The sequence below is a fragment of the Rhinolophus ferrumequinum genome, chromosome 22 (genome assembly GCF_004115265.2).
Source record: "Rhinolophus ferrumequinum isolate MPI-CBG mRhiFer1 chromosome 22, mRhiFer1_v1.p, whole genome shotgun sequence".
Classification (NCBI taxonomy): domain Eukaryota; kingdom Metazoa; phylum Chordata; class Mammalia; order Chiroptera; family Rhinolophidae; genus Rhinolophus; species Rhinolophus ferrumequinum.
The window spans coordinates 2042513-2181220 of NC_046305.1; the positions used below are offsets into that span (position 1 = coordinate 2042513).

General features: G+C 45.3%; 10 protein-coding genes, 1 long non-coding RNA gene and 1 other non-coding gene across 32 annotated transcripts in view; 10 read left to right on the forward strand and 2 right to left on the reverse strand.

Annotated features, from left to right (window-relative positions):
* Window positions 1-2471, forward strand: part of ZSCAN16 (zinc finger and SCAN domain containing 16) — a 12178-nt gene extending 9707 nt beyond the window's left edge. For 4 of the 11 annotated variants that reach the window (XM_033093882.1, XM_033093888.1, XM_033093883.1 and 1 more), the window contains exon 5: window positions 1376-2471. In XM_033093882.1, the coding sequence (XP_032949773.1) occupies window positions 1376-1576 (201 nt within the window). In that variant the 3' untranslated portion in view covers window positions 1577-2471. Of the gene's footprint in view, window positions 217-736; window positions 907-1375 lie in introns of those variants that run through there. The other 7 variants (XM_033093886.1, XM_033093890.1, XM_033093892.1 and 4 more) reach the window with 3 other exon arrangements.
* A 744-nt stretch (window positions 2472-3215) lies between these two features.
* ZKSCAN8 (zinc finger with KRAB and SCAN domains 8) lies at window positions 3216-21130 on the forward strand. 5 transcript variants are annotated; one of them, XM_033093852.1, is made up of 6 exons: window positions 3216-3516; window positions 10770-11277; window positions 11813-11945; window positions 13635-13723; window positions 14021-14144; window positions 14823-21130. In XM_033093852.1, the coding sequence occupies exons 2-6, from the start codon at window positions 10861-10863 to the stop codon at window positions 15785-15787; spliced, it is 1728 nt and encodes a 575-aa protein (XP_032949743.1). In that variant the 5' UTR covers window positions 3216-3516; window positions 10770-10860; the 3' UTR covers window positions 15788-21130. The 5 variants fall into 5 exon arrangements, with proteins under 5 accessions (XP_032949743.1, XP_032949746.1, XP_032949742.1 ...); XM_033093855.1 differs by having other exon boundaries at window positions 10773-11277; XM_033093851.1 differs by lacking the exon at window positions 3216-3516 and adding an exon at window positions 4325-5974.
* A 1135-nt stretch (window positions 21131-22265) lies between these two features.
* LOC117015305 (zinc finger protein 239) lies at window positions 22266-29171 on the forward strand. Of its 3 annotated transcripts, XM_033093906.1 has the most exons (5): window positions 22266-22858; window positions 23023-23354; window positions 23665-23811; window positions 24960-25096; window positions 27688-29171. In XM_033093906.1, exon 5 carries the CDS (start codon window positions 27746-27748, stop codon window positions 28550-28552), a length of 807 nt encoding a protein of 268 aa, XP_032949797.1. In that variant the 5' UTR covers window positions 22266-22858; window positions 23023-23354; window positions 23665-23811; window positions 24960-25096; window positions 27688-27745; the 3' UTR covers window positions 28553-29171. The 3 variants fall into 3 exon arrangements, with proteins under 3 accessions (XP_032949797.1, XP_032949795.1, XP_032949798.1); XM_033093904.1 differs by lacking the exon at window positions 22266-22858 and having other exon boundaries at window positions 22879-23354; XM_033093907.1 differs by lacking the exons at window positions 22266-22858; window positions 23023-23354; window positions 23665-23811 and adding an exon at window positions 23926-24050.
* A 9125-nt stretch (window positions 29172-38296) lies between these two features.
* Window positions 38297-46152, forward strand: LOC117015353 (uncharacterized). Of its 2 annotated transcripts, none has more exons than XR_004421699.1 (3): window positions 38297-39316; window positions 39500-39642; window positions 45391-46152. It is a non-coding gene; the product is annotated as an uncharacterized LOC117015353 (long non-coding RNA). The 2 variants fall into 2 exon arrangements; XR_004421698.1 differs by lacking the exon at window positions 45391-46152 and adding an exon at window positions 42962-43091 and having other exon boundaries at window positions 38301-39316.
* LOC117015513 (small nucleolar RNA SNORA27) lies at window positions 43615-43741 on the forward strand. The gene has a single exon (XR_004421745.1). It is a non-coding gene; the product is annotated as a small nucleolar RNA SNORA27 (small nucleolar RNA).
* Window positions 46153-47667: 1515 nt separating the features above from the next.
* ZKSCAN4 (zinc finger with KRAB and SCAN domains 4) lies at window positions 47668-55912 on the reverse strand. 2 transcript variants are annotated; one of them, XM_033093858.1, is made up of 5 exons: window positions 55482-55912; window positions 54082-54226; window positions 52879-52961; window positions 51599-51722; window positions 47678-50724 (listed from the first exon to the last, which is right to left on the reverse strand). In XM_033093858.1, the coding sequence occupies exons 1-5, from the start codon at window positions 55875-55877 to the stop codon at window positions 49829-49831; spliced, it is 1644 nt and encodes a 547-aa protein (XP_032949749.1). In that variant the 5' UTR covers window positions 55878-55912; the 3' UTR covers window positions 47678-49828. The 2 variants fall into 2 exon arrangements, with proteins under 2 accessions (XP_032949751.1, XP_032949749.1); XM_033093860.1 differs by lacking the exons at window positions 52879-52961; window positions 54082-54226 and having other exon boundaries at window positions 47668-50724.
* Window positions 55913-56605: 693 nt separating this feature from the next.
* Window positions 56606-58438, forward strand: NKAPL (NFKB activating protein like). The gene is given in 2 exon segments (XM_033093893.1): window positions 56606-57282; window positions 57285-58438. Coding segments are annotated over 2 exon segments (1185 nt in total). The 5' UTR covers window positions 56606-56640; the 3' UTR covers window positions 57828-58438.
* Window positions 58439-61983: 3545 nt separating this feature from the next.
* On the forward strand, window positions 61984-74877 carry ZSCAN26 (zinc finger and SCAN domain containing 26). Its single transcript, XM_033093870.1, has 4 exons — window positions 61984-62319; window positions 67036-67464; window positions 67711-67828; window positions 69669-74877. The coding sequence occupies exons 2-4, from the start codon at window positions 67051-67053 to the stop codon at window positions 70643-70645; spliced, it is 1509 nt and encodes a 502-aa protein (XP_032949761.1). The 5' UTR covers window positions 61984-62319; window positions 67036-67050; the 3' UTR covers window positions 70646-74877.
* Window positions 74878-75040: 163 nt separating this feature from the next.
* On the forward strand, window positions 75041-95196 carry PGBD1 (piggyBac transposable element derived 1). The gene is given in 9 exon segments (XM_033092631.1): window positions 75041-75172; window positions 77092-77501; window positions 78641-78797; window positions 81333-81421; window positions 87706-87835; window positions 88355-88451; window positions 92337-93738; window positions 93740-93889; window positions 95077-95196. Coding segments are annotated over 8 exon segments (2523 nt in total). The 5' UTR covers window positions 75041-75172; window positions 77092-77123.
* LOC117015302 (uncharacterized) lies at window positions 81711-84735 on the forward strand. The gene is made up of 2 exons (XM_033093898.1): window positions 81711-81776; window positions 83524-84735. Exon 2 carries the CDS (start codon window positions 83599-83601, stop codon window positions 84676-84678), a length of 1080 nt encoding a protein of 359 aa, XP_032949789.1. The 5' UTR covers window positions 81711-81776; window positions 83524-83598; the 3' UTR covers window positions 84679-84735.
* A 1871-nt stretch (window positions 95197-97067) lies between the features above and the next one.
* Window positions 97068-101784, reverse strand: ZSCAN31 (zinc finger and SCAN domain containing 31). 2 transcript variants are annotated; one of them, XM_033093877.1, is made up of 4 exons: window positions 101705-101784; window positions 100007-100460; window positions 98859-99009; window positions 97068-98373 (listed from the first exon to the last, which is right to left on the reverse strand). In XM_033093877.1, the coding sequence occupies exons 2-4, from the start codon at window positions 100385-100387 to the stop codon at window positions 97598-97600; spliced, it is 1308 nt and encodes a 435-aa protein (XP_032949768.1). In that variant the 5' UTR covers window positions 100388-100460; window positions 101705-101784; the 3' UTR covers window positions 97068-97597. The 2 variants fall into 2 exon arrangements, with proteins under 2 accessions (XP_032949768.1, XP_032949769.1); XM_033093878.1 differs by having other exon boundaries at window positions 100007-100398; window positions 101705-101768.
* A 3873-nt stretch (window positions 101785-105657) lies between these two features.
* On the forward strand, window positions 105658-121312 carry LOC117015284 (zinc finger protein with KRAB and SCAN domains 4). Of its 2 annotated transcripts, XM_033093856.1 has the most exons (8): window positions 105658-105703; window positions 108041-108479; window positions 109735-109921; window positions 111001-111083; window positions 112240-112363; window positions 113241-114546; window positions 116997-117359; window positions 120557-121312. In XM_033093856.1, the coding sequence occupies exons 2-6, from the start codon at window positions 108084-108086 to the stop codon at window positions 114134-114136; spliced, it is 1686 nt and encodes a 561-aa protein (XP_032949747.1). In that variant the 5' UTR covers window positions 105658-105703; window positions 108041-108083; the 3' UTR covers window positions 114137-114546; window positions 116997-117359; window positions 120557-121312. The 2 variants fall into 2 exon arrangements, with proteins under 2 accessions (XP_032949747.1, XP_032949748.1); XM_033093857.1 differs by lacking the exons at window positions 116997-117359; window positions 120557-121312 and adding an exon at window positions 106520-106581 and having other exon boundaries at window positions 105677-105703; window positions 113241-115098.
* The last annotated feature ends 17396 nt before the right edge of the window (window positions 121313-138708 follow it).

Here is a 138708-nt window from a genome sequence, read left to right on the forward strand (position 1 = left end):
ACATGTGACTGCAACTAAAACTAAATTTAAAATTTAAAACTGGTACTCAATTCAGTTATTGGAATGGCTTTAAGTACGTTTGGAGTAATTTTGGGTATATGAATCTACTTTTTCCGTTTAGAATTTTATGTAATCTTAATTATTTTCAACACAAATTTAATATTTGAATTAAGACGTGCAATAAGTATAAACACCGGCTTTCAAAGACTGAAAAAAAGAATGTAAGATATTTGTAATTTTCATTCTGATTAGATGTTAAAATAATATTTTGGATATACTGGTTTAAAAAATATATATTAAAATTAATCTCACATGTCTTTTTACTTTTTTAATGTGCCTACTGGAAAAAGGAAAATTACATAGGCGTTCACATCATCATGTCCTATTTATTAGCCAGCACTGACCAAGATCTTCACACCCTTGGGATAGGTCCAGTTCTCTATGTTCCAAACCACCTCTATGTTCCAAAAGGGGGTGGTGGCGAACTGGCGATTCTGAATGAGGAGTCAGCAGCTGTGAAGAGAGGAGACAGATAAGTGATGGGGGAGGAGGGACATAGGAGGGATGGGCCTTGGTGAAGAGGGAGAAAGCAAGACAGGAGGAAGGGATGGAAGAAAAAGAATAAGGAACAAGGGGCTAGGGAAAGGAACAAGGCCAAGTTCCATGATACCAGTGACCGTATACCTATGTCTTATCCATTCATTCAACAAGTATTGAGTGCATGCCCCTATTCTAGGTACTGAGGCTATAGCGAGGAACAAAAGAAAGAAGATCCCTGCTCTTAACATGCCTGCATTAAAGAGAGACAAATGTCAAGCAGGAATAAGTGGTATGTGGAGTATACATGTTTTGCATTCCAAATTCACCCTTTTGCAAATCAAACTCACCTTAGGGGTGACAATAGAGGTAAGTAACACAGTAATGTCATTTTTTCGTGATTTTATTTGTAGTTACTTATGCGGTCAGGTGAGCTGTACTGAGTAGCACTCGATAGGTGACCAATCAATACATATACATACATTAATTTGATCGATACATTGTAAATAGATTGCTGTCAATTGGTGGGCTGCTATGACTTTAAATCAAGTTACTTACAGAAAATTACTCTTTCCTGTAAATCTACAAATTCAAGGTAATTAAATGTTGATATTGCATATGTACATAAATGAGGCCAGTCTAGAGAATATCCATTTAGGAAAAAATATAATTGTTCTGATTTTACATACATTGTTACATACCATACACAAAGAGAAAGATAACTGCATCAACATTTTTTCATTTTACTCTGATTCTTAACTTTGTGATGTTAGTGAGCATTTTACATATTTTGATTCCATTAAGATGTTTTTATATAAATCCAGAATATTTTTTTCAGACCCTGAAAATGGATATATCACCACATATTGAATCAAGCTCCGGAAGTCCACTACAAACACATTTGCACTGGCGAACGCAAATCACATCGTCTGAATCATCGAGATCCAGATCAAGAAACCCCATTGTTGGACACAATAATCCACCTAGATACAATCGTATCAGTCATGATAAAAAAAAAGGTGTTAATAAAATGTCATGAAGATAGAAGAACAATGAATAAATCTGCTGAAATCTCTGGGATTAATAAAAATACAATAAAGTCTATTATTAATTAATATAACAAATGGCAGTGAATTGATAGAAAAAATGCATCGCTATTAAACAAAATTGACCAAATAATTGAGGAAAATCCGTGCATAACTTTTACGGGGAATTCGTGACGTCCTCGAATCCGAACGTGGAATTAAGCATAAATTTCCTTAGGAATGGACAGGAAGAATTATGGATCACATGAAAGTGTGCATCATCACTACTAGTTGATTGTCGAAAGTCAGCACAATTGAGATGTGCAAAGTGTACGCATGAATTTTTCTTGAAACGCCCCCTAAGCAAGACGAAAAACAATAATATTCATTGATGAATCAGGATTTAATTGCCATCTTCAGCGAACGAAGGTGAAATCGAAAGTTAATACACCAGCTCATGGGACCGTGCCTACATAGGACGAAATGTTTAATTACAGCAATAAACATTCAGGGAATGGTCTGGCATGAAGTAATTGCACATTCTATGGTTACTTCAAATATTTTTTGCGAATTTCTTCAGATTATTGCAGAAATTGGATGAAGACAATCTGGAGGAAGTGTGGTTTGTTTTGGACAATGTAAGCCTCCACAAAACCACAAAACTTGTTGGTCAGACAAGATTATTATTTCTACCACCATACTCTCCAATGATGAACCCCATTGAAGTTTTTTCAAAAATTAAGTTCTGCGCAAGAAATATTTTGGCTGATCCATCAAACCATGAGCATTTAGTAGATGTTATTGATCATTCTGTTGCAACTATTACTCTTACAGGGTTGTCATAATTATTTTATGAATATGTATACGAAACTACCAGGAGCAGCGGCAAGAAAACCGTTATAAATGAAGCTACAGTAAGTATTTCTGATGTTAAAAAAGTATTTTATGTTTATTATTAAATACATGCAATAAAATGTTTAATTTTAAGAACAACATTGGATTTATGTTTATTACAAAGATTAAGAAAACATTTTTTGTGGAAAATTTTGATCTGCAAAAGGGTGAATTTGGAGTGCAAACCCTGTAAACAATGAATGGAAATGAAACTGACTAGTACTGGTACTAGTCAGAAAAGGCTTTTCGGAGGTGGGGGGCTGTCATTCTAACTGCCATCAAGTGCCCAGTCTTGGGACGTTCTGCAAACGACCCTGCAGTCTCCGCAGTGGGCATGAATCTGATGTGTTACGAACTGTAAGGTCTTGTGTTTCAAGGACTGGATCAAAAAGACGCGGTGGAAGATGAGCTCAGAGGGTTGCTTGACACACCGAAAGTGCTGCGTGAGTGTCGCCCCAGCCACTACCAGTAGGTGTTCGTCACTGTCTTCCGCTCAAAGGCACTTAAATCGGCTAACGGACATCTATCCGCTCTTGCGTTGTTGTCGTTGTGTGTTTCAAAAGAATTCGTGTAACGTCAATTACCACCATTCCGAAATGCTCCCTAAATACCTACCCCGAACCTTAGCGGCGGAGCACAGTCCCCCGCCCCCCGCCGAAACTTCCCCGCCAGCCCTTCTGTCCCCAAGCGCTCCGGAACCGTTAGCGACCGGAAGTGACTCGGGGTAGCTAGAGCGCTGAGAAAGGGGGCCGGCCTTTCCCGGGTCCGGAAACACCCGGGTTCCCGCCTGGAAGGGACCCAGGGCCCCGACTTGGAGGAAGAGTAGGTCAGTGGGGGATCGGGCAGCGGGTTCGGCGACCAACCGCGGACCTGCAGGAACCTCCAGGATCCCACAAGAGGCCGACGGTGTCTGGGGACAGGCCTCCGGAGAGAGAGCACCCCGGTCGACCGCGGACGGCGAGGCGCGGCTGGACGGTCGCGGTCTTGGTCCCATCCCGGCGGGCTCGAGGAACGTTCTCCCGTCGTGGGGTCGCCGGCTGTCCCTGCTCACTGGGACCTGGTAGGACCTCCTAGACTAAGGGAGATGAAAATTGGCTCCGGTTTAAGCTTCTCTGATCCTTAGAGAAACTGAGGGCCCGGAGTGAGATGGCTGAAGGGGGCCGGCGCTAGAATCCTTTAGACCTGGGTTCAAATTCTGGCTCCACCACGCCCCAGTTAAGACCTAGGGCATTTTTAACCCCTATAAGCCTCGGTGTCCTCGTTTGTGTAAATCAGGGTAATATATGATGCCTAATTCATAGGGTGGTTGTGACGAGTGTGAGTGCAAGTAAAAACCTGAACTCTTTAGACATTTTCCTCCCCTCTCCGTATTTGCTATCACTCTCATCCATGTTAGACAAATGACACTAATTAACCAGCTGTCGCTTTTCTGGAGCTCATGGGAAGCAAAGTAAGGTTCAGGACGTAAGGGAGAAACCATGAAGAATGCGAAAGACTGATGTCATCACGGGCTTCATATTGGTTCTCATCCCTGACTTCATATAGGTACCCAGCATCAGACGGACTCTTGAAAAGCACTTACTCCCATGAACGAGGACAGATCAAGGGGGAAGGAATTAAAAATAGAAGGGGGAACGTGAATCATCTTGACTACATTTAGCTAATTGACAAACAAGTCAATCCACTTTTCCTGTCAGAAAAGTGTGGCATACTTGCTAATTTAAAGGGCTCCAAGTACTGGAACTGGGAGGGAGGTCTCAGAATAAATACTAGACGCCTAAACTCCGAAAGCGTATAGTCTATTTGAAGAGCAAATGAAACAATAGCAAGTAATGTAGCTGAGAATGTGGTGAGTGCTAAATAGAACGATAAAATTCTGAGAAGAAGGAGAAATGTGTTGTTAGCTAATAGACCAGTGTTTCTATTGAGCAGGGAGCAATGAGACAAGTCTTTTGATTTGAGAGTACTGGGGGAATGTGACAGTGACTAGGGGTTAGGGAGAGGGACAGTCTGGAGGATTGTAAAAGGCAGGCAGGATCGCTAGTTCTAGAAAGAAAGGGAAAAGCTAAATGTTTATCAATAGAATACTTGCATATGCCACATCCTATAATATGGAATACTACCCAGCCATTAAAATGATAAATTACCAATGAAATTATCGGAACAATATATATGCCATTTTTCTTGGAAGAAAACTGTGTAAAGACATGCGTAATTGTGTGGTGCTTGTGCTGGTAAAGGAAATGGACACACTCCAAACTTAATGATGATCCCATGTTAAGAATTATGAAGGTGTTAGATATTTGCAAGCTAACAATTAAGTTGCCACAGTTTCGTGGATACTGGCAGAAGTCACTAGACTCCTGTGTCAGAAACAAAGGTCTTTATTTAATGACACGAGTACCATGAGCTTCAAATGTTTTGAAAGAATCTAGAAGCACTGAAACTTCCCCATGTATATTATTTGTTTCACTGTGACGATTAGATAACAAAACCCTTTAAAAAAAATCAAAACTACTAAGATTTGGTTCTGGTGGGTGGACAAGATGTTTCTGGGGTTAGGGTTGGGGAATAGGTAGAAATATCGGTGGTGGCTATCAGCAGAAACAAAGGGGAAATTAAGGTGAAGATTGCAGGAGCATCTGAGAACTCAGAATAAATGGGTAATTAGGGACAGTGCTAAAGAAATAAAAATGTGGGACCAAAACAACAAAAGTAAAAGACATTTTCCACAACCTCCACCCCCGAAATCCTATTTAGTCTGAAAAGTTAGAATTTTAATACAACGGGTATAGAAAGAGTTAACAGATTTGTTTCCCCAACTTTGTGGCATTAAAACTAGGGTCAGCTACTGAAGCTTACGTCATAGATTTAGCATGTAAAAAGCTAAGCTGCAAACGTAGGTTTTGTAAACTCAGGTCGCAATTCATTAAGATAGGAAATGGTGGGAAATACGTAAAGATTATAAAATAATTTATATTGAATTACAATCTGTTTTTTTTTTTTTGAAGACCTAATAACATAGGTCTTCAAACAAAGTGAGCTATTACTAGGAGACATAGCGATTAAAAAAAAAAAAGCTATGAACGATGATTAACAGGAATTCATCAAAAAATGTGCAGTCTGTGAGAGGACTGAATTGATGAAAAGAACAATGAAGTGTAGGGACATCGAACCAGGCCAGACGCGAGCACAGCTAACCAGCATCCTGGGAACTCCCAAAGTGCGCGCTCGGACGTTCTCAGGGCCCTGAGGCCGCGCGACCCCGCAATGCGCAGGCGCGGGAGGAGGCCGAGGTGCCGACCATAGAGCTTCCAGACCGCCAGAATTCCTAGAGAGCTGCCGGAAGTGCCTTTGGGGCAAGATGCGTGTTGGCGGGTGTTGTCCTCCCGCTGGTTTGGAAGTTGGGGGCCTGGTGGGATTAGAGCTGTGGCCCCCTTCTCTCCCCGCCCTCCCTCCTGGTGCGTCCACCCTCTGCAGCCTCTCTTCCCCACCCCGGGCTGCGCCTGGAACTCGCGGTGAGTACTGTTCGGGCTTGGGGCCTGAGGAAGGGGAGTGCTTTGTGGCCAGCGCAGGCCGCCGCTGGGGACAAGCCTGAGAGTCCGAGAGGTGGCCCGATCCAGGTGGGCGCCCGGGCTATTGGGACCGTCAGCGGGTGCTGTGGTTGCCGGCGCGGCCGTGTTCGCGTCCCCAAACTTTTTGCGAGAAAACCTTCGTTTTCTTCATTGCTAATGTTTTTGTGGTTTTATTTACAGTCCGTCTTATTTGTCTTGAATTAGAAAACTGCTCCTACGTCATCGTTTATACAACCGTTTCCACGATCTGAGTTGTTTTTATGTAGCAGTTTTGCATTTCCGTCACAATAGTTGGTGTTTTTGTTTGTTTGTTTAAGACAGAGTTTGCTTTTGGAAGCCCCCGTCTATGGAAACCTTGTTTTTGATGTTAGCTTAATCTGCTGTTGGTAGTGTATTCAGAAAATGGTGGTGTGTTGACTGGAAAACTGTACCAAATTTTTTTTGACAACTTCGGGGTAATATAGAATTCAGCCTTCTTCAGAATACTTTACTTCGTTTATTAAAACTAACTGAAGTAGGGGCGACCGGTTAGCTCATTTGGTGAAAGTTCGGTGCCCTTAACAAGGTTGCCGGTTCAAGCCCCACGTTGGGGAGGCTGTGAGCTGCTGGATTGAAACAACTGGATTGAAACAACTACGGTGTTTCCCTGAAAATAAGACCTAACCGGAAAATAAGCCCTAGCATGATTTTGCAGGATGACATCCACTGAACATGAGCTCTAATGCGTCTTTTGGAGCAAACCTTAATATAAGACCCGGTCTTATTTTCTGGTGAACACGGTGCCTGACTTGGAGTCGATGGGTCCTGGAAAGACACACTTAAATAAGTAACTAAATAAATTTTAAAAAAGGAAACCTAATTGAAGTAAACGCCTGGGACCTCCAGAGGAGATCTATTTCCAAACTTGGGTCACACATGAGTAATTTTTGTCAGGCAATGGTGATTGCCGCTGGCACCTCAAAATTTCAACAATCCTTATTTCCGTTTGATTAGTTAAGTATGTTTGTGCAGTAATCATTGTTTTAGCAAATGCAAACATTTTGAATTTCTGTTGTAGTTAAGTGTAAAATGTGGTAGATGTTAAAACGTTCGTCTTGTGCAGAATGAGGTAACTATAAAGCACAGTATTTGCTTCACCTACCTTTTCTTGATCTTTAAAGCCTGGGAAACATCTTGTTTTATTTTCTGTTCCCAAACATCCCAAATTATACCTAATTAGTCTACAAGAAGAAAACGTTTCTTCAACTGCTGAAAAAATAATACTGTTGAAAGTTGAGTTGTGCCTTCAATAGTTCACGGGATTTATAGCATTTGAGGTCAGAAGAAGCCTTAAAGATTGACTGTTTTAACTTCCTAAATCAATCAACTCAACTAGGTATTCTTAAAAGAAAATGAAAGAAGCAGTCTTTATCCACAAGGTGCTTACCAATATAACAGATGTGTATGCACAAAACTGTTTCAGAAGAAGATACATAGTGGATTAATTTTGTACTTGGTTAGTTATAGGTTGTAATTGTCAAAAACCATCTGACTGGAAAGGGAAGAGACTAAAAAGTGGAAAATTAGCTGCTAGAAAGAAGAATCAAGATGGGAAATGGACAAGACTTGTTTGCTGATTTGGTATAAAATATGAACAAACCCAAAGTTTTACTATTGAGACTTTATTTAATGTTACGGTGTTAACATATTAATTTAACATTTTAACATACTAACAATGTAAAGTTCTTGAATGGTGCATACTTGACACTGCTAGATTTTGTAGCTGGTATTGGTGAGGATTGATGTTTAACATGGAAGATGGCTGTTGTTTGCTAAAGATGAGCCTTGACTTTAAGGAAATTCATAAGAAAACATGGTAAAACTATGACTGCAATATCACATTCTAAGCAATTAGAGCTTAGAATGCATGTCTCATGGTAATGACCTTTTAAGTGTTTAAACTATAAGTTGCTGTTTTAAGAAAATTTAAGAACTTATTAAATTTTCATTGATTTATAAAATAAATTATTTAAAAACCATGGAAGTTAATTCTGTCTGTTCAAAACAAAAATGATTACCCCTTGTCTCAAACACTCCACTGACTCTCAACCTCGTGCCCAAATTCACTCTTCCCTCAAATTTCACTACTCCAGGGAATCCCCTCTCTTCTCTGTAAAGTCATCATCCATGAATTAAACCCTCTGATGTTAATCACCATATTTAACCTTACTTCTTGTCTCTTGGTTCTTCCTATCTGTGGCTTACTCCCCAAACTATTGCTCCCAACCTTGGCTAATTTTAAAGACAATTTTCAAATTCTCTTCCTTTTCTCTCTACACTCTTCACGTAAGGGTTCTTAACCCTCCTGGAGTTCTTGGATGGGTGAACTCTGCTGAAATTGAATATAAACTTTTGTGCCTATGCGCTTTTTTCTGTGTTTTCATTAGATTGTAGAGACTAGGAACCAACCTCTTCCTGCCTTCCCCCCAAATACTCTGAAAGATAGAGGTACTGTTTCAAAGATGTATGTCAGGAACTATATGTAATCTGATTTTCCTTCTAAGTTCTTATCTCTTCTTTCCCTCTGTGGATTATACCTAGGTCTCTGCTTTTGTCTTGATGTTGGCATCTCTTGCTAACTGCTTTTGGGTGCGCTGCCTTTGGTTATGTTTTTCTTGGTTATCTGCTATGCCACCTTCAGTTGTGTTTTTCTCCAAACCACTGTCTACAGTGCTGTTACTGTGATCTTTGTGGCATACAAACATGTAATATAACTTCCCTGCTTAAAAAAAGAAACAGGTCACTGTCACAAGCAAGCATTTGCAAGAAAACCATGGCCATGGTCAGACATGTGCCGTGCTCTACACAATGTGATAAAGCCAGTATTTGGACCATGTAAAAAATACCTTTGCAAGAACAAGCACCTTAATCTGCTTGGGGGCGGGGGGGTAGGGGGCAGAGTACAGGGTAGGGGCAACAGAGAAGACCTCGTGGAAAAGGGTGACAGGTAAGCTGAGACTTTGAAGTTAGAGTTGAATGGTTTTAGCTACACCTGGATTTATCAGCCTTGGTGTTGACACTTTGGGCCAGATGGTTCTTTGCTGTGCATTGTAGGATGTTTAATACCATCTCTGGTCTCTACCCACTAGATACTAGTAGTACCCTTTCCCCTCACTTGTAACAACAAAAAATGTTTCCAGGCATTGCCAAATGTCCCTGGGCGACGTGGGCAAAATTGCCCTAGGGTGAGAACCACTGAGCTAGAGTAAAGAGTTCTGCAGCAGAATCCAGGTGTGAGAAAGCTGCATTCAGAAAAGGCTGTATGAAGGTGAGTTTATAGCAGATAAAGCTAGGTAGGTTCACATATCAGAAAGGGCCTTGCATACCATGCTAAACAGTTGGGTGTCCTGTAGAAAGATTTTAAGGAGCTGAGTTGTGTTACATGTTTGTTAAAACAGTGTCTCTAGGGGTATATTAGTTTCATAGGGCTCCTGTAACAAACCATCACTGGGGAGCTTAACAACAGAAATTTATTCTCTCACAGTTACAGAGGCCAGAGTCCAAAATCAGGATGTGGGCAGAGCCATGTTTTCCTAGCTTCAGGTCGTTCACTGACTGTCCTTGGCATTGCTTGGCTTGCAGATGTATAACTCCGCTCTACCTCTATAGTCACTTAGCCCTCTTCTGTGTCTTCATATAGCCTTCTCTTTGTGTGTGTTGATCTCTGTGTCTCTCTTCTTAAAAGTGCACGACTTGTATTGGATAAGGGGCCCAGCACCTGATTCCAGTATAACCTCTTCCAGTATGTTAACTTGATCACATCTGCAAAGACCCTATTTCCAAATAAGGCCACATTCACAGGTACCAGAGGTCATGACCGCAACATATGTTTTTGGAGGACAGAATTCAAACTACAGCAGGCAGCTTTGTGGAACACAGACAGGATAAAAGCTACCCAGAGGCAAGAAGACCGCTTACCTCTGCGACTACAGGCAAGAGATGTGTCTAATAGCAGATAAAAGCCAGAGTCACATAACCCACAAAGAAATGGACCCTGTAATCGAAGTCTTTGGACCTCAGGTCTTGTATCTGAACCTCACTCTTCAACAAGTACAGATGTGTTCTCTGTTAGGTATTGTCAATAATGGTCCTCTGATGTTCTTGGAGTCTATCAATAAGATAAAAGATACAGGTGATGGTGGGGCATCCGGGGTCCTTGGAGGTGCGGGACGCGTGCTCCAACCAGGATTCTAGAGCTCAAGATGAGCTCAATAGTAGAGGCAGTTGGCCGTGAGACAGCGGGGAGATGGGGAGCACAGGCAGGATAATGAGTGTTAGGTGGAGAAGACGGGAGTACTCACACAGTACTCGACAGCACCTTGAGGTAGAAAATGTGGCAATTAGTCTAATCTGTTGAGAGCAGGACAGGCTGAGAGGTGAAATGTGTAGAAACAGTACAGAAAATTGGCAGCTCTGAAGACCAGCCAAGGTGACACGCAGGATTTCAATTAGATGCATCTGCCTGATTTCCTGACTTTGTTTAACCATGTTCCCCATGCCCAAGGAGAGAAAACAGGAAAGGGGTTATTCCCCAGATGGCTTTGGCCTGAGGAGGTACAGAGTCACTTCTGAAAGAGTAGGCAGGCTCTCGTGAATGACAGAGCCATGAAGTCTGTGTCCTGGTAGGGAACTTTTGAGACATCGTAGTAAATACTGTGACCTCTGACGTCCCTAATGCTGTCATTTTCTCTTCCTAAAGAAGTACCCTTAAAGAAGAGGCCCTCGGAAGGTTCTTCTCTTAAGGAGGTAAAGGTGATAGAAACGAGCCTCCTGAGCTTTTCCGGCCCTACATGGCTGCTGAGTCAAGAAAGCCTTTAGCTCCCTCCCCAGCAGACCGGGCTCCTGAAGAGGACCTTGTGATCGTCAAGGTAGAGGAAGATCACGGCTGGACCCCGGAGCCTAGTCGGCATGGGAAGCATCCCGCTGACCAAGAGCTGTCCCGCCTGCGCTTCCGGCAGCTCTGCTACCAGGAGGTTCCGGGGCCCCGCGAGGCGCTGGCCCAGCTCCGGGAGCTCTGTCATCAGTGGCTGCGGCCCGATTTGCACAGCAAGGAGCAGATGGTGGAGCTGCTGGTGCTGGAGCAGTTCCTGAGCATCCTGCCCGGGGAGCTCCAGGCCCTGGTTAAGGAGCATCAGCTGGACAGCGGGGAGGAGGTGGTGACCCTCCTGGAGGACCTGGACAGGCAGATTGATATACTAGGACGGCCAGTAAGTAGGAGGGGTGTGCATGCTGCAACGTGGGGGTCCTTGAGGCTGGGTGGAGGGATGCTGGAACCACGGAGGAGAGGAACTGCTGAGCATGAGTTGCTGTTGGAGGAGGATGGAAAGAGCTGCAGTGTCTTAGGGCTTGTATTCGCAGAGTTCTTTTTGTGGATATGAATCCATTTCTTATCCTCATAGCATCCCTGCACTGTATTATTGTCTCTGTTTGCCAGATGCAAAACTGATGCGTAGAGTTTAAATGATTCTTTCAGGGGCACCCAGAAGTTACAGACAGATCTGAGACCACAGGTCGGGTTTTCTGTTGATTGTCAGGTGTCCCTCAAGCAGCACTGCTTTGTTCCCGCCTCTGCCTCAGGCCCCCGCCCTGGGTGCACAGGACCCAGTTGCGTCAGGAAGTGAAGGAGGTCTGCTGCTTCCTTTCCCAAGCACGTGTCCCCGTAGATGTGCTCTTGGTCCTCCTACATCAGTCAGCTGATTTCTCAGAGAGACTTCTGTGATACAACTGTCCCACTGCTTCCAGGTCCCCGCTCGTGCACATGGACACAGGGTCCTCTGGAAGGAGGTGACGCGCTCAGAGTCGGCACCAGATGCTCAACTGCAGCCTGTGGCGGCCCAGCATGCACCTCCAGGCCTCCTGGGGCCACGTGACAGAGGTGAGCAGCCAGACGTCACTGGTGAGGAGGGCGTAGGAAGGGAAGGAGGACATCCGGGACGCCTGTCGGGTCTTGGAGAATCAGTCACAAGGTCTTCCCTAAATGTTTATCCAGGCTTCATACACAGACTGTTGGTCTCAGTGGTAACTCACGAGCAAATGAAAGAATTTGAGGGTTTGTTCATATTGACACATACTTGTTACCCTGATGTATTTCCAACAAGGTGTTTTTGGGGTTTTGCTGGTACTATCACGTGACTTTATTTGTAAATATTTCAGTATGTTTCCTCAAACAATGGCATTTCCATCCCAGGCAGGAGGCATCTCACTGGTGCGCACTGACCTCGCCCACAGCTCTGTTCCTATTTGCCTATTGTCCCAGCAGTGTTGTCCAGGGTGCCGGCCACGACAGCACTCTGCGATTAGCTGTCATGTCTCTTTATTCTCCTTTCATTTGGAACAGTCCTCAGCCTTTCTTTGCCTTCATGATTTTGACATTTTTGAAGAGTACAGGTCAGTTATTTTGTAAAGTGGCTGCCATTTGGGATTGTGTGATGTTTCCTCATGTTTAGATTCAAGTGTATTTGGCAGAAGCCCCCACCACCCACCCCGAAGTGACGTTGTGTCCTTCTCAGGGAGGCAGCAGGAATTGTCCTGTTGGTGGTGATGGTACCTTTAATGACTTGTTTAAGGTTATTCTTGCTGGGTTAATTGTTGTTGTAAAGTTACTGTTTTTCTCTTTGTAATTAATAAGTAATCTGTGGGGAGATACTCTTGAGTCTGCAAATATCCTTCTACACATCAGACTTTTGTTGCTAAACCAAAACATAGTTTTAGTGTTTATTGATGCTTCTTGACCGAATCAGTGATTACTAAGACCGTTACGAAATGATAATTTTCTAACTGTCATTCCTTCTACATTTATTTGTTTATTGTAATGGAGATGTTCCCTTCTCCCCCACTTTATGATTATTATTTTTCGCTAATCAGTATGGACTCATAAATTCTTATTTTATTCCATAAATATTCTGTTACTATCTTTATTTTGATGTTTAAATTGCCTCAGCTCTGCCAGAGAAGGACCCTTCCATTTGGCTCCTATGTCCTTTTGACATTTCCTCCTCATTGAGAACTTACTTTCTTACAGAACAAGATGTTCTAGTCTCATCTCATACTTGCCCTACATTTCTTATTTTTTGTTTATGTGTGGGTTTTTGTAGATAAGTGGGTTTTTAATACTGCTAAAGAAGCAGCTTAGAAACATTTTCAATTGTTAGTATAATTCTTGTCTGACATTCTAAGGCCTGTTGCCTTGGTATTTTGCTGCCTGTTATCTGGAGGAAGCAGGTCCTGGAAGTCCTGATAGACATTTCCGAAAGGCAGTGTTGTTCGTAGCGATAGATTGGGACCTAAAGAAATACTGTAACGAGCACAAGGATAGAATATACCTTTGGTGGTAGAGAAAAAACTAAAAAACGATTCCTGATAGGTAACCAGTAGTCTTTATATTTGGACGTGTAACTTAAGGCTGGTGGACATTGGCACGTGGATATTTTGTGGACAGCCATAGGTAGGGACCCAGGACCCAAGACCCCAGCGGCTCACATCAAACCTCTGGCATGCATACTGCTGGCTCCCACAACCACAGAACAAGGCTGGTCTCGTTCCTACCTCCCTTCTTCCCTCGCAGCTCTGTCCACTTCTCCGAGTCCCACCCCTTCCCAGAACGGAAGTCCTGGAGACCAGATGACAGCTACACTTCTAACAGCAGGTTTTCAGGTGAGTTGTGCCCTTCTCAGAAACCACATAGCTGTCCTTGGTAGTGTTTGCAGCATCCAGCCCATGTAGCAGTACTCACCCAAGAGCCTGCCCCAGGTTCCTTTGACTGGAGACAGCTCGGCCCTTAATTTCCCCCAATAAGTCTTGTCATTTTCCCCTTTTTTCCAGCTATTCCGATCCCTTTACCCAGTACATTCCCACGTTTAGATCCTCTCCAACCCTGCGGGATCTCGGACATTCTGGGTTTGAGCTATGGAACAGCCCCAGTCCCCCAGTGAGGATCTTGTTTTATTTCAGACTCTGGAGAAGATTGAAGACATGGCTGTGTCCCTAATTCGAGAGGAGTGGCTTCTTGATCCATCACAGAAGGATCTGAGGAGAGATAACAGGACAGAGAATTACAGAAACATGTTCTCCCTGGGTGAGGAGAGCTCCAGTTATTATCACTTAAGGTGTTTGTTTGTTTGTTATGTGCCCTTGTCGGTGAACTTTCTGAAAGACATAGTTGAGTTTTAACTCAGGACCCAACAGAGAAACACAGTATTGAGATTTCTTGAGATCTAAAATGAAACTTCTATTCTCCAGTCCAGGACTGACTGACCTTATGTTTGTGCCTGGGTATTGGTCTGTTTGCCGATTGGACATTGAAATCTTTTATTTCTCTCACGTGATTCTTCTGCTCCCAAGGCCCCATAAGATCTTCATAGAGATTTCTCTCAGGAGCATTGTGCTCCTCCCTTTTAATGGCTGTTGGGGCTTTTTTCCATTTCTGTCCCACTCATTAGATCTGTCAACAGTTCTATACTCCTTCTCACTCCCCAACTTCCACTTCTCCTTGGCTGATCCCTTCCACATGTTAGTTAGTCCCCATTCCAATAACCCTCTTTCGAGGCACTTCTTCCCCAGTTGGCCAGTGGTACTGTGCTCTGCTCCTGTCCCAGTTTAGGAAAGCATTCTGGAGACAGACGGAAGCTTTACGTTGATTTATAGCTGTTCCCTGTGTCTTTTCCTTTTCTCTTCTCTTTAATTCCTTTCTCCTGACGTAAAGAACAGGAAGTGAAACTGGCTTAATGTTTATTTATTACGTTTTTTATTTCAGGTGGTGAAACCAGAAGTGAGAACAGGGAATTAGCTTCAAAACAGGTAGCATCAGCCGGAGTCCAGCCACATGGAGAGACAGCTGCCAGATGCAATGGGGATGTTACCGGGGCTCTTGAGCATGGAGAAGCCCGAGACCTTCTGGGCAGCAGAGTAGAGAGGCAGCGGGCAAATGCCACCCAAGAGAGACGACATAAATGTGACGAATGTGGGAAGAGCTTTGCTCAAAGCTCAGGCCTTGTCCGCCACTGGAGAATCCACACCGGGGAGAAGCCCTATCAGTGTAATGTGTGCGGGAAAGCCTTCAGTTACAGGTCAGCCCTTCTCTCCCATCAGGATATCCACAACAAAGTCAAGCGCTATCACTGTAAGGAGTGCGGGAAGGCCTTCAGTCAGAACACAGGCCTGATCCTGCACCAGCGGATCCACACTGGGGAGAAGCCCTACCAGTGCAGTCAGTGCGGGAAGGCCTTCAGTCAGAGCGCGGGCCTGATCCTGCACCAGCGCATCCACAGTGGGGAGAGGCCATATGAGTGCACTGAGTGTGGGAAAGCCTTCAGTCACAGCTCTCACCTCATTGGCCATCAGAGGATCCACACTGGGGAGAAGCCCTATGAGTGTGATGAGTGTGGGAAAACCTTCAGGCGGAGCTCACACCTCATTGGCCATCAAAGGAGCCACACTGGGGAGAAGCCCTACAAGTGCAATGAGTGTGGGAGAGCCTTTAGTCAGAAGTCGGGCCTGATTGAACACCAGAGAATTCACACTGGGGAGAGACCCTACAAATGTAAAGAATGTGGGAAGGCTTTCAATGGGAACACTGGCCTCATTCAGCATCTGAGAATCCACACAGGGGAGAAGCCCTATCAGTGTAATGAGTGTGGGAAGGCCTTCATTCAGAGGTCAAGTCTCATTCGACATCATCGAGTCCACAGTGGAGAAAAATCTGAATCTGCAGGAGTTTAGGGAAAAACTTGAGTCATAGTTTGGGCGTTATCCAGTATTCGAGAAACCACATGCTGGTGAGAGATCTTTCAGTATAGTAAAAAGGCAGAAAGTTTGTCATCGTTGCAACCTTCCATAGGGTCAGAGCCAGGAGTGGTGGCGGTCAGAATGGCTCAGAGTAGTTTGGGCCCAGTGCCTTGATGCAGGTTCATTGGTGTGACAGCCTCTTGAGGTGTCTGGTGGAGTGGAGCTCCTGTGTCCTGGTGTAGCCTTTAGAAGCTGGTAACAGCGTTAGGGCGAGTTGCTTGTGCAGCCGACGCACTGAACTCTATCTTTTGGGTGAGTAGCTGTAGGTTTGCAAGAGGCTGCCCCTAGTTCTCTGAGTTCCCCTCTCCTGTGCGCCTGTTTCTCCCCAAAGGAGCGCTTGTGCCCCTGATCAATCTAAGAAGATGCTTTAGAGTTCGAAGCAGCCTCTGTGTGAGAGACTTAGTTTGTACTTAGCTTTCTAAGATCCTAGTTCTATGGAAGTTCTTACAAGCACTTGATGTGTTTATGTTTAAGTGTGTGTTTTATCCTAACGTTCCTGATAGTGGAAATCCATATTCCTACGCAGACTCAGAATGCTGTATTTTTAACAGCACTCCAGCATTTTTCTTCACATCCCCACCTCACTGACGCCACTGAGTCACTGAGTATCCACACGTCCCCTTCACCACCCCAGGCCCAGAGCCCGCATCAGCAAGGGAGTGGACACCTTAGTGATGATTGTGGGAGTGTGCGGAGAAAAGGGAGTGGTGGCAGCCCCCTGTCCGGAGTTTGGATGGCTGTACCTTCTGCTGGTGACACTGGCTCTCCTGTCCACCCTCCCATTGTGCTCTGGCCCATGGAGGTGTTCACACTCTCCTACTTGGGGCATCACGTGGGAGAAAGTGGAGACGGGGGCTTGAAGAAGAAATAGAAATCCTTACAGAGCGTGTACTCATCCCTGTTGGCCCATCACAGGATCGCTCAGCTTCTGACCCGTCTGCACGAATCCCGACTGGATGGCTTGTCACTCTTGTCATTGCCCTGGCCCCTCTTTAGGTGGCCTCAACACCTCACTCATCATTCTCCCTGTTTCTTGCTGTTGGCTTTTTATATCCACAGTGGTTATGTCGAGTACTTCACCTCCCTGTTCCTCATTCTGAATTCTGGCACGTGCCATCAGCAATCAAGCAGACTATGAAACGCATCAACACCAGGACCATATTCCATCTTTGAGGCTTTCAGTGAAACTCCAGGGGACACTGAAATAATGAGGCTGGTTCTGCAGTCATATGCCAGAGCTTGCACACACTTTTAGTTGGGTATTTGTGACTATTCCAGTAGTGCTACCACTGTCTCACGTATTGGGGACACTCAGAACTCCCATTTACTAAACCATGCATGAAAGTGCTACAGTAGTCTTGAGTCACATCTTATTTCTGACTGTTTGATTACCCACTTGTTCACCAGATTTGGAATTGAGTAACTTGCCTATTTCCAGAGTCACCTTTCATACTTGGAATTAATTGATTCCATTAATCCTGTTCAGAACAATATAATATACTTTCTGATGAAAACTCCAAGAGAACTTGCATAACTTCGCACTGTGAATATTCTGAACAGAGACAACACTTATTAATCAAGGTATTTTATATTTGATGTTTTTAAAAATCAGTCATAAATTTTCACATCATAGAGGTCTACCTTTTGGATCATAAATTCCTTCCTCTTGACATGCTTTGTCTACCCCTCTTTGGGCCACCTTCACCACTAACACTATCAACGTTAACTATACCTGTTGAGTTATTGGTACCCACTTGTCGTTTGTCATCCTGGTTTCCCTGGTTATCGTCTTCAATATGGTGCTTATTCTCCCTTCCCTTTCTCTCCCCCCCCCCCCACCTTTAGATTACCATTCGTAATTCATTTGTATTTGAACTTTCCAGTAACCAGAAACTAATAAATCTGGTTGTCTCTAGATCCTTGCTCTCTGCTTCAGTTGTGCCTTACCCTCTGTAAGATACTAATAATGCAAACATTACATAGGATGGGCACATTGTCAGGGAGAATATGTGTGTGTGCACGCACACGTAAACATATCCTTCTCCCATGTGGTCTAGAGGAACACTTGTCTGCTATACTAGTGAAAGCTCTGAGCAGAGCAACATTTGAAATAACTAGATGTACCTGCTAACATCTCTTGACTCAGTAAAGTGTGGCCAGATTACTTAAATCTCAGAATATTACTAAGCATCTGGCAGAAACTCAGGAAAGAAGATAAGACCAGAAAGATCAGTGTTTTACTGGGTTGGGTGAATGTGAGAAAAGACTGACTGTCACGGGTGACTCAACACACCTACAGAAATGGCCCAGTAGCGTAAGACGGTAGAAAAGGCTGTTGTCTGCATGGGGCACTCCAGTTCTCACACTTCGGCTGTTGATCGGTCTCTCTGACCTTGTTTTGAGCTGCTATCAGAAATGCACCAAGTTCCTTTATCCTGCAGGTTCTGTTTTTCTGTTCTTAATCTGATATGAACTGTCCACCAGTACTGTCTTCTCGCATCCTCACCTTCTCGTTTTAGGACCTGGAAAGATAAAAGTGGTTCCTCCCTGGAGCAAGGTGGCAGTGCCAGGATGTGGCTGGCTCCCACACGGAGCACTTAGCGTCACTCTTGGTTCTGCAGCTCTAGAGAATAATGGCTGGTATTTATTGAGCACGTGCTGTGTACCAAACCTTGTGTTAAGCTGTGATAGATATTGTTACATCCCCCATTTTATAGACAAGGAAACTGAGGCTTAGGGAGCTGACTGAGCTTACCGTGATCGCACAGCTCTACGTGAGGGAGCAGAGCTAAGCTTTTGCCGTCAGCCTGATGACACCGTAACCCTGGCCTGCCGTTTCACAGTTACGCACCCCTACTTACAGGAGGTGCTGGGGACCGGGATGTGCAGTAGGAAGTCCATTACCATTACTGGGAGATTGGTTGAGAATGTCATTTTTGTTTATAATTACACCTTTAAATGTTGATACTTTTGATGCTTTGTAGTACTAGAAAACTAACTTGTGTAAGTAAAACATGTTTAAAAGAATAACTGGGAGGATAAAGCAATAACTTACAGATTCAAATACATTTCTCTGTAAACTGCCCCAGGGAGGGAAATGAGGTCTCCATGCAGCAGGCCAGATGGATGCACAATTAGAATGACAACAGTAAGTTCATCAATAGCATCAAATGTGGAAAATCTTCCATTTACTGCCCAGTTCCTTGTGCCATTCTATTTCTTGTATCAGTCATGCGATTTTAAACGAGTCATCCATGTTCCATCCATGTCTTCATTAATCTATTCTAGAAACTTCTCCTTAACTGGCTTAACAGCACGCCATTGAAATGTCCTCAGAGCCACCAGTGGATAAATGTTAATGCCTTTTCTTAGTTCTTGTCTTTCTAGATCTGTATTTCATATTATTGAATTTCCCCCGTGTCTCAAGAATTGTCTTCTTTGGCTTGTGATATCGTTTTTGGTCATTTTCTCCAATTTCTAGATTTTCTTTATTTGTTTTTTCCTGCTATGCTCTAAGAATAATCCCTATATCTTCATTTTATTCACCACTTTTTTTAATACTCATATGTATCCATTTTGATTAACACTTACCTTCTATATTTCAGTAACTTAACATTTCCCTCCCTGTGTGTTGTCTGTTGACTTGTCAACTTTTCCACAGCTCCCTATACAACTTGGTATTTGAAAACAGAACTCATCACTGTTGTCCCACTACCCCCATTTTCCTTTTAAATAGGCATCATTGCTAATTCCTTGACCCTCACTTCCCTTTGTTTCTTATGCCTGTCTTGGAGTTGCCTTTTAGTCTTGTTCGTTCTGCTTTCCATTCTCCATGCCTCAAATCTTGCTAAGTTGTTCCAATTCTTAGTTTTCTTCTTGAGTCTAGGTCGTTTACATTTCTGCCATCCCTTCGTAGTCCTCCATGCAGATCCATATTCTCTAGGGCCCAGGTTATTGTACTTCTTTCTTTCCAGTCTCCTTGCTCTCGAGATCCCCATCTTGTTTGCATCAAAGATGACCCTTCTCAAACTCCATTTTCATGATGTCTCACTTTCATTCAAGAAAACAGCATATAATTGCAATCAGCACCATGATGTTCCAAGTTCTCTGTTACTTTGCCCTCCATGCTTAATCTGCCTCAGCCTCATTGCCCAGCATACTTACTCTCAGTCCTCACATTCACACTTCTTGTGGCCTTCCACTACTGTCTTAGAAGCCCTAGCCTCTGTGCCTTTCCCTTGCTATTCCTTTTGCTTAGATTGCTTTGGCCCCAGCTCCTGTTCACTACCTTCAAAGCCTAGTTTCCTTCATATCTTCTGAGTGAGCGATCCCTGACTGACCTCACCTCACACTAACACCAACCTTTTTCTCTGCCTCAGCACTGATCCTTTGAATTTCTGCTGTGGTCCATGTTGCTTTGTAATTATTTCCTAGCGGTCTGTAATGTAGTTTCACATTTGTATTTATTTCCAAAATTAAATTGTAAGCTCCTTGAGGGCAGGAATAATTTTACATTGTATCTCTGCACCCCCCTAGTGCCTAGTATGGTGCTGAGCACACAGTAGGTGTTTAATAAATGCTTGTCGAGTTGTGTGGATTATTTATGGTGTTATCTACAGAAATTTTGACACTTTTTCAAGGATGTATCTCTCTTCCTACCACTTTGTGCACAGACCTATTTCCATAATACATCAGTAACTGCTTAGACCTAAGAATGAGGCCAAAAAAATACAATTTTAGGAGGGTGTGTGTGAAAAGTTAAAATATGAAGCTCTCCATTTATTTGGCCAGATCTATTGGTTAAGAAAGAAGAAAAGGAAACACTGAAGATTAAAGTGTTATCATTGCAAAAGCACTTAAGGATAAGCTTTTGTATCTGAAGTTAGACAGTGCTTCTCAACTGGGGCAATTCGGCAGTGTCTGGAGACATTTTGGATGGCCAGGATGCTCCTGGCATGTAGTAGGTAGAGGCTAGGGGTGCTCCTCAACATCCTGCATGCACAGGACACACCAAAAACTTATCCCATTCCTTGTGTTTGATAGTGCCATGGTTGAGAAGCCCTGGTCTGCATATATTTAAGGTATGTAGTGAAAAAGACAAGAAATACTAGCATTGCAATTAGAAAAATTAGCTATGCTAAGCTTTACAAGAACCCTAGGTGTGTATTTTGTAATTTGTAAGGTTATTTTTAAAAAAAGCCTTAATGTTTGGAGTTCACAACAACATACATGTCAGAATGATGGCAAACAATAAAATTGGTGGTGTTCTAAGTCTTCTTTCTGCATCAGCTGTGCTTCCATCCTTATACCGTGTGGAAGGTGTTGCAGGAGTACAAGTCTAGCTTTAGCTTTTACATCTTGGTTCATTACATAGAATGAAAGAAATCACCGGGACTATCTCTGCAGCAGGGGGCCTGTAACTTACCAAAGATTTACCTTGGGGGAAACACATGACCCCCAACAGTCCCTTGGGTAGTCAGACAGGAATAATTACCAACCTCCCGAAGATTTGCCAAATAAAACATTCCCTTACAAAGTTTTTAACATACTATAAATCCTACTTAGGAAGGCAAATATGTAGGGGGAAATGCAATTTCCTAAATTTTTAAAAGACCATTTAAAAACTAGTCTTTTGTAATTCTGGTACAGCCTTCAACAGGTTTAAAGAGGATCAACCCTAGAGTTAGAAAATTAGTTTAAATGTAGTACATACAGCAAGGCAATAACTGCATTGCTCTGTTGTGTTTATTCATGTCTATAGAATGATAGGTTTGGAAGTGATTTTTGAGATTTACCAACTCATGTAAATGGAGGTCCAGAGAGGTCATGTGGTTCGCACCCTGTTAAGTTAATGGTATATGTGAAAATAGGATCCAGGTTTCTGAGGGTTTGCCCATTTCCTTTTTGGCTGGTTATGCCCTCAGGTCCGACCTTTGGTATTTTATATTCTTAATTCATTCTTAGTACCTCCACCTGTAATGTTTCATTTTATGAGTTACTCTTTTCTCAGCTTGTATGCCCAAAGCAGACTGGTGTGTCAAGTTACACTTTTTCATAAGTAACTGCAATATCGCAGCCATTTCCTGAAAGCCCTGCTAACTTGGACCTGGTCCCTAACCTTCAAGAAAACAGGAATCGCAGCATTGGCTTTCGTATCACTGATGATGAAGACCAGAGCTCTTGCGGTCCTGCGTGTCGGTTTTAGGGATCATGTCGGGCCCTCACTGGAGGTGGTGCCCTTTCCAAGCCGTGATGCCTATACGTACATTCCAAGATTCTAGGGTGTTCCTACCCTGGGTAAAATCAGGAAGCAAAAAATCACCTCGTGAGATGGTGACAGGTGAACCGCAGACCCACGGCCGGCCAGGAGCCAGCTAGGCTCCGCCCCGGGCCTTCCGGATTCCTGGGCCCGCCCCGGAAGTGCTGTGAGGGTCGTGGTGCCTTTGAGTGGCTCTTGGTGAGCGTTCCTCAACTACAACCCCTCAGATTCCCTCGCTAGGCAGAAACCTGGAGAGGCGGCCGCTCCTCGGACGGCGGGGATTGCGCACAAATGCAACCCCCCAGGGAAGGTTTCTCTCGCGATTCAGGGCTGCCGGAGTCCCCAATTGGGACTTCTTCCCTCTCGAGATTGTAACCCTGGACTTTTCTCCGGTCTAAAGAGTTTTATCGAGTCACAGATGCACCCTGCTGCATTTAGTATCGCTGCCCACCAGACACTCAGCTTGCCATTCCAAAAAAAAGGAGAGAAATTGCAAATTTCTGGAAATTAGCGTTAGGAACTCGAATTTTCTGGGAGGCTTCCTCTCGCACTTCTGCTTCTTGTGCCCACGACATGTCCTTTTAAATGCTGAAGACACCTCTGTATTTCGGCTTGGCAGTAAAGGATCGCCCTCCCCCTTTAGCAGTCACGTTTCCATCCTCCCAGCAACCACGATGCAGTTCTCTCCTGACTCCCCTCTCCGGCCCCACCCTGCTCCAGCCCCGCAGTGATGCTCAGACTCAGAGGTAGGGAGATTCCTGTGGCGCAGTGTGTGATCCGACAGTCCTCTTTCTGCAAGTTACATCCTTACTTGCCTCTTATTTTTCTTCTGTAACACTCAGTAAGTATGTAGCAGCTACTTACGTAGCAGTCTGCTTTTTCTTTGAGTAAAATCATGTTTCTCTTACAGAAGATATATTCTGGAAGAAGAGGTCCTCCAGAGGAATCTTACTGAATCACAGACTCCAATTACAGGAAAGCTGCATGCCGCATTTTTAGAGGAGCTGCTTTTGCTGGTTCCAGGGAATCTGTTACCAGAAAAGTCTCCTCTCTGAGCTGGCTCCAGCGGCTCGGTTGACAACAGGCTGAGTCCATTTCCTGACCATCTTACCTGAGTAGCACTAGGTCCAGGAGTAGGAGCACCATGGGTATGGCAGAGTCCTTGAGAAGGTGGCTACGCTGGATGCCCTCCACCTCGAGAGGGAGATGGATGAACCCAGACAGCAGGGTGGAAACGGAGAGGTATTTATCAAGTCATCTTGAAACTTTTAGTCTCCTAGGTATTCTTCTCTTTTTTCCCTGCTTTTTAGGAATGTAAGTCTAAAGCCAGACTACCTGTGACTGTGGCCATATAACTTCCTCTTTCTCTGCCTCCATTTCCTCTGTAAAGGAGGACGAGAAAAGCACCTGCCTGGTGCATAAGAAGTGCCATCTAGATATTTGTTGTAATTATTTCTTCCTTTCTTTACCTTCCGGGGACTGGCCTGCTCTGCTGTTTTATCTGCTTATACAGTGATTTCTTTATAATTTCATGTGTTTAATTTTTTTCCAGACTGCAGCTCTTGCATACAGTCAAGAAGTGATCTAGGAAGAAATGCCATCTCTGGGAGCAGAGGGAGAATCAATGTCTTTTCAGCTCCTACCCAGGAATACACCATCGAAATATCAATTATAGGGACCCTTACCCCTCGGGAGAGTTGTAAGTGTTAGACTTTGACATTCTGTGGTCTTCTGAAGGGTCTGGAAGTAAGGGACCTGAGGAGTCTTTTTTTTTTTTTTTTTTAACGTCTATGTAACTGGATCAGGATAAGGGTGTTGTGAACGCTTAGCAGTCTGGTTAAGTTCAAAATGAGGGGGGAACAAGAGGGAATCCAGCTCAGCTCTGCCACAGAATTTTATTGTTCAGGAGTTCCATCTTTGCTGCCTGTTTTCTGACATGTAAGTCATAAATATGTTTTCCATTTTTTACTTGTCTTTGTGTAAGATGGTTTTATTTTTATTTGCAGGAATTTCAGTTGTTTGTATGGAGGTCAGATTTATCAATCTTCATTTATGGCCTCCAGATTTTGCCTCAAAGTTAACACGGCCTTCCTACTCTGAGTTTCTAAAAGACTTCTACCACATTTTCCTCTAGTACTTTTTTAGTTTCAATTATAACATTTGCAAGTTTGATTTATTTGGAATGTTTACCTGTGTATAGAGTGAGGTAGGAATCCAGTTTAACATTTTTCCAGATGATTACTCAGTTCTCCTCATATATTTATTGAAGAGTCTACTCATTTTTTCCTACCGATTTGTTACCTTTATTATTTGCTTAATTTCTACATGTGATTGCATCTATTTCCACACTTTTATTCTGTACCATTTGTCTATTTCACTCACCAGCACCACACCGTTTAATTGTTGAGGTTTTATAATATATTTAAAGTTCTTTAGGACAAGTGCCCCTTCATTGCCCTTCTTTTCCAGTTTTCCCAGGCAGGCTTGCTTGTTTCATTTTCTGTGTGAACTTTAAATTTGACTTATTAAAAAGTTGATATTTTTATTTGAATAATGTTAAATTTACAAATTAATTTAGGGATTACTCTGTTAGTCCTAAACCCTGAGGATTCATTCCCTGGTTGACCTCGGAGGCAAGTGGATGGGATTGGAACCTTGACAAACCTGGATTCAAATTTCACCTCTGCTGTTTTATTGTCCAACCTCGGAAAAAATTGATCTGCTTCTCAGTTTTCTTTTATGTGAGAGGAGAACTGTAACGTCTGCCCTGCAGGATAAAGTAAGAGGAAAATTGTAAAATGCCTTCTTCGGAGTCAATGGAATCCTCTCTTCTCTTGCTTCTTTCAGGTGGGCCGCTTTTGAACCACTGAGAGGGAACCTCCGGGATCCTAGAGCGGATCCCCAGGGAGGGATTCCGGGAAGTCGTCTCTCCAGGCCACTGTGGGCCCCGATGGTCAGTCAGGCGTCGGACCGCCGAGTAACAGGTCAGTGTCCTGCAGTCCTCCCGGGGTTTGAGTGGCTCCTGGACCAGTGGCCACAGAGCAGAGGGAGCTACGTGCTGTGCGGCTTCCCCGCGACCTGCCTGGCCCCTCGCCCCTCCCTTTTACTCTTTTCCTTCCCTTCCTCCGCTGTGCCACCGGACGTTGCGACTCCCCCGCGACCCTGTGAGCAGGATGGCAGGTGGGACCAGAGCCCTTCCCCCCAGAGCCGGGTGTCTGGGGCCGGAGGACAGCTAGTCACTGGAGTGACCCCGCCTCGCTCTCCTGACAAGGCCCTTGTCGGGTGCGGGGAAGCGGACGGGGATGGAGGAGACCTTCCGTTCTCTTGGCCCTGTGCCCTCAGGTCTCCTTAACAGGTGAAGGACACTTAGAAATTTTATTTAAATGTTCTTGAAGTATTCTCATGTTGCCTCAGAGAAAAAAGCCAGCTTAGCTGAAATGCTCTACTCATGAAAGCTCCTTTCTTTTGGTGTCTATATTGCATTTTCCCCTCCCCGCCCACCATTTTTCTTGTTTCAAAGATGAGAGCAAATGTCCTTTCTTCTTGTTAGCTTTCCTTTGAAGTTAAAAATGTTAACTCAAAGGTATCTGATAACAGCCCCAAAAGGTACTTTGTATGTATCTGTAGCCCAAGGATAATTTATTCAGAAAAAAAATACATTTATCCTTTGTTTTTGCCTGAAGTCAATATCAGCAGCTTCTGGCTGTGAGGGGAACGTAATTGGGAAAAGAAAGCACACTGAGGCAAGGACAGGAAAGGATAATTCCAGTGTGAGCAAGCCACAGACCAAGAGGGGTTTGCGTGGGACTAGGGGGTTCTCCGTGTTTTGCTAATGAGGGCAGAGCAGCTTACACCACTTGTTTCTTTGGTAACCATGTTTCTGGACTCTGGGCAAGAATTCATGTGACCTCTGCATTGTGAGCCTTTTTCAGTGTTGCCAAGCAGCTGCTGTTCAGAGAGACTTGCTAGAACAGCATCACTTAGAAATAGTTCAGCTCCTAAGCCATGGAGGGTACATTGTCCATGTCACAACAAACCTATGACTGATTTGTGGGGCACCTTTCCCCCACCCACCCAACCAGAACAAGGACATCAGAGGCATAAAAAAATATACAAACTAATGAAAGTGATTACCTGTGGAGGTGGTAAATGGAAGGGGGACCAGGGTGGAAGCCAGGCTTCTCCATAGGTCTTCTTAGAGTATTTTGACCTTAGAAATGTATGCAACCTAATCAAAGACAAATTTTTAAGTAAAATGTGTAGAATAAGTTCTGGGTGCTCTGGGCATGTTAGATTCACAGAAAAATTGTGAAGATAGTGTGGACAGTTCCCCTGTACCCCACACCCAGTTTCCCTGTTATCAATATCTTCTATTATGTAGTACGTTTACCACAACTGTTGAATCACTCTTGATTGGTAAAGTCCATACTTCATTCATATGTCCTTAGTTTGTACCTCATGTCCTTTTTCTATTCCATTGTCCCCTCCAGGGCATCATGTTACATTTAATTGTCATGTCTCCATAGGCTCCTCTTGGCTGTGACCGTTTCTTAGACTTTTCCTTGTTTTTGTTGACCTTGACAATTTTGAGGAGTACTTGTTAGGTGTTTTGTAGAATGCCACTCAGTTGGGATTTGAGTCATGTTTTTATCATTATTATATTCAGGTTATAGGTATTTTGGAGAAAGACCACAGAGGTAGGTGAAGTGCCATTCTCATCATAGCAGGGGTGCCTACTGTCAATTTGACTTGTCGCTGTTGAGACGTAAAACCATTCATAAAATAGAAAAAGGCAGAGAGGGGATAATTTGTGTCATTTGGGTTTGGAGCAAAAGTTTTATTAGGTTTGGAGACAGAATTTGGTTTGTTCCCAGGGAATAAAAGAGAGGCAACAATCCACCAAGTTCTCTGCATATGGGTCTCAATTTTAAAGATGGAATGGGCTAGAGGAGCCCCATTCTTTGGAGAGGTGAAGGATCTGTCTGTCACAGTTCCAGAGGAGACAGAGCCTCCCTGTTGCTAAGATACTATCATCATAGCAACAGCAGCTGCAGCAGTGACAGTGGTGCAGTTGGCAGAACTCCTTTGACCCCATGTCTCTTCCAACCCTGGTGTGGACTCCTGTGAGTGGTAAGATGCACCAGTCGATGAGATTATTATCATTTTTTCCATTGTACTCATTACCAGTTGAATTTCTGATTCTTTAGCCTTTACTATCCTGTACTCCATCTGCTCTCCCATCTACAAAACTCTTCAATGCCTGTCTTGTCTCTCAGTTTAAGGAAATATGATAAAAAATCTGTTTAAGTATAGGAACTATTTATATACATTTATATGCCAGGTTCTGTGCTTTACATACCTTTGTAAAATAGCCATTTGAGTCAGGTGTTCATCCTCATAGTTCTGTTATGTAGCTGTGTTGTTGTTCTGACTGAATAAAAACATTGGATCTGGCTGACATACAATCGGTGTGTCTGGGGTTCTCAAACATGTTTGAGAGTCCTGGTTGAGTCTGTATCACATATTGCTTTGGTAGAAGGGAATAAATTACATTTGAAAAGTTTGTTTATTTCAGGAATTAATGCCAGAGGGATGAACAAGGCATCCATTTTGAAGGGAAGGTTTTTGTAAGGATGGATCCACATCAGCAAGTCCCCAGCACATATAAAAGGGATACTTTACAGATTCCTGAGCATGAAAAGGCCTGTCAGTATGTGGACCAGTTAGAAAGGCATGAGGACAGGCCGACAGAAGGAAGACGGTTTACCTGCGGTGAGTGTGGAAAGAAGTTTGCCCAGAGCTCAGGCCTTGTTCGACATCAGAGGACCCACACTGGAGAGAAACCCTATGAGTGTGATCACTGTGGAAAAGGCTTCAGTGAGCGCTCCACCCTCACTGTGCATGAAAGAATCCACACTGGCGAGAAGCCCTATACTTGTAATGAGTGTAGGAAAGCCTTCAGTGTGAGGGCACACCTGATCATACATCAGAGAATCCACAATGGAGAGAAACCCTATGAGTGTAATGAATGTGGCAAAGCCTTTAGTGTGAGCTCGGACCTTATCAAACATCAGAGAATCCACTCTGGTGAGAAACCTTATGAGTGCGACGCATGTGGGAAAGCCTTCAGTGTGAGCTCAGCCCTCATCAAACATCAGAGAATCCACACAGGAGAGAAGCCGTACGAGTGTAAGGAGTGTGGGAAGGCTTTCTCTGTGAACTCAGCCCTCATTAACCACCAGAGGGTTCACTCTGGAGAAAAGCCCTACGAGTGTGGAGAATGCAGGAAAGCATTTAGCCAGATCGCAACCCTGATCCATCACCAGAGAATCCACACAGGAGAGAAGCCGTACGAGTGTGCCACATGTGGGAAAGCCTTCCGTGGGAGCTCTAATCTTACTAAACACCAGAAAATTCATGCCAAGAAGTGTCCTCAGTGATTTAGGTGGTGAAGCTATTCCAACGGCCTTTTTTGGTATTAAATGGTACACCAAAAGAAGGATATGGGAAAAGCTTATGTTTTCATTGACATTTGGCTCTTTAGTATATTGAAGAAGTGAGAAGTCAGTGAAAAATGACTCTGAGAATGATTGACAGCCTCTAAAATCACATCTACTTCTGTAAATGCACTTTTATAACTCATAAGGTAAAAGCATCATGCCATGATGAAGTTTGTTTGGGTTTAATAAGAGCAAACTTCGACATTTTAAACCTTGCTTTTATATTTTCTTAAGTACAAGCCTTTTGTTATTGTTGCTATTCCAGTATTTTGGGGGAAACATACTGAATTTTGAAATTAGAAGTAATGATGGTTGGCAAGACAGGGACCACATACCTCATTGAATCTGGAAACACTAACCTATTGGTCTTCCTTTCTTTTGTTGTCCCACGATGTTCTCAGGGATGATTCGATGGGTTAGTAACCTGGCAGAGGGCAGACTATCTCTTTTTAGGTAGTGATCCCAATAGATATTCTTTGAGATTGTTCTTACTTAGTCAGCTTACTGATCCAAAAAACCCCTGAACTTGACTAAGCTTCCTGAACCAAAAAAAAAAAAACCAGAAAACGTCAGTGTCAGGGGCTTGTAACACTTGCATTTAGTGTTTCTCAAAGTGTGGTGTGGCAGAGACTCAGAGGGATGCGAATGGGACAGGCATGGGGAACTATTGTGCAGTCGGGGTTTGCGTTGGTTTTAGGATAATTTCCAAGGAAACCATGTGAAGCTTGATACCTCATATCAACCAGGCGAGCCCAAATTTGGGAGGTGGTAGGAAGTTAATCAGTTCACCTTGGAAAATGAAATGCCTGCTATGTCTGGAAATGCCAGTAGAGCTGTTCACCAGACTGTACCCTAACTTCCTAACCCTGTGCCCAGGACTAAAACCAAAACCCCGTATATGCACATATGAAACTCAGGAAAGAGATCTGGATTTTAACATCACTTTTACTATTTTTCTGTATTAATGGTGTTTTCTCACTAAGGTAACAGGCCTAACAGTCAGGTCAGATTCTGACAGATTGCGTCAGTCTACACTGCACAGGTATGAGGGAAGACTGCCTGGGAAGGTGAAATGGTGTTTGTTCCTCAGAGTAGAACTCTGTTGCCAAGGGATGCCGTTTCCGCGAGTCTTCAGCGGCACTTCAGGCACGTGAGTCATGAGACACATGATTCCAAGAAGCTCGGAGCCAGCTTGTGCTGCAGGCACCGAGGCCACAGATGCGCATGGAAAAGCACTGTCCTGTCTGTTTCCCACTGTGCCCGAGTAACCAGGCCTGCACGTGGGGCTGAAGGCAGAGAAGGTCATGGTTCCGCAGCACCAGGTGAGGGGCTAGGACCTCATGCGGGGCCCAGGGCCTGTCTGGAAACAAAGGTGCATACTTGTAGGCAGGAGCGAAGGCCTCAGAAAGCAGCGGAAGTGCCCTTTGCTGTGGTGGGTTGAAAATGTGAATGCCTCCACCCTTCTTCCTGCTTTGGGCACCTGAAGGAGATCGGGTTTTCCTTGCTCTGCCTGGCAGACTTCCCTCACCCGTTTCTGTGTGCTTAGCGTCTGTGCTGTCACCGTTTACCTCTTTAGCCCCAGCTGTCTTGGTTTGTTTCTAGGATGGAGGTTTGCAGACAGTCTTCTAGGTGGAGAACAAACAGCCCTCGGGTGTCAGCACTGACGTGATGCCATGTCACTCCCCAACCGCACAACTGGGTCGGAAGCAGAAACTGGTGAGTATTCTGAAGACTTTGAAGGAGCAGACACTCTGGAAAAACAATTTTCTTTGCTGAAGAATTTAGTGTTAGTGTTAGGAGCTTGGGACACAGGCAACATACTTACCCTTGTGAGCTCAAAGTCAGATGTTCGTGGTCACTTGTCTGAGTCGGCCTCATGCCAGGTATGAGGAATAGAAGATAAGTGAGAAAAGCACCCTGCTCTCCAGGAGCTTCCAGCCGACTGAAGGCAGGGCAAAGGGCATAGCGAGAACAGTAGTCACAGTGATAAAAGCACTGGCTTTGTGCCGAAGGTGTGACAAGTGTTCATGAGGGTTGGAAAGGTTGTGGAGGAAAAGTGAAAGGCTTGAAGGAAGACACTGTGGGAAGAGCATGTTGACAAAGCACAATGCGCCTGGGAGGAAGGAAGATCGCTTGCATTCTGGAAGTAGGGACAGTGAGCCTGGGGCGGGCGCACAGAGCCAGACCCGGGAATGCTTGTTTTCTGCTCTAGGAGGTGGGAGGCCCTTGTCTGGCCAGGGTGAGTGTTAGCTGCGCGAACGCTGCAGTGAGACGCAGGCATTCTGGCTCGGCACACGCTGTTGGCACAGTCCTTCCTGGGCCTTTTGCATTCCTGCTTGTCTTGCTGGGTGTGCCCGCATGGCAGGGCCCTGGCCACTGTCACCCAGGACACTTCCTAGTGCTGTGTATGCCCTTGGTCCTCTTGAGAGATGAGGCCCCACCTCGGGCAGGGTAGGTTGATGCTGTGCTGTCTCTGGAAGGCTCCTAGCTGCGGAGTCATTTGCATACTCTTGGCATGAGCCCTTTTCATGGAGAATGAAATACTCTCCCCAGCTCTGCAGCTTGCCTTTGTTCTCTTCATGGTGTCTTTTGATGAGCATTAGCTTTTCACTTTAGTATAGTCCAGCTTGTCTTTCTCTTCTGTGGGTGTCTTTTTGTTTTGTCTTTTGAAGAATTCTTTCTATTCCTTGAAATCAGGAAGATCATCTGTTTCATTTAAAAAGTTGTATAATTTTGCTTTTCCATTTCTCTCTAATCCACTTGAAATTGGATTTTGTACATGAGTGAGGTTGGGTCCAGTTCCTCTCTTCTCCTGTGGACACCCAGTCTCCCTGAGTGCGGCAGGAGTGACCTTCTCCTCCCCACTTCTGCAGGGCTCACCTGCCATACGCTCATTGTCCACGGCTGCGTGGGTCTGTTCCTGGTTCCTGTGTGCGTCACATCGGTCTGTGGCTGTCCTGCATCAGTACCACATAGTCCTAGTTACTGTGTTGTCACCTTGCATTCAGGTTTTCGGTGGAAGGAATCATCCCCGAGGAGTCCAGCTTCAGATTTCTGTGACTTTTCAGACCTGACCATAGGCAATTACAAAGGCTCTACCCTCAGCCGTCCTCTGTGCTGGACTTGAGGCCCAGTCAGCGCGAGTGGTCTCTGAAGAGCTCAGGCAGCCTGGCCAGCATCTCTCAGGCATGTCCGCCTTCCTAGCCACATTTCCTTTTAGAGTCCTTTTTATTGGGGGCCTTGCCCAGACACCCTACTCGGGGTAGGGGAAACCTGAAGATACTTTTCTTCACTCTGGGTACTTTTCCACCCCTCGCCTTTCCGCCACCTCCCCCTCCTGGCTCCGGGTCGATAAAATGAGCTGAGCCTATTGTTTGGTGCTCCCCTGGCAGTGGGACACCTGATTCGCCTGGCCCGCCTGGCACAGTCCCTGGGGCGAGAACAGAGTACTGCCCGAGCCGGCTCTTGTCCTGTTGAGCCCCTCGTTGACGCTGTTGCAGTGAGTGATTAAAGACTTGGCTGTGACTTTCATTGTTGCCTGTTAACTGACCACTGCGTCACCTGGCAGATGAGCTCTTGCTGCCTTGCTGTCCTGCTTCAAAGAGTCTTGGCTGTTCTTGGCCCTTTGCATGTAAACTTGAGAATTAACTATCGTTTTCTACCCTCTTCCTTCCCAGAACGTGCTTGTATTGAATCCATAGATTAATCTCAGAGAATCAATGTCTTTACATGAGTCTTCCAATTCATGGATATGGGTCCATTTCTTTAGAGTCTCATTTCGTTTTTCCCAGTAATCTTTTAAGGTTTTTTATGCAGAGGCCTTGAACATCTTTGTTAGATTTATTCCTAGACGTTTAATATTTTTTCCATGCAGTTGTTAGTAGCATCGTTTTTTTTTTTTAATAATAATTGCTATGTTATTTAGATCTTTTTTTTTTTTTTTTAACAGTACTTTTTGGGGAACAGTGTGTATTTCCAGGACTTTTTTCCAAGTCAAGTTGTTGTCCTTTCCAGGTCCAGTTGCTGTTGTTAGTTGCAGGGAGCGCTGCCCACCATCCCCTGCGGGTGTCGAACCCGCAACCTTGCGGTTGAGAGGACGCACTCCAACCAACTGAGCCATGTGGGAGGCAGCTCAGTTCAAGGGGCCGTGTTCAATCTTTAGTTGCAGGGGGCGGAGCGAAGAATTGAACTGGCAACCTCATGGTTGAGAGTTCACTGGCCCATGTGGGAATCGAACCGGCAGCCTTCGGAGTTAGGAGCATGGAGCTCTAACCGCCTGAGCCACCTGGCTGGCCCCCAGGATCATTTTTTTTATCAATTTCACTTTCTGTTAACAGAGACTTACAATTGATTTTTATATATTGATTTTCAAGCATTCTAATAATTTATATGTTCATTCTTTTTTACATACAACATAATTGCAAATCATGACTTTTATATTTTCCTTCCGATCCTTGTGTTTTTTTCTTGCTTTACTGTACTAGATGACCTCTAGTACCATGGTAAAAAGCAGTGGTGATAAGCCGCATACTTGTCTGGAAGACATTCTGTTGCCTTAGCTCCAGGCCCCCCTCTCCACTGACCCGTCTTAAGATCAGCCTTCTCCCACACCTCCTGCATTTTTGAGACTTGGAGATTCCAAGTCTGTGCTGGCCGTTCACTACTCGTTCCGTGGAGGAGGAGTAGTTTCTGAGGGTTGCCAGTTCCTTTGCTCAAAAGAAGTCATTTCCCATTTGGACCCTGTGCCCTTCTCATGGGTCTGGTTTGGGTAATATACAGGTGATTCTTGTTATTCATAGCAGTTATGTTCTGTAAATTTGCAAATTAATGAATACTGACCTATTGCTCCTAGAGGAAACAGGGTTAGATTCCTGTGGAATTCTGGTTACAACATTTTTTTTCACCAGTTGAAATATAATTTGCATTATGTAGGTTCATCTGACAACGTCTTCATAAAATAAGCCAGTCTCAGCGTTGGAAACCAGCACTTCCATGGAACCTTTCCCTCATGTAACGTTGAGAAGGTATTTTGAAATCCTGCCGCAGCCCGCACGTTTCACATGTCCCACTGTGTTGATGTGTGAGCCACCAGCCAGCACTAGCCAAAGAGGGTTCCACATTCTCCTGATCCTGGTGAACGAGGCTTTCAGCCTTACAACACTGCTGTCTGTTGTGCTGGATTTTTTGTTTGTTTGTTTGTTTGTTTGTTTATTGGTGATCATCTCAGGAACGTGCAGCTTCAGCCCTTTTCCACACACTGTCTTGCACTCCCTGGAGCAGCCTCACATACACACAAGGCAGTGAATTCCTCTTCCTTCCCTTGGAGGCACCCTGTTGTTTGTTCATTCATACTGAACTTGGCCAGCAGCACCACGACTGGTGAGTGAAGCTTACCGCACAAGTGTTTTCTCTGGGAGGCCCTCCCAACAGCCCCTCATGCTTAGGGATACTAGACAGCACATAGCACTACACGTGGGGGCATTTCAGATAGCACAGTCACCCATGGGAAATGTGGCAATGATTAGGCCACAAAGAAGACACTTATTTACAGTAGGAGAGCTGAAACGAGACAGAGTGTCATGTTTGATCTCAGCTGGAAGTGTGTGTCAGTTCACATTTTTGGGGGGCTGTAAAAGGGCCCCAAGTATTGACTGGGAGGTGCAAATAAATTGTAGCAAGTAGGTGAGTTCACAGATCGGAACCCATGAGTAATGCGGAGTCTTCAGGCCTCTCAGGTTGGCTCCTTTGCTTCTGTGTCCAGTACATAATTGTCCTTTCCATTGTCTTTGGTGGTGCTATGCCTGCGGCCGGGGATACCAGATTCTTCCCAGCAGCCATGGGGTGCTTGTTGCTGTGGCTTTAATTCTGCGTGAGGGGCCACCATTCCACCTACTACAGATAGTGAATTCTCTTACTCTCAGATTAATACAGTGTAGCACTGAAGTTGATTTGAAGTTTTCTGGCCATTAAGACAGTGGAAAATATGTTTTATATTTGTTTTCTTTTGTCTTAACAAAAGAAAGCAATTATATTTGACAGCAGAGGGCCAGAAAACAGACCCAAATGCTTTTGCTGTATGAGTCCATCCTGGAAAAGGCAAAAAAAATATGGTATGAGTGGAAGATCAGTGATTGTCGGGTTGGGAATGGAAGGAAGACTGAGTAAAAAGGGGCAAGGGGGCAGATTGGGGGGTGCTGGAAACAGACATCTTGATTGTAGTGGTCTCTCTTTGCTGAAGTATTTTAAAGTAAATTATAGACATGACATACCACCCTTGAATACTGCAGTACCCATCTCTAAAAAATAAGCACAGTTTCCTATGGAACTGCAGTATCATCAAACCCAACAGAAGAGAGAAATCGGAGAGTTTTAAATGTATGCCTGTTTGTATTTTTTTGTATTTTGAATCTATGGCTATATAACTTATTCAATAGATAATAAATTTTTAAATTAAAAATAAACTGAATGCGGCCTTTAATACAAAAAGCTGTGGGATCTGCCTAAGGTATCATTAAAGGACAGGAAAGGAGTCATAGCAACATGGTTGAAGTAGAGATTAGGGGTAAAAAATCATTTCAGCGTCCAACTAAATTGGGGCTGGTGTGACTAGGACTTTCATCAAGTGGGTACTGACTAGCATGGCAGGCGTGGAAAGCCACCAAGTCCCAAAAAGTGTCTGTTGCTTTTAAGTCAAGTTTTGATCTCCATCATAGTCTGATGTAACAAACTTGCTGCTAGGTGACCGGTTTTTTACACTGGGTAGTTCATCATATCTAGGGTTTAGGATTGGTGTGGGCTATTGCAAATTGGACCCTTAACAATGGTGGTCTCTGAATTAGTCTCGGTGGAAAAAAACGATTCTTTTTTTGACTGTATGCATGTCATCGTGGTAGCCTTGATCACTGTGTTCAAAAGCTGAGATAGCTGACAAAGAGTTGCTGACAATCTGTAGGGCTGATCAGCTTGTCCACTTGCTTATTGAAACCCTCTTAGACAGTGCGTTGGTGAAGATTCACACAGGACACAAATATTTTTAATTTGGGTCTTTTCACATATCAACTAGTTCCCTCAATCTTTTTGCTACCAATCTTTGGAATCTTTTTCTTCCTCCTCCTCTCTTCTTCCAAGCTCATGACATAACCCACAGCTGAGTCAGTATCCCAGTGTGCGTATTTTCAGATGCAGGTAATCCTCAATCTTTTAGTTACTCTTGTAGTCAGCATTTCTTCTTGTCTGTGCTGAGTGGCATAAATATTTTCAGTAGAGATTCCCACTTCTAAGTTTAAAAGAATCCCTCTATCCCAGTATTGCTCTAGGTGAGTCTTCCAAACAGACAAGTGGGAGCCGGTCTTTTTCAGAGCTGTTTAACCATAGGGCTGTCCACTTGACCAGAGAGTGCAACTCACCTGAGTCCTATAGTTGGCCTATTTCACAAGCACACACAAAACCAGTTAGCCTCATCAATTGTCAGTGAGACATTTGGGCATTTCATACGAATACGAAATGGAAGACATAACATTTAAACAGTTGATTCAAGTGCAAGAGAAGTTGAGCTTTTACTTCCATTATATACTTTGTTAGAAAAGTTTGTAATAAAGGTTTTGCAATTGAGGAATGTTGGAGAAAGTGATCAGGATTTTGAGCAAATTTTCTTCGTGTTGCTGCTCTTAATGATTACACACTTACCAGATATTTGGATGAAGCTTCAATTTACAAATGGCCTTCAGATGGCTAGGTTGAGGAAAACAAAATTTACAGGGCTAGTTTGGAAGTTAGAACACATCACTTAACCTTCAGTAACATACAAGGTACTGTCTTACTGCTGTAAGAAATGAGGTTCTGTTAAAACAAAACATAGTTTAATCTATGTGATATCACCATTCTGGTTGGCATAAAACAAAGAATGGAAGGAAGGAAAGGAGAAAAGGGGGGAAGGAGAAGGAACGAAGAGAAATAAGTATCAATATGTAGGGGTCAGGAGAAATAAATCGTGCTCGATGCCACTAAATGGGATGGACCTACATGACCAATAAAGATGTCTAAGATATGAAGTGAAAATATTAAAATAAGTGATGAAAAAACTAAATATAAAATAGCTTAGTGCCTGTCTATCTCCCTACCAACCCCGTATCTCTAGAGAAATAAGAATTATACATACAAATTCCAAGCTAACGGTGACAGTGGCTACTTTAGGGAAGTAAGATGAGACTAAGGAGGGAGAGGATGGAATTTAATCTTTATTAATTTTGGCCTTGTATGAGGTTCAAAAGAAAAACAGGTATTTTTATAATAAGCATTTTCAATAGGTAATGGCCTATGCTTCATCTGTTTTCACTTTAAAATGTGTATGGGGACCCCGCCACACACACACAGAACGTGGAATTCTGATTCTGCGATTCACTTGTTGAACTGAATGCCCAGAAAATGGGGGGTTAATTCCAAGGTGAGGCAAGTGCGGGCGGTGGGAAAAGGAGACGCGGCATCCTGGAGCGACCCGCAGTGGTGGTAGTGGTGGGCGGGGGAACGAGACGTGAAACCCTAAATCGACCGGACATTGCACACGAGATGTGGTGTGCTAGAGAGATCGGCGGGGTGGGGAAACCGGAGGCATCCTTTAACGACCGGGAATTGGGGCCTTGGAGATGCGGGGAGGCGGGGGGGAGGAGAACGAGAAGCGGGTCCTAGAGTGAACCGGGCGGGGGTGAAACGAGACGCCGGATTTGACAAAGGACACGCGGAACCCTAAAGTGACTGGACATGGGAAACGAGACGCGGAGTCCTAGAGGGGCCGGACATGGGAAACGAGACAGAGTCCCAGAACGACAGCTGGTGGGGTGGGGGGGTTCGGCAAATGAAACAGTCCAAGAGCGGCCAGCGGTGGAGTAGGGTAACTAGACGCGGCGTTCTAGAGAGGCCGGCGTGATTTTGAGGGAGGGGCCGGGCCGGGGTTGAAACGAGGGGTGGAGTCCTAGAGCGGCCGAAAGGGGGCTAAAATAACAGGCGGAACCCTCGAGCGACCCTGGTTCACAGAGGAGACACGGAACCCTAAAGCGAACGGACAAGGGAAAGCGAGAATCGGTGTCCTAGAGGGGCCAGCTGGGGGAGATGAACGAGACGTGTCATCCTAGAAAGGTGTGGGGGGGCGGGGAAGAAGCCAAGTGCTAGAGCGGTCGGACTTGGGAAATGAGATGCGGAAGTTTAGCTGGCTGGATTTGGCGAACAAGAGGCGGAAGCCTAAAGCAATCGGACTTGGGAAGCGGGACGTTCCGTCCTATAGCGACGGGTAAACGAGACGTGATGTGCTAGAGCGGATGACAGTTGGAATCGATATGAAGGACCCTAGAACGATGATCGGTGGGGAACGATGTAGAGTCTTAGAGCGGCTCGACTAGGAAAGCGAGATGCAGAACCCTAGTCGGCTGTACTTCACAAAAGAGAGGCGGAACCCTAGCACCGCCGGATACATCAAACTGGCCGGCAGGGGTTGGGAAGCGAATGGCGGGTAAAATGTGAGGGGGAACTCTCGACAGGTCGGCTTTGACGAAAGTAACACGGAACCTTAAAACGGGCGGACATGGCAATCGACGTGCGGAATCCTAGAAGGGCTGGCGGGGGTTGGGGGCGGGAGGAACGAGACAAAGCATTCTAGAGCGGCTGGAAAAGATATACGTAGTCCTAGAGCGGTTGACCATGGAGAAGGAGACGGGAGTCCTAGAGCGACCGTCGGTCCCGGAAACGAGAGGCCGTATCCTAGCGTGGCGGGGGTGGGGTATGAATGAGAAACGGAACCTTCTAGCAGCTGTATTTGACAAAAGAGACACGGAACTCTAAAGCGACGGATATGGGAAACGAGACGCGCGACCCTAGAACAACCAACAGTGGGGAACGAGAGGCAGAGTCCTAGAGAGGCAGGTCTTGGGGAACGAAATACGGAACCCCAGTCGGCTGATTTTGGCAAAGGAGAGGTGGAACCCAAAAGCGGCCGGACATGGTAAACGAGACTCAGAATCCTAGAACGACTGGGAACGGGGAAATCAGTGGCTGAACCCTCGAGCCGTCCGATTTGACAGGATACACGGAACTCTAAAGGAGGTCGACATGGGAATCGAGACGCGGAATCCTAGAGCGTTCGGCGATGGGGGACAAACGAGACGCAGCATCCTAGAGTGGCGAGTTGAGGGAGGGGGCGGCGGAGTGAGAAACGAGTGGTGGAATCCTAGACTGGGGCGGGCAAAATGAGGGGCGGAACCCTCGAGAGACCAGATTTGACAACGCGCGGAATCCTAACGCGGCCGAACATGGGAAACGAGATGCAGAGTCCTAGAGGGACCGGTTGAGGAAGGGAAACGAGACGCGGCGTCCTGGAGTTAAATTGGAGGGAGAAAGTTTCCAACAAATGCAGGAATCCAGACAAATGCAGAAATCCACAGCAAGGGAAACCCTCCAAAGGCCCTATTGCCGACTCTAGTACCAGGAGACCCTACACCGAGGGAGGTTTTTAACTGACGCCAGGAACTTTGCTACCAGTGCTTGAGGCCCTTGTGAGCACGAAAGAGCAGACTCTGAAGCTGCTGGTGCTGGAGCATTTATGTCCTTGAGTCCTGGGGAGCTGCAGGGTGGGTGCAGGAACACTGTCCAGAGAGTGCGGTCGAAGCTGTGATTTTGCTGAAGGACCTGGAGGAGTTCGATAAACCCCACCATGAGGTAGGGAGGGAGATTTGCCAGGGGAAAGTACATGTGGGTCACCAGGGACCCTTGTACCTTCTGCTTTTTTTACCTCCTTAATTTTGGTGATAAAATAAGACCCTGCTTCCTTCTTTCTACGAAGTGTTTCCTCAGGCAGTTCTGTCTTCAGAAGTCAAATTTTGTGTCTTTGTTTCCAAATAGTAAGCTGCAGATGCTGACAAGAAGTCCTCTCTAAAGAGACAGTGCCTCTGGGAGGATCTATGTCACTGAGACTTCACTCCCAGCCTAAGGAGCCCCATGTCACCTGTGACCCTCTCAGGAGACCCACCCTATTAGAGAGACAGGTAAGGGACAGGGTTTACCTTGTGTTGAACATATCCCACTTTGTCAAGCAAAAACAAACAGAAAACCTGGAGTTGGGGCACTAGGGGATCAGAAGTTGGCAGCAACGTCCAGTGCTTCTGAGGGCCTAGTGTGCTCGTCTTTGTCCCCTTCCCCTACATGTAGTCGTCCCCTGCATTGCCATCCTGGAAGCTCTGGCCGTCTGGCACGTGGTACATTAGGAAGACTTTCAGGAATCACTGTGGAGATCAGCTCTAGCGAATGGGCTTCAAGTTCTGACAGTGGCTTTGCCTTTTGGAAGTTGCTTGTACTTGGGTAGGTTACTGAACCACTTATCTGCAAAAAGAGGTCGAGGATACTGTCTTAGTCAGCTGTGGCTGCCATAACTGTATCACAGACTGGGCGGCTTAAATAACAGAAGTTCATTTCCTTACAGTTCTGCAGGTGGTGTCAGAGTTGGTTTCTGGTGAGAGGTCTCCTGGAGTGTGGGCAGCTGCCTTCTTGCTGTGCTCTCACATGGGTGGTCTTCTGTGCACGTATACAGAGAGAGCACGCTCTGGTGTCTCCTCCTCTTATAAGGACACCAGGCCTGTCGGGTTAGGGCCCCCTTAATTACCTCCCTAAAGGTCCTCCGTGAATACAGTTGGGGCTCCAACCTAGAAATTTATCGGGGATGGAGAATGACACAGTTCAGTCTATAACGAGTATGGACCTCGGGAGGTTGTTAGCGCTGAATGCAAACGATTGATGAAAAGCACTTGGCACGTATTATCCGTGATGTATGCTAGCTGGTCTCATAGAACTTACCAGCCACCTTTGCCAGGTGTGGTTTACATTTGTAGAAAGGTGTGAGAGAGGCTCCGTGGGTGGCAGACTGGCCGAGAGTCGGTGGAATCAGATTTGGCAGTGGCAGTACTGGGTAAAAGTGGGTGTGGCACTTGGGGCCACATCTGCTGCCTTCTCCTTCTCGCTTTCCCCCCAGCACTTGGCTCCGTAACATCACAGCCTCTTACTGTTTTTGTTCACCTCTGACAGTCTGCAGTGGAGTTCTGTCGTTTTCATTTTCACATATTTCCGTATGTATCAAAACCACAATGTCCCTTGCCATTTTGCCTCCTGGCTCTGTTTATTCACCTAACCTAGCAGTCATACAGTCATCACGGATTTCTGTCTCTCGGAACTTATCTCTGACTTAAATTCAAAATATATTTGTTGAGTAAATTCTGTGCACCCTGCAGACCTTCCTCTGGCTCCCATGATCTCATCAGATTACAATTCCTTCTTTTTATTTTCCTCCTTTATGAGCATCTTTCCAGTCCCTTTGTTTCTTTTTCCTCTGTCCATGGACTTTTCATTTTCCAGCCTTCCTCCTTTCTTCTTCCTTCAAAATGCTGAGAACCCCTTATTCCAGGAGGCACATCAGTTTCACGCACCCACGTGTCCACCCGTCTACTCAATCATTCACGCAACAAGCTTTTTAAGCATCTGCTGTGGCTAAGGAACAGTGTCCAGAGGGCATGTGCAGATCGTAGAGTCCTCCAATGGGATTGTCATGCAGGTGTAAGTGACGCATTCAGGAAAAGCCAGTTTTATAAAGCAACATAGTAAGTGTTTGAGATTTCAGGGACCAAATCCAAATTTCAGCTCTTCAATCTTTTTTAGGCAAGCCACATTAAAATTTGCTTATATCACTGAGTTTGAGTTTCTCTTAAACTTCGTGCCAATTGAGATGTTTGTATAGTAAAAAGAAAAAGTTCTCCAAATCCAGCTGCCCAGCGGTCATCATTGTTGTCAAACTGTTGTGTATTTCCAGGTTTTTTTCCTACGTATAGAGTCCTCTAGCTACTTTTTTAATTCTTTCTTTTCTTTTTTTTTTTTTTGCATGTTTTTAAAAACCCAGTTCTTTAAAAAGATAATGACATCAGTGGGTTTGTGGTAAGTTAGTTTGATAATGTACTTGAAGTGCTTTGTGAGCTATGGGAGGCCATGTAAATGGTAATTATAAACAAGTGTGAAATTTCTTTGTTTTTATAGTTTGCCTGATGTAAACAGAAGATTGGGTAAAAGTGCTCATCCCACTTGTGGCCCATTTCTTCTCTGCAGACTCATTTCTCTTCTTCAAACCTGTTGTCATCTCCCAGCTAAGAGGGGAGGAGAACCATTGTCTGATAACAGGAGTCCTGAGAGTTGTGTGAGACAATAGGGTTTCATATATAGGAGAAAGCCATGTACTTTGGTTAAAACATGGGGGGAGGGTGCTATTTTCCAAGGGCTTTTCTGGGCTGCAGGTTGGGAATCACTAGGGAACCCCAAACATCCTGAGGCTACCACTGCAGCCGCTATTTAGTGTTTAGATAGATTTGGTCTGCTCAAGTCCATTCTCATCTTCAGCTCCGGGTGCAGAGTGTCTGATTGGGCTGGTTGGACACTGTCTAATGTGGACCAGTCCTGTGGGGCAGCCTTTCCTGAGATGCCAGTCCCTGGGCCAGTCATTTGAGGGCACAGTAGTAGAATCGATGTCAATCCTCTTTATTCATTCAACAAATATTGAGCAACTACCATGTGCCTGATTGTCAGAAAATAAAACAGAAATGTCCTGCAATCGCGGAGGTTAGAGTGTAGCAAAGGGGAGGCAAGGAATAAGCACAAAAATAAGGAGATGATATAGTGGGTTAGAGGTGGCAAGTGCTGTGGAATAAAGCAAAAGTAGAACAGGATAAGGCAGATTATGCTTGCTGTGCATAAGGCAAATTGATTGAGGTACTAAATAGAAGAATTAAAAAAGTGAGAGTGAAGCTAAACCTTGGAGGGAGGGAGAGAGTGAGCCTCACCGTTGCCTGATGGGGCAGCTTTCCAGGAAGAGAGAAACACGAGAGCGGAGGCCTGGTGCTGGATGGAAAATCATAAAGTCCTGGCCAAAGCACCTAGAATAGTGGAAAGCTTGACACTAGTTCCACAAATGAATGTGTGGGTGACGTTCCTTAGAAAGGGTCACTTTGAGGCTCCCTACTACAAAGGGTGGAGGGAGTTGTAAGGAAAAATCTCCAGGAAAGCCACCTTAATCCTGAACCTTCCCTCCCCACATCAGAATTTCTCTCCAGGCCCCATCCGTATTTGGGTATATGAGCTGCATTTTGCCAAAGACGGCAAACTTCCCTCAGAACCTAGAGGAGGGTGTCAGCACACTGGCCCTTCTGTTTCCAGCGTCCTCCCTACTCTCAGGTTCCATCAGGTTAGAAGCAACGTGTGTGTCTGTGCACTCAGTGACCCTCCCAGAGGCTCAGGGAACAACTGACGTTCACATCGTCTTTTTGGTTTCAGATGGAATGACAAAGACTGAGGACAGAGAGTTGGTGCTATGGAAAGACTGTCCTGAGATAGTGAAGCCACATGGGGAAATATTTGATGGACAGACCTGGGAGATGTCACACCAGGATCCCTGACATGGGAACAGATTAGTCAGATAAAGGGGCACTGGGGAAACCCTTAGGAGAAAGGCAGTGCAAATGTGACAGATGTGGGAAGAGGTACACAGGTCTCATTCGACTTCAAAGAATTCACACTGGAGAAAGACCCTATGAATGTAATGAGTGTGGGGAAGCCTTTGGTCAGAGTTCTGGTCTTTTCAGCCACCAAGGAATCCACAATACAGTAGTACCTCGGTTTTCGAACGTCTCCATTGATGAACATTTCGGTTTACGAACGCCATAAACCCGGAAGTACGTGCTTCGGTTTTCGAACACGCCTCTGAAGTTGAACATGTCACATGGCTTCCACTGGGTGCAAGATCCTGAGGCCTAGCTGTTCTTTCAAACGTGTCAGAACTCAGAATGGTCTTCCAGAATAGATTACGTTCGAAAACCAAGGTACCACTGTATACGGAAGCAGCACCACTGGAAGGCGTGCAGGAAGGCTTTTAGTCAGTGCCAGTCTGATCCAGCATCGGAGGATCCACTGGAAGAAAGACCCTCTGTTACCCCCTTTTCACTTTGCCAATTGGACTTATGTCTTTATTGGTCATTCAAGTGGGGCAAAGGAAATATCCTTTTAAAACTCAAGCAAACTGGGTGTTTGTCTTGTATCCTGTCAGAGGAAACAAATTGAAATAGGCTTACTGGAGAAAGTCTTACGGGGTTTGGTATTAGTCCTAGTTTTCAGAGTATAAAAAGTTTAATACGTTGTAAATTTTATTAGTGATCTGGTTTTGGTTAAATTTTCTAGTATTTCAGTGTCTGACGCCTTAACTTATCTGGATAAAATGTTCATGGTTTATTTAATAAACGAAAATACCAAAAGATTATATTTTGTACAAAGCATTTATAAGAAATTAAAAAAAAAAAAAAAAAAAAAAAAAAGACCCTCTGGGTGCAGCCTGTGCTGCAGGAGCTTCTGTCGGCATAACTTTCTTATCGAGCCTCAAAGAAGCCACACGGGAGCGACCTCACCAGTGTAGTGAATGCAGGACAGGTTTTAATCGCTACTGTAACCTCATCTGCCATCAGAAGACCCATATGGTGCTCCCTCAGGCCTGGTCTAAACCTCTCTGTATGCGAGTTTTCCAGATCATTGGCCTGGTCCTGGGGGGTAGGTTAAGACTAGAAAACACTTTTCTCCCTGTCCCCACTAAATGTGTTTTGAACAAACCTGTGGTCCAGGCATATCCAAAGAGGAAACCTAAGAGGTTTTGAAGCTGCCGCTTTCCCTTTGGTTTCTTTACCCCTTTCTGGTTCTTTCTGGTTACTGTTCCTTCCCTCTTACTTACTGTCTTTGAGGTAGCTGCTAAACCTTCCTAACAATGGAATAAATCATGCTGCTGTAGCCAGCAGGTCTGAAGGACCTGTGTCCGTGTTTAATTCCTAAAGATCCCAAAGAGCTCAGGTGACATTTTACAATAAATGTGTGTTTGCCGTTCCCCATGACCCGTACGTGCATGGTGTACCTGTTCTGCCTTACTGCTTCTCTCTGACACCTACGTGACACTCCTTTTCCAATGCTGGCTTTGAATACTGGATGTATAAATTTTGACAAGGTATTCACCTTCCTGTGCTTTAGTTTGATCATGTAAGAGGGATTATAGTATAACTACTTCGTAAGATTTTTGAGAGGATTTAAAAATGTGAACCACATAAAGCTTGGTTCCTGACAGACTAAACACTCAATAAATATTCACTATGTGTATTAAAACTGTTGACCCTGAGAAGAATATACCTGCCAAAAAAGGCTCCTTTAGCCCAAATCCATAACCAGAGTCTAGCAGCCATTGTTTTCAGAGTCCTCTCAAGCACGCTGCATTTCAGGGAAAAGCCACAGACTGGGCTGCCAAGGCTCTTCAACTGTGATCCTGCTGGCTGGGTCTACCCTTATGAGAAAGCTCTTACCGTCAAAATTCGAACAATAGGACTCAGATTTTCCCTGCCCAATCAGAGCTGTGCACCTATATCCTCATTTGCATCTTTATTGACCAATCAGTAGCTCCATAACCAATCAGATGTGATTCTGACCAATCAGGACATTGCTGTTTGGATCAATCAAACTGCAAATTTGAGTTCCTCATTTGCATAAAAAATGAATCAATCAGTGACCAGCATGGGCACTAACTAAAGTCTCCTTTTTATGTACGCCATATTGGGGACCTGTTGGCATTGGTTTGGTGGCAGTGACCTTTTGTTGATTCAATGAATATGGAAGGCAAATGCTGTTATCTGGCAATGACTGTCAAAAAATTTAAGAGCACATTTCCTTTTACCCAGCTGTTATGTGTCTAAATACCATACAGGAGAAAGGAAAAGAACAGCATGGCTGAAGGCTTCAAATGAAAAATAAAACTGTCATATTTATACTCCACTTGGGTCAGACTTGGAGCTGAGCTGCACCCTCCACAACTAGACTGAAGGACAACTTGCCTTGGAGCTGATGGGTCCTGGAAAAACACAATGTTCCCCAATAAAAATTTTAAAAATAAAAAAAATAAACCAGTAAAACATCTATTCTCACTTAGTCCTTCAAACAACTTGATAAAGTGCATATCAGTTGCCATTTAACAGTTTCCATTTAAGAAACTGCACCTCAGAGAATGTGTATTAGTTATCTATTGATGAGGACCAAATTACCTCAAAGTTTAATCGGTAATTTAGTATCCATTGCTACGGTATAATCTCCACGACAGCCTTACGTTTGAATCTTTAATCCATTTTGAATTTATTTTTGTAGGTGTTGTAAGATAGTGCCTGTTTCATTCTTTTGCATGTGGCTGTCCAGTTTTCCTTGCAGCATTGGTTGTCGTTACCCTATTGTATATTCTTGGCTCCTCTGTTGTAAGTTAACTGAGCATAATATATGCATGAGTTTATGTCTGGGCTCTATTCTGTTTCATTGATCTGTGTGTCAGTTTTTCTGTCAATACCATACTGTTTTGATGCAGGTACAGTTTTTAAACCACTGTAGAAGATACCTGTCCCAAGTTCACTCAGCTGCTGAATGGCAAAAACAAAACAAAAAACCCAGGTGCTAAAATCCAGGTGATAATAAAACAAGCTCTAAATTTCAAGAGCTTCCAACAATAAACATTGATTTCTCATTCATGGGTCTGCAGTTTGCTTTGCCTCCACTAGGCTTTCCTGGCCTCGACTGGGCTTGTTCCAAAGCTGTAGGTTGAATTCAGATCTGCTCTACTGCTTTTCTCATTCTGGGATGCACTCGGGATCAGCATGATCTGGGGCAATTTGTTCCCTTTGGGGAGGGCAGAAGTACAAGAATGCAAGTGGAAACAAAGCCTTATAAAGTTTGTTGAGAACTAGCACGCTGTCACTTCTCACATTCTATTGACCAAAGTAGGTCACAAGACCAAGCTTAGAGTCAGTGGGGCATGGGTATACCTGTTCCTGCAGGAAGCAGGCAGGACACATGGCAGAGACCTGGAAACAGTCCTGTTGTGGAAGGAGGAAGTAGTGGGGACAATGATACAGTATGCCGCGACCACACTGGGAAAACCGAGGACAGTACAGCTACAGTAAAAGGGCTGCTGCTGATGTGTTCTCTGTTTTTGTAAGGTAGTGAGCCTGGTCACAGCTCACTTTGAAAAAAAACACTGCTGCATTCATTCAACAAATATTTGTTAAGCACCGTGTTTCCCCGAAAATGAGACCTAGCCGGACAATCAGCTCTAATGCGTCTTTTGGAGCAAAAATTAATATAAGACCCGGTCTTATATAACACCGGGTCTTATAGTAAAATAAGACTGAGTATTATATTTGTATTATATTATGTTATGTTATATAGATTCGGTCTTATAGGAAAATAAGACCAGGTCTTATATTTTTGTTCCAAAAGATGCATTAGAGCTGATTGTCCGGCTAGGTCTTATTTTCGGGGAAACACAGTACTATGTAGCAGGACATATTTTAAGTACTTGGGATACATCAGTGAACAAGGCTCACAAATATCCCTGCCTTTCTGGAGCTTATCTTTCTAGTTGAGGAAGTCAGACAATGACTGTAATAAGCAAATCATACAGTGCGATAAAAGTGTGATAAAATGATAATGTTTAAAAACAACAGGCTAAGGGATCAGGAGTGCTAGTATGTGGAGGACAGGTTGGGTATTAAAGAAGATAGTTGAAGTAGACTTTACTGATGATGGTATTTGAATGGAATTAAAAGAGGTGAGTGAGGAGGTTAGCCAAGTGGATTCTAAAAGGAAATAGAGCAGAGGCCTTAAGTGGCTACCTGCTTGTGTGTTCAAAACACAAGGAGGTCTGTGGTTGGAGCTGAGTGAGCGAGAGGAGAAGATGGAGATGTGGTCACATTGGGAAGAGCCTGTTGGCCTCTGTAAAGGCTTGGATTGTTCATTTGGATGACAGTAGAAGCCATTGCATGGTTCTGAGTGGGAAAATGATGTGTTTGATTCAACTTAGATTGCTAAGCAGTTGCTGTGATTGATACATTAAGAGACAGAGGGGACCAAGTGTAGAAGCGGACTCATTTGTGGGCTATTTTAGTCACCTCGTGGGAGAGAGTGGCTCACACCAGGATGGTAGCACTGGAGGTGGTAAGAAATGATCTGCTATGGAAGTAGAACCACACATGAAAACTCAGCATGAACGAACAGAGGCGTTCTCAGGCATTACAAGGACAGACATGTCTCGTTCATCTTTAGTGCCTTAGTGTCTGAGCACAGACGTGACACCAGCAGTTGGATTTGCTGAATGAATGGTTGTGAGCACAAAACATGTTTAGAAATGGAGCCAGGCATGTAAATGCTTTGGGTTCTAGCAATAGGTGCCAAGGAATCTTGATTTATTTTAATAATACAAAAGAACAAGTTGAATTACTCAATTTCCAGATTCACTCGTTTATGGGTGCTGAGGATGCACTGGTGAGCCAGCCATTAATCTTCTTCTCAGCCCCCCACCAGCCCTTTTATATCCTGTGCTGTAAGCGGGTCTGGGAGGCTAGATTCCATGCCCAGGCTCCCAAAGCCAAAGGGCAGAACTGCTGGGAGAGCCGAGGGGTGAAAATGGTTCAAGTTTTAATGCTTTAATACCTGAAACTACTTATTTTCTAACAGCTTGGAAGTAATGCAATGTGTTATCTGTTTAAGAATTCACTCAGACGTATAGAATAACCACATAGTTTATTACATTTATACAAATAAGTGACAGGATTGTTCAGATTTTGTTCCTAGACCCTTGAAAATCTTGTTGAAGTACCCTAGAAATTGGAATAAAAGCAAGGCTTTGGAAAGGTGCAGAGGATTTATCCTTTGCATGATGACTGAATTTCTAATAAAGAAAATCCATAAATATGTAGGGACATCTCATAGTGTTCAGCCATTACTTGGGAAAGGAGACCAGGAACTCTTGCTATGTTCAGATTCCAAGATGTTAGACTGATGTTGTAAATACCGAGGGATTGCTGAGGCCAGAAACCAAGTGAGAAATGTGAGTAGGAGCAGAAATGAAATTGACTTGTTAACAGAAAGTTCCCATGAAAGTAACCAATCTGAAACATTTCTGTAGTAGCAATGCCATTTGAAATGTACAAAATAGATACTGTGTATATGAAGCTGACTGAAAGTCTTCAGACCCAATTTTGGCATATCGTGAGGAAAAAGGAGATTCACTAGCTGCTTAGAGAAAAGTAGATAAATTGAGTTTACCAAGTGGATGAAGTTCTTGTTATGAATAATTGAGGTGTAACCAAACATGTGATTTGAGATATCATTACAAGATAAGATCAAGACTGTCAGTTACCGGACACTTTTTAAAGATAGTTTTTATTATTAAACAATTCACATTCCAATATATAGAGCTTTGGCTAACAAAGTATTTACTCCATTCCTCTATCAATGTCAGCATTTCCAGGTGATTTACACAGCACTTATTAGTATAAACAGATCCTCACAAAATTCATAATCCTCATATTCTGACTTGACAAATGGACTTTTATTTACCTGAATGTGAACAATCTTCCCCATACAGTAGCAATATTAATATGGAATAACATAATGTTGACTAGAGAATGGAGTTGTATGGATGGAGCTGTCCCAAAATGTCTTAATGACAAAGAGGCTGTTTAAGGCGTTCTTACTGTAAGTGACGAACATACTGGTGAAGAAATATGCATTCCTACACCCCTACTCTGACAATCCTATGTACTTGGCAATGAATGCACTAAATTGACCCAGAATCTAGAACCTTAGAGAATTAGACAAACAAAAATGGCCTTAGTTAGAAATCTAGACACCAGATTTTCCAAGAAATGAAGGTCAATGCTTAATAAACATTTGTAGCACCTACATGCAAGGCACAATGGTGGAGTAGAGACGTCCCTGATCCAACCCACTGGTGAAGGGTTCACATAGGCAAAATGAGAGGTCAGAGAGCAGCCCCAAATCAGCCATCTACCCAGGATCTGTCATCAAGAAATGGCTGGGAGTGGTGAGTCAGTCTGGAAGCCCTTGAAGTCCGGTAGGTGAGAGTAAACCACTTGACAGACAACGCTTCCTTTCCAACAAGTTTTTTTCTAGTCACCTAGAATGTAGAAGATAATTCATCTCAACCACGCGCTATATTTTCCCTCACACACACGCCTGATGGTGTGCAGGGGGAAATACATCCCAAGCTCAGTTTCTGTAGTCAGGAAAGGTTCCAGGGTGGCTTCACTTCAACTTTGGCACGGAAGACGTAGGTCACCGAGACAGAATTGTTTTCCCAACATGGCTCCTTTGATGTTGAACAAGGTATGAGGTCCGGGTGAAGCCTTTTCCACATGCATCACAGGGATACGGCTTCTCTCCAGTGTGGATTTTGTGATGTTCAATAAGGCTTCTACTCCTAGTGAAACTCCTCTCACACTCATTACATCGATAAGACACGGGAGCCTCAACGTTCCCCTTGTGACTCTCCAGCGTCCCCTGACTCTCCCAGCTCTTCCCGTGTTCAGGATCCTGAACGGTTTTATCACTATGGATCTTCCGATGTCTCAGGAGATGTGAATTCCGCCTAAAGGCTTTGCCACATATGTCACACTGGTATGGCTTCTCCCCAGTGTGGATTTTGTGATGTTCCAGGAGGCTGCAGCTCTGGCTAAAGGTCTTTCCACACTCATCACACTCGTAGGGCTTCTCCCCGGTGTGAGTTCTCTGGTGCTTGATGAGGTTTGAGCTATGACTGAAAACCTTCCCACATTCGTCACACTCATAGGGTTTCTCCCCAGTGTGGACTCTCTGGTGAATGATGAGAGCAGAGCTCCCAATGAAGGACTTGCCACAGTCCTCACACTCGTAGGGCTTCTCCCCAGTGTGGATTCTCCTGTGCTTCGTCAGGCCTGAACTCTGAGCAAAACTCTTCCCACATTCCTGGCAGATGTGCCGCCTCCTCCCCGTAGCGCTTTTCTGCTTTCTGTATAATCTGCCCTCCTGCTCACCAGCTTCTGCACGTGCAGGGATCGGGGCAATGGCTTCACCCAGGGGGTGTGGGGTTGGAGCAATGGCTTCACACAGGTGGCGCAGGGTCTGCCCAGGCTCCTCTTCTGGATGTTTCTCATCTAGAGGCAAGTCTCTGATCTTATTCTGCATTTCACCACCTGAAATAACAAATGACCAGCAACTCTCAATTGTGCCACGCCATGGAAAAAAGCTCTCTGATGACCCCAGGGTGGCGAGAATTACAGAGGTCTGTATAAGCGTGGATGAGGATTTCAGCACAGGAATCAGGATGCAAATGAAGAGGAAGGGGTGCTCGGAGGAAGAAGGGTCCAAGCTGAGGATGGAGGGAAGGGGTGTTGACTGCGCTGGGGACACATGCAGAGGCTTCAAGTTCTAATGAAAGTGAGGCAGGGCATGCACCTAGGGCTGGTGATAAAATGGCTGGGCAGAAGGTGGTAGGAGGCAAGGTGAGGGAAAGGGCTTCTGAAGTGTTCTGTAAGAAACACACAGTGGGAACTCAGAGATTAGTCACTGAGCGATGAAAAGCATAGTTATCTCTATACTTATCCCAGGCAGAGGCACGGTCCCCAAATGGAACTGGCTTCTGCGCTGAGAGAGCTGAGTCGGAGCCCCCACGGTGCCACGAACGAGCTGTGTGAACTCAGAAGCCAGGCCATCTCGGTGCCTGTCGACGTTCATCTCCAAGTCAGGCTCCGTCCTCAATCTCTAAGATACTTGCAGCTCTCCCACTCTATGGTCCCCCGGCCCATGACCTGAAGAGACCCCACAGCTCGCCTCGCTCAGGGCTATCAACGTTGACCTAGCATCTGCACTGAGCCTATACTAGACGTTGTATCCGCATCCTCCCATTTAACCTGACTAGAACACTGACAGGGCAGGGAGGAAAGCCCTGTCAGAGAGCTAGTCCATAACAGCCTTCTGAATGCAAACCGTGGCTTCTAACTGCCCAGTTGGTTCTCATACTAAAGAAGCCAGGAAACCTGAAGAGCAATCAGTGCCCATCGCTCTTACCCAGGGAGGTCAGAGGGCCACCGTCCTCCTGCCTTTCATCTCTGTATGACTTCGCCTGAGATGAATCCAGCTCTGTCCATCCAGGGGACACAGTGAGAGCCACATCTTCCATTTTCAGCAGCCCCTGCAACAACAGGGAATCCCACCTAGTTCCTCTCGTCCAAAATCACTCCCAAAGCTGACACATGCAAAGAATGAACATCCCCTGAAAGGGGCCCTGTGAAAAAGAGCCTGTGTGGCACCCTTTGACCCACTTAATCTGACCTCTAATCACATGGGCCATATAAGGAAAGAAGTATTACACGCATTGGGGTAAGTACTTCACTTAATACCTAAACAGTCCAGAAAGTGAAACGGTTTGGAAAATAAAGGCCAACACAGTGAAGAAAACGAAACCAAATCCAAACCTTTCAGAAGATTTGTGATGTGCTGGGACAAAGTGGGGTGGGGGTTCGTTTACATTACTCTTTTTTTTAAATACAACGAAATCGAGGTCTGAGGGGAGAAAAGGCAGGGAAGAAAATGGACACTACAGAGCCTCAAACACTGTCTTCAAGGGCCTGAAGAACTGGGTAGCAAATTAAAACCCAGTGTAAGTGAAGATTGTTCAGACTGTATTCTAAGCTTAGATAAAAGAACATGCCCTATCTGTCCCTTCAAATTTAAGTTCCTTGAAGGCCGAGGCCATGGGTTTTTAATCGCTCACTAACAGGACGCTTTTCAGAAACTTTAAAAAACAGAACCAAACAAAACCACCATCACAAGAAAATCTTCAGTTTGATTTGCCATAGCGTCCTTCTGGAAGAAGAAAATCCCTTTGAAGAAGGAGCTGACCAGAGAGACAGAATAGGGAAGATCTGGGGAACACAGACAGCCCCCCGCCAAGCTACTAACAAAACAGGAAAAGGCTCTGGGAAGAGAGCAGCCCTCGGTCACGGAGTGGTTTCTCCTAGTTATGAGTCAGCTTATCACAGGTCATCGTGATAAAGTGACTGTCATGCTGTTGTTTACTTAACAATCGACTATAATACAAAGCACTGAGAAGCTCTTAACCATCTGCGTAAGTCAATTTTACTTTTTGGAGGAGAAAAGACACAACAGGACAAAGCTTTCCGCCAGGCACCAAAAAGAAGCGGGGAGATGCTTGACAGCCTCGGCACAGATGAGGACATGAAAATCCCATCTAGGACTTGGGTTGGGGTCTAGGGTGGGGATGGCGGGACCCCATGGCAGCACACAGGAGCAGAGGGCACGGAAGAGGGAGAGGGGCTCCAGCTCACCTGGGACTCTGGAGTGAGCCCGGCGGCCACCACTGCGTGCGCTGTATAGCGCCCGCCCACAGCAAGCCCAGGCACCTGCAGAGCTGGGAAGGAGAGAGGCCCTGGATGAGATCCACACCCTCGCCTGCCGCCTCCCTGCCTGTGGGACCCAAGTTCAAATGCTGGGTTTGCACCTTCCTGCCAGGAAGTGCCTACGGAGTGCTCCTTTCCAGAATTCCTGACCCACCAGCTCCGTCCTAGGGCCCGAACGTGTGGTGTGCTCTGTAGATGGATGAAAACTACAGAAAAAGACAGGCTGCTCAGTAGGGATGGTGTAGTGAAACCAACGTGAAAACAAAACAGAGCCTTCCGTTTGAAGATGCTTTAGTCTTGAACTTCGCCAGGATAAGGGATAAGAGGATTTCTGTTGCTGTTGTTACAGTGTCTTTCGTAGCTCTTGGGGTATTTTTTGCTTTATTTTTAAAAACCTCGAGGAGCCAGACAGAGCTGGGCCCAGAAAGGAGGAAACTGGTGTCTGCTCATACAGAATTTGCTCAGATTCGAGAAGCGAAACGGAACTTTTACATTTTAGAAATAAGGACTGCGTGGTATGACTGGCGTGTCCCAGTGTCGCGTGTATTGGGAATCCACCCACGTGTTCACAGCACATGGCGAACACCGGGAACACGAAGCAGTTTCCTACTGAGTGATTTTCATCCTGTTCTCATTGCAGACCGAGGGTTTATGCTCCTCTGTCTACAGCTGTCCTACAATCTCGGGACTATTCCGGCTGGCTTTACCGATTCTGCCTTATCTTCTTCACAGCACTTACCAGTGCCTAAAATTGTATTCTGAATGTACGTGCTACCTTCCTTCCCGGAATGTAAGCTCCACTGCAGCAAGAAATCTGTCTTATGCCGCCTCTGCCCCTGGTGCCTACTGTACGGCTACCACATAGGGGTCTCCACAAAGATATGTTAAATGAGTGGAGGCCACAGTGTTGTTAAAAATTCAATTCTTTCCAAACCCACATCTTAACGAAGTCTAATTTACTATATCCAGATTTGGTGAGGAAGGCTCTCCACCACCGTTTGAAATTTCCCTTTTCGTCTCAGTCTGAAAGTCGAGTCCATCTGTGCTGGGCACGTGGAGCCCCAGCAACAGATCTGCCTTGTCACGGACCTGAAGCGAAACTGGACAAGGTCGGCGTAAGATAATCCTCACCTCTGTCTGGTGGGGACTGGGATCCCACACATTCGTGCTTGAGCAGAGCCTTCATCGGCTGGAATCGGGCACTTCGTGACCTCTGAGCCGGAGTCAACACTGCCATCGTGCAACAGAGCAGCGGCCCCTGGTCACCACCTGGCACCTGGAAGTCATTGATGTATTCACTCATGAAACACTTCTACCATGCTCTGCACGTGCTAGTACCTTCTCTTCCAGGCACTACTTCTATGAGCTCTACGAATCTTAATCCACTCAACGCAAACAACAACCCTCTGAGCTGGGTACTATTATTGTTATTTTTGTAATGGGGAAACTGAGGTACAGAGTTTCCTTAGCTTGCCCAAGGTCACCCAGCTAATAAGTGGTAGTGCCATGATGGGAGCTCGGAGGCTGTGGCTCCAGAGCCCGTGCTCTTAACCATGACTCTCTGATCCCTCATTATAACGTTTGTACTTCTGTGAAAACTCTGGGGCCTCAGAGAACACTCCTATCTCTTCTTGTGTGAAAAACGAGGACGGTAATTTCTACCTTACAGATTTCTGGGGACCAGTCAACGAGGTCACGGTATGTGAAAGCACCTAACAGGCCCCTGCGTGTGGTATGTCCGCGTTAATGCAGGCTTCCCTCCAGACATTTATAGTCAAATTCCTTTCTCACATGCAGCTCCCACATCCTCTGTAAAGAATGAAGAGCCTGACATAAGTGACTTCAAATGACTTTTCCGTTACGGGGCACGGGTGCAGTAGGTCCCCGTCAAGAACCCTGGTCTCTTGGTCACCGTTTAGAAGGATCTGGCCACACGTCCTCGGAAAGAACGTTCACAAGGACACAACACAATGCAAAGAGGAAACCTCCTCCTAAAACAGGTAAGAAGATGCAGGACAAAGTCAACCCATTTTCCACCAGAAGTTCTGAATCTGTGGTCCCTGGACTCCCTCCCACAGGAAAAAAAACCGATCTTTATTTTTACTATAGAAGCAACAGAGCCACGTGTCATGATCATACCCAGGACTCTGTCATCAAGAGAAACTGCAGATGTCCTCACATCACCTCACAAGCAGGCAAAAATTGTCCGAGTCACGCATTCTTAGAACCTTGAAATGACCCGTTACTGGACCTGTCCCTGGATCTGCCTAGTATTTAGTGCACTAATTTGAAAATGCATATATAACGTTCCCACGAATTTGTGGAACGCTTGGCTAACTGCAGTCCCGCCCAACTGTGTTCTTCGATGTTCCTCTGTATGTTCCTTTACACGTTTAGAAATATCACTGTGAGAGGGGCCCGGGGCTTCACCTCGCTGCCAGTGAGGTTCACGGGGCACACACTGCCACCTCGGGGTCTGAAAGGAATGCCCACACTCGTTCCGAGTTCAGGGGGAAACAGCGCGGCTCTACCTGCGGCCTGGGCTCAGGCAGCTGCCTGTCCAGGGACTCCAGCGCGGCCACCGCCGCGTCCCCGCTCTCCGGATGCTGTGCGCGCACGCGGGCCTGGAGCTCCCCGGGCAGGATGCTCAGGAACTGCTCCAGCACCAGCAGCTCCAGCATCTGCTCCTTGCTGTGCGTCTCGGGTCGCAGCCACAGGCGGCAGAGCTGGCGCAGCCGGCCCAGCGCCTCGCGGGGTCCCTCGGCCTCGGGGTAGCGGAAGCCGCGGAAGCGCTGGCGGGAGCACTCGGGCCCGGGAGCGGGGCTGCAACTGGCCTCCTCGTCCTCCACCTTTACGACAAGAAGCCCCAACTGGTCGTCCGTGGACGGGGCGCCCAGGGCTTCGCTGGGTCTGGACTCTGTCGCCATGCTGGCCAGGGTGCAATCGGGCCCAGAACAACCCTGGGCGCAGCCGCGCACGGTTCTCCTGCAGTCGCGCCCCGCCACTCCCTCCTCCGTGTCCCACCCTGAACCCCACACTACGAGGTGGTGACGACGGAACGCCCCCAGGCGCCAGCGGCGGCACTGGAGGCCTGGATGGGAATCGCCGCCTCCCGGACTTTCTAGGACGCTCCTCTCGGTGGTTGTCCCCGAGTTAACCCATCAGCGACCGTGTCCCTACCGCCACTCCAGGGAGGCAGTAGGGCAAGAGAACGACAGGCTCTGTGTCATTAGAAGTTCTCTGTAAGGTCCGGTTGTGGTACCCAACGCTCTGATGTAAACGTGACTAATGAGCTGGCGTGAAATCGACAAATTCGGAAGAAAGTGGAGCAGAAGCACCTTCCTTTTCTCTGGAAACATCAAAGGAGCCGGGACTGTGGGAACAGCGGAGGGAGTCATTGGTGCGCATTCCTCTTTTTATGTTCCCACGGGGATCAGGTTGCGGAAGGTAAATTCTAAGCACAGACCCAATTACTTCGCTTTACCCGCTAGGGACCAAAAGGCTCCAACAGCCTCCGCCTCCGCCTCACGGCCCATGCGCGGAGGGAGCGTCGCCTGGCAACCGGCCAGAAGAGGAATCCACGCCCGGCTACTGGCTAGCGCGTCTGCGTGAGCGGGATGGCCCGCGGGCCGCGTTCTCTGGGGTAACCGTCCCGAGTTGACCCTATGGTCACCTGTGAAAGCGCGGCTCATGGCGCCAGTATCCCGGTCCCGCTACCCCGAGGACACGCAGGGCTCTTGGAGAGGGCGACGCCCCTCGTCCAGGAGCCGTCGTTCCGGCTCTCCCCCACGCGGCCGCGAGGGCCTCAGGCGTCCGTGGGGCGGGGCGGGCGTCGGCGCTTCTTACCGGCTTAGTCGCTCCCCGGAGCGGCCCAGTTTCCGCAACTACGCTTTCTTGTCTTCTTCGATCTATTGCGGTGGATACCACGACCATCACCACCACTATGCGGGCGACAGGCGGTGGGCGGAAGAGTACGAGATGGTGAAGGAAGAGAGCTATCGGCAGAGGAGGCTGAAAGAGAGAGAAAGGATTGGCGAGTTGGGAGCTCCTGAGGTGTGGGGGCTGTCTCCAAAGTTTCCTGAACCGGATTCTGACACCACAGTTGAAGATGAAGAGGTAAAAACTCAGAAGATGGGCAGTTCAGATTCCAGCTCCGAAGGAAAAAGGATAAAGAAGACCAGTTGTTCAAAAAACAAAAAAAAGAAAAAGTCCAAAAGAAAATATAGGAAATATTCTGCTAACGGTAGTGACGGTAATTCAGACTCTGACACTAGTAATTCTAGCTCTGATGATGAGAAAAAGAGAGCAAAAAAAGCCAAGAAGAAAGAGAAGAAAAGAAACACAGAGAGGGAAAAAACAAGAAAAAGAAGAATAAGACTAAAAAAGAACCCAGTGACTCAAGCTATAAGGATTCAGAAGGAGAATTGCCAGAAGATATCTGGATTGAGCACTCAGAGTTTGCAGGTACCATGGATCTAATAGGTCCAGAAGCACCCATAATACACACCTCTCAAGATGAGAAACCTTTGAACTATGGCCATGCTCTGCTCTCAGGTGAAGGTGCAGCTATGGCTGAGTATGTAAAAGTTGGAAAACGTATCCCACGAAGAGGTGAAATTGGGCTGACAAGTGAAGAGATTGCTTCATTTGAATGTTCAGGTTATGTTATGAGTGGTAGCAGGCATCGCAGAATGGAGGCTGTGCGACTGCGTAAAGAGAACCAAATCTACAGTGCCGATGAGAAGAGAGCCCTTGCATCCTTTAACCAAGAAGAGAGACAGAACAGAGAGAATAAGATTCTAGCAAGTTTCCGAGAGATGGTGTACAGAAAGACAAAAATGACAAATAAGGACTTTTGTTCTACAGCAGTACTTTGACCAACAACAATGTTATGTGTCCAAAATAGTTTTAAAAGGCTTTATGGTGCTACTGTACCTACTATGTTAGTAAATCCTTAAGGAAAAAGCTGTTTTTTGACATCTCTTTAGCAATTTATTTTTAATTTTTAACATAAAAAGCAATATGTGCACATGGTTTTTAAAATATTCAAACACTATAGGAGGAGAATCAGTAAAATGGCCTTTAAGGCCTTCATCCTTCTCCCCAAAGAAATCTCTTTGGTGTCTTACATATCTGTCCATTGTTGTATAATAAAAGTTGATGCTATTAACCTGAGGGATTTTTTCCGCACCCCTTGTTGTCCTGACTTTTTCTTTGAGGGCTTCGTTGCCTTTTGGAGCCATTCACTTACCCCAGGGAGAACTACAAGATTCTGGAAAGAACAAAGGTTTCAATTGAGTGTCTACTTCTGGTTGCATTTAACAGACTAAGTTAAAAAAAAAATTGAGATTTACTGACTGATGTATTATAACAGAAAAGTCCAGCAGGAAGACTGGTTACCTATGGGGCTTTAATATATGGGTCATTGTCCTCTTCAGGTTGGTTTCCCTTAATTAAGAAAAGGGCTGCCAATGCTCCTGAGTTAAATATTTCCCGGTCCACCTCTGAAGATAAAAGAACATTTTCATCTTGGTGTTGCGAACAAGAATCCTGAGAATAAGGCTAATTGGGTTAGCTTAGGTCACATGCCCACCCTCAAAAAAGATGTCATTGCCAGGGAAATAAAATGGCGTATTTTCTGGAGCTGTAGGTTTATCAGCTCATGGGCTACATGGGGAAGAAAAGGATACCTGAACGGAAATCAGGGCAATATTTGGGAAGGAGGGGATAGGCAACCAAGAAACACCCACTACCGTTTTGAATGATTAAAAAAAAAAAAGAATGCATGTACTGAATGCCAAAATTTTCTTGAGGGTTGGCCTTGACTGTTAGAAGCCAAATACCTGATTTAAAGGCACATAGGGTTAATCCATAACAAATAAATATGAAAGAGAAAAGATGGATATCCAGAGTGCTTGAGTCTTCAAAAGACTTGATTAGTGCCACCTGGACTAGGAGGAGAAAGAAAAATATGTGAAGGTATAAAGGAAGAGGCAATTGGTAGAGATCCTGAAAAGGAGACCAGTTCAGGAGGGATCCACATGGATAAGAGAGTTAGCATTGAGATACTAGCTAGCACCTGTGCTGTAGAAGACTTTAGAATGAGCTCTTCTTGGTCTCTGATAAGGTCTTTGTTGTCATCCAGTGAAATCTGTCTTTACCTTGAGATTTCATTTCAACAGTAACCAAATAATCTCATTTGAATAACCAACTTTGCAAGGCTCGAGAGTCTGGTAAGCCCCATAGAGCTGACAGCGAGGGGATGGTGTTCTAGAATCTGGCAGGGCAGAGTTATGTGAAAGGGCACCTTTACCCCAGTATGTGACTTGATTGACACTGGACCACACTAGCTTGAGATTTTCCCCAAAGAAGGTCGGGGAACGTTGGTGAAAGCCACCTTGTTAAATACATATATTTCCATTTTTAGAAACAAACTATACCACACTATACACGTGGATATATACCTTGTGTTTTTTTTTTTCACTTACTATATCTTGGAGATGCTTTACATCAATGCATGTAAGTCTACCTCATGCTTTGTAATGACTTGACAGTATTCTAGTGTACACAAGGACCATATTTTATTGGATGTCCAAGGAGATTTCTATATGTTGTGATTACAGGATACTGTAGTGAAAATCTTTGTGGCTGTATGAATGTATTGTCCATAGCATATTCATCTAGACATAGAATTATTGGGTCAAAAAGAATCCTTTGAATACCCAAAATGGCCACTTAGAGGTGGAATTATTGCATCAAAGGGAAGATATTTATTAGGTGCTTTCTATGTGCTAGGCACTATGGCAGGTACTGGAAATAAACTAAAGAAGAACTTGGGCTTGATCTCAGAATTTTACATCACAGAATTTCACATTCTACTGGGGGAGACATACTTTAAAAAGTGAACAAATAAGTATAAATTGTAGTATGTAATGAAGAAAGTAAGGAGCTAGAGACAGTAATGGGGAAGTTTTTGATAGGATGGTCAGGAAAATCTAAGAATGTCACTATTAAGTTGTATGTGCTTGTAAATTATAATAGATATTGCAACATTTCCTTCCAAGTAAAACACACCAGTTTACACACTTACTGATATTGTACTTCTAAACCTTTTGATCTTTGCCAATCTGATGGGTGAAGAATGATTTCATTTTTTTTTTTTTTTACTTCTTTAATTAAGAATAAAGAAGTTGAGGGTGGCCAGATGGCTCAGTTGGTTGGAGTGGGAGCTCTTAACCACAGGGTCGCCAGTTCCATTTTCACAACTGCCAGTGAGCTGCGCCCTCCACAACTAGATTGAAGACAATGAGCTGTTACTGAGTTGCCAGTAGGGCGGCCAGATGGCTTAGTTGGTTAGAGCGTGAGCTCCTAACAACGAGGTTGTTGGTTCAATACCTGCATGGGATGGTGGGCTACGCCACCCACAACTAAGATTGAAAACAGTGACTGGACTTGGAGCTGAGCTGTGCCCTCTACAATTAGATTGAAGGACAATGACTTGACTTGGAGCTGATGGGCCATGGAAAAACGCAACTGTTCCCCAATATTCCCCAATACAAAAAACATTAAATAAAAAATACACTTGAGCATCATTTCATACACGTGAGTCTTTGTAATTCTTTTTGTGTATATGTGAATTACCCACATTATAACCCTTGTCCATTTTCCTATTGGATTGTTGACCTTTTTCTTATTTACAACAAGAACTTTTAAAATAATAAACTAATTAATTCTTTATCACACATATGGCATATATTACCCCCTCTTAGTTTACTTTTGAATTGTTGTGTCTGGCAGACTCTTTATCATATTGCCTTTTAAGGCCTGCAAGGATTCTCAAGTTTGAAAATTGATTTGCATTAGTGATACGTAGTCTGTCCTGGTAAAAACGGTATTATGATTTATTCTCACCTTATCTACCTACACCACTTCCAAAAGATACAGACTACTTAAAATTGCACAACTTGAAAAATTTTTTTTTTTTAAAAAAAAAAAACCTCTTTTTTTTTAAGATACAGTAAGGGTTTTAATTTTCATGGGTTATCCAATGCAATGCCAATAATGAAAGCCTCGATAATCTGACGTTCAAGACACCAGGCATGGTAGGGAGTTTGAAAGGAGAAGTAAGTGAATTAGGATATATTTGCTTCCTTTTTAAATTAAATTTTATGTTTATACTTTATATAATTTTTTTAAAGACCCCTTTTAAAAAAATAAAATCACATGAGTTTTCCCTTCAAGACAGAATATTGACTTTTAATTAGTAAAATATTCGCATTGGCTGGATTGATTAGCTTAAGGATAAGTTTTAAATATATTTCTTTTAAAAGATATTTTCAAGCTTCAGACACTCAAGAAGAAAAAGGTAATTTCTTGTGATAACGAAATTTTTTTTTCTTTTGTTAAGGTAATGTCAATGCTTGAAATACTAAATAAATTATATGTCATAAAAATGATTAGTATGATATTTAATGGTGTTTCAAAACTATCAACTGATTAAACCAAAGTTTGTTCAGAATTTTTAAAGGGTTTATTTTATTCAAAAACTATGAAAATGCAGTTTGTGATGAGGCAGGTGAGAGAGAATATTTCTTTTTTCTTCTGTAGTATTTATTTCGGTAAAGCACTATCTGATGCTTACCCGCCCCCGGCCCGCAACCTACGTTCATTGCAAAGTATTATTTATTATTCTCTCCCGCAATAGACTTAATTTCTCGTTACCTTAAACTTTTCAATCCAAATGTATGTTCATTGTTCAATTTAATCTTGAAAATACTGACACATTTTCGCCACTGTGCTGACTTTTTATATTTGGGAGAAATGGTAAAATGTGTCTGTGTTTTAATTATGTGAGTGAGCAAAGTGGAAATGCCGGCCGTTTGTGATAACAGTAAACTAAGCTGGCTTGTTTGGGCATGAATAAAATAAATTTTGGCTTAAAAATGGAAAAACACCTAAAGTCGCGTAGAGACAGAGCGCCCGTCCGACCAAGGCCACCATTGAGCCGCGGTCCTCCGGAATTCCTAGAGCGGCGTTCGTAGAGCAGAGCGCGTGCGCTGGGTGGGAGCCGACCCCCGCCGAGTCCAGACGGTGCGGAGGAGCGTTGGGTTCCTCCTCCGGGGCCCAGCGGTGAGAGGTGACTGTGCTGCGGCCCGGGGGAGGAACTGCGGCCCAGGGCTGAGCAGCAGCTCGTCTCCTACGGGCGCTGAGAATCCTTCCGCGACGGAGCGGCCGCTCTGACGGGGTGTCCGGGACGGGAAGTGTCGCTCCTGGGCCTACGAGACGGTGGAGCCGTGGATCCCGTTAATGGGCACCACATTCCGCTGCATGCTTTGCAGCCATTGAGCGCAATTTTAATACGTGTTAAAGGTAAGCCTTAGAAGGTAATATTTGAGCAGAAACTTGAAGGAGGTGAAAAGACCTATGTGGCTTTTGGGTGCACGAGCTTTCTAGGCAGAAGGAACAGAAGTGAAAAGGTCCGAAAGCGGGAGCTTACTTGACAAACTCCAGGACTAGCACGGAGACCAGAGTGGTTGGAGCACAGTGAACAAGGTGAAGTTGGGCCAGATTGATACCACAGAAATTGGAGGTTTGGGGACATTGTATTGTGTTAGGGATTTGGCCATTTCTTGGTGTGAAAGTTTTTGGAGGATTTTGAGCAGAGGAAAAGCAGCTGATTGATGTTTCAAAGCATCTGTAGCTGGGACTCACCATGAGAATAGACTGTAGAGAGGCAGGAATGTGATCAGGGAAGCTTCAGAGTTAGGAGACTGTTGCCCGTAACTCAGATAGGAGATAAGGATATCTTGGACTAGTATTATGGGAGAAGTGGTTAGTCGTGGTCAGATTGATGATCTCCTTTGAAGGTAGAGCCAACAGGATTGACTATTGGATCAGATGTGAGTTGTGAGAGTAAGAGAGAAGACAAAGACAAATACGAGGTTTTCCGCCTTTGGCTGGAAGAGATAATGGAGGAAAAATCTGAGGTTCAGCTTTGGGACCTTGAGTAAATTATTTAACTCTCAATATCTCAGTTTCCATCTCTGTACAATGAAGTTAGTAATAGTATCTTCTTGATAGGGTTGCATCAGTGCATTGAAGCACATAGAACAGTTGTGCTGGCTTGTTTTATTAAGCAGAGACATGAAGAGTAAATGGGCATTAATTAGAAGATAATTGGAAGTCTGAAAATGTTCTGGGCAGAAGGAGTTAAGATGTGGAAGGACCCAGGAGCAGGAAAGAGTATTGCAAGTTAGAGGGGCTGAAAGTTCATTAGATCATAAGAAAATTTTAAACCATGTTAAATGTTTTGAATTTGATCCTAAGGGTAATGAATGATGAGCCATTAAATTCAATATGCACAGCAAAGATGTAATCATATTTCCTCTTTATAAAGATCACTGCTGCAGTGTGAAAAATAGATTGGTGAGTAACAGTAGCAACAGTCTGGATAGGAGAAGATGGTGGCAAAGAGGACCAAGAGAAGTAGATGGTTTGAGAGGTACATAGGTGGACTCAGTAGATCAATCTGATACGCGAGATATGAAAGGAGGCTGGACGGGTCATGTTTTCAAGTTATATTTATGATATACTGTGTTTGATATGTTTCATCACATCACAGAAATGAACCACTGCTAATTCTACACTATATGACCCAATTGCTCAGGGCTCTCCACAGAAGCAGAACCAGTAGGCAGTATATAGATATGCATAAATAGAGATTCATCATAAGGAATTGGCTCACACAGTTCTGGAGGCTGGCAAGACCCAAGAGCTGCAGAGTGGGCAGCAAGCTGGAGGCCCAAGAGAGTTGATGCTTTAGTTCCAATCTGAGTCCAAATACCTGAGAACCAGGAGGTTCGACGGTGTATTTATAGTCGGAAGGCCAGCAGGTTTAAGACCCAGGAAAAGCCGATGTTTCAAATCGAGTCCAAAGGCAGAAAGAAAGCTGATGTCTCAGCTTTCTCGCTTACTTGGGGGAGAATCAGACTTTTTGTTCTATTCAGACCTTCAACTGATTGAATGAGACCCACCCACACTGGGCAAGCCAATCTGCCGTATTCAGTCTACTGATCTAAGTGTTAACTTCATCCGAAAATACCCTCAGACACATCCAGAATAATGTTGTAGCAAATATCTGGGCACCTCGTTGCCAGTCAAGTGTTGTCAGATAAAATTAACCACCCCAATACCAAATTTTTATTTCTGGCTAATAATACCACTTTCTTGCACCTCCTCACTTCCATTAAGAATAGTAGTAGGGCCAGCCCAGTGGCTCAGGCAGTTGGGGCTCTATGCTTCTAACTCCGAAGGCTGAGGGTTCGATTCCCACAAGGGCCGATGGGCTCTCAACCACAAGGTTGCCTGTTCAACTCCTCGAATCCTGCTAGGGATGGTGGGCTCCGCCCCCTGCAACTAGCAAGGACAACTGGACCTGGAGCTGAGCTGCACTCTCCACAACTAAGACTGAAGGACAACAACTTGAAGCTGAATGGCACCCTCCACAATTAAGATTGAAAGGACAACAACTTGACTTGGAAAAAAGTCCTGGAAGTACACACTGTTCCCCAATAAAGTCCTGTTCCCCTTCCCCAATAAAATCTTTAAAAAAAAATAAAAGAATAGTAGTATTTGGCTTTTAAGTTTTAAGTCCATTTTTGACAAAGAAAAGTACACAACAGCTGGGAGTGTCATTATGTACACACCCAGGAATATCTAACAACAAGCTGTATTTGGAACTCAGTCAGGCGCAGCCACAAACTAAGTGAGACCCCGCCTATCCTGATGCATATTGATTCAAAGTCAAGTATCAGCTGTCAAAAGATGCTATTTCACTGATCTTTAGAGTGAGTCAGAATCAAGAGTGTTGAGACCCCACATACCAAAGGGTTGCTCCAAAAGATGCTGGTGGAATTTTCTAAGTTTATTTTTGACAGGTGGGGTTTGAGAGGCTTCTGTGAGGTATGCAGGTACGAGATGGCCAGAGGGAAATATGGATGTGGCACCCTTGAGGTATCTGGACAGTAAAGAAATCATCGACATAAAGATAGTAATTAAGTTACAAACATACCTGGCGTCTACATTACCCCTTCCTAGCTTCTGCCTGTTTCTCGCCTTCCATTCAGTGTTTTATTTTTTGAAAAAGTAATTTTTCTCATTCTTTTCTGTTCTGCCTATCTCACTAACAAAATTGCCTTCGCAGAAGTCACATTGACTTAAGTGCATACACATGACAGGTCTTAGATTAATCCATCTACCTATAGCACTGCTTCTTTCTAATTCCAATTATAAATCATTGAATTCGTACTCCTTACAATTATTACCTCATTTATCGTAAAACATCTCTTTGAATTAGGTGTTACCTGCACTTTACAAATGAGTAGACTAGGCTCCGAAAGGATAAGTAACTTGTCCCTGGGTGTGCTGCTTGTATGCGACAGGGATGGATGGGAACCCGGGCTTGTCTGAGGTGCAGGCCCTTCCCACCACTCCACGTTTTCAGGAGTCGCTCTCCTCGGCCTTCTGGATACCACGGGCATTGTCCTGCGACCTCTCCAGTGGTTCCTTCTCATTTCTCTTCCTACGTGAAGGCGTCTCCTGCCTCCACCCCACATAACCAGCTACCGGACTGCCCTGCATGTGCCAGGCTGTCCAACAGCTCTGACTTCTCGCTGTCGGCAAAACCCTTGCCCTGTTTTCTAGCCTGCCTCACTTTTGTCTGTCTTTTAAGACTCAGAAGGACTCGCCTCCAGGAACCCTTTCCTGACCTGCTTGTGCGAGTAGGTGTTTCAGCACAGTGCCATGCTAGCACCCTGGGGTGCCATCACCATGGCACCCATATGCTGGGCTATCACTGCTCATTCACCTGGACTTCTTGCAAAGCTGAGCAGTGGAGGCCGGGGGGCTGTTCTGACCTGTGCCCGGTACACAGCAGACAGTCAGATGAGATGACAGTAAATGCTGAACGTCCTTAGTTAATGCAGACAGTGGCCTCAGTGAACATAGCAGACTTATTTGTTCTGTGTCTTTCCCTCCACACTGTGACAATTTTCAAACCTCCAGAACATTTGAAAGAAGAGTCCAGTTAATACTTGGTCCCCTCGTGTAGTAGCAGTTAACTAACTTCCTGCTGTGTACGCTTTTTATTTCTCCACAGCACCCCCAACACACACACATTTTTTTCCTCCAGAAACATTTGAAAATAAGTGTTAGCGGCATCTCCTAAGAATAAGGACATTCGCTTATGTGACCACAGGCTTCTGTAAAATGCCGGGTACTTTTTACAGGTGACACAATCTCCGTGGAAACCGCTCAGTCCTGCCAGGGTGCGCAAAGCAGATGTCACGAGACCTATGGCAGTGGTGTGGCTGTGTTCCAGCGGAGTCCTACACACACAACAGGCTCAGGGCCCTGGTCAGCTGGGTCACAGTTTGCCTGCTTATCATTCATGTTTACGTTTCTGAATTATTAAAGGTAAATTTGTATCTTCTTTTTTAACTGGAGCCAATTTTACGCGTTGCTTTAATCTAGAACAGTACCTTCCCCACACCTTCTTTTGATTTTCGTGAAATTGACTGTTTTGAAGAGTGCATGCCTGTTCTGGATTGATTTGAAAGTTTCCTCGTTGTTAGATTTATGTTAAACACTTTTAGTAAGGATGCTACATAGATGCGAAGGCACAGGGTCAGTTATCCTGCTGCTGGAGCTGCTGGGTTTGGTCACTGGGTTAAGTTTGTGATATCTCCCTTTTCCTGTTGTAATTGATAAGCAGGGAGTGGGGGATCCATGAGACGGTCCTGCCCCCACCGCTGTGACCAACAGTTCTTCCCACTGGTGGCCCCTGATTGAATCAGTTATTTCGTCAGGGGTTGCAACATGAGGATTTCTCAGATCTATTGTTTGTGCTGTTGGCTGGTGGGCTCACATGGAACAGTTTTCTCATTTTCTCTGTGTGTTCCTTTCTTCGGAATGGTGGTTGTAGAGAGGGAAAAATGGAGTCGTTCTGGGACATGTACACCCCCAACGAAGGGGTATTGCTGTTGTCACTGTTGCCACTGCTGCTACGACTTGCTCTTCCATGTCCAGGAGTGCCCCTGAGGGATGGCCACAGCGCTGGGGACAGGGCCCTCCCTGGCCCCTCTGAATCTGAAGAAGGAGGGACTTCGGGTAGTGAAGGAGGACCACCGCTCTGCTTGGGGACAAGGATTCCAGCAAGGAAGCAGCACGGGCCTTGGACAGGAGCCGTGGCGCGAGCAGTTCAGGCAGCTGCGCTATGATGAGGCCGGGGGGCCCCGCGAGGCCCTGGGCCGGCTGCGCCAGCTCTGCCGCCTGTGGCTGCGACCCGAGACGCACAGCAAGGAGCAGATGCTGGAGCTGCTGGTGCTGGAGCAGTTCCTGAGCATCCTGCCCGGGGAGCTGCAGGCCCGCGTGTGCGCGCAGCATCCGGAGAGCGGGGACGCGGCGGTGGCCGCGCTGGAGAACATGGAGGCAGACACGGGGGAGACGGGACAGCAGGTGGGAATGTGCTTTTTGCAGGAAAGCGCGCAGTGAGCGATGGCATGAACCACAGTGGGACGCGAGTGCCTGAGCTCTGCTCCAGGCTCTTCCTTATGTGGGTTTTACCTTCCCTCTGCTGCGGGGAGACTGCACGTCCCTCCGCCTTTGTCCTTCTGGGCTTTCTCTTTGCTCTCGTTTTCTAATGCGGAAGTTTTTCTCACCAGCAGTTCTCTCCTAAACCCACATGTACCTAATTGTCCCCAGGACCTGGACCAGGCTAGGAAGCAGGATTTACGTGGGCAAGACGCAGGCCCCCTGAGAGCCACGCCCATGCAGCAGGGCCCACGTGCGAGTGAGGCTCCAGCACCTGCAGAGGGCAAGGGTAAGGACGCAGCTGCACCTTCCTGTATGCAAGCCGCCCTGCGCGGGCCTGGCACTTTGCTCCAAGTCAGGTTTAGTGAGGTGTGTTTATACGCTGTAAATTCCGTCTTTGTAAGTGTATAGGTCAGTGAGTTTTCACAGACATGAAATAATTACAGTCGTCTACTCAGCACCACAATCAAGATACAAGAGATTTCTATCACCCCAAACATTTTCCCTTGGGCCCCATCCTTGTTTCTTTGTTGTACAGGCAAAACCAAAGCCTTCTCCTGTGTGGCTCTTCACCCCATTGTGCAGGGTGAAGAAACAGAGTGCTAGTCCCTCACCCACGGCGGAGAAGTGCAGCACATGCTTCCTTGTTCATTTTGTCTTCTGTCTTCAAGTTACTGTAACTGGCTGCTGTCCTTTCTCTCCACGTGCCACCAGGATTGTTGTTTTCTTTGATGCTGAAATACCTCTTTCTAATCTCTGTCCTTCTCATTCTTCTTTCCCTCTTTCCAGTCTGATACAAGCCCTGCTCCCTTTTTTTGTTAGTTTTGTTTTAGTGTCTGTCATCTTAGTGCCTCCGTTGAAGTAATGTCCTGTTCATTTTCCATCATTAAAAAACACACTCATTAGAGTTGCTCCCTCCTTAAAACCCTTCATTAATCTGAGTAATGTTCCTTTTTCAGCTTTTTTTTTATGTTTGAAACATTCTGTAATGAAAAGTAAACAATAAAATTAAGAGAAAAACAGCACTTTCAGTGACTCTCAATAGCCATTAACAGAGGCCTCCCAGGTCATATTCTGGCATCTGCTTACCTCGCAGCCTCATGGTCATTAATATACGGCTGCTTGTTCTGGTTTGCTTGTGACCTTTAGCAGTAACAGTTCCACATCCTGGGTAAAACACCATTCTCAGAGCAATTGGGACAGTCAGTCACCCTTTGTGCCACCTGCTCACATGTCCCCCTCACACCCATCTCCATCCTGTCTCCCATTTGCTCCTGGCACTTCTCTCTCTGAGCATCCCTGCCTCGTTTCTCCTGTCTGGAATTTTTCTTCCTCACTCTCCCTGACTGACTGCTACGGACCTTTAAGGACCCAGCTTAGATGCCACCTTCTCTACCTTCCCTAAGTCCCCCAGACCTAGGTCAGGCTCCCCACCTGTGTTCTTCACCACGTTGTATTACAGTGGCTGTTTAACTTCTCTGTCTCCTGCCAGACAAAAGGGCAGGGCTTTTGTTTTGTTTCCGGAGTCTGTTAACAGCCCCTGACCTGGATTCGATCCTCATAAATGTCTGCTTGTCGAATGGCTGATTTTGATCCTAAAGCCTTTCTTTACCAACGACCTACTTCCCCATTCAATTTTGGAGTCGGCCTCAAAAGTCCCCTTCTGGAAGGCTGAAGGTTTCATTTACCTTTCTACACTTACACAGCTTGTCATTGATAAAACTGGCACCACATCTACATTTCTTTATGTTCAGTTAAAGTGCCTTTCTTATTGGCCCCAGGGTCCTCAATTGACCTAGCTTTTTAATTTTCCTTGTGGCAAACTGTTTTCAAGAACATATAGCCATTCCCTTTAAGACAGTTTGCTAGCTTCCGTGTGTGTGTCACATCATAAAATTCAAACCGTGTAAAATAAGTCACCTCCCACCACAGTCCCCCACCCTTCCAAAGGTGGCCACTGCTGACAGTTTCTCATGTATCACCCCCTCTGTGTTCTAATCAAACACAAGCACCCACAACATTTCCACTTTGTACACATGGCTCGATGTAAAATTTGTCCTCCTAATTGCAAATGTCTTTCCCCAAGCACCCACAGCCAAGTAATTGGTGGCATATATTTAATGTTTCAGGTGAGGCAGCAAGGACTGAGATTGGGAGGCTGGTTGTAGAGACAGGCTGCTGTGGAGTGGAATCATCTGTGAAAATACCTGAGCCCACGGAGGCTCGTTGTGAAGACTCTGACTTGAAAAGGCAGCAGGCCAAGTCCACAGCCAAGGTGACCACTGACTGTAAATGCTCAGCACGTGGGGACGGAGTCATCCAGCACTCAGATCCAACTAAACACGACGGTGTGCACCAGGGAGGAAAGCTCTGTGACTCTGAAGTGTGTCAGAGCGCCTGTCGTACTGGACGTCAGAAAATGCGCTCTAGAGAGAAAGGCCATCAGTGTCATGAGTGTGGGAAAGCCTTTCAGAGAAGTTCACACCTTGTCAGACATGAGAAGACCCATCGTGGTGAGAAGCCCTATCAGTGCAAGGAGTGTGCCAAAGTGTTCAGCCAGAACGCAGGCCTGTTGGAGCATCTCAGAATCCACACTGGGGAGAGGCCTTTTCTGTGCATCCACTGTGGGAAGAGCTTCAGGCGCAGCTCCCACCTTAACCGACACCAGCGGATTCACAGTCAGGAGGAGCCCCGGCAGTGCGAGGAGTGCGGGAAAACCTTCAGTCAGGCCCTGCTCCTCACCCACCATCAGAGGACCCACACCCGCTCCCGAAGCCACCAGTGCGCCGAATGTGGGAAAGCCTTCAATTTGACCTCAGACCTTATTCGACACCACAGGATCCACACTGGAGAAAAACCCTTCAGGTGTCACGTGTGCCAGAAAGCCTTCCGCCTAAACTCGCACCTTGCCCAGCACGTGCGGATCCACAATGAAGAAAAGCCCTATGAGTGCAGCGAGTGTGGAGAAGCCTTCAGGCAGAGGTCAGGCCTTTTCCAGCATCAGCGATACCGCCACAAAGATAAAGCGCTTGCTGAGACGTCCTCTCCCTGTGAGACATCACAGTCCAGTAACCAGCACACAGCACTGCAGGAAAAGCCATGCTAGCCAGCTCTGTCATTTGAGGATTCTTGGCCAGTGTGGAGGCAATCTGCCTGCCTCTCCACTTTGTTTTCCTTGAAGTCAGCTTGAGGCCACAATAATTTGACCCTAGATGGTACTATGGGCTCCGAGTTCAACAGCAGTCTTTACTGCAGGATCTCTGAGCTTTTAACATGGTGAAGGCATGATGATGCACCTCCAAGTAGTAGAGAGGCTCATGACTAAGGGAGGGCTTTAAGGTCAGCAGTGAATTAAGGGTCCACAGATTTACAGGCTTAAGCCAAAAAAGAGCAGATGGATATTTTTGCAGATGCTGCAACAGACACCTATCCAGTAAAACTAACAGTGTTTGGAAATGTACCACACTCAAAGGTATCTTACAGTGCAAGTTGATGGTGATCATTTCCCCCACCCCAACCAGCAGAAGCCTTTGTGAAAGCAGAGATGATCTAATCTTACCATTTCCCACCCTGATCCCTGCCACAATACCTTATCGATTCAAGTTAGCAATACAGGTTTTATTTACACTAGAGAAAAGATTTCATAAGTCGTTACAATCAACCCAAGAAGCTGCTGTCCTATTTGGCAACTCCAGTGCCAGTATGCTGACTGCAATATAGGTACTATTCAGTAAATGTCTGGAAGAAGGATTTGAACTTTTTGTCTTTAATACTGGTGATGCAACTTTAAAGTGTTGCTTATTCTGCAGTTCTTTGAAAATCAAAAAATAAAATCAGCTTTAAGGAGACAATCTTTGTATTATGAATACCAAATGTCATCGTAGTGATGAATACGAGGCCTAGGAGAGTCTGCTTCCAAACCCGTCACCTGGGTGGTGAGCATCCCTTGCTGATTGGTGATAGCTGCTTAGCATTCTGCTGTCTGGAAAAGGCTTCTCAGTCAGCCATAGGAGTGGGGAGATAGTGAACCGTCGTGGATTGCTAAGAGTTTGGTTCAGCTGCATGTGGTTTAAAAACAAAAAGCAGGAGTGACTTCATAAAAGTTTGGTTTTCTCTTAAATAGAAAAGGCCGCAGACGAGCTGTCCAGAACTGGTAAGGTGGTTCAGTGACATCACTGGGGGCCCTGGCCTCTGCTCCCCCATCCTAGTGCCCACCATCCGTCCTTAAGCTCTTCACATGATCCTCGATGGCTGCACAAGCGCCAGCCATCACATGCCAAATGTGGACAAGAGGAAGCTCCTCCCAATCCAGTCAGCTCCCTTTTAGCAGCCTTCCCACAAATCACTTCAGCACTGTGTCATAGGGCAAATCGTAGGGAAGGGAGGCTGGAAAGTATGTCTTACTCGGGGTTGTAGAGTGCCTAGCCGAAACTTAGGCTTCTGTCACTAAGAGTAAGAGAGAATGAATGCCGGAGTAGCCACCCGTTTTTGATCCACTTCCTATTCCTACACACACACACACACACACACACACACACACACACACACACACACTGATCTGACAGTGCACACCGACCAGAAGCCACAGTTAGTATCACTTTCTGTAGTAGAAGCAGCTGTAACTTTAAGAAATTAAAGAATTTCATGGAATGTCAGTCATATTCCACCGCTTAGGACGCCATAAAGCTATGTGTCTTTTCTTCTGCCTTTATGACAAGTACAATTAAGTTGATATCAGGAATTTTCCCCAAAATGCTTTGAGGGCTGCGCTGAGGTCAGTATCTAAACATTTAGCTCTGTGTCATAGTTTAAACCTATCTGTTTCTGTCTGGTTTAAGAAGGAAAGAACATAGAATATCTTTATTCTCATTAAAAATGTGTGAAGAAATGTGTGTGTGTGTGTGTCTATGTATTGAACAAAAGGCAGATGTTATAACAGATCTCAATAAAGGTTTTGCTTGCAGTGTAAGACATCTTAGACACTCTGAAAGTTAAAAGAATTCAGAGGGCAGACACGCAGTGAGGATTAACTGTGTTGCAACAATACCTTCTGGTCAGGCATTTCTGTTTGGGTAGTACCCTGAAACATCCAAGTACAGCGTGGAAGGGGAAGTCTGTCTCTATTTCCCACTTACTCTCCTGTTTAAAAAACTGATAAAGTTATTACTACATAACTTGGCATTATAAAAGTAGTATGGAAAAACCACCCTAATTTTCACGTGACAAAAATTACCACTGGTATGTGTGTGTATGCCTGTATATATACATAAACACACACTCTAAATTGTGATCAGTTGGCATTGATAATTTTGTTTACTGCTCAATTTTAATGTTATTTCCATGTTACATCTTTATAAATTCTTATTAAATTAACTCATGCTTTCGATAGACGTTCATTTACATTGTAAAATCCTTGAAAAATATAAAGAAAACATCATCCTGTCTTATATTCCAGATACAACTTCTTAATAATGTATTTTAAAAGACTTTTTATGGATAGAAACACTTTTCTCACTGGAATTGAATTATATCATGAACAGTTTTCATTTGTAATAGATGGGACAATCAATTTACTTATCTGCCCACTCCATTCTCACCCGTCCTGCCATAATCCTGAGTGAGCAGCCTGCCATGTGATCATTGTCTGACCACTGAGGATTGCACCAGGAGGGGCCCCCTAACCCAGGCTTAGTCATTTATATATCCCTAGGAATTTGACATTGGATTACAGATTCTGGTTGGTCTCTTAGTCATTTGAACCAGAAAGTAATATAGAGCTGGAATCATTTTTGTGGTCACACAAAAACCAAATAGAGGCAAACCAGGCCAACGAGAAGGGAAAGAATGAAGCCAACCTCTGAAGCTGGGATCCCGTGAAGGCCCACGGACACTCAGAAGAAGTAACTTCAGCTTTCAGATTCTGAGGTCCCATCTACATGCTGGTTTGAGAGTCCACGGAATAACCTTATTTCCTGCCAGTAAAGGTTTCCTTTAAATTAGGGTGGGTTTCTGACATGGCTAACAAAAACAAAAACAAACAAGAAACCCTGATTAAGACACCCAGATCACTACAAGTCTTCGTGGAAGACAATTTTCAATATAAGTTACACAACAGTCTATGGTATATGTCCCCATTGTTGGTCATTTGGGTTATCTAGTTCTGTTACCATAAACGATATTTCAGTGAACATCCTTGTATGAACAACTGAGCTCACAGAATTGTTTTTTCTTTCATTCAATTCCCGTAACTACAATAAATGAAATAAATGGTAGTCACATTTTGTGAGGCTTTTACTGCATTTACCGATTGCTCTCCTGAAAGTTTATATTAATCTGTAAATCCTGTTAGTCTGTGAAAATGCCCATTTTTTCAACATCCACATCAACTCTGGGAATTATTCTTTTGAATATTTAACAATCTACTGTGTGCAAAATTGGCCTGCTTTTGAAAGGGTTTTTGAAGAATACTTTTACTATCAAAGTTGAACATCTTTTCCCATGTTAACTGGTCATTTATAATTGTAATTTTCTGAACAGTCATGTTCATCTTTGCTGAAGTTTTCTGTTAGAGTCTCCTTTTTTAAATGGCAGTACCCTTAAACATTAAATAGGGGAGCTGTATACAAAAATTTTAAATGTACATACCCTTTGACAAATCAATTCCAATGTGTAATTTTTACCCTAGAATTATGCTCAGAATGTAAAGACATTCAGTGGTGTTCTCTGCAGCGTTACTTATAAGTAAAACTGGAATCTATGTAAACAGCAATAGGGATAGTTAAACAAATTATGGTGCGCACATACAATGGGATACTATTTAGTTGTTAAAAAATAAACTGGTATGGCAAGATCTCCAAGCTATCTTAACTGAAATAGCTAACGTGCAAAATTATATTATGATCCCATGCGTGTTTTAAAATATATAGATACATACTAAGAAAACGTTTCTTGAGTGCTGCTATGTGGCTGGCAGGTCCAGCCCTGGGAAGATCTACACAAAACATTAACAGAGGTTACCTCTGAGGAGTGGGACACTTCATTACGTAGTTTGTGCGCAACTTGAGTTTTTCTTGTGCATATGTAATCTGTATGTTTAAATTTAAATAATTAACTTGTGCTACTTGCGGTATTGTAAGTGTTTATTCATCTGCCTCCCTTTCCTTCGCTCCCAGCAGCCTGTGAGGACCCTTCAAGGCAGACTGAAGTTTGCCTTCACCGTGCTTTTGGGTTTCAACTGCAGTGATCTGCATCAATGAGGCCGCTGCCTGGGTGGCCGGCGAGGCCTGTGCGGGGCTGCGGGAGTCCGCCGGGCGCTGCAGAGACGCGCGGACGCGTCCTAGAAAGGCCGGAAGCCGCGCCTGCGCCGCGAGAGCGGCGGAAGAAGCGACCGCGGCTCGGTCCCCCCCCGGCGCTGCACCGCGCCGTTCAGGAGCTGCTGGGGGCTTTGTTGTGCACGCTTGCTCCGCTTTCGGGCCACTGACCAGTCTCAGGCGCTCATCTGTCGCGTGTCCACTGTGCGCTCAGGGCTGGGTGCCGGGGGGGCGACCTCAGGAGGGGCTTTTCCGGGCCCGCGGCTCCTGGCTCCGTCCACGTCACTCACCGAGAAGCACTCCAGGTGTTGCCTGGGTACCAGGTAGGATCCTGCGCGGTTCTTGCGGAGCTGGGGCGGAGGCGCTTTGGGCTGTGGCCTGAACACGCGCTGGACAGCGAGGGCGGCGCGCGGCTGGTCCGGGCTCGCTGTTGCTTTCTCATGGGGACACCCCGCCTCCCTGTGCGGCTCAGAGGACGGAAGAGTTGTCTGTCTGTACGGGAGGTTTGGAATGGCCTCTGCCCTGATGGAAGGGCGGGCCTAGCCTAAACGACAAGGGGCGTGGACAAAAGCTTGAGCTGTCAGCCTGGCAGTGACAGGAGGAATTGGGCAAGACCGTGCTTTCTTGAAGGCAAGGACTGTGGGTTGTATTTCAGGGTTAGTGTTATGCCTGGAAAATAATGAGTATAACGTGCTCGGTAAATGTTTTTTGAGTGACAAACGAACCAGATCCCGGAGAGTTTGAATTTAATTCAAAAACAAGCGATTGGAGGGACGGTGTGTCGCCTGTGGTCCAGTTGATGCTGTAGGAAATATGAACCCAACGGTGATCGAGTGGAAGGAATGCCTCAGGGAAAACTATCGTAATAGTCAAAGGAAATGGCCATAAGGGAATGAAAGGAAGGAATGACTAGGCGTCCTGGTAGGAGCTTGACTGAGATGGAGGGATGGTTTGTAGGGGCTGGTTTTAATCATGAATGTATGGAAAACGGTGGACTTGCCAGTAGAAATGGAGAAATGCAGTGAGTGCAGCTTTGAGACGACTCTGGTTTCACTGGTGCAGGAGAGGACCGATGCAGGAGGCATCCTGCAGGCATTTCAAGATGTGAGTCTAGAATGTGAAAGGCAAGTCTGAGCCAGTCAGAGATTTGAGTTTTCTTTGAATAGAGATATTGTCATTGTGATTAATGAGATCACAAAAGGAGAAAGTGATGAGAGATAAGAACTTGAAGCGTGCCTGCCATTCTGGTTATCTATTGTTACATTTAAAAAATGCATTCAAATCCCAAACTTAGTGAAACAATCTTAGTGAAAACAACCTTATTTATGATTCTGTGGGTTGACTGGGCAGTTCTGCTGCTGGTCTTGCTTGGAGTTACTCATGTGGCTGCTTTAGCTGGTGAATGAGCTGAGGACTAGGCCTAGCTGGTCTTTAGCTGGGGCACCTTGGTTCCCAGCCACATGACCTCTCTGATGGCAGTCCCATGGTAGGGTGCCAAGGACCCTGAGAGAGCTTCCTCTTACAGTGTCACTTCTGCCATATTGTGGCGGTCAGAGCAAGTCTTGGCCAACACAAATAGACTCTACCTCCCGGTGAGAAGAATTACAGAAGCTTATCACAAGAGATAATTGGGGATGGGAGAATTGGAAACAGTCTACCTCACCTACATTTAAGGTGGAATTTTTTCATGAGACAGACACAGAATTTTTTCATGAGACAGAGATAGAGGGCCTTTAAGAGAATATTAATCTGTCTGTGAAAGCAGCCATCTTGCTCCTCCTTATGTTCAGCTGAAGTATAAGCTGCTTAAGTGTTCTTGTTGATGGTCCTTCTTCCCTCATTCCCTCACCTTACACCCCTTACGCTGGTCTCATCCCCTTGGGGTTAAAGGTATACCTGTGATTAATTTCACTGATAATATAGGCAAGCATGACTTCCAGTGGGGACAGAAATATAAAAGTATGTTACGTAGAGATTTGAAGCTCTTGTAATTTTTCTGTTACTGGTCAATTTTTATGCCTCATATATATTTGGAAAAACATTTCTGAAACATAGATCCCAGCTAAGTGAAACTTTTCCTAACCTTTTTTTTGTACGTTATATGTATTATACACTGTATTCTTAATTAAGCTAGAGGAAAAACATGTTGAGAAAATGATAAGGAAGAGAAAAGACGATATTTATTGAACAAATGTGCATATAAGTGGACCCTCACAGTTCAAAACCATGTTTGTTGCTCAAGGGTCAACTGTCCCAACACATTCCTGGAAATCCATGGATGAAGCTTTGCCAAGCCCAGCTCCTGAAGATGGAGGCAGCATTGTGAAGGTGGAGGAGGACGCCACATGGGAGCAGCTGGGCAGCTCACACTCTCAGGAGCTCTGCCGCTTACGTTTCCGGGGGTTCAGCTACCAGGAGGTGGCGGGGCCTCGTGGGGCGCTTGCTCAGCTCCGGGAGCTCTGCCGCCTGTGGCTGCGGCCCGATTTGCACAGCAAGGAGCAGATGATGGAGCTGCTGGTGCTGGAGCAGTTCCTGAGCATCCTGCCAGGGGAGCTCCAGGCCCACGTGCGCGCACAGCATCCGGAGAGCGGGGATGCGGCAGTGGCCGCGCTGGAGAATATGGAGGCAGACACGGGGGACACGGGACAGCAGGTTGGAGGAGGATGTGTGTGTGTGGGCGGAGTCATGGGGGACGTTTTTTGTGTTTATCTTTTTACTTTGAGATAATGTATACCTTAGAGAAGTATGGGGAGGGTTCTCTGCACCCAGAGTCACTGGCTGCCAACGTTTGTGTCACGATGTTTGTGCCCCTAGTGTGCAAGTGAACGCAGCTCCCTTCCCTGTGTGTGCATAGGTCTGTGCACGTGCACATTCATTCACACTCACACTCACGCGCTTCTTCCTGCACCATTTCAGAGTCGCTGCAGATACTGTGCCCCTGGCCCTCTGAACACTTAGTTTGTATTTCCAAAGAATAAGGACATTGCCCTGTGTAATCAGAACACAGTGATTCAATTTTGGGAAATTAAAACTGTTACGATACCATCATCCTAAAAGTAATCCTTGTTTAGATTTTGCCATATTATCCCAATAGTGTTCTTTATAGCAATTATTCCCCAGTTCAGGATCCAGCATCACACGTTGCATTTAGTCGCTGTGTCTCCTTCGTCTCCTCAGGTGGGGAAAAATTGCTCAGTCTTCCCTTACCTGCCATGACGTTAGTGTTTCTGGAGAGTACAGGCCAGTGGGTTTCTGTGGCACTGTGTTGTCGTAAGATCCAGGTCGTGCCTTTTGGATGGAATTCCAGGAAATGATGCTGTGTTCCCCTCCGTGCCTTCTGTCACGCATCGCGTGCTGATGGCTGTCCATGACTGAGGAGGTGAAGGAAGGTGCTCTCTGGCAGGTTTCTCACCATACGGTTACCATCCGCCCTTTGTGACCGATTAGTAAGTCATCATGGGAGACGCTGAGATGGTGCATGTCCTGTTCCTCACTAAACTCCACCCGTCCCGCCCCCACCACAGGGTTGTTTTTTAACATTTTGCGTTGTTTTTGGGGCAGAGGTTCTTGGCTTGTCTCCTTGCTATTATTTGCCACTGTACCTCAGCACCAGAACAGAGCCAGGCTCTTAGTAGGCCTGCGTCAAGTCAGCCGAGGGAAGGCTTGTCCTGCTTGCTGCTGCTTTGCAGGGTTGAACAGGGCTTGTCCCGTGTTCCTGTCAGATGGCCCTAACTGCTATTTGCACCAGTTCCCACCAGAGCGCCTTTTCAGAGTGAGCTTTTTGTCCCCAGATCTCCGTCTACTCTCGGGGACAGGACATGTACCTACTGGTGACGGGACCTCAAGGAGCCTCTTTGGAGGATCAGAGCCTGCAGCTCCTGCCCAGGGTGACCACACTGAAGTGTGAGCCTCCTGAGCTCACCCAAGAGGACCTTCACGAAGTGAGAAGTGAGTTTACTGAGGTTACGGGGTGCACGGTCTTCATGAAATCTTGTTCATCTGTCTCCTCCAGTTTTGTTCTTTTGTCTAACCCTGTACCTAAGCAAGCTTTTTAAAATATCAGAAGTTATGAAATGCTAGAATTGTAAGGTCTTCTTCTCCAACACCGTCAATAATCAGGAAAACCAAAACGCATAGTTAAAATGACTTGCCAGAGTTGGGAGGGAGAGAAGCTTCCGGAATAGAATTCACCCGGCCTTCTGACCAAACTTCTCTTTCTGCCACATGTCTCTAGTCTACATTTCTAATTGTACACTGCGGATGTTTTAAATACTTACTTGGTAACTTTCCACAAATTTATCTTTTCCCCATGGTGACATTTTCTTCATTATCCTCCCCGCCCCTAATTTGTCAATCATTTTAAATACAGCTTTAGGTTTAAACAGGCCCTCTCCTCTCTCCATTCAAAAGCACCCTCCTGTTGGGGAGGGGGGCTCCCCCTCCAGGGAGACCATCCCGCTGTGGGTTACAGCTCAGCTTTGTGCAGTCCTCTCTCAGCAGGGTGAGCCATGCTGCTATCTGCAGCCCGCAGGTGGGTCAAGGAGAACAGACAGAAGCACCCAGAACAGTCTGAGAGGAGATCACAGAACTCCGCAGTGCAGTGGACCTACATGCTTTTCCCAGAATTAATTGGAAAGTGTTAACTCTCTTCCCTGGGAAAATGCATGTACTGTAGTGCTACCTTATCCGAGGTTTCAGTTATGCATGGTCAGTTGCATCCGAAAATACTAAGTGGAGAATTCCAGAAATAAACAGTTCATGAGTTTTACGTTGTGTGCTATTCTGAAAAGCGTGATGAAATCTCGTGCCTTCCCTCTCCCACCCGCCCCATCATGAATCCTCCCTTCGTCCAGGATGTCCACGCTGTAGACACTGCCGACGATAGTCACTTCACAGCTGTGTTATCCGATCGACTGTTGCGTATGGCAGTGCTTATGGTGAAGTCACCCTGATTTTACTTAATAACAGCCCCCAAAGCTCAAAAGCAGTGATGCTGGCTATTCGGATAGCCAAAGAAAAGCTGGAAAGCGCTTCCTTAAGTGACAAAGGTGTGTGTCTAGGGAAAACATAGTATGTAAGGGGCTTACTACTATCCAGAGTTCCGGCACCCACTGTGGGTCTTGGAATGTGCCCCCCCCCACCGTGGAGAGGAGGGTGCCGTTGTACAGACTCATTATGCACATGATTTCAGAGGGTTCATGATTTATCATGCTCATTGTTTACCAATCTGCACATTGGTGATCTGTGAATGTTGACATTTTAATATTAAGTACAGAATAAATGGTCCCTATAATAAATGGTATGAGGACATTAGAGGGAGATAAATATAGGTCCCAGATTTCTTGTGTTATTTACCCATTGTTGATAAAACTGATATTACCCTACTTTCTTGGCTGGTGGTTCTGTCATATTTTTTCCGTTATGAGAAACCACCACTACAGGAAGCCCAAAATGTTATGTTTATGTGCAGGACTTTAGAGGTGGCAGGGAACCCCACAGTCATGGAGGTTGGGCAGTTTTCCTGGGCATGAGCCTGTGTTGAACCTTGAAAGGTGAGAGGGTTTGCAATGGTTCAGAACAGGGCAAGCATCCCCACTTACCTATGAAGTGATAAACACATGTCTGCTCAGATTGGTTCCTTTCATTTTGATGGAGGGGTAGAGGGGTAGCGACGGATAGAGGTGAGGTAACCATGGTCACAGCATGTAAGGTTCTTTAATGTGAGCGGCGCCTTGGAGACTGCACGTGGTGTCTCAGAGATCTGGGCTGCAGCAGGAGTCTGGGCAGGCAGCCCCTCGGTCCTCTGATTAGACCCTGGCACATGGTCCAGGTTACCGAGACAGGCGAGTTGGGGGTCATTTCCCAGGCTCTCTGCACCCATCATGCTGGTATTTTCTAGCTCATGGCTGGTATGGCTTCCCATACGTGTGTGTGTGAACCTCTCAGTGGCTCAGAGCACCAGTGAGAGGAAGGTACAGAGATTTCCTAGTACCCCCTGCCCCACACATGCACAGCTTCCCCCATTACCAGCTCTCTTTTTTTGTTTTGTTGTTGTTTTTTATCTGTCTTTATTTCCACTCTTTTCATCCTCTTTTCTGCTTTCCGGTTTCCCTTTTGCCTTACCTCTATTCTTTCTTTTCTTTGATTTCTGTGTTCTTTGCTAAATGTTTCCTCTGTCACCAGCTTCTTCCCTTCTCTTTATTTTCGGCTGTGATTTTAAAATTGGCTTTATGTATGTGAAAGTGGTCATGTAAAGGACTCATGAGTTTATACTGTTTGATGGGTAGGAGAACCCACAGTTTTAGAACTGTAGAATTCCTGACAGAATGAAAATAGATATGGTGCTACATCTTAGACAGTAAGATCTGTATCGTAGTTCTGGGATGTTTAACGAACAGAAGAAGATTTGTGGGGCTGGGTCCCCCACAAGGGGCATTCCTAAACACTGTGTCTCACTCAGGATTTCTTTCTCCCCCTCCACAGGGCCTGCTCCCCAGGGTCTAGCCCTTCTCCAGGAAAGAAATGCCAGAGACATGGCAGCAGTACCCGAGTTTACACCAGCCATGACCCAGGTGAGCGGGGTGCCCTTGTCCTGGGACCTGCAGCGGCAGCCCCTTTGCCCAAGCACCTAGTCTGTGCCCTTCTCTTGCCCACATGCCTTATCCCTGAGAGCCTTCCCCTTCCCCTCGTCACAGAAGATCACAGACCGCTGTGGCTCCCTGGCTGTCGCCCTACTTGGTACGGTGTGTAGGAGGCACACCTGAGTCTCAAGATATGCAAGTGATGGGTGCAGTTAGGCCCTTGCTTCAGAAAGTGCCTCCACTCGTTTGATGCATAGTGACTGATGTTTTATCCTTTGATGGCCTCTGGTTTCTCTCGCAAGCCTGAGAATGAAGATTCTTCCTTTGTATTCCTGGTGTTGTACATGTACGTATGCAGTTGGTATTTGGTGGTGATAATGGAAATTCTGTGTATGCAAGGCAAAACCTCACATCTTCTTCACAAAATGGACTTCCTCATTCTCTCAGTGGTTCAGTAAATTTCCTAGTCTTTTAGTTAAGCGATATAGGTTCTTCACTCCAAATTCACCCTTTTGCAAATCAAATTCATCTTAGCGGTGACAATAGAGGTATGTAACACAATAATGTCACTTTTTCGTGATTTCCTTTGTAGTTATTTATGCGGTCAGGCGAGCCGTAGTGACTATCGCTCGATAGATGATCAGTTGATGCATATATATATACATTAATTTGATCGATACATTGTAAACAGATTGCTGTCAATTGGCAGGCTGCCATGACTTTAAATCACAAGTTACTTACCGAAAGTTATTCTTTTCTGTAAATTTACAAATTCAAGGTAAGTTAAATGTCGATATGCATATGTATATAAATGAGGCCAGTCTAGAGAGTAAAGATAATGCATCACAGAAACATATTTTCATTTTACTCTGATTCTTAACTTTGTGATAACAGGATTTGCACTTCAAATTCCCCCTTTTACAAATCAGTTTCACCCTTTCGCAGATCAAAGTTTTCCTCAAAAATGTTTTCTTAATCTTTGAAATGAAAAAAATTCAATGTTAAGTTATTGTTAAATTTAAACGTTTTATTGCATGTATTTAATAATAAACATAAAATACTTAATTAACATCAGAAATACTTATTTTCTTATTGCTTCATTTATAACGTTTCTCCTGCCACTGATCATGGTAATTTCATATACATATTCATAAAATAATTATTACAATCTGTAGGAGTAATAGTTGCAATGGAATGATTAATGAAATCTACTAAATGTTCATGGTTTGACGGATCAGCCAAAATATTTCTCGCGCAGAACTTAATTTTTGAAAAAACTTCTTCAATGGGGTTCATCATTGGCAAGTATGGTGGTAGAAATAATAAAGTGTGTCTTGTCTGACCAACAAGATCACGTACTTCCTGGGTATTGTGGAGTTACATTGTCCAAAACAAATCACACTTCTTCCAGATTATGTATCTTCATCCAATTTCTGCAATAATCTCTGAAAAAATTAATAAAAAATATTTGAAGTAACCGTAGAATGTCCAGTTACTTCATGCCACACCTTTCCCTGAATGTTTATTGCTGCAATTAAAGAAACATTTTGTCCTCTTAAGTGTTGGCACGGTCACACGAACTGCTATAGTAGCTTTCCATCACGCCTTCATTTTTCAAAAATTAAGTTCTGCGCAAGAAATAACGAACAGTTAGTAGATGTTATTAATCATTCCATTGCAACTATTACTCCTACAGATTGTCATAAACATTTATGAATATATAAATATGTATGAATGTTCATTTTCTGAATATGTATGAAATTACCACACGTACCAGCAGCAGAACCGTTATAAATGAGGTTATAAGTAAATAAGTATTTCTGATGTTAAATAAGCATTTTATATTAAATACATGTAATAAACTGTTTAATGTTAACAATAACTTAACATTTGATTTATTTTTATTACAAACATTAAGAAAACATTTTTGTGGAAAAAGTTGATCTGCAGAAGGGTGAATTTGATTTGAAAAAGGGTAAATTTGATTTGCAGAAGAGTGAATCTGGAGTGCAAAACCTGTAATGTTAATAAGCATTTCACATATTTCAATTCCATTGAAACTTTTTTATATAAATCCGGAATATTTTTTTCAGACCCTGAAAACGGATACAACATCACCTCCTGAATCAAGGTCCGGAAGTCCACTGCCAACTCGTTTGCAGCGGCGAATGCAAATCACATCGTCAGAATCATTAAGGTCCAGGTCAAGAAACCCCATTGTTCGACATAATAATCCACCTAGATACAATCGTATCAGTCATGATAAAATTAGCGTTTTAATAAAATGTTATAAAGATGGTAGAACGGTGAATGAGTCAGCCGAAATATCTGGGATTAATAGAAATACGGCAAAGTCCATTATTAAGCAATATAACAAAAATGGTGGTGTATTGCTAGAAAAAAAACGCGGTGGTAAAAGGACTATGAAATTAAATGCATCGCTGGTAAACAATATTGAGCAAATAATTGAGGAAAATCCGTGCATAACTTTAAAGGGAATTCGTGATAAGATCCTCGAATCTGAACATGTGGAATTAAGCATAAGTTCCATTAGGAATGGACTGAAACAATTACGGATCACATTAAAGTGTGCATCACTACAAGCTGATGAACATCGAAACTCAGAGAGAACAATTGAGATGCGCAAACTGTACGCATTGAATTTTTCTCAATATGCCCCTAAAGCAAGACAAAATATAATATTCATTGATGAATCGGGATTTAATTGTCATCTTCGAGGAACGAAGACACGATCAAAAGTTAATACACCAGCTTGTGTGACCATGCCAATGGTTAGAGAACGATATGTTTCTCTAATTGTAGCAATAAACATTCAGGGAATAGTGTGGCATGAAGTAATTGCACATTCTACGGTTACTTCAAATATTTTTTGTGAATTTCTTCAAAGATTATTGCAGAAATTGGATGAAGATAATCTGGAGGAAGTGAGGTTTATCTTGGACAATGTAAGCCTCCACAAAACCCAGGAAATATGTGATCTTGTTGGTCAGACAAGACATACTTTATTATTTCTACCACCATATTCTCCAATGATGAACCCCACTGAAGAAGTTTTTTCAAAAATTAAGTTCTGCGCGAGAAATATTTTGGCTGATCCGTCAAACCATGAACATTTAGTAGATGTTATTAATCATTCCGTTGCAACTATTACTCCTACAGATTGTCATACATATTTTATGAATATGTATATGAAATTACCACGAGCAGTGGCAGGAGAACCATTATAAATGAAGCTATAAGGAAATAAGTATTTCTGATGTTAAATAAGTATTTTATGTTTATTATTAAATACATGCAATAAAATGTTTAGTTTTAACAATAACTTAGCATTGGATTTTCCCCCCTTTCTTCCGCCTCCCACTCTCCCCCACTCCGGTTCAAGCCATTGTTTTTCAGTCTAGTTGTGTAGGACACAGCTCCCTGGCCCATGCTGGTATTATGAGCCTTGCGCTCCCCTCTGCAATCGGTCGCCAGTCGTCTGTCAGCAGCTCACAGCAGCTCTCGCTGGCTGCCGGCCATTCGGCCACTCACACTGACCACCGACTGCTACACGGCAGCCCATGGTGGCTCACAGTGGCAGCTCACGCCAGCCTCGGGCTTATAGCATCCCAGCTCCAGGGAGAGCTGTTGTTCACAATCTTAGCTGTAGAGGGCGCAGCTCACTGGCCCGTGTGTGAGTCGAACTGGAGGCCTTCGGCGTTAGGAGTGCGACACTCCAACTGCCCGAGCCACTGGGCCAGCCAGATTTCTTCGTTTCTCAATTTGTATAAAATATTCTGTTTTATAAAAAGCTGATAAAATTATTGTAAGCATAGAAAACGTTATTAAAACAACTCTTTAGGCAGCAACATTTTTGGAGATCAATGACTAACTCAAGGCACGAGCCAAATTTACAAAGCTGTTTCATGACTCAACACATGATCTAATTCATAGATGAACTGGTTGATGATTAAAACCCTCAATTCTTTATAGAAAATTTTAAAACACCCCTCCAAAAACAAAATACTTTTAAAAACCTCTTTGAGTCTAGTCTCTCAAAATTGGGTGAGTTTGAACAGTTTCCTGGGCAGAACACAGTCTGAAAGGACCCTTTCTATTTAATGGACCAGAAGTTCCAGGTCTCACCCCCTCAATAAGACAGGATCCAGCTGTGGTCATTTTCATTTGTTTTCTTCTGTCTCCTCCAAGCCCCTCAGGCTTGATCCTTAATGCCCCTCTGATTCTGATCCTCCCGTGTATTAACCGAGAGGATTGAAAAGAAGGAAAGCAACCCTTTGATGTGGAGACATTAAAGTGGCAGTTGATGCCCACTACTCATTGGGCACTTGATGCAGGATGAGTTGGGGAAGCAAATTTCTTCACACTGAAGTCGTTCACATCCTGCCATCTCGTCACATCCAAGCAGCTGCCTGTCCAGCGAGGAAAAACACTGAGACTGCTCCAGAGAAGTCAAACCTTCCCGCAAAGGTGTTTTCTGAGACACTGTAGTAGCATTAGGCATGTGAGCACGAGTCGTGTGTGCAAAGCGTTCGTGATTTCCTAAAGGAGAATATTCGGTTGCTTGGCTTCCACATCCACCCTTTCTCTCAATCTCTCTCCAAACTTCCCACCTTCCTTTTGCAGAAAAGTTAAGAAATCTCTGGTACCGCTGGCCACCCCTGCCCACACCCTGTTCTTATATAGAAGAGCACAGAAATGTCCTGCACCATCCACGTGATGAAGTGTTTCCTCATTCAGGAGAAACAGCAGCACTAGAAATTATATAACTCGAATGGGGCTTCTCTAAGACATGGAGACTGGAGGGTCGGGGGTTGCTGGTCTGGGAAGTAGTGCTGGGCACTGAACGTGCACAGAAAGGCACCAGGCCTCCTCGCTGCGTCCCGCACCACGAGATGCTTGCAAGGGGATCTTCTCGGGAATTAGGGGGCAAATTTCCCTCCAATCTCTTTCCAAGTGGAGTAAAAGGATGGAATATGAGGGCAGTAAAGATTAGGGAGATGAGTCAGTCGGCTGCTGCGAGGGGAGGAGGCCAGGCGGGGCTCAGGGGAAGAGGGGCCTGAGAGAAGCCAGAGCCTTAACACGGCCCAAGCCAGAAGGTGAGCTCTCTCAAGGATTGAAAGGGGTTGGCAGCTCGGCCCCAGCTTGGTGCCCAGAAGAGAGGAAAGCACGCTCGGACAGCCCCACATCTCCCTCTAGTTTGGATTTATTTTTATTACAAAGACATTTTTGTGGAAAAATTTGATCTGCAAAAGGATGAATTTGATTTGCAAAAAAGTGAATTAGATTTGCTAAAGGGTGATTTGATTGGCAAAAGGATGAATTTGGAGTGTAAAACCTGTAACTAGGCCTCCCTTTAAGTCCTCTGCCGCTAAATCAATTTTCTAAGGCACAGTCGTCATGGAGCCCTCTGCACGCTCAGTCCTTTCCTGTGGCTTCTGATTGGTTCTTAATCCTATCAGACCCAGTGCTCCTGTTATTAACAAATACTTTGTCTTCCTAAAAAGAAATGCATAGAAAATAAAACTGGCCTATACATATTTTCTATTCAACATAGTTGTCTTAAATGTAACGTAATAGAGAAATAAAGAAAAAGTAATTTATTTAAAAAGTGGTATGTATTTCAAAATGCAGGTGTTTGGACATGACTACACCAGAAGAAGCAACAAAGTAATCAAATGTTTGCACTAGTATATAATTAATAAGTTTGAGTTATGGAAAAATAAAATCAAAATTCTAGGAAAATGAAAGAGCAGAAGTGGGTGGACAGAATAAAAATCAGTTCAGCCAACTAGTAGACTGGACAGAAAAAGAGAAATAACCTTAATTGAAGTAGGGCTAAGATGATGTTGGCTGAATTGTGTCTCCCCAACAGATACATTGACATCCTAACCCCAGGGACCTGTGACTGGGGTTTGGAAATCTGATTTGGAAATGGACTGGGGAGACGTAATCAAGTTAAGATGAGGTCGTGTTGGTTCAGGCCCTTTACTAAATGCAGTGATTAGTATCTTCAAGAGAAGTCCACGTGACAACAGTGACAGACATTGGAGTGATGCAGCTCCAAGCCAAGGAACACCACACACTGCTGACAACCCCCAGAAGCTAAGAGAGAGGCAAGGACAGTGCCCCCTTAGTCCTTCAAAGAGAACGATGGCCCTGCCGAGGGGGTGAAACTAGGTCTTCAATAGCTTTCACAACTGGACCTCTTGCCCTTACAGCAGTGAAAGCTCAGAGGCTGTTTTTTGCCTTTTTAGACATCTGTGAAGACTGAGGAAGAAGCAATCCAGGCCCTTGTCCCCGAGGAGTGGCCACATCTACATCTGGCTCCGAGGAGCCTCTGTGAGAAGTCAGCTCAGGAGAAGGTGACACACCTCAGTCTGACGTGTAAGGAAGCCTTCTGGTCCTCTGTCTGGTCACCTTTTCCCATCATTGACCCTCAGCCTCTCCTCCCCTTCTTTTGGCCTCTGCCTTCAGCCTTCTCTCAGCCTGTCATTTTGCATCCCTTCCAGTCACATTATCTTCTTGTCATGTTCTCTGACCATGCCTCCGTAACCCCTGACTCCCTTTCTCTTCCTTACCAACGGTCTCATAGACTTGGTTGTTTTCGGACATCCCTTCATATATGGAAGGCCCTTGAGCTCCTCTGCCTGATCCTGTCTCTACCTGAGAGGAGACCCTCTGCACTCTCTGAGGACACTGTTTTGCCCTGGGAGACCCTCTCCCCAGCTAGTGACCTTTCTTATTCTCTTCCCCTACTGTGTGTGCTTCCTGAGGCTGCACTCCTGGCGCACCTGTTGATTTTCTATTTGTCTTGTAATTTGGAACATCCTATCCCTATCCTGGAGATTGTTTTTCCTAAATTCGGCGACTGTTGACATTTAAATTATTAATGTATTGTTTTAGCTGAAGAAGTTGTAACTAAAGATGGATTGTTTAATGCAAAGCAAGAAACATCTGAAGAAATGGACCAAGGTGCTAAGGCCTCAGGAATACCCAACAGGTGAGTGCTTGTGATTCTGAGTGGAACAAATCCTGCTAATGTAAGAAGAAATTTGAATGGAACCAGAGAAACCAATTGTCAAAAACCTGCTTCCCTGAAATAATCCAGGAAGAGTGCCACTGTCACTTCAGTGATCTAGAACATGACCTGTCAGTGTCCTGCCATTAACAAAACTAGTGGGCACACAAGTGCCTCCAAGACTCCTAGACACCAGTCTGCTCTGCCTCATCACCTTTCCTGTCTCTCTTAGTCTCTGTGGAGCTACAGCTATAGACACCAGGGGAGGCAGGGAATTCAGATGACAGAGGGCCGCAGGGGAGGTGGCCATGATGGCTAAGAAAGAAACGTCAGAGCTGGAAGAGGATTAGGGAGCACAGGTAAGATATTTCCACCTTCCAGGAGAAGAGTCCAGAACAAGACTCAGAAGGAAATTAGCTGATGAAGAAGGAGAAACTAAAGATAGTAAGAGGTGTGGAATAAATATTGGTTGTAGACATGAGTGATGTGTGTCATGGATACTCCTAAAGCAGAAAGGAGGGCACAGGTCACAAGGAGAGGGCTGGCTTCTGGTGAGGCCATTGACTCCTCAGAGACTGGAGAAAAGAGGAGAAAGGAACCAGCGCGGGATCATGAGGCTGAAGAACAGGGAAGGGGGCACGATTCCTATGGATACTTGTTCAACTTAGGGTAGCGGAGCTCAAAGCCTTGAAGCTTAAGAGAAGTGAAATCTTTCATAAAGCTCGTAAGGTCTGAGCCACGCTCCACTAACAGAGGAGAAAGAACATTCTGTGACTTGGCTCAGTTATAACTGGAGAGCAGGAGTCTGCTGCGTGCCTGCCAGGGACATCAGGTAGCTGAAATCAGGACTCACAGAGCTTCGCTCCCTGTCTAGCCCTCCCACCTACACACACACACACACACACACACACACACACACACTCAGACACGCACACGCTCACTGTCATTTCCCACTCCCACTGTATTGGGTTTAATGTGTATTCATTGTTAATATGTGTTTGTGTAAAGTAAGCACTTTTGTGTTATGTGCAAATGTTTTATTTAAGTAACATTATGCATGAATATTGTTCTTTTTCTTATTTCATCACTTAGCATAACATTTTAAGGCCTAGCTGTATAGCTGTATTTCTGTGTATACCTTTATTCCTTTACTTAGAACCACTGCATAGTACTCTGGCGTACACTGACCACAGTTTGCTTCTCAGGTTCCCCAGAGATGGCCCCAGATTGCCTGCACCTCCCCACCGACGTGGACTGTGCCACACTGAACACCCTCAGACATGCCTCCTGGCGGGGAGTTTCTTGGTGATCAATGCTAAGAGCAGAATTGCTGAGCCATAGGACATGTTTTTACTAAATTTAATTCAGTACTGCTAAATTGACTTCCAGAAAGAATGTACCATCTACACACCAAGATGAGGGTGTATTTATCTCAGTGTCCCCTCCAACATTTGGCATTACTCAGTTTTCATACTGGAGGATCCAGGCGTTAGCGTCTTCTTATTCCACCATCCTTAGTGTATTGGTTTATCGACCTGTGACCACAAGGTGGCTTCCGCAGCTCCTAGTACTGTGTCTATTTAGAGCAGAAAAGAGGTAGAAGGGTACCTCGAGCCTTATCTGTCCTTGGTATCAAGAAAGCGCAAGCCTTCCAGAAACCCCAACAGTTTTCCCCTCTTTCTCACTTGGCTGACACATGACCATCTCTGGCTACAAGACAGGATGGAAATTGAGTATCTAGAAAAGGGGAATGGGATTATGATGACTGGCTCGTGGGCTGGACCTGGACACATTGCTGCCCCAAACAGGTTTCTGACCAATTTGGAGGAAGAGCACAAGGGATGTCGGCAGGAAAATAGATTCTGCCAGGGGTGGGGAGCAGGTTATTAGGGATTTGAAACTTTCTTAGGATGTCACAGGCTAGGATGAGCTAGACGGAGCTATGTATGGAGCAAGAACTGGGTTTGGAGAATCAAGTGATGACTGGTAAGGGAGGAGAGGCCAAGAGATAGTTGTGTTGAAAAGACGGTATTTTCCAGGGACACCTTTTGAAGTTTCCCACTGTCATATTTTTCTTCTTTTCTCCCACTCATTTAGGAGCATTTTCTCACTCCTGTCTATCCAGTCATACATAATGCAGAGAACCCTCCCCACAGTGAGTCACATGGGGTACAGCAGACAGGAAACGCAGAACTGCCATGCAGTATGATGAGGTGCCCGTAGCTCTGATGGAGCCTGCAGGAGAGGCACCCAACTGAAATTTGGAGTGTTAGAGGCGGTGTCCAGAGGAGGTACATGAAACAAGACCTGATGAGTAAGCAGGAATTTGCTAGATAAAGAGGAGGTGGGTAGAAGAGAGGCAGAGAAACAATATGCAAATACCCAGAGAGGGCAGAAGAAGAGCCAGGAGAGAAGTGTCAGGAGCCATGGAAGGGTACCATTTCAAAGAGCCAGATTCTGCTTGAAAAATTCTTGGTCTTTGGAGAACAATTAAAGGTCATGTTTGGAGATACAAAGAATTGGGCGGAAGATTGGAGAAGAGTGATGAAGATCTGAAATACCTGCTGTGGGAAACTGGGAAGAAAAGGATGAGGAAATAAGAAGGATTTCTGGGCATTATTGAGAACTAGCTGAATCTGGAGACCATTTTCAGCAGTGTGATTTCTCTGACACTGCCCACTCCTGGGTGAGGATCAGAAAGAAAGACCCATAGTGGTGTTGACGCAGCGCTGAAGGTGTGCTGGTCCAGTGCCACAGGACATTGGGGCAGGGTGGGTGATGATCCTGGCAGGACAGTGGCTGTGGTGATGGGCTGTGGAGTCTAGACTGAATACGAAGGGAAGTGAGGGGAAGGGATAGAGTCAGAGTAAAGTAGAAAGACGGGTATCGGGATAAAGGCAAGAGTACTTGGCTAGAGTGACAAGAAATTGGGGATAGAGGGTGAGCTCTTGGGAGTTCAGGTTTCAGCTGAGAAAAGATTCAGTGCAATGATAGGATTCAAGGAGGGTCCCTGCCATTGAGAATGTCAGGAAACTTGAAGATGGATGTGTTGAAGGGGTCATATATGTGACGTTGAAGACAGGCAGGATGACAAATGCTTTAAGCAAATGAGTAAAAGTGTAAATTATGTGACAACACAATCTTTACATTGTTTTTTTCCCTCTTATGTCTTCTAAAACTACACCAATAGGATATTAGTAAATGAAATGAAAATTTCTAGAATTGGAACAGAAGTTTGTGTAAAATAATACTTTTCATCTCTGTAGCTTACATACTTCCTTGTAAACCCCATAAAAATCAGTCCAAGGGCAGTAAGTTTGACTCTTGTTTCTCCCAAGAACAGTGTATCTACCAGATGAATGTAGGACTAGGAGAGGCAAAATCCTTCCATGTTTAGATTCTGTGAGAGGTGATGGGGGCCCAGTAAATAACAGCCCCCTTCTTTGTCCAAGTTCAGAATCAATTGATAGAGTCACAGGAGTAACAGATGGTTCTGGAAACCTCACCTTTATTACTGACAGCAGCTAGACCAATAAAGCAGCTCAGAGGCAGAGTCAAGTGGGCACACAGTGGCCGAGAAGAGAAGCAGACCTCCCACTGCTATGGGGCAAAAAGGAGCATGTGATGTCTGCCACTTTCTCCTAGCAGACAGCCGTCTCCTCCCAGATTCAACAGTTAGGTCCTGAGCTGTGTGTGCGAGGTGGGGAGGGTCCAGAAGTGTTAGGTCTGGCCAGAGTCCTCCTCAGGGAAACATGAGGGCTGAGAAGTGAGTAATGGCCACAGAGAACACTTAGGTGCCAGTGGATTGATCACGCACGAGTGCATAAGACAGGATTCTTAGAGCATGTGTTCTTTTTCCTTTCTCAGGCGTTGTGTACCCCAGCTCCCTACTGAAAGGACAGCTGCGCATTTGAACACTCTGAAGGATTGTCACCCGGGGGACTTGTGGGCCCGGATGCACATCTCATCCTTGGAATATGCCGCAGGAGACATCACCCGAAAAGGGAGAGAAAAAGACAAAGCTCGAGTGAGTGAACTGCTCCAAGGCCTTGCATTTTCTGGGGACTCAGATGGGGAAGAAGATAATGAGCCAGAGGCCCAGCCTGCTCCCAAAAAGCTGAAGGCGTCAAGTGTCTCAGAGAAGAACTGGTCCAAGAGAGACATCAAACCCAACTTTCCAAGCTGGTCAGTACTGGATTATGGACTTCTGAATCTCAAGAGTGAAAAGTTGAACCCGGTAGAGCTCTTTGAATTATTTTTTGATGATGAAACATACAACTTGATTGTCAATGAAACCAATAATTATGCTTCTCAGAAAGATGTCAACTTAGAAGTCACAGTTCAGGAAATGAGGTGTGTGTTTGGTGTCGTGCTTTTGAGTGGAATTGTGAGGCGTCCCAGAAGGGCAATGTATTGGGAAATCCCTGACGCTGATCAGAACCAAGTTAGAGATGCAATTAGAAGAGACAGGTTTGAATTGATTTTCTCATACCTGCATTTTGCAGATAATTGCCACCTAGATCCAAATGATAAGTTTACAAAATTGAGGCCTCTCATAAAGCAAATGAATAAAAATTTCCTCCTGTATGCCCCCCTAGAAGAATACTATTGTTTTGATAAGATGATGTGTGAATGCTTTGAGAGCGACCAATTCCTGAATGGGAAACCTGTTAGAATCGGCTATAAACTTTGGTGTGGTACAACCACACAGGGTTATCTGGTTTGGTTTGAGCCCCATCAGGAAGAATCACCCATGACGGCAGATGAGGATATTGATCTTGGTTTAGGTGGAAACCTAGTGATGAATTTTGCTGATGTTCTTCTAGAGAGAGGTCAGTATCCCTATCACCTGTGTTTTGGTAGCTTCTTTACAAGTGTCAGATTGGTGTCAGCTTTGAAGAAGAAAGGTGTGAGGACAACAGGAACCATTTGTGAGAACGGGACTGAAAAATGTCCCCTTATGAATGCAAAACATATGAAAAAAATGAAGAAGGGGTATTTCGATTTCCGAGTGGAAGAAAATGATGAGATAACTTTGTGTCGTTGGCATGGTGATGGCATTTTCAGTCTGTGCTCCAATGCTGTTGGCATAGAGCCAGTCAGTGAGATAAGCTGTTTTGCTGAGGACGAGGAGATTGCCCGGATAAGTCAGCCACGTATAGTCAAGTTGTACAATGAATGCAGGGAAGGTGTAGCTAAAACGGGTCAAATCATTTCCAAATATAGGGTGAGAATAAGAAGCGAGAAGTGGCACTCAGCCTTGGGGAGCTGAGTACGTGATCGATGCAGCCGTGAGCAGCGCGTGGCTGCTGCGCAGAGCCTGCAACCCGGGCACCTCGGTGGGACGCTGGGATGTTCGGAGACACGTCGCACATCTCTATTTGGAGCACAAGTCGAATCTGTCCAATGAAGGCAGGCAGGTAAAACGGACACAATGCAGACGTGGACGACACAGAAAATCACACCTACACATCACTTTGTCCTCTCCCAAAGCAAATCGGATGTATGTAATGAAAGTAAGATTTCAAAAATCAGACACTTATTTAGATTTTCAAAAAGTATTATAACACGTAACGTTTAAAAACATCTTTTAAAATATTGAACTCCTTTTTCTGAGTTTAATTTTCGTGTCAGATGTGGGAAATCATTTATTGAATCAATTTTGTGCATTTAGGAAATGAAATACTGTCTCCCGCTTTTTAAAATTTTCTCTGTAGAATGCCATTTAAGAAATGCAGGCAGTGTCATAATAATCATAGAATGGTTTCAATCCATAGTTGAAAATTGAGACAGAGCCCATGATCTAAACAAAAGGTAGGTGGTAAGAACCTGAAGCCTCAGCATTGGTGTGGGACTGGACCAGATTCGTGTTGGTGAGAAGGGCCTGACAGCAGTGTCAGAAAAGACTCTAAAGGAAAAACCGGAGGAGAAACCAATGCCTTTGGATGCTGATATGAGTGTGTCCTGTTGTGACTGGGCGTCAGTAAAGAGCACTGAGGAACTAACTGCGAGGCAAATCAGAGTTAACAGTCCAACCGTCCTGAGAAGAAAAGAAAGAGTAGCAGTAAACATAAAGCCCATGTAGAAATCAATTAAGGAGGTGAGTGAGTGAGTGAGTGCAGGATGAAGGTCGTCGTGGTAGATAACCCAAGGAGAAATACTTGACAGAAGTGAATGGCATGAATTGGGACTCCTGGTGATGGAGCCCGGTAGTGGTGAATTAGTCTAGAGCGAAGAGCTGTCAGAGAGCTCTGGTCTCAAGCTTGAGACGTGGTACGGTGCCCCTATCTGCAGTCCCATAAAGCATCCAGGTGGTCACACTCCACCTTGCAGCTGGAGCTATCTGGTTAGGGTATTCTCTGGGCACAACTTTGACGGGATGCTTTGAGACTGACTGTCACGTTGAGACTGATAGACCTGTCGGAATTATTAGCGTCCTTTCTGTGTTCATAACGCGCTATACAAATGTCAACTCTGTTCTGCTCACCAGTGTGTTCCAAGCCCCATTCCAGGGCCTGCTGGCTGGAAGCGGTGCCCGGGGGATTCCGCCACCCACTGCCTGGACATCCCTTCTCCGCTCTGTCTCCGAGCTCTCCTCTGATCACAGGCACTGGCAGTCCTTTTTGTCAATGGGGCTGAATGTAGGGAGCCATGCATCAGCTTCTGTGACTCTTTGGACCCGGTCAGCGAGACAGAATCTGAGAGACTTCCCCAAGTCTTCTTCTAATTTTCTCTGTATTGTAGGCTTGCCCAGGCAGACCCTTTCTTCTTCCCGTCTCTCCCCTTGGGAGGCCCCTCCCCCCCACCGCTGTTCTGCTTTAGCCCTTTGGCCTCTATTTTGGCTGCTGTCTCCTTTGAGCTTTTCTTTGCCTTTCTGAGTAGGTGGGAGGAAGGAGCTGTGTGAGCACAAGGGCTGCAGTCCTAGAGGGACCGAGCCAAAGTTCCGTGTTGTGTGGCGTGCAGTGGCACCCTAGGTAAGGACAGCTCCTGTCCCTGTGTTCTGAGGTGCTCAGCGAGCCCAAAGGACCAGGGGTGAGAACGGTGTACTCCTGCAGTGTACTCCTGAACATGTAACAGCCCTTGCCTTCCCCTTGGGGACTCACGTGAGGATGCAGAGCGGAGCCCTGTAACAACAGCTTTTTCCTAAAGCAAATTTATAGGAAATGTTTAGGCTTACTGGGTAAAGATTTTGCTGATTTTTTTGGCATGTGCCAGAGCACAGGACAATGCCTTGTTTCCCAAACCCACCTCGCTGCACCAGCCATTGTTTTCTGAGAGGCAGCTCCTCCTCTCAAGGTGAGGAAAGAAGTGGGTCCGTGTGGGGAGTACAGGGTTAGGGACTGAACGCTGAGGCAGAGGTTGCAGGTAGGAGGACAGGAGGAAAGTGATTTTCTTGGCACTTCTGGCATATTAGAAGAACTGATCAATGCACAGGGCTGTCTGGGGCCTTGAGACCCAAAGTGGGCTCCAAGAACCAGCAGGAATCAGGATCATGGGAACTTTTTAATAATGCAAACTCCTTGGCTCCATTCTTAACTTTTGAATTAAAATCTGCATGATAACAAGGTCCCAGGTGATTTGTAGACAGTCAATACAATTCAATTAAGCACTATCTAGATAATCTGAACTTAGATAATTGAACTATTCACAAATGAAACAGTCAAGGAATTTCAAATTTTTTTCCTTGTGGTCCCTAAGCTACAAGGAAAACCATATATATATATATATATATATATGTATATATGTATATATGTATATATGTATATATGTATATATGTATATATGTATATATATGTATGTAATGTGCAGTGGCACCTATATACATATACATATATATATGTATTTAACTTTATAAACTAAACCTCAAAGGTTTAACACAGAAAACTTTTAAGCTGAACTTTTATTTCTCCTTTAAAATTCTGATTCAGATTTTGATTGCAGAAAAGTATCATGAGACTGTCAGCAGACACATTTAATACCCTATTTAGTTGTAACATACTTAAAGTTCCACCTACATTCATTAGATGGTATTACTTATGTAAATCATAGTGCCCATTTATTGGCAGCTATGTCTCAAGTGCTTTACAAGTTTGTATTGATTTAATGTTCTGTACCCTATGAGAAAGGTAGTTACTCCATTTTATAGATGGGGAGACCGTAGTATAGTAAGGTCTCCTTTAATTAAGGGGCCCTAACGCATATAGCTCAGAAATGGAGAGGCGGCATTGGAACCTGGACAGTCTGGTTCCAGAGCCCGTGTGTGTAACCCTGACAATCAATGGCCTGGGCAGGCTGGTCTCCCAAATAAGAAGCAAGCTGCCTGAGGTCGAGGCTTCTTTTCGTTGATACTGCTCGCAGTGGCATTCAGAGTCGCCGACTGCCCTCCAAACAGCAGTAGCAGAGGAATAATGCTGACAAAAAAGACTGTGAATAAACGAGGTACGTTGGGAAGGTTTTGAAGTATTATCTTACTCATCATTTATCACAAAAATGGAAACCTTAAATATGGTAATGAACCACACTGAGAATGTGGACTTGGATATCAAATGGGACATAGATTTCTAAACCATCAAGACTACAGGCTTCACTCCATGGGTAATGAGTTTGACACCCCTCCCGATAAAGGCCTCAAAGACACCATACATTGCATTCCTAGGGAGACCATGGCAATGATTTCCTATAGGAATGAAAATGACTCTTATCCCCCAAAACCTTAAATGTGCTTAAAATGTAACCTTTACAGAAAAGAAAAAAATCTCTGAATATCCTTTGACTTTACCTACTTTTAAAAAGAGTACTACTCTTTTAAAAAGACTACTAAAAAGATGCTAGTCTTTTAGAATTGTTCAGTAGTCAGTATTACTCAAGAATGGAACCTCCATACCAATTTATTTCCAGGTAAGATTTGTTTCTTTTACGGGAAAACCATTAGAAATGGACCAAGGGATGAGGGATAAGGAGGCTATCTGCAGTTATCCACCCAGGAGACACCAGCATCTGGTTTGCAGACAAGCTACTCATTTCAAAGCAAAAAAAAAACCACCCAGCATGATAGGAACAAAAATTAGCCACTTGAAAAACCGTACTTTCCAAGACGGCCCAACTTAGGGGCCTGCGTGACTATAGAATCAGTGCAGTTTGGCGACAGTGTGGATTCTGAAGTGCCTAATGAGGTTGCTGTGATGACTGAAGGCCTTCCCACACTCATCACACTCATAGGGTCTCTCTCCAGTGTGGCTTCTCTGATGTTTTATAAGGAGTGTTCGCCTGCTAAAGCCTTTACCGCACTGACTGCACTGGTAGGGTTTCTCCCCAGTGTGGATTCGGAGATGCTGGAAGAGGCCTGCGTTCTGACTGAAGGCCTTCCCACACTCCTTACACCGATAGCGCTTCTCCCCAGTGTGTATCCTCTGATGCTGAGCAAGGTAAGAGCTCAGGCGGAATGCTTTCCCACACTGTTGGCATTCATATGGTTTCTCCCCCGTGTGGATTCTCCTGTGTCTGATGAGGCCATTGCTGGCACTGAAGGCTTTCCCACACTCCTTACATTGATAGGGCCTCTCTCCAGTGTGGCTCCGCTGATGTTCAATCAGGCCCGACCTCTGGCTGAAGGTCTTCCCACATTCTTCACACTCATAGGGCTTCTCCCCACTGTGGATTCTCTGGTGCTGAATGAGGACTGAATTCTGAGTAAAGTTTTTCCCACATTCACTACACCTGTGACGTCTCTCTCCAGTGGGATGTCCCCTCTGCTTTTCTACCCTGCTCTCACGTTTACAAGGTTCTCTGTACTTAGAATCTAGAGGAACATCTCTTTGGAGTCGGCTGTTCCCAAAATGTTCCGTTTCTTTTAAGACTTCTTGCTTCAATGCCAAATCCTGGATTTCAGGTATAGTTTCAACATCTGGAATAATAAACCAAACAATGTCATCTCTTTCCTTTATGAAAGAGTACAACCATAGGATAGAGAATAGGAAGATCCATGTCAAACACGTTCTAGGAATGCAAAACAGGGATTAAATGGGGATACTGAGGCCAGCAGAGTAAGGGGTCATCAGCACTGCTGAAAGGGCTGGCAAGTAACCTAGAGAAGCAGATGAGGCTCCCGGGGAGGACATAGACAAGTAGGCACTGTCCTGAGTATGGTACATGTATTAGTCAATCATCAGACGATGTTATGACTGAGGTGCTATGATTATCCGTATCTTATCAACACATAAACTAAAGGCACAGGGAGCTCACATGACCTTCCCAGTGTCCCAGAGCTACTACCATAAGTGGCAGTGCTTAAATTCCAACCCAGACAATTTGGCCCCAGAGTCCACAGTCTAACTATTATCCTATACAAGCCACCAGAGGTCCCCTGAAGGGACCCGTCAAAACCCTTACCATGTTCTCCAAATTTGTAGGGACGAAAAGATTCACATCTGAGCTGTGTCACCACGGACTGAAGCTGGATGGCTGCTGATTCCTGCTTGGCCTTCAGATGCACCACATCCTCTGAGAGCATGTCAGGATGTCTGTGTCCGTAACCTGGGGCCTGAAGGCAGGTAGGTATATTTGTGTGCATAAGAGAAGGACTCCAGAATCCCAGGCTGGTACTCAATGAAAGAGAACCACATGAAACATTTTGCAGAGAAATGGCATAGTTTAATTCCACACTCAAGGGGAGAAGGGGGACAATAAAAGGGACCCAACAAGGTGTGCTGGTTTAAAACAGGGGTGTGCAAACTTTTTTCAACATTTTTTACCAAGGGCCACATGCGGTAAAATACACAAACAGCCGGGCCACTCACTGGAGGTGAAGTACGTATTGCCTCACCTGGTTTATTTAAGTAAACTAAATATATTTTTGGAATTTGCTGCGGGCCAATTAAAAATGGATTGTGGGCTGCAATTGGCCCGCGGGCCGCAGTTTGGACACCCATGGTTTAACATATACTCAAAAGTTGATAGTCCTTCCTGTAAAAGATGCGGCCTAATTCCCTTCCCCGAGTGTGAGTTGTACTTAATGGCTCATTTCTGTTGAATATAACCTGTGGCAGAAGTGACGGTATATAACTTCTGAGACTGGGTCACGAAAAGCATTGAGACTAAGTCACTAAAAGCATTATTCTCTCTTAGGGAAGCCAACTGACATGTTACGAGGACACTCAATGAGCCCTAGGGAGAAACGTACATGGCAAACTACTAAGACCTCCTGCCAAGAGCCAGTGAGAGACTGAGGCCCTTCTCAACAATCATGGGAGGAAGCCGTCTTGGCAGTGGGTCCGCCAGCCTGTCAGGTCTTCAGATGACTGTAGTCTTGGCTGACATCTTCACTGCAACTACATGGGAGGTCTTCCTCAGTAGCTCCCCAAATGCCAACTTTCAGAAACTGAGATATTGTTTGCTTTTTTAGTTTTTAATGCTTGGGAGTAATTTGTTACACAATAACAGAGGACTAATACGCATGGCTTTAGCACACTAACCTAAGTCACCAAACTTCAACCTTCATTCAGTATTGAGTGTCTAGGAACCCAGCTTCCTCCGCTCACCTTGTTCTCTGGCTCATTAAGCACCCTCTCCAGATCTTCAACCACGGCCACCGCCACGTCCCCGCTCTCCGGGTGCTGCGCTCGCACCCAGGCCTGGAGCTCCCCAGGCAGGATGCTCAGAAACTGCTCCAGCACCAGCAGCTCCAGCATCTGCTCCTTGCTGTGTGTGTCTGGCCTCAGCCACTGATGACAGAGCTCCCGGAGCCGGCTCAGTGCTTCTCGGGGACCAGGAGTCTCTTGGTAACAAAAATGCCTGAAAAGTTGGCGGGAGGCCTCCTGGCCAGAAAAGCTGTTCTCTTGAAGGCAGGTTTCTTGGTACCAGATAGGGTCTTCCTCCACCTTCACAATCTTAAGTCCATCCTGTTCCTCTGTTGAATCCATTCTGGATTTCACTTAGAAGGGCAAAGGGATCACAGATTTAAGATTCTATGATTTAATATTTAGGAGGAGATACCTGATGATAAAATATCGTGCATTAATAAAAATAAAAAAGTAGTGGTGAAAAAAAGCAAAGTATAGGAATAATGACTATTATGCTACCATTTATGTTAACAAAAAGTGTATCTAGGATTTTACTTATATATTTAGATACTGGAAAAAAAGAATACGGCAGGACACATTAATGGCCCCAATTGTTCACCCTTCCCTGTAGCCATGTACACAGTAGTGCCCTCCCCCTGTGATTCCGGGCTGTCATGGGATTTGATTTGGCCAACAAGGATATGGAGCAGAATGGAACTTGTATAAGAATGCTGATAGTTTAATGGTTACAACCACTTCGGAAAATTCTTTAGAACTACCTTTTAAAGATTGAAAATAAAAAAGGTGCCCTTACTCCTAGACTGATTGTTTTCTAGCTGTGGTATCAAGTAGCCAGAACTGGTCTGTTCAATCACTGGACAATTCACTTCAGAGAACATGGTTTTGCAAGTCAGTCAATTAGTGACAACACATAGCTTTTGAAAATCAGCCAATCGTGAATGACTCATTCCAATAAACACAGCTTTGAGTGCCAGCTAATCAACAGTTTGTCCCCTGAAACCATACTTGTACAGAAACAGTCCACGTAACCCCAAAGATACAGCAATCACTGAACTGCATGCTTCTCAATCTCTGTGTTAAATTAAAAGACTTAATGACATGCACTGAATGGTCTTTAATTGGATCCTGGTTGGTACAAACTAATTGCAAAAGGCATTTGTAGGATGACCAGGGGAAATCTGAATATGAACTAGGTGTTAGATGGAATGCTCCCACATTTCATTGAGTGTGTTAATGATATTGTGGTTGTAACTTATGTATGTAAAATACGTATGTTAATTTTTAGAGATGCACATACAGAGCTATTTTGGGTCGACAAGTCCTGATGCTTGTAATTTCTTTTGAAATACTTAAAGAAAAAATAGATGCGACAAATACTGCATAATGTGAACACTGTTAAATAAAGCTAATGGTTATGCAGGGCTTCTGACAGGGAGCGAGAACCACAGTTGGAGCCCCCCTCCGCCCCCCCCCCCCTCCCGGGGGCTCTCCGGCCACCTCGGCCGGTCAGGATCGCGTCGCCCAGCCGGGCTCCAGGTGGGCGGACGAGCTCGGCTGCGCGCAGCGGGAGGGCCGGGGCCGCGCCTGCGCAGACGTCCCCTCCCCGCCCACTGCAGGGTGCGGAGCCGGCGGGTAGGGACCCGGCCTGGGACTCACCCTCGGGGTCCAGGGAAGCTCCAGGTCCCGGGCTGGACAGCGGCACCCGGGAAACCGACGACCCACAAAGGCCGGAAGTGCGTCAGCCGTGCGCCGACCCAGTCCCTCCCTGCTGGCGCTTTCGTACTCTCTAGGCGCTTGGGAGGTTCTCGCGTCTCAGTGACCTAAACCCTGTGAGACAGTCTGGACTTACGCGAGTGGGCAATAACTCTGAACATCTTTGTACACATGTGAAAGCCCGTGATCGAACATACATCATGTAAGAGGCAGATAGAATGACCCAGCTGCCTCTGTCGTCGGCCACCCCAGTGCTGGCACCACGGCCTCGCCAGCAGGGAGGCGTCGATGGCTACCCAGGGTCCTAACAGCACAGGGTCTGCTTATCCATGCGGTGCAGCTACTGCTGCATGTCCACCTGACTTGCAACACAAGTCAGTGTTGACTGCTTTATCCGGTACCACATCGTGAGGGGATCAATTCCTTTGGTGGCAAATGTTTACATAGGACCTCTTCTGCTTTGGAAGGGGGTGATGAACATGTTCTGGATATGAGTTTGGCTTTACTTCGCACAGGACCCAGCTAGCACTGTTATCCACGAACATACAGAATCGTGATCCACTGACGGAGGACTCACGTAACCACATTGAATCAAAGGGGGTACACCCTGGAGAGAGCATGCAATGAGCAGGTGGCCATGGGACCCACAGCTTCTACCACACACTTAACCATATTGACCAGAGGTTGAGATGTCTCAGGGTAAGTGTATGGGTCACCCACTAGGTAAATCATCCAGACCATCAGAGGATAATCAAGCATAAGGCAAATGGGTAGTAGAGGAGGAAGACAATGGATATCCTTTTTGAGTGTAGGATGTGCTATGTTAATGCGGGCTGTAATTCTTCCTACTCATCTACCCTTGTAAATTTCCACAGGAGGAGAGAAGAATTCTGGACTAGCTGTTCTTACTCCTTATTACAGCAAAGAAATGGTTCAGAGTGGTTCAAAAGTTTACTGCAGTAGACGTTGGGCTACAGTACCCAAAATGAGGCATTCATTTCTCCAGCTGTTTTGAGAGTTGATATTTGATGGCTGTTAGTTGAGCCTGTCACTGGTAATTTCCCTCCATCAAAGAGTTGCTTCACACAAGGTTACACTCTTCCCACTCCCAGACACCTTGCCTTAAGCAGAGCAATTCCAAAGACCATCCCAGTTCTTGAGCTCCTGATAAGATCAGCTGGAGCCTCTCTTGTAACTGTATCAAAGTTCACCTGCTCTGCCTTGTACTATTTCTTTAATCCCTGACTTGTGTTATTCCTGAAGATATATCTCAATAACACTCCATACAAATTGCCGGGGTCTTGAGTTGGCTTCCTGGGAACCCAATCTCAAACAATTTTCTTCTCTTCTTTATATATACTCACTTTCTGTGTTACTTCATCTATCTCCATGGATTTATATACTATCTTTCTGCTTCTGACTGCTAAGTTCATATTTCTAGTCCTGACTTCATGCCTGATTTCCAAATGCATATCTCCAGCTGCCTTCTCAATATTTCTACTTCAGGGTACACTCAGAAATTGGTCAGAGTACACTCAGAGAAAAGGAACACTCTATGTATGTCAAATGCTATTAATTAAATACAGGAATTAACTTACAAGGCAATGGAAAAGCTGACGAGCCAACTAGGGAATGGCGAGGCAACCGAGAGATTAGTGAGAGTAGGAAGATGTTATGACCCCTAGAGCTGGAAGAACAAAGGCCGGCGTGGAGCTTGATTCACCCAACAAAAAGTGAATCATGAAGAATTTTAAGTGAGACTAATGAAAGGGAGTATCAGAGGGTAGGAGTCAGAGCACCAGGTGAACCACAGATGTTGCTGGAGACACTCCCACCCCACCCCCAAAGCACAGAGAGACGAATGGAGAAATCCGCTGGTCTTTCCTCTTGCCTTCCAGTATTCTTCCCATGACTCCCATTGGCCAAAAGTATCCAGAAACCAGAGGCTAAAAAGACTGGGAAATGTCCCTTGATACACAGAAGAGGGCAGACGAAGGTGAGGAATGAATATGAGAGCAAACAGGCAAATGATTGGTCCAGCATGTCAAACTTAACCTGACCAAAAGCCACATACTGATCACCTCTCTTTAAGCTCTCTTCACCCATGAGATCTTCCAAATCTCATGAGATGTAATTTCATCCTTGCAATTCCTCAGTATAGCCTTGTAATCATCTTTGAATTATTTTTTTATTTCACATCCCATATCCAGTTTATCAGAAAATCACACTGGTTTTACCCTCAGAATGTATCTGGATCTCTTTCCACGTTTGTTACTACCACCCTGATCTTAGAAACCATCTGTCTCCCCACTGAGTCCCACCATAGCCTCCTTAACTGATCTCCCTGCTTCTGTCCTACAGGATATTCTCAACGCTGCAGCCAGAGTAATCAATTAAGTTAGCATATCACTCTCTTTCTTGAAACCCTCAAAAGACTTCCCAATTTACTTATGTGCTAATGTCCTTGCAATGACCTGTAGGATTTTGCAAGATCTCGTCCCTGTTGTCTCCCTAACCTTATTCCTTGTACTCTCCCTCTTGCTCACTCTATCTCAGGCACTAAAATGGAAAAACTGGTTTCTTATGTAGGGGAAAACCCAGTTCTTCCCTACTGTGTTTTTTTCTGTGTGTCTCCTTTTCTTTTATATAAAACACTTCACTTCTGACACTTCTGGTCACCAAATGTGTGGAGGTTTTTCTCCCGCCATAACAAGCAGTTCTCTGTGACGGCACCTGAGTGTCATACAATTTAACTCAATTCTAACGCTATGTACCGGGAACTAGTGTCAGATCCCAAAGGTTAAGAAGTGAGTCCCGTAAGACTGGCACCACCCCCCACTTCAAATGCCAGTCACAAGCCTAGCTGTGCTTCTGATCAGTCAGCTATAGAGTGGAGGTTCTAACGACCCCCTCCTTGGCTTTGATTAATTTGCTAGAACAACTCATATAACTGAGGGAAACACAATTACCAGTTTATTAAAGGATGTGACAGACACATGAAGAGATATTTAGGGTGCCGGTTCGATTCCCACATGGGCCAGTGAGCTGCACCCTCCACAACTAGATTGAAGGCAACGAGCTGCCGCTGACCTCCCCAGAGGTGCAGCCCGATGGCTCAGTTGGTTAGAGCGTGAGCTGTCAACAACAAGGTTGCCGGTTCAATTCCCTCCTGGATGGTGGGCTGTGTCCCCTGCAACTAAAGATTGAAAACGGTGACTGGACTTGGAGCTGAGCTGTGCCCTCCACAACTAGACTGAAGGACAACGACTTGGAGCTGATGGGCCCTGGAGAAACACACTGTCCCCCAGTAATCCCCAATACAATTAAAAAAATTATATTTTCTAACTTGCACTGGTGATGGGAAATTCATTTGTGAATATAAATTTTAAAAAAGTCTACATCCTTGCTAAGCTCTCTTATAGAGCATCATAATTTGAGTATTAGATTATTATCTTGAATTTTCTATGTAAATAATTCAGCCTGCTCCTTAAAAGTTTTGTATTTGTAATTGTTTTAACTAGGTAATTCAATCAGCTCTAATTTAAAAAATATATTAAAAACATGTACAGTAACATTCTTCCTCTCATCCTGATCCTCCTTTGCACTCAGTTTCCAACCATTTACCCCTTACAGGTATCCACTTATTGTCTTATGTATTCTTCAGGGTTTCTTTCTAACTGCACAAGAAAATATAACTAATTATATTTACTACCTTCTATTTTCAAATGTAGCAAACTATAGAAAGAGACCTGCGCCTTGCTTTTCTCCTTTTATCACAGCTGCAAAGCTCATTTTTAAAAGCCTTTTTAATAGGCACGGGGGAGGCGAGGTGAACGGCGGGGAGCTAGTGAACCACAGAGTGTCTGGAGGGGCGGCGGCCAGAGAGGCCGGAAGTGGCCCCTGTGACCCACCCCACGGCGGTTCGCGGGCTTCTGACAGTCGGTGAGTGTGGGGTAAGTCGCGGTCATCCCGTGGCTGGTTTCGGTGTCCTTTTGGGGCCGTCCTCCGGCAGTTCCGCAGCAGTTTTTTCTCGGGTGTGTGGGGGGGGGTGGTGTGTGTGTGTGTGTCTCCCGGTAGGAGCGCGCGCGCGTGCGTACAGAAACGCTGCCCGCACCCACCCAGGCAGCCGAGTCTCCCAGGAGCGAGACCCCTGGGAGAGACCCTGGGGCTGGCTGGAAGGGTGCTCTGCCGCTGCCAGAGTGGTGCGGGAGGTCCCCGCGTGGGGCCCATGACAGGTGCCCCTTGTCTAGGGCCGTTCCTGGGTGTCTGGGTCCGTGCCGCGGCGTTAGGAGACGGGAATATTGGGTCGCCCACAGACAAGCCCTGAAAATGGGAGCCGTTGCATTGCTGCTCCACCGGGAGACAAGGTCATTACCGGTGCCTGGCGCTTTGATCTAGACTTGATTGGACTTGGGCGCACTTGTTTCTCCATAGTTTGTTCGTGGAGCAGTGTCCCAGGTCTCTTGTGGCAACTGTTAGCAGGAAGTATTTTCTGGGGGCTCTCAATTGCCCAAATTCCATCCTTCCTTGTCCCTCTGTACTGTCTAAGGTTGGATTAAGAATTAAAACTCCGGAAGGTGCAGAACTGGAATTGTTTTTACCAGAGTAACCACTACCAACCTGACATTTTATAGTTCCTCTACCGTAAAGAGTCACTTACTGACACTTGAACCCCGTCATTTTTGGTTTGCAGTCACTTAAGGTTTAGAACTAGTGCCATCTGTTGCAAAGGAATCTCAGGGCTTCCTTTCCTTTTAGGGCATGCCCAGGTCCAGTGGCTTCTGGGAATGGCTAATGACAGAGAGGGAGTAACCTACGAGGTATGGTGTATGTGTAGTCTCCACCACCTTCTCCTTTTCTTCCTTTCTTTTCTGGACCTATCCAGCTTCTGAGAGAGAATTTTGTTACCTGTGTACTAAAGTTGAAGGGACCAATCTAGAACCCCATCCTGTATGTTTCATTCAACGTATGTTTTGTGTGCCGGCCAGTGTTCTAAGTGCTTTACAAATATTGACAAGTGTGTAACCACTCCATGAGGTAGATCCTTTTATTATCCCCCTTTTAGAGATAGGGAAACTGAGGCACTGAGTAGTTGATAAGAAACACAGCAAATAAGTGGCAGAGATGAGATTTGAATCGAGGCTGTCTTGTCCCTGTGCCAGTGTTCTGACAACAGTGTAGGGTAGCTCACCCAGCCTGGTTCTGGCTTTGATTTTGCTTAGTGACAGCGCTCATGTAAGGCACATGAGGCAGCCTCTGAATGCCCATCTGTCACTTCTCTGCAGCCACTAACACCTGAGACTTCACAGTGAGGGCAGGGTGGGCATTCCCTTCAGTGTTTGTGGGACACCCCATGTATTCTCTGTCTTCAGGAGACACAGTCCCCAGTCCCTGTCTGCCCACCCCATTCTGCTCCCCGTGTCCGACTATGGGAGACTTAGGAGTCTCTATGATGCCTGTCTGTCTTACCTGGAAGGAGCTTTGTTCTTACTCACTAGCCAGGTGACTCCCTCTTCTGGTCCCTAAGTTCCCTATAAGCGTTTGCCACTGAGACTTATCAGATGATTTTGTAACTCAGAACTTCGAGTTTTCATTCTTGACAGCAATGCTGCTAAGCTGGGGGCCCTTTAGTTCCCAGGGTAAAATTTAGTGATGTCTGGAGATGTTTTTTGATTGTCATGATGGGAGGGGTGGGTTTTGCTAATGGCATCTAGTGGGTAGAGGCGGGGTGCTGCTGAACACCCTACTATTTACAGGACAGCCCACCAGCCTCCCATAGCATAGATTAAGGCCACCCGAATGTTAGCAGTGCTTTACACAGACAACTATTCACCTAATGCTTTCACATTGCTTTGTCCTTTTACTAAGAAAACACAACAGAATTATTCTCTGTTTACTGTGTCAGGACTTGGGGAATACAAAAATGAGGAAGCTCAAGATGGAGCTGTTTTCAACACAGCCAAGTTCAGCAGGGTAGACAGATTGTTAAGTGGTGAACAAGGATGGACAGCTGCCGTTGTGTGTTTCCTGTGAAATCCATGGAGCACTCTCAGTGTGCTCTTTCCATGGAGGAGACAGTTCATTTGGCATGAGGTGGTGGGTGAGAGGCTCCACAGAAGAGGGGGCATGTAGTCTGTTTGCCCTGCAGAGACGTGGCAGCAGAGGCTAGGAAACTTGGGGAAGGAATCTTCACAGCTACTCCCGGGCCTTGTCCTGTGTCCCGGGGCCCACGGAGGGGCCACCTGCATTGTACTGCTCATAGAGATTCCCTGCTTTCAGGAATCTGCTGCAGAAGCTCAGGTCCAGCCACGGTAAGCCCAGCATGGCGACAGAGTCCAGACCCAGCGAAGCCCTGGGCGCCCCGTCCACGGACGACCAGTTGGGGCTTCTTGTCGTAAAGGTGGAGGACGAGGAGGCCAGTTGCAGCCCCGCTCCCGGGCCCGAGCGCTCCCGCCAGCGCTTCCGCGGCTTCCGCTACCCCGAGGCCGAGGGACCCCGCGAGGCGCTGGGCCGGCTGCGCCAGCTCTGCCGCCTGTGGCTGCGACCCGAGACGCACAGCAAGGAGCAGATGCTGGAGCTGCTGGTGCTGGAGCAGTTCCTGAGCATCCTGCCCGGGGAGCTCCAGGCCCGCGTGCGCGCACAGCATCCGGAGAGCGGGGACGCGGCGGTGGCCGCGCTGGAGTCCCTGGACAGGCAGCTGCCTGAGCCCAGGCCGCAGGTAGAGCCGCGCTGTTTCCCCCTGAACTCGGAACGAGTGTGGGCATTCCTTTCAGACCCCGAGGTGGCAGTGTGTGCCCCGTGAACCTCACTGGCAGCGAGGTGAAGCCCCGGGCCCCTCTCACAGTGATATTTCTAAACGTGTAAAGGAACATACAGAGGAACATCGAAGAACACAGTTGGGCGGGACTGCAGTTAGCCAAACGTTCCACAAATTCGTGGGAACGTTATATATGCATTTTCAAATTAGTGCACTAAATACTAGGCAGATCCAGGGACAGGTCCAGTAACGGGTCATTTCAAGGTTCTAAGAATGCGTGACTCAGACAATTTTTGCCTGCTTGTGAGGTGATGTGAGGACATCTGCAGTTTCTCTTGATGACAGAGTCCTGGGTATGATCATGACACGTGGCTCTGTTGCTTCTATAGTAAAAATAAAGATCGGTTTTTTTTCCTGTGGGAGGGAGTCCAGGGACCACAGATTCAGAACTTCTGGTGGAAAATGGGTTGACTTTGTCCTGCATCTTCTTACCTGTTTTAGGAGGAGGTTTCCTCTTTGCATTGTGTTGTGTCCTTGTGAACGTTCTTTCCGAGGACGTGTGGCCAGATCCTTCTAAACGGTGACCAAGAGACCAGGGTTCTTGACGGGGACCTACTGCACCCGTGCCCCGTAACGGAAAAGTCATTTGAAGTCACTTATGTCAGGCTCTTCATTCTTTACAGAGGATGTGGGAGCTGCATGTGAGAAAGGAATTTGACTATAAATGTCTGGAGGGAAGCCTGCATTAACGCGGACATACCACACGCAGGGGCCTGTTAGGTGCTTTCACATACCGTGACCTCGTTGACTGGTCCCCAGAAACCTGTAAGGTAGAAATTACCGTCCTCGTTTTTCACACAAGAAGAGATAGGAGTGTTCTCTGAGGCCCCAGAGTTTTCACAGAAGTACAAACGTTATAATGAGGGATCAGAGAGTCATGGTTAAGAGCACGGGCTCTGGAGCCACAGCCTCCGAGCTCCCATCATGGCACTACCACTTATTAGCTGGGTGACCTTGGGCAAGCTAAGGAAACTCTGTACCTCAGTTTCCCCATTACAAAAATAACAATAATAGTACCCAGCTCAGAGGGTTGTTGTTTGCGTTGAGTGGATTAAGATTCGTAGAGCTCATAGAAGTAGTGCCTGGAAGAGAAGGTACTAGCACGTGCAGAGCATGGTAGAAGTGTTTCATGAGTGAATACATCAATGACTTCCAGGTGCCAGGTGGTGACCAGGGGCCGCTGCTCTGTTGCACGATGGCAGTGTTGACTCCGGCTCAGAGGTCACGAAGTGCCCGGTTCCAGCCGATGAAGGCTCTGCTCAAGCACGAATGTGTGGGATCCCAGTCCCCACCAGACAGAGGTGAGGATTATCTTACGCCGACCTCGTCCAGTTTCGCTTCAGGTCCGTGACAAGGCAGATCTGTTGCTGGGGGCTCCACGTGCCCAGCACAGATGGACTCGACTTTCAGACTGAGACGAAAAGGGAAATTTCAAACGGTGGTGGAGAGCCTTCCTCACCAAATCTGGACATAGTAAATTAGACTTCGTTAAGATGTGGGTTTGGAAAGAATTGAATTTTTAACAACACTGTGGTCTCCACTCATTTAACATATCTTTGTGGAGACCCCTATGTGGTAGCCGTACAGTAGGCACCAGGGGCAGAGGCGGCATAAGACAGATTTCTTGCTGCAGTGGAGCTTACATTCCGGGAAGGAAGATAGCACGTACATTCAGAATACAATTTTAGGCACTGGAAAGTGCTGTGAAGAAGATAAGGCAGAATCGGTAAAGCCAGCCGGAATAGTCCCGAGATTGTAGGACAGCTGTAGACAGAGGAGCATAAACCCTCGGTCTGCAATGAGAACAGGATGAAAATCACTCAGTAGGAAACTGCTTCGTGTTCCCGGTGTTCGCCATGTGCTGTGAACACGTGGGTGGATTCCCAATACACGCGACACTGGGACACGCCAGTCATACCACGCAGTCCTTATTTCTAAAATGTAAAAGTTCCCTTTCGCTTCTCGAATCTGAGCAAATTCTGTATGAGCGGACACCAGTTTCCTCCTTTCTGGGCCCAGCTCTGTCTGGCTCCTCGAGGTTTTTAAAAGTAAAGCAAAAAATACCCCAAGAGCTACGAAAGACACTGTAACAACAGCAACAGAAATCCTCTTATCCCTTATCCTGGCGAAGTTCAAGACTAAAGCATCTTCAAACGGAAGGCTCTGTTTTGTTTTCACGTTGGTTTCACTACACCATCCCTACTGAGCAGCCTGTCTTTTTCTGTAGTTTTCATCCATCTACAGAGCACACCACACGTTCGGGCCCTAGGACGGAGCTGGTTGGGTCAGGAATTCTGGAAAGGAGCACTCCGTAGGCACTTCCTGGCAGAAGGTGCAAACCCAGCATTTGAACTTGGGTACCACAGGCAGGGAGGCGGCAGGCGAGGGTGTGGATCTCATCCAGGGCCTCTCTCCTTCCCAGCTCTGCAGGTGCCTGGGCTTGCTGTGGGCGGGCGCTATACAGCGCACGCAGTGGTGGCCGCCGGGCTCACTCCAGAGTCCCAGGTGAGCTGGAGCCCCTCTCCCTTTTCCGTGCCCTCTGCTCCTGTGTGCTGCCATGGGGTCCCGCCCTCCCCACCCTAGACCCCAACCCAAGTCCTAGATGGGATTTTCATGTCCTCATCTGTGCCGAGGCTGTTGACCATCTCCTCGCTTCTTTTTGGTGCCTGGCGGAAAGCTTTGTCCTGTTGTGTCTTTTTTCCTCCAAAAAGTAGAATTGACTTACGCAGATGGTTAAGAGCTTCTCAGTGCTTTGTATTATAGTCGATTGTTAAGTAAGCAACAGCATGACAGTCACTTTATCACGATGACCTGTGATAAGCTGACTCATAACTAGGAGAAACCACTCCGTGACCGAGGGCTGCTCTCTTCCCAGAGCCTTTTCCTGTTTTGTCAGTAGCTTGGCGGGGGGCTGTCTGTGTTCCCCAGATCTTCCCTATTCTGTCTCTCTGGTCAGCTCCTTCTTCAAAGGGATTTTCTTCTTCCAGAAGGACGCTATGGCAAATCAAACTGAAGATTTTCTTGTGATGGTGGTTTTGTTTGGTTCTGTTTTTTAAAGTTTCTGAAAATCGTCCTGTTAGTGAGCGATTAAAAACCCATGGCCTCGGCCTTCAAGGAACTTAAATTTGAAGGGACAGATAGGGCATGTTCTTTTATCTAAACTTAGAATACAGTCTGAACAAGCTTTACTTACACTGGGTTTTAATTTGCTACCCAGTTCTTCAGGCCCTTGAAGACAGTGTTTGAGGCTCTGTAGTGTCCATTTTCTTCCCTGCCTTTTCTCCCCTCAGACCTCGATTTCGTTGTATTTAAAAAAAAGAGTAATGTAAACGAACCCCCACCCCAGTTTGTCCCAGCACATCACAAATCTTCTGAAAGGTTTGGATTTGGTTTCGTTTTCTTCACTGTGTTGGCCTTTATTTTCCAAACCGTTTCACTTTCTGGACTGTTTAGGTATTAAGTGAAGTACTTACCCCAATGCGTGTAATACTTCTTTCCTTATATGGCCCATGTGATTAGAGGTCAGATTAAGTGGGTCAAAGGGTGCCACACAGGCCCTTTTTCACAGGGCCCCTTTCAGGGGATGTTCATTCTTTGCATGTGTCAGCTTTGGGAGTGATTTTGGACGAGAGGAACTAGGTGGGATTCCCTGTTGTTGCAGGGGCTGCTGAAAATGGAAGATGTGGCTCTCACTGTGTCCCCTGGATGGACAGAGCTGGATTCATCTCAGGCGAAGTCATACAGAGATGAAAGGCAGGAGGACGGTGTTCCTCTGACCTCCCTGGGTAAGAGCGATGGGCACTGATTGCTCTTCAGGTTTCCTGGCTTCCTTTGTATGAGAACCAACTGGGCAGTTAGAAGCCAGGGTTTGCATTCAGAAGGCTGTTATGGACTAGCTCTCTGACAGGGCTTTGCTCCCTGCCCTGTCAGTGTTCTAGTCAGGTTAAACGGGAGGATGCGGATACAACGCCTAGTATAGGCTCAGCGCAGATGCTAGGTCAACGTTGATAGCCCTGAGCGAGGCGAGCTGCGGGGTCTCTTCAGGTCATGGGCTGGGGGACCATAGAGTGGGAGAGCTGCAAGTATCTTAGAGATTGACAACGGAGCCTGACCTTGGAGATGAATGTCGACAGGCACCGAGATGGCCTGGCTTCTGAGTTCACACAGCTCGTTTGTGGCACCGTGGGGGCTCCGACTGAGCTCTCTCAGCGCAGAAGCCAGTTCCATTTGGGGACCGTGCCTCTGCCTGGGATAAGTATAGAGATGACTATGCTTTTCATCGCTCAGTGACTAATCTCTGAGTTCCCACTGTGTGTTTCTTACAGAACACTTCAGAAGCCCTTTCCCTCACCTTGCCAGCTACCACCTTCTGCCCAGCCATTTTATCATCCATCCCTAAGTGCATGGCCCTGCCTACCTGTCCTTATAACTTGGAGCCTCTGCATGTGTCCCCAGCACAGTTGACACCCCTTCCCTCCATCCTCAGCTTGGACCCTTCTTCCTCCTAGCATCCCTTCCTCTTCATTTCCATCCTGATTCCTGTGCTGAAATCCTCATCCACGCTTATACAGACCTCTGTAATTCTCGCCACCCTGGGGTCATCAGAGAGCTTTTTTCCATGGCGGGGCACAATTGAGAGTTGCTGGTCATTTGTTATTTCAGGTGGTGAAATGCAGAATAAGATCAGAGACTTGCCTCTAGATGAGAAACATCCAGAAGAGGAGCCTGGGCAGACCCTGCGCCACCTGTGTGAAGCCATTGCTCCAACCCCACACCCCCTGGGTGAAGCCATTGCCCCGATCCCTGCACGTGCAGAAGCTGGTGAGCAGGAGGGCAGGTTATACAGAAAGCAGAAAAGCGCCACGGGGAGGAGGCGGCACATCTGCCAGGAATGTGGGAAGAGTTTTGCTCAGAGTTCAGGCCTGACTAAGCACAGGAGAATCCACACTGGGGAGAAGCCCTACGAGTGTGAGGACTGTGGCAAGTCCTTCATTGGGAGCTCTGCTCTCATCATTCACCAGAGAGTCCACACTGGGGAGAAACCCTATGAGTGTGATGAATGTGGGAAGGCCTTCATTCAGAGCTCAGACCTCACCAAGCACCAGAGAACTCACACCGGGGAGAAGCCCTACGAGTGTGATGAGTGTGGAAAGACCTTTAGCCAGAGCTGCAGCCTCCTGGAACATCACAAAATCCACACTGGGGAGAAGCCATACCAGTGCGACATATGTGGCAAAGCCTTTAGGCGGAATTCACATCTCCTGAGACATCGGAAGATCCATAGTGATAAAACCGTTCAGGATCCTGAACACGGGGAGAGCTGGGAGAGTCAGGGGACGCTGGAGAGTCACAAGGGGAACGTTGAGGCTCCCGTGTCTTATCGATGCAATGAGTGTGAGAGGAGTTTCACTAGGAGTAGAAGCCTTATTGAACATCACAAAATCCACACTGGAGAGAAGCCGTATCCCTGTGATGCATGTGGAAAAGGCTTCACCCGGACTTCATACCTTGTTCAACATCAGAGGAGCCACGTTGGGAAAACAATTCTGTCTCGGTGACCTATGTCTTCCGTGCCAAAGTTGAAGTGAAGGCACCCTGGGTCCCTTCCTGACTACAGAAACTGGGCTTGGGATGTATTGCCCCCTGTACACCGTCAGGCATGTGTGTGAGGGGAAATATAGTGCGTGGCTGAGATGAATTATCTTCTACATTCTAGAAGGTGACTAGAAAAAAACTTGTTGGGAAAGGAAGCGTTGTCTGGAAGAGGTAGGACCTCAAGTGGTTTGCTCTCACCTACCGGACTTCAAGGGCTTCCAGACTGACTCACCACTCCCAGCCATTACTTGATGACAGATCCTGGGTAGATGGCTGATTTGGGGCTGCTCTCTGACCCCTCATTTTGCTTATGTGAACCCTTCACCAGTGGGTTGGATCAGTGACATCTCTACCCCACCATTGTGCCTTGCATGTAGGTGCTACAAATGTTTATTAAATAGACCACTGCATTGACCTTCATTTCTCGGAAAATCTGGTGTCTAGATTTCAAGGGTTTCTATCTAAGGCCATTTTTGTTTGTCTAATTCTCTGAGGTTCTAGATTCTGGGTCAATCTAGTGCATTCATTGCCAAGTACATAGAAATTTCAGTACAGAATGTGCAAGGACTGAGGAGTGTTTATTTAAAATATGACAATGGATATAGTGGAACATAAACCTAAACCAAGTTTTAGTAAAGAGCTATAAAAATATTTTTTTATCAACACAAAACAGAATTAGGAGACCCAGTCTGAAATATTTCAATTTTTCATGGAAAATCAAGATAAAGGGTTTGGAGGTGTACAAATTTGCAACTCATTCAGGACAATTAGATTTAATGTTCTGAGTCTTGAATTACCTTTAGAGTTCATGCAATCATGAAAAGGCAGCGTCCCTTGCAGTTAAGAACTCATGCTGTAGAGGCAGATTAAATCCTGCCTCTGCCACTTATGAGGTGAGTCACCCTGTGAAAATTACTGGTATGATGTCAAATAAATACATTTAAACTTAAGTAAATGTTACCAGTAGACATTTGACTGGTTTATGTATATGTTGAAAAGTTGTTATATACTTGTTGACAAATTGTTCTTGTCTCTATTTCATTAGAAAACTAAGAACCTACCTATATTTATAGTCAAAATTTATTTAGTATAGTAGTCATGTTTCTTACTTTTTTCCTATAGTGACTGGTAAATCATTCTGCCTGTTACTGTGTTTTTAATAATTATCCCAACATTTTTATGACTATGTTAAGGTTAATATTTATATATTCCCTAAATAAGAAACTTAATACCTTCTCCTTCCCCATCAAAATTCCTATCTTAATCCAGGTTTCTATTTTCAGAATAATATAAATGTAACTTTCTTTCCAATGTAACTTTTATGCTTATCGCCAAATGCAAGCTAACCTCCCAAAAATGAGCAACCTAAGTTGTAAGTATCTCTACTAAATCTGTTAGGGATTGCTTTTTTAAAATCATGCATAGATTCTTCCCGAATATTAGCTAAGAACAATCTATTGGGAATTCCTTTTGGAATGCTAGTAATAGGAACAGATAACAACAATGGCTTAAACAAGGTAGCTATCTGTATTTACCTCACATAAAAGTAGTCTATAAGGTAGGAAGTCCATGATTGGTATGGTGGCTTCGTGGTCACAAGGGACCCATGCCTCTTCTATATTTCTGTTCTACCATCTGTAGCATACAACTTCCACCCTCAAGGTAACCCCATGGTCATGTTGGCTATTGGAGCTCCAACCATCAGAGAGAAGGAAGAAGCAAAACGGTGCGTCTTTCATCTAAGGCAGCACCCTTACAGAGCTTTCCAGGAAACCCAAAACATTATTATACACAAAACAATATTCATAAATTTAATTGAACGCTCCTAACAGTAACAGAGACTAGGAAATTGACTCTTTAGCTGGTCGTATTGTTACTCCTCTCCTGTGATTAATAATCAGCCTTCCCTGGTTGATAAAACCCCAGGGAGAGGATTTATGACAATTCCTTTTGGAGACTCTGTCCTTAGGCAGATAAGAGAAGGGGGTGGGGGAAGTGGTGTCAGACAAAGCCTCTCTCTTTGCTGTTTTTCAAGTGCTTACGGCGCAAGATAACCAATCTATTGAAGCGCGTGTTTTGGGGAAGCATATTCTGGTACCATTCAGTAGCATGATAGAATTTAGGCTTTAACAGTATCCCTCTGGCTGCTCTATTGAGAATAGACTGTGGAGGACACTGGTAGAAGCAGAGGGACCAGTTATAAGGTTATGGCAGTAATCCAGAAGCGAGATAATAGTGTATCAGCCCATCTTTAGGAGAATGGATGAATGAAATGCTGTATCCTCTAGTGGGTTATACAATTGTTAATGAAAATTAATTTTAACTCAAAAAGTGGATAAATCTTAGTAACGTATTGAGTGAAAAGGCAGTATCAGATTACTTATGATGTGATGCCTTCTTGATCGAAAAGTCAAACCATATATTTTTTGGGCATGCATATGTACCTGATAGAACTATATTTATAAAAGTAAAAGGATGATAAGATTTGTAATAGTGGTTCTGTCAGATGAGAGGAGTTATGGAGAAGGACAAGGAAGAGACTGATAGTAAATGTAAATCGTTGTAGTTCTTACAGATTGGGAAATGGATCCAGGAACGTTCAAGTTTTAGAGCCAGGGATAATGATTAATCGCATTTGGTATATCTGAGTCCCACCGGGGTTGGGGTTGAATCAAAATCCAGGAAGGCTTTGCGCGGGTGAAGTCGTTGCTCGTTCTTGTGGCTGGGACCTCAGGACTCCAGACTGCAGGTGAGGCCCAGGCCGCGAGGGCGCAGCAGAGCCGAATCTGGAGCTACAAAGCGGGAAAAAATTCTTCCATTTAGCTCTGAGAACTTCGGGACCGTGACGAAGATTCCTGGGAAATGGAGTCCGAGGGCCGAGGGGACCAGAGGCTTCTGGGAAGTGCAGTTCAAGCGGGCCTGTCGTCTTCTGCGCAGACTCAGAAGTCTGTATGGACGGAAACCTGGAGATAGGACGCGGGTGCGGTCCTTCCACCGGAAGTGACCGATCGGAACCAGCGTCGTGGGAGAGGTGAGTCCGGCTTGGGGACTCAGATGTCCGGCCCTTTGTCCCCTCCAAATACGCAGTCCCTACCATGTTCCCTTCGGGACTGCAGCCGTTCTGTGACGCCCTGACCCGGGACCTCAGAGGAATCCCGAGGAAAGGTGGAACCAGGTTCGGCATAGGTAGGGCATTCGCACCCGCCCATTTCGAATGGGGTTTCCATAGTTACCCGGCCGCGCGTTTTGTCGGCGTGAGAGCTGAGGGGGCGTGCGTGGGGGCGGCTGGTGGTCCGGCTGCCGAGGGTCGGGGGTCACGGGTGAGAGGAGTGTCCTGGCCGCGTCGGGCGCGACCCCGAAGGGTGGCGTCTGTCTCGGATCCGCTGCTTCCTGCCGGGAGAAGCTGCCGGAGTCCGCCCCCGACTCCTGCTTCTCACGGGAGGACCTACCAGCTTGTCGTAGGAAAAGTGGGGCCCCCTGACCTCCTCATGCAACCTATTTGCACCGTAGCTGCTTAGTGAGTATTTTCTGTGTGCCGGGGATGCAGTGCAACCAGCGCTGAGGCCCTGCCCTCGTTCTTAGAAGGAGGGACACCAGAGTGCCTCCGTGGGCGTAGGTGCCGTGGGCGCCTCCCGGACACGCTCTGCCTCGAGGCGCTGCCGGGAACACGCGTGTCCCTTCCCTCTCCTCCTTTGCCAGCGGAACTCTCCCGGTCCTTCTGCCCCAGCAGCCGCACCAGGGACCCGGTCATCCATCGGGAGCCCTGCTCTTTCCGAACCGCCACCTTTCCGTGTTTGTTTACGTGTCCGCTTTGCTATTTGTGTTGAAGCCTCAACACAATTATGCTCAGAATGTTCATGAGCTTGAAGTTGGTAAGCTTAAATGTCTTAGTAAGACATTTAAGAACCAGCTTTAGGAGGAGATATCAAATCCTTGAGGAAAAGATAATTCTAGAGTTGTGGACTGTTTGAAATGGATGAGAAGTGATGAAACACCTGGAGTCCTTCAGCTGTCTAAGGAGATGACATGTTGTGGAACCGGCACTTGGCCTGATCACTGAAGTGTAAGCGAACCGTGGATCATATAGGGCAACTTTACTGTCCATCTTCCTGTGCTAAATGACATGTGCCCATAGAGCATTAGGACACCACCTGGTAAGCACAACACATTTTGGAAACTTAACAAGGAGTGATGTCTGCCAATCGATTGTCCTGGCAAAGTATGAAGGAGCGAGACTCTCTGATTGATATACCATAGTACTAACCCCTTTGCCCCCCTCTGTCAATGCTGAACTTGTTCTTCCTTATTCCCACTCAAGCTGTTTCCAAGGCTCAGTCTGAGCTTCTGATCTTCATTTCATACTCTAGGAGAAATATTCCTGATATTTATCTTCAACTGCCCTTTCCGTGGATCGTGTTAAAATCTATAATTCCATTCCTTGTAACCCCATATAAATCTCATAATATCTGTGGGAAACGTTTATCCAAGTGGATGACTCCTGATCATCTTAAATATAGAATATCCAAAACACGACTCACCTCAAACTTTCCTAATTTCCACTTTTATTCAATAAGTCAACAAATGTGAGAACTTAAGAATAAATATTAATACTGCACGGTCCTTTACATCATGGAGTCAATTGATGAAGAAAAACAGCCCAACAACTAAAACTAATACAAGGTGGTATGTGTTGTAGTCACAGATGTTACGTGTTAGGAGCTGTAGTAACTCATAGTAGAGGTGATGAATTTCTGTCAGAGGTAGTGGAATTCTTAGTCGCTCCCACTGGTGCACCCTACACACTGGTCTCACCATCAACCCACTTCCTCAGCTCTTCTCCTCTCCTTTTTGCCTTTCTGAATCTTTCTCCTCCTTTTTTCTCCAGTTTAAGCCCCACCACCTCTAGAACTATTTGCTACCATTTGTACACATACACATGCATTCTCTCCCTACCTCAGAACTGTTAGAATATTCACTGTCTCCACCATACCACTTGTTTAGTACTGCAGCTTTCAACATTTATCCAGCACTTTCAATGAGTGTCATGTGGAACATGTCTTGTTACTTCAATGTTTTATATCCATGTGTGTTTTATGTCATTTTTTCCCAACTGTTTTGCAAAATCAAACACTGTTTTCTTCTCATTCCTTATAGCTGTACGTGAGAATACAGATTTTCCAGGCATCCCCCATACTAACCATGTCAGCATCTCCTGAGCAGGGCCCAGGAAGGTGTTTCTAACAAAGTTCCCACGTGATGCTTAGGCAGTGAGCCTAGCTCTAAACTCAAGCCTTTCTTGGAAACCACTTCCCAGAGCTTTGCGTGTGATAAGGGTCTTAATAAAGCACATGTCAGTGCAACAGTCAGTAGTCAACTTGATGAATTGTTTAGTGGACCTGAAAGATTGATATTTACCTGTCAGAACTGTACTCTCTGCTTCAAATCTAAATTCCTGGTATTCAGTTTTTCCGTTCAGAAAGCAGACTATTCCCACGTACTGATAAGTCTTGGGGAACTTATTTATATGCAAGACTCAGATGGCAGATGAGAAAGTGGTGTTGCGAGTTTATTATATTTTATTGTGAGACAATAGGCCCCAATATCCAGTACCTGGACTGAGCCGTGAATCTAGGAAGGCAGAGAAGGAACTATTGAGACAAAAGGAAATCTGTCCTTTATGTTTCTGTCTTTTCATACTGCAGTCCATCCTGGAAATGAACAGTACATTAATTGACACAAACGGTTTTTGTCAGGTCATTCTGCTCAAAAGCTTTCATTGGCTCCCCAGTACCTAAAAGATAAACTGTGGATCATGAACTTGACGTTTGAGGCTTTCTGGAATAAGGCCTTTGCTTCTAATTTCCATGGACAAACCTACTGAACTTTTGCTTCTGTTCGGGCTGTTTTGTTGCTTGTAATTTCCTATTTCTGTCTCTCCCACATTGGATATCCCACAATGGATAGGTCCAATCCTATCCATTCTTCAGAAGTTAGTTTGTAAATTGAGCTTTCCCTGACCATTGCAGCCAACTGTGCTCGTTCCCATCTCCAACTCCATGAAGCACTTCTATCGTCTTTCTTTTTGGGGTTTTATTGTTTTTATAACGTACAAGTAATTGAATTGCATGTAGCGTGTGAACATTTATTACCACCTTATATTTATATTTTGTGTAATGTTTCTAATTCAAATTATCTTGTTTTTACATTTAAATTGTAAGCTGCTTTGAGGTAGAAATTTTGTAACAGAACCGTTCACAAAGCGGTTCTTTCAGTGCTTTCACATGTAGTAAATGCCCAGTACATGTCTGTGTAATAAAAAATGGCTCTTTTTGTTGTGATCTTTCAACTTCCTACACAGTAATGGTAACTTTTCTACTCCTTAGGAGAACTCTTGAAACTGAATAAGACCCTTTGAAAAGCATAAGTGGGTTTTCTGGTAATTCCTTCAATCCCAAGATGACGACAGAATCCAAGAAAGCCGCAGCTAAGCCCGTTCTGGAGGATGAAAGACTTCTGATAGTGAAGCTAGAAGAGGAAGATTTTGTCTAGGGACAGGACACTTGCTCACCAAGAAGGGACTCTGTCAAGCAGGAGCTCTGCCGGCAGCTTTTCAGGCAGTTCTGCTACCAGGATGCCGCTGGGCCCCACGAGGTGCTGGGCCGGCTCCAGGAGCTCTGCCATCAGTGGCTGGAGCCAGAAAACCAAAGCAAGGAGCAGATGCTGGAGCTCCTGGTGCTGGAGCAGTTCCTGAGCATCCTGCCCGGGGACCTGGGTGTGTGAACGTCACCCAGAGAGTGGTGAGGAGGCAGTGACCACAGTGGAAGATGTGAGGAGTGGCACTGATGCAGCCATGCTCTGGGTACAGAGGGCATGGCAGAGCTGAGCCCCCCTGAATGGATGGAGTGTCACTAAGAGAAGAAAAGGCCTGAGGATGACTATCTTGGAGGAGCTCAGGGTTCAGTTCAGGGTGCATTTGGGTCCCCTTTGCTCTCTGTTTGGTACTATACCCCAGCTTACAGTCGAGTCAGACTTAAATCTTCTTTCCCCAGTTTTGTATTCACACAGGAGGTTCTCTTTGTTTCGGGAAGATGTTTAATTCCAAGAGGGACTCTCTCCTAATCCCAAACATACTTTATTTTTCTCAGGTTCCAGTCCCAAGAAATGTTCAGGAGGAAGGTGGCACCTCCTGGACCAGCACTTAGTGACCAGTTCCAGCCAGTGGACACCACGGCCCATCATGTTTCCTCCGAAACCCGTCTCCCACTGGACTATGGTAAGGGGCAGTGTTCTATGCAGTGCGTGTCACTGAGGAGTGCGACAGTGCATGTCCCTTCTCAGACTAGTCCTCGTGCTGTAGGTGTTTCTTTATTACCCGATGAGAAGTAGAAAACTTTTTCCTGTGTGTCACTGGCCAATTAGAGAGAGAAAAGTTTCATCCTTATCCAGAAAATTTGCATTTTTCCATACATTCTTTATTCAGAATACTCGCATGTCTAAAATGTGAGTTATTTTTACCTTAGGGGCAAATTAAAGGAAAGAAAGGTGAATGAGTTGAGAAAATGTCAGAAAATAAGAAAAGAAGCATGTGGACAGAAACAAAACATGCTAATAGAGAAGTGCATATAACGAAAAAGAGGCCAATGCGTGATGATACACTCAGAACATAATTCACAGATTCGTAGAACAACAGCCATAATGTTGCCCTTTTTTGTACTTTTGACCTTACAAAGCTCTCTTACGTTTTTATAGAAACTTGCCCATACTTCTGGTGACTGCCTCCATAGAATACTCATCTCTGTTCTAAAACTCATCTGTTTAAAAGTTCATACACTCAGTATCCCTTTCGGTGTGAATTCCCCCCCACCCCCAATAACTTCAAGAATAAGTTACAGTAATTTTTTCAAATACCCAGATTCTGTTTTTGAGTTTGTTCTGGAAACACTTCCATCCACGCCATCTGTAAATTGTACCTCCTGCCCGCTAACCAGAAGTGACTAACCCCCTTTCCTGCCCTACCAAGTTCTAAGAAAGGAGACCCTAGAGCAAAGGGGGTTTGCTTGATTCCCGCACAATATGGAGCATGAGCACTGTACAGAGTCACGAGCTGCAAGGTAGGAATTGTGAGGACTGGACCGAAAATGGTGCCTGCAGTCCAGGCTGAGGCATTCAGGTGTGTTGTGGAAGAATAGAAATGAAAGGTTTCAATGTGGGGTACACATTGTGGGGATGACAAGGTTTAATTACAGTTAGTCTGGTAGGGTATTTAGTTTGACTAGGAAGAATAGTTCTTAGTAGAAACAGCAAGGAGACTGTTATAGTCACCTAGCTCTGAAGTGCTGATGTTTTTGCCTAGGGGGATGGTAGCAGAAAGGTGGAGAAAGGGATGTACATCGGGGACATTTAGCAGAAAGTAGTCACAGAACTTGATTGCCATGGACGATGAAGAAGAAATGGATGGATGGATGTTTTCCTCTACACATACACAAACCCCAGAATCATTTATAGCGTTAACTTTTCTCCCTGCATCTGTGTCCTCATCTGCTTTCTTTGAGATAGTGCCTCCCTTTCTCCTTCTAAGCCTAACCCTAGAAATATATCATAGACACCTCCATTTCCCCAAATCCCTCAGTCACATTGCATAGTTCTTTCTCCTTACTTTGCCTCCACCCAGTACTTGCTGGTGATGACCCTCTTCCCAATCTGTTGTTCTATCTGCTCATCCTTGGATGTCTGTTTCCTCTCTCTGCCAACCACTGCAAACGTTACTTGCTTTTAGCAACTCTTTCTTTTGGGTCCTTCCTGCCTCTCATGTGAAGGTCACATTTTTAGAGTGGTCAAATGAAGTACCGATAAATAACAACTGTCTCCATTTTCTTCCCGCTCAGCAAACAGGTATTTACCTCTCTATTATTATTGTTGTTGTTGTTGTTGTTGTTTTAGATAACGAGAGTGAAAACAATGGGGCTATGCCAAATCTGGACCTTCATGAAGAAACGGAATCACAGAGAATTACGTCAGGAAGAATTTCAGTATTTGTGTCAGAAGCATCTGCTGAGCCTCAGGACATCTGTAAGTCTGCAGGAAGGATAAAGAGGCAACAGGAAATAAATAAGCTATGATGTATGTGAGGGAAACTTAAACCTGAACTCAAATACAGTTACACACCCGAAACCTTGTAAACATGCTGCCTGTGAACAAAGTCTCAAATGGAATTTAGGTTTTATTAAGCATCAAATAATTTATGCTGGAGAAAAAATTCACCAATATGGAAAATCTCTCAAGAGCCCAAACCTTATTAAACAGGCAGCAATTTTCAGTGGAGAGAAAACCCATCATTGCAACGAATGTGGGAAAGCTTTCAGACACAGCTCCAAGCTTCTCAGACATCAGAGAATCCACAGTGGAGAGAGACCGTATGAGTGTAATGAGTGTGGGAAAGGCTTTTGGGGGGAGCTCAGATCTTACCAGACACCAGAGAGTCCACACTGGCGAAAGACCCTTTGAATGCACAGAATGTGGACGAGCATTCAGCCTGAACTCACATCTTATCCTGCATCAGAGAATTCACACCAGAGAGAAACCCTATGAATGCAGCGAATGTAGGAAAAACTTCAGAGTGAGCTCACACCTTATTCGACACTTGAGAATCCACACTGGAGAGAAACCCTATGAATGCAGCGAGTGTGGGAGAGCTTTCAGTCAGAGCTCACACCTTAGTCAACATCAGAGAATTCACACGAGGGAAGACCTATTAATGGAAGGGACTTAAATTCGTATGAAATGCTAAGAAAATAGTAAAACATGAAAAACATGGAGTACACAATAAATGTTGGGTGAGATGAATGACGGAACAAGCAGTGTCTCTCTCCTCTCTCTCTTGTTCTCTGGCCCTCTGTTCTGCATGGGTCTCACCTCTCTGTGTGCTTTCTGTGAGACTGGGGAGGTGCGTCTTCTTCCACTGACTGCCAAAGTCAAACCACAATTCCAGTTGTGGGGGAGGCTAAGAAGTCAGTTAGCCTATGGAAATAGAAAGAGGGAGAAAAGGGCCCTCCTGGGAAATCGCCATGATCACATGGGGGTAGGGGGAGAGGAAGATTCCAGTAAAGAGACTGATCATCAATCCTTGTTAATGATTCTGCCCTAGAGGAGGTCGGCCAAGCCAGGAGAGGAGTGGCTTGAGCAATGCACAACAGAAGAGTGCTTTCAGAGCACTGCTGTTAAAAAAAAAAAAAATGACGCAACAAATGTAAATGAATAAGAGGGTGTGCTATGGTGACATTCCAATGTGTAGGCCAAAATCTATGTCCAGAGGATTGTACTCCTCAGGTGTTGTTAGACTGAGGACCTCAGTTCCTCCAGAGCTGTGGGCAGCAGGCTCTCCGCGTCTGCTGGCCACACGGGCCTTTCCATGGGGCAGGTCATTACAGGAGCAGTGTCCCTCCTACAGGTAGAGGACTGGACAGAAACCAGGTTCCCCTGGGAGAGGCTGAGGATCTGGACCTGTGATTTCCAAACCCACTCTTAAACTTTCCTCTTGCATGTATTAATTTATCTGTAACAGTTAAAAAACTTAGTTTATTTTACCTCAGAGTGCCCAGTGCCTTGCAATCAAAAACATCCTAGCTGACACAGAATTAATAATCACTGAGACTCCCACTGCATGGTGTCCTCACTGGGTGGGGCACGGCTGGGGGACGTGAGGACACTAGATGGGCTCAGACCTTAGTGGAGCTGTCACACAGCTCTGTCCTTGTTCCTTCCCTGTCTCGGGAGAGGGAACCCCAGGACAATGAGATGAGAACCAGCAGGGGAAGAGGTCCTGGATGGCTAATTGATCTGTTTGTATTTTCCTCATTTTAGGGTTCATTTTATGAATGTGTATTGTTATTTGGAAATCTACTTTGATGCAGCAAGTTTGTCTTATTGTACTCTTACTTTCTCCTCTCTTTCCAGAATTGTTACAATTAATGAACAAATGTTGATGCATTATTATTCACTAAAATCTGTGTTCAGTTTACCACAATCAGGCTCAGTCACAGTGCTGGCGCCTCTCTCTGTTAAAACCCACACCTGCCATCCAACCAGACAGGTTAATGCTGACAGCTGGGGTACCTGGTGACCGAAGTGGGGTGTTATGATAGGAAATGAAACCAGGAGAAGAATATGAGGCCTGATGAAGTATCAACACTGTGCTGATGGTAGAGACTTTATTCTCTAGCCCAAGTGAAGCTGTTGGTAGTTCTAGGCACAGAGAGTGACAGGATGAGATCCCTAACTTACTTAGAAAGATCTAGCTGGTCACAGCGGGGAGGTTGCACTGGATAAGAGAGGGTCAGGAAGCAGGGAGACCAGTGAGAAGACTGTGAGAGGAGCTGTTGGTCTGAGCTGAGGCGGGGACCATGAGTTTGGAGAGGAGCAGGGGTGAGAAGACCAGGGAGGGGCTGTGGTAAGTGCCGCCCTGAGGATGAAGCTGGCACAGGTGCCAGAGTCAGCACTCGGGACTGTGGCTGTGTGGACACCAACAGGAAAGCTCATTCTGCCACAAGGAGACTATTTGTTAAACTGTTGATCCTTCCAGCTCATGGAGGTAGAGAAAGGGCTGAGAAGGGAAGAGGGAGGGGGCGTGAGGGCCCATCACGTGTGGGGCAGGAGCTGACCTGCATCACCTCACTGATCTCACAGCCACCCTGAGAAGGAACGGTTATCCCCACCTGACAGGTGAGGAGACTGACTTTCCATGTCTTTGCCTGAAGTCACACAGGTAGTACTTGGAGGGGACAGTCCTCAGCTCTGCGCCTTCTGGGGTTCAGGCCACCCTCCACCCCATAAGGAAGGTGCCACCCCAGACTCCCTTCTGAGCAGCCAGGAAGCTCTTGTCAGTTGCGACCTCAGAGGAAGGGAGCAAGGGCAGAAGCAGACCCGTGCTCTTGGCTGAGGAAGAAGAGATTTTAAAAGGCCCGAGCTCAGGCATCGCATAGCTGTGGGGGAGTCGTTGTCACAGGGATCTGGTGCTGCTTGTCCTCCCCTGAAGGGCCAGGCCACCTGCTCCCTCCCCACCTGTTCCCATCCCCAGCTGCCTGCCCTGGTCCCACCCCAAAACCAGCCTGGGTGAGTGCAGGGCAAGATGGACCATTAGGTTATGTGCAGATTTTCCTCAATAGAATGACCAGGACTCCACCCAATGCTGCAAGGACTGTTTGGATCACTCTATTTGTCCAGGATCCCTTGTGTGCAAGCTCTACTGGCCCACGTGGGCCCATTTCAGCCTCGGTTCTAGACACAGAACTGTGTTAGAATCAGTATTCATTTTAAGTACCTGTGAAATGGAGGTAATAATTGTGTGTACCTCACCTGGAAAATGGGAGCAGTGGGTGAGATGAGGTCTGTTTTAGAAGGGACTAAAACAGGATTTATCTCACAGTGAGCTCAGTCCCAGGGTCCTGGATTCTCACTTTAAGGCGGGTGGGCAGGGACACGCTCTCTGCTGCCACCTCCTGTGCATTTTGGAATTAACACCATGTGCAGGTCACCAGGAAAAGCTATTCTCTGCTGCCATCTCGTGTGCATCTTGGGAATAGCACCTGAGTGGAGGTCAGGAAAAGCTCTTTTGCCAACGTTTCCCAGTCAACGAAGAACGTGTCGGACCCAGGGCTGTGCCCCAGGTACAGTCATCTGTACCTTAGAAGCTGCCTGCTGGAATGTGGAGTCCTCGAGGTGAAACCTGGCCCAGGGCTTGGCACACCTGAAATAACTGCCTTCTCGCCTGTCTCTTACCTATGCTGCCTTATGCTACCCTCCCCTCTTGTCTCCCGACCTTCCTCAGGGCCATTTTTCAACTCACAGTGTGCACAGAGAGCCTCTGTAAGTCGCCACATCTCGGGTATTGGAGTGCAAACCAAAGATTTATTTTGCATGTAAAAGAGGCAGCCCCGGAAGACAACCAGAAAAGGAGGCCAGCTCTGAGAGCCTAAAGCCTGGGTATGGAAAGGCCACAGGGAGGCCTGCAGGGCTAGACTGCAGCCCCCAGGGAGCGCAGGGGAGACAGGCTGTGGTGAGATTCTAGGCTCTGGCCTGGGGACTGGGGCTGAGGGGGCCTTGGGGACTCCACTCCAGGTGCAGCATTTGCAGGAGGAGCTGAACACCAGGCTCCTCGGGCAGCTTTGCTGGAACAGCCACTCCCCTGCACAGCTGTGGTAGCTGGACCTCTCTGGTGGGTTGGGGTAGAATTCCTTACCTCTGCCCTGGCATAAAGTGTCTAGTCCAAGGCTGGGGCCACTTTTGGGTCCAGAGGTCTGGCCTGGCGTGGGAACTTCAGTCTTGGGGGGCCTAAAGGAATATACGGAAGACCTGGGGAAACAGTGCCGGTTCCCATGTGTATGTATTAAATCTACTTATTTTCTCTTGCTAATCTGTTTCTTGTCTATTTCATTATTACAGCAGTCGGAAGCCTGAGGGTAGAGGAAAGTCTGTTTCTCCCTCACATAAGCAAGTAATCAGATATTTAATAAAAGGTGAAATTTGGAAGTGTATCTACATCACTGGGTCCTGAAATAAGATTCAACCATGTAACTAAACTAAGTTATTGTCAGGACTGAATGATTAGATCAATGAAATATGGGACAATCTATGAATTTACCTTCTGGATGTGAAACTTTTATTCAAGTTTCAAAGGTGGGAATGTAGAGGACCAAAATATGCCCTTGGGCATATTGACTTTAAGCTGATTATTAGGAAACAAAAGACTCATAAAGAACCTTTGACCCTCCCCCTTTCCTGTCTAAGAGATGCAGATGGAAAGACCTGGTTTAGGGAGGAAACCTTGGCATAAACTCCTTAGCATAAGGCGGGAAGACGCCCAGGAAGGAAGAGTGAGGGGAAACAAAGAAAAGAGAGGAGATGAGATCATTCCTAAGAAAAGGTGCAGCTACAGCTGATTGTAGTGGGTTATAACACTATTAGCATTGCAGGCAGGGAAAAATCTCTACCCTCTGTGTCATCAAGGCGGTTCCTACAAGGGAATCCGTCCTCCAGGTGGGAAGACGCGTCCTACAGGTGGGCAGGAGTCGTCAGCAAAGACACACCCTGGGAACGCCCTGGGATCACCTGTGACTCCACCCCTGAATATTTCACGCCCTCATTCAAATATAATCCTAAATTTTCTTTGTTCTAGCACAGTTGCTCTCCTCCTGTGCCTGCCCACGCTTGTGCCTTGTGGATATATTTTCTTTTAATACTTCCTCGGCCTGCTTGCCTTTGTTCATGAGACGTTGTTACAACCTACATCCTGGAACGCCTTCCTGTGATGACTCTGACCTGCTCTCCAATAACACACTTACTAGGTGAGAGCAAAAGAAATAATTTTTTAAGCCCCCACAGTATTGGGGAGCCTGTGCAGAGAAGTACTGGCCGGGACACTGCTAGTTTCTGGAAACTGCTGCAACTGAGAGCTCCAGGGATGTCTGCCAGCAGAGGTAAGCGGCGTTTTTGTTCACCCTGTCAGCTTTCCTGGTCTATTTCTGCCGGGTTGGGGAGAATTTAGAAGTGTGGCATGTCCTTTTCCTCTCCTCTACATGTAGATTGGCAGGAAAACATATTTGTTAAGATAGCCTCTCAGGAGTAGCGACTCACAGGTTTTCTTTATTGAATCTGCCCTGCCAGAGATGGTCATTTTTTGTATCTATGTCTCGTGTCATTTGTCACGACAAGGAAATATCACAGGGACAGAAAGCCTTTTGTTTCCTTGGTTAAGCTGTGAGAAGGCTTATTGGTTTGAGGAGCGGTTAAAATCCTACCATCAGTGGCCAGAGTATGGATCCTTTGAATTGGAAAAACTTGTAAATTGGAAAAAAACTGGTAGAGAACTCTTGTGACAAACAGCTGTTTTTATTGGACCCTAGAGAAGGACCCCATTTTTAATACATTGAATTCAAGGAAATTTAACTATTGATCTTTTCAATGAGTTATTTAGCTTCTTGGATCTTATCAGATGCTAACATCAACATTACGTTTAAAAAGGAAGAAGGGAAATCCAGAGATCTGCAAATGTTCAGAATCTTTCTGGAGGTTTAAGATTTTGAGAACTGGTATGTTGAAACATGTTTTAAACGGTTTAATAACCAATCAGAAATTTGACAAAAATGGAAGCTGATTTTTCAGTATGATAGAAATGAGAAAGTCTCTGTGGGGGACAGAGTCCCAGAGAGCAGTTGCCAGGGTCTCAACCTCACGTGGAAAGGTGCGGGCTCGGGTAGTAGATGGCCATCAGCTGTGACTAGTTGGCCGTCAGCTGTAACCAGATAGCCATTGGCCACTGATGTAACTGCCGTGGCTAAACTAGCAAGTGCGGATTGCGGGTAGCAAGTGGGTTGGTTGGTTGGCAGAAAGAAGCGGACAGCAGGTTGCACATCGTGTGGAGCCCGCTTCCTGTGTCTCCAACCCAGCGGCGTGTGAGGGTATAGTGGTATGACTCCCCTATCTATGGCTCCGTGGGTGTTCCTTTTCGGCCTCACTATATCCTGTGTTCTTGTGCAGGGAGCGGGAGCTGAGCCCCTGCATGTCACAAGAGACCATGCATGACAGTCTGTATCTCCCCCAGGTCCTCTGCCCAGTAGATCTGAAAGGTAAACACAGCCCACAACTGCCCCAGGCCCGCTGAGCTAAATAAAAATTTCAAAAGGGGCCGTTTTAACAATACAAGCCTCCCTCGGGCAGCCTGGCTCCCCTTTTCCTGCCTCCTTAAAGGCTGTGAAGCACAATAAAACCCTGAGGATTAATCTCCTTAACTAGAGACAGGAAGACTCTATGCAGGATCCTCACAAAAATGTACCTTCCACGTGTGCTCAGCTTTCCCTGAATTATCTGTAAATGTCCCATTTTTACATCTAACATCTAAGAGCCCACTCCAGCCCTTGTCTAAAATGTCATATTACCTGATTTCTCCTCACTGTCTTTGGAAATTTCATGCTTATGTGAATTCTAGGTGCGCATGTATTACAATTCCTGGTCTCTGTCTGTGGGGTTGGGTAGAGGTTAGAAGGAGTGAGAGTTCTTCGTCTCCTTTCTGATTTAAAGTGGCAGAGAAAATTATCTGTGCAGCTAAGTTCTTGCAACTAGAGACTCTAGGGTTTTCTATATTATTTCCTCCCAGAGATGTTTTTTCCCTGTGTCTGTGTCTTGCGTGTCCTTTGTCCTAAGAAGGAACTACCACGGGGACAGGATACAGGCACAGGCTCCCGTAAGCCTGTCGTTGGAGCCGGCCCCACAGGCTGGGGACTTAAGTGGTTTTCTCCAGACTGGCGTCTGTGGAGACAAACTTTGCTGTGGGTCCCTGTGTAGAAACCGCATGAGGTTTTTCTTCTCGTTCTGTGTCCCGGGAGCTTGGGTTTGTGACCGAGGAAGCTAATCCTCTCCGGTCCCCACCATCGGCCAGGTGCACTTACCCAATTGAGCCTGGTGGCCAGTGGGAGAAGCTGGGGTTCCCAGTGCGCCTCTGCCTGGCTGTGCCAGCTCCCAGGGGTGTGTGTCCTGAGGGGCCTCTGCCCATAAGGGCCATCTGTCCCACCAGCCTTCCTTACCCGTTAGTGCTGGACAGATCCCGGTCCAGTAGCACCTGCTCGGGACCACAGATTAGTGGGTTTGGGGCTGGAGGTGCCTCACATTTTGTGGGAGATCTGAGACACTCTGTCCACTCCACCATCCCTACTGCCTGTGTGACAAACGTCTGTGCTTTCTCTGACTGTCTTTGGGGGTGACCCTTTGACTCTGGGAGGGCTGCTTCCTCTGTGCTCTGTGTGGAGGGGCCTCTGGCTTCCTGGCCTGAGCTGTAAAGAGGCTGGTTGGTGTCTCACTATTTAGTCCTCACTGTCCACTGACAGACGGATCCTGGAATGGGAAAGACTTCTGCATTTAAATTGTGTTGCAGAGGTCTTGTGACAACCAGCTGTGTTCTTGGTAAAACAGCTTTTGTGTTTTCTATAGTTATTACTAATTCTGTTAATTTGTGATCTCCAAGTGAAACCAGTTTGTATTTGTCTGTGTATGGTAAGATGTTTTGTAGCTCTGGATAGTGTTACCAGTTTGTGATATCTGATTGGCTTGAACAAATTAAATGCTTATATAAAGTAAGAAATGAAATACAAACTAACCCAAATACTTTATGATCTGGTGAAATATTTGATATTAAAGCTGGTTTTAGTTTGGTTTGATTACACTGTCATGTGTTTGAAAATTATTAAATAAAATACATTTTTTTAACTTGGTTTATAAAAATTAGTTATCTTTGTTAAAAAATATGTCAAGAAAATAGATTTGGTAATTACTGACTGTGAAATCTCAAAGTTTTAACTGCTATGTATATAAAATAGGTACAATTAAAATAACAGAAATTTATGTAAACTTTTAAGTGATAATTACATTGTATATATACATTGAAAAGATTTTCTAGGTGACTTTGGTAACTTGAATTTTAAAGTTTTGTTATGTAAATTAAATGATGGATAGCTATTGAATGTCTAGACCATTTCCAAATAGGAGACTAATGGAACTAATTACCGAACATCAATTTATCAACTTTTTGCTATTTATTGTAGAGGAACTAAATATATTTGGTTGTATTAGTAAACATGTCTTCTGCCACATTAAAATTTTTGTGCTAAGAGGAAACGTATTTCTAGAAATTATGAAATCTGTTCATAATTGCATCAAGCTAAGAATCCTGGTGTAGCTGCACGATTGGTCACTTAGTTTTCACCGCTGATTCAGATGGACATTTGAATCGTTTATGTCTCTGCTATTGTGAACAGCGCTTCTGTGGATTCACGTATCAGCCTTTAACACCTGTTTTCAATTTTGGGGGTATATTTCTAGAAGTGGATCTGTTGAGCCACATGGGCATTTTTTTGTGGGGTGGGAATTTCAAAGTGTTGTATGCAGAGGCAACACCATTGTGATTTTTCATGTTCAATGTTTAAGGGTTCTAATTTCTTTACATTGTTGCTGCCGTTTGTTAGTTTTAGTTTCTGGCTTATAGCCATTCTGGTACATGTGAAGGGGTATGACATGGTGGTTTTAATTTGCATTTGCATCATGACTGATGATGTTGAACATGTTAGTGTTCCTTTTGACTATTTGCATGTTTCATCTGGAGAAGGTTCTATTCAGGTCTATTTTAAAATTTTAGTCGTTTGTCTTTTTTGTTCTAAAAATTGTAAAAGTTCTTTGTCTACTGTATAACAGACTATTATCAGATATATAATGTGTACCTATTTGGTTCCATTTTATGGCGTGTCTTTTCACTTTCTGGATTATTTTGATGCATGTATGTTTTTAATTTTGAGGAAGTCAATTTATCTTTTTTTGTTGTTGTAGGTTGTATGTGGTGTCATCTAAGAAACCATTGCTAATCCAAGGTCATGAAAATGTATCTCATGTTTTGTTTGATAGTTTTTACTTTACCTCCTATATTGAAGCCCTTCATCTATTTGAGTTAAGTTTTGTATGTGGTGTGAGGTTAGGGTCCAGTTTCATTTCTCTAAATGTGGATGGTCATTTGCCCAGCACCATTTGTTGGAAAACCCTTCTTTACCCAATGTCATGTTGTCTGCCCTTTATCAAAAATCTATGTACTTAGATGGCGGGGAGCTGCTGTGAGCCCAGTGGTCACCCTCTGTGAGTGGGCATGTCCCATCTGGGCCTGGCCATGGCCGTGTAGCTCTCCCCGGAGTAAGCCACCACCCTGGACAGGAGCGGTGAAACTGGCTGAAGTTCTTATTTGACATCAACATGTTAGGATATAACATGAGTGGCACATATTCACCTGCAACCTTTACTCTAGTGCAGAAATGTGGGCTCGCCTTGCCTGTAACTACTCACTGAGAGCTCATGAAATACCTAAATAATGTGGGACAACTAGAAGTTGGATTATACAAGAGTTCAGTTAAAAAACTGGTGCCAGTCCTCTCAGATATTGAAAGGGTCCTTAAAAGATGATAATTTGATATTGATTGTGACAAGACTGTCACAGATGACAGTACACTCAGAGAAAAGGCTCAGAAAGCCCTCCAAGATGAAATCTGTTCTGTGTCCAGACAGATCACAGACACAGTGACATTCCTGCCACCGTTGGAAGTTTCTTATTCATTTGATCTACTGATTTATACAAATGTTAGGCTGGACCTGAGAAATGGGAAGAGTCGGACCACAGTTGCTCACCAGTTCTGAGTGAGTCTGTCTTCCTGTCTCACAGAGGGAATAGCTCGGTGGCCACAGAATCCCTGGCAGGGACTGAGATACGTGAGGACAACAATAATGTGATCCTCACATGTGCTTCTCCGGAATCCACGTCAACTGTAGTTCATGTATTTTATTGCTTAACTGTTAGATGGGGAAAACTTAACATACTTTACAGGACCATACATGATTGTCCCATTTTTGGGGGGGCTATCTGTTTGACTTTCCATGGTGTTCACACAATTTTGCCCAGTGCTCAAAAAAGGGACCCAGCAGATTACTTCAGCCTTGTAATGTCAATTCCTTGAAGGTGGTGACTGTAGATAGAAAAACTTTTGGTATAAAGCTAAATGTCGTCACAAATCACACCTTTTGGTGAAGTAGCTTGACTCAGAATACAGGTAGGGAGGTATTTAAATATGAAACATAACAAAAGACGTCTGAATACTCAATCTTTGTTTAGGTCCTAAAGTATCTGATAATACATAGGTAACAAAATATTGCTATTAATACCTTTGGCCATTTATTTCATTTGTATAGTAACCATACTGAAAAAAAATCGCCAATTATTGGATTGTAACTTATTTAAGTTACACTTTAAAAACTGTCAACATTTCTAGTGTTTTAAATTCTGTTGATAGAGCAATCTTAAAAAATGTCTTTCTGGGGGTGGCCCGTTAGCTCAGTTGGTTGGAGCATCGTGCTCTTAACACCAAGGTTGCTGGTTTAATCCCCACATGGGCCACTGTGAGTTGCACCTTCCTTGAGGAAAAAGAACAGAGAAAAAAATGTCTTTCTGTGTTTTATTAAAATAAAGCTGTAAATGACAATGATAAATAAGTTAAATGTGTGTGTAAAAAAAAAAATCACCTGACTTAGATCGGTTGGGTTTATTTCTGGCCCTCAGTACCATTCCATTGATCTCTTATGTATATCTCTGTGCCCAGTATCACACCAGTTTTCCCTTACTGTAGCTTTGTATTAAAATTACGTTTGGGAAGGATGAGCCTCCAACTTGATTTGGTGTTTGAAGATTGTTAAGGCTCTTTGGCATCCCTTGAAATTTTATGTGACTATTAGCATCAGCTTGTGCATTTTTCAACAAAGACCTTGGGAAAATTCACAGGAATCACACTGCGTCCGTACATTGCATCTGTTCTGTTGCCTGTGAACAATTTCCATCACCAGGGGATAGCCTCACATTTATGTATGTAGGTTTCTTTAAATCCTCTCAGCAAAGAAAGAAATGATGTTTTGTAATTTTCAGTGTTGACGTCTTGCAATTTGATTAAACTATTTCTAAGTATTTATCAACATTATGTTATGTAAAATGGAATTATTTTCTTAAATTCTTTTTGAGATTATTCCTTGCTAGTGTATACAAATAAAACAGATTTCTATGTACTCGTGCTTTGTCATTAAGCTTTGAATTACTTTACTAGTAATAATACTTTTTGTTGATTCTTTTGGAAGTTCTGTATATAAGTATTTCCTTCACAGGGATGCCCTCATTCTTTCCTAATTGCTCTGCATAGAGCTACATTATTGAATGACGGTGGTGAAAGCCAGCATCCTGGCCTTGTTCCTGATTTCAGGAATAAACCTGACTTCTTAAAACATGAGCCATGGTGTTTGCTGTAAGTATGGGCCTAATGTTCTGGATCGCATTGAAGAAACTTCTGTTCATTCCTACTTTGAGTGTTTCGATCATGAAATAGGACTGGGTTTGTGAAAAGCTCTTTGTGCCCGACTGATGTGATCATGTGTGTTTCCTTCATACTATTGCTGTTGGATATTCCATGGGTCGGTTTCAGTACGTTGAACAACCTTCAAATTCCTGGTGTAAACACAGTTGCTTATGGTGCATGATTATTTTGTTGTGGCAGTTTGGTTTCATATTCCTATTTTATGGAACATTAGCGTCTTTATAAAGGTACAGGTCTGTATTGTTTTTGGGACCTATTTCTGATTTGACTGGATGGGGCTAAGTGTCCTACGGTGGGGCGAGGGTTGGGGCTGAGGTGGAGTTTGGTGCTGAGTCAGGGGTGAAGATGATGAGTTACAGTTCGGTTCTGGTTTATGTTTATTGTTTATAGCTACGTGTATGTGGTTTATGGGATTGATTATGGATTATGTTTATGGTTTATGGCTGTGTTTTTGGTTATGCTTTATGGATTAAAGTTTATGATTATAGTTATGGTTTACGGATATGGTTCATAGTTTGTAGTATGTGGTTTCTGGTTACAGTTTAGTATAATGGTGAGGGTTTAGGTTATGGTTTATAGTGATGGTTATGGTTTATGGTTGTAAGGTTTTCCGAGTTTATGTTAAGGTTTAGATTTAGGCTTAGGGCTAAGGGTTTAGCATTTAGTCTTTAAGGGTTAGGTTTTAGGTTTGGGGTCAGGGTTAGGGCTCAGTGATGTGGAATCTATTGCTTTCCTGACCCAGCATCTGTTCTCTGGCCCCAGTCCAGCACCTCAGCTTCCAGGGAACTCATCTCACCTGCTTCCAGTCCTACCTGACATATCAGAATCAAGACTCCTGCATGGGGGAGATTTTAGGGGAACTTCTGAACTGCTCTGTCCCCATTCCTTCCCTGTCCCAGGAGAGGGAACCCCAGAGCAATGTGACAACAATAAGCAGGAGGAAGAGGTTCTGGATGACTAATTTGCTAGTATTTTCCTTATTTTAGGGTCCATTTTGATAATGGCAATCACCCATTTTGATGCAATAGGTTTATTTTAGTTTTACTTTCTCCTCTCTTCCAGAATTGTTAGAATCAATGAACAAATGTTGATGCATCATTATTCAGTAAAGTCTGTATTTTATTCAGGTTCCTGCATGCCGGCTCAGTCTCATTGCTGGCACCTCTATCTGTTAAAGCCCACACCAGACAGGTTAATGCTGACAGCTGGGGTACCTGGTGAGTGAATTGTGGTGTTATGATAGGAAATGAGACCAGAAGAAGAATATGAAGCCTGATAAAATCTCAACACTGCTGATGATAGACTTTATTCTGTAGCTCAAGTGAAGCTGTTGGTAGTTCTAGGCACAGGAAGTGACAGGATTACATCCCTAACTTAGAAAGATCTAGCTGGTCACAGTGTGAAGGTTGCACTGGACGAGAGAGGGACGGGAAGCAGGGAGACCAGTGAGAAGAGTGGTGAGAGGTGCTCTGGCCTGAGCTGAGGTGGGGACCATGAGTTTGGAGAGGAGCAGGGGTGAGAAGACCAGGGAAGGGCTGTGGTGAGCACCGCCCTGAGGATGAAGCTGGCACAGATGCCAGAGTCAGCACTCAGGGCTATGGCTGTGTGGACACCAACAGGAGAGCTCATTCTGCCACAGGAGACTTTTTGCTAAACTCTTGATCCTTCCAGCCCATGGAGGTAGAGAAAGGACTGAGAAGGGAAGAGGGAGGGGGAGTGAGGGCCCATCACCTGTGGGGCAGGAGCTGACCTGCCTCACCTCACTGACCTCACAGCCACCTGAGAGGGAGCGGTTATCCCCACCTGACGGGTGAGGAGACTGACTTTCCATGTCTTTGTCTGAAGTCACACAGGTTGTACTTGGAGGGGACAGAAGCCAGGTCTGCGCCTATCTGAGGCTCAGGCACCCCTCCATAGGCAAAGTGTCACCCCAGACTCCATTCTGAGCAGCCAGGAAGCTCTTGTCAGTTGTGACTTCAGAGGAAGGGAACATGGGGAGAAGCAGACCCGTGCTCGTGCTCGGGGCTGAGGAGGAAGAGGTTTTAAAAGGCACAAGCACAGGCATCGCATAGCTGTGGGGGAGTCGTTGTCACAGGGATCTGGTGCTGCTTGTCCTCCTGTGAGGGCCAGGCCACCACCTCCTTCCCCACCTGTTCCCATCCCCAGCTGCCTACCCTGGTCCCACCCCCAAACCAGCCTGGGTGAGTGCAAGGCAAGGTGGACAATTAAGGTTATGTGCAGATTTTCCTCAATAGAATGACCAAGATTCCACCCAATGCTGCAAGGACTGTTTGGATCACTCTGTCCAGGACCCCCGTGTGTGCAAGCTCTACTGCCCTACGTTGGGCAATTTCAGCCTGGGTTCTGGACTCAGAAATGTGTAAAAATCAGTCTCCCCTTTAAATACCTGTGAAATGGAGATAGTAATCGTCTCTGCCTTATCTGGAAAATGGGAGCAGTGGGTGACATGAGGTGTGTGAAGGGCCTGGAACTGGGTTTATCTCACAGCGAGCTCAGTCCCAGGGTCTGGAATCTCATTTTAGGGCAGGGTGGGCAGGGAGACGCTCTCTGCTGCCATCTCGTGTGCATTTTGGAATTACACCCTGTAATGTCACCAGGAAAAGTTATTCTCTGCTTGCCATCTGGTGTGCATCTGGGAATAACACCTGAGTGGAGGTCAGGATAAGCTTCTTTTTTCCAAAGGCTTCTGAGCCAAGGTGTCAGACCCCAGGGCTGTGCCCCAGGTGCAGTCATCTGTGCCCTGGAAGCTGCCCACTGGAATGTGGAGTCCTGGAGGTGAAAGCCGGCACAGGTCTTGGACACCTGAATTAAGCTGCCTTCCCACCGTGTCTCTTACCTATGCAGCCTTATGCCACCCTCCCCTCCTAGGCTCCCAACCTTCCCCTGGGCCACTTTTGAATTAATAGTGTGCCTAGACAGCCTCTGTAAGTCGCCACATCTGGGAGCAGTGGGGTGCAAACCAAATGTTTATTTTGCTTGTAAAAGAGGCAGCCCAGGATGACCAGACCAAAAGGAACCCAGGTCTGAGAGCTGAAAAGGTTGTGTATGGAAAGACCACAGGGAGGCCAGTAGACCGACAGAGGAGCTGGGTCATAGAATAACCGTTTTATTATCAAAGCTCCGGTGGTCTGAGAAGGCAGCCGGTTAACACCTCCAAAAACTGCCGTAACATTCTTAGACCAAGCCTGGCATATTTAAGGGGAAACCTCTGCGTTCCTCCAGAGGCCACGTGATGGTTCCAGGGGTCTGCACGGAGGCCTTCCTTCTGGCAATGTTGTTCTCCTATGTGGTCACCAACCAGGAGCAGTGATGACAGTAACCTGAAGGAATGCTAGGCCATAAAAAGATTGTGATCAGTAAGTACAGGGAAACCAAGTTTCAGGGTAATTATCTAAAGCAGGGAACCGGGACGGGGACATCCTAAGCTCAGGAACTGGGACAGGACATTCCAAGCCCAAACCACTGGGAGGGGGCGTTGATCAATTGTTAAGCTCTAGGGCAGGGAGAGGCGAGGCCTATTTTGTGAGGTCCTAACCAGGCCCTGTTTAAAATTCCCCCATCTTATGTTCATTTTATTTCTA

What these genes read in the sequence shown, in the direction of transcription:
- ZKSCAN4 (XM_033093858.1), bottom strand. Translation starts at nt 55,877, where the DNA reads ATGGCGACAGAGTCCAGACCCAGCGAAGCCCTGGGCGCCCCGTCCACG. An exon ending in TGCCTGAGCCCAGGCCGCAG is followed by an intron (nt 54,227 to 55,481) that starts GTAGAGCCGCGC and finishes AATGACTTCCAG; the next exon opens with GTGCCAGGTGGTGACCAGGG. An exon ending in CCAGTCCCCACCAGACAGAG is followed by an intron (nt 52,962 to 54,081) that starts GTGAGGATTATC and finishes TCTCCTTCCCAG; the next exon opens with CTCTGCAGGTGCCTGGGCTT.
- LOC117015305 (XM_033093906.1), top strand. Translation starts at nt 27,746, where the DNA reads ATGGATCCACATCAGCAAGTCCCCAGCACATATAAAAGGGATACTTTA.
- LOC117015284 (XM_033093856.1), top strand. Translation starts at nt 108,084, where the DNA reads ATGGCGACAGAGTCCAGACCCAGCGAAGCCCTGGGCGCCCCGTCCACG. An exon ending in CTCGTCCAGTTTCGCTTCAG is followed by an intron (nt 109,922 to 111,000) that starts GTCCGTGACAAG and finishes TCTCCTTCCCAG; the next exon opens with CTCTGCAGGTGCCTGGGCTT. An exon ending in TGTTCCTCTGACCTCCCTGG is followed by an intron (nt 112,364 to 113,240) that starts GTAAGAGCGATG and finishes TTGTTATTTCAG; the next exon opens with GTGGTGAAATGCAGAATAAG.
- ZSCAN31 (XM_033093877.1), bottom strand. Translation starts at nt 100,387, where the DNA reads ATGGATTCAACAGAGGAACAGGATGGACTTAAGATTGTGAAGGTGGAG. An exon ending in TTAATGAGCCAGAGAACAAG is followed by an intron (nt 99,010 to 100,006) that starts GTGAGCGGAGGA and finishes ACCTGCCTTCAG; the next exon opens with GCCCCAGGTTACGGACACAG. An exon ending in CTACAAATTTGGAGAACATG is followed by an intron (nt 98,374 to 98,858) that starts GTAAGGGTTTTG and finishes TTATTATTCCAG; the next exon opens with ATGTTGAAACTATACCTGAA.
- LOC117015302 (XM_033093898.1), top strand. Translation starts at nt 83,599, where the DNA reads ATGCAAATCACATCGTCAGAATCATTAAGGTCCAGGTCAAGAAACCCC.
- ZKSCAN8 (XM_033093852.1), top strand. Translation starts at nt 10,861, where the DNA reads ATGGCTGCTGAGTCAAGAAAGCCTTTAGCTCCCTCCCCAGCAGACCGG. An exon ending in TTCTAACAGCAGGTTTTCAG is followed by an intron (nt 13,724 to 14,020) that starts GTGAGTTGTGCC and finishes GTTTTATTTCAG; the next exon opens with ACTCTGGAGAAGATTGAAGA. An exon ending in CAGAAACATGTTCTCCCTGG is followed by an intron (nt 14,145 to 14,822) that starts GTGAGGAGAGCT and finishes TTTTTATTTCAG; the next exon opens with GTGGTGAAACCAGAAGTGAG.
- ZSCAN26 (XM_033093870.1), top strand. Translation starts at nt 67,051, where the DNA reads ATGGCCACAGCGCTGGGGACAGGGCCCTCCCTGGCCCCTCTGAATCTG. An exon ending in CGGGGGAGACGGGACAGCAG is followed by an intron (nt 67,465 to 67,710) that starts GTGGGAATGTGC and finishes AATTGTCCCCAG; the next exon opens with GACCTGGACCAGGCTAGGAA. An exon ending in AGCACCTGCAGAGGGCAAGG is followed by an intron (nt 67,829 to 69,668) that starts GTAAGGACGCAG and finishes TTAATGTTTCAG; the next exon opens with GTGAGGCAGCAAGGACTGAG.